This window comes from Aulostomus chinensis, chromosome 22 (assembly GCF_037954235.1).
Source record: "Aulostomus chinensis isolate RoL2024-O1b breed Wild chromosome 22, RoL_Achi_v1.0, whole genome shotgun sequence".
Classification (NCBI taxonomy): domain Eukaryota; kingdom Metazoa; phylum Chordata; class Actinopteri; order Syngnathiformes; family Aulostomidae; genus Aulostomus; species Aulostomus chinensis.
In genome coordinates, this window is record NC_141341.1 from 22456894 (window position 1) to 22571134 (window position 114241).

At 42.8% G+C, this 114241-nt stretch overlaps 2 protein-coding genes across 4 annotated transcripts in view; both read right to left on the reverse strand.

Annotated features, from left to right (window-relative positions):
• Positions 1-10198, reverse strand: part of nt5c1aa (5'-nucleotidase, cytosolic IAa) — a 21405-nt gene extending 11207 nt beyond the window's left edge. The window contains exons 1-4 of one of the 2 annotated variants that reach the window (XM_086193910.1): positions 9635-10198; positions 4554-4598; positions 356-523; positions 122-251 (exon numbers count right to left, since the gene is read on the reverse strand). In XM_086193910.1, coding sequence (XP_086050036.1) covers positions 122-251; positions 356-523; positions 4554-4598; positions 9635-9784 — 493 coding nt within the window. In that variant the 5' untranslated portion in view covers positions 9785-10198. The remainder of the gene's footprint in view (positions 1-121; positions 252-355; positions 524-4553; positions 4599-9634) is intronic. The other variant, XM_086193911.1, reaches the window with a different exon arrangement.
• Positions 10199-14256: 4058 nt separating this feature from the next.
• Positions 14257-99918, reverse strand: LOC147241168 (hippocalcin-like protein 4). Of its 2 annotated transcripts, XM_086193847.1 has the most exons (5): positions 99753-99918; positions 93219-93316; positions 80669-80844; positions 20037-20252; positions 14257-19924 (listed from the first exon to the last, which is right to left on the reverse strand). In XM_086193847.1, the coding sequence occupies exons 3-5, from the start codon at positions 80828-80830 to the stop codon at positions 19727-19729; spliced, it is 576 nt and encodes a 191-aa protein (XP_086049973.1). In that variant the 5' UTR covers positions 80831-80844; positions 93219-93316; positions 99753-99918; the 3' UTR covers positions 14257-19726. The 2 variants fall into 2 exon arrangements, with proteins under 2 accessions (XP_086049973.1, XP_086049972.1); XM_086193846.1 differs by lacking the exon at positions 93219-93316 and having other exon boundaries at positions 99753-99915.
• Between the last annotated feature and the right edge of the window lie 14323 nt (positions 99919-114241).

A 114241-nucleotide genomic window follows, 5' to 3' on the forward strand; every position in this document is an offset into this window, starting at 1 on the left:
ACATGGGAGAAAGCTATTGAAAGTGACTATTTTTGGTGCCTTCATTTGTTATATATATATTTCAAATACTCCCTCTTAGTTTGCCAACATGTTTTTGTACATATTCTACTTGGAGACTTACTGTGATGGTTGATGGTGTTGATGAGCCGTATTCCTACATGTGCATGGTTGTAGGTCACCAAAACAATGTCGAACAGTTCTTCGCTTTGTGGGTACAGCTCCCGTAGGCGAGTGTTAACTGCCTCCAGAGCCTGTCAGGACAAAGCAGCACTCAAATCAGGTGGATGACAAAACAGAAAAATGATCACATGCTGAGACTGAAACGGCAGCACTGGATTTGCTCGACTGCTCTGACCTTGACGAACGGGAAAGCAGGACCAGGAGCAAAGGGCTCGTTCTCATGTTCAATTTGGTATCTGAGATACTCCTCCACGCCTTGCTGCTCAAACACCCTCTGCTCCCTTTCAGTTCGAAACAAAACCCGAGAGGAAACAGCAATCGTCACCGCATTCTCCGGCTTCGGCTACAGGGACAGAAAGAGATGGACGATGGTTTAGACGAGATGGGAGGGAAAGGAAAGAAGGTAGTTGAAGGAATAAACATCGATGAGCCACTTTGAGGACAAGAGGTGAAAGGAGGAATGGGTGAAGCAGCAGGTTTACGCAGACAAATCAAACACTTTTGAACTGAATGTCTGCAGATAATGATAACATTTCCTTTTGACAAGTGCTCCTCTATCAGTTTTCATATCTCAAGGCATTGCAGCAAAATGCATCATTAGTGTCCTTACATGTCATGCCACATGCACAAGCATTTGCAAATTATTATTCCTGGTCATGCCTGTTACATGCAGGCATGCCATGACATTATGTCAAAACTGCTACATATCAATGACAGGAGATGTGTCATCTCATGATCGACTAGGAACCCTCAGGACCATCGTCTCAGTACCAGCAAGAACCCTATACACTACAGCTGCCTCCACAACTTACAAATGTCTCTTTTTATTTGACCTGCACACATAGATTTGGGAATCTGCTCCATTAATCCTGACATTTCTCAATGAGACAACCTCCTCATATTCAATGATTTTACCCCTGCTTGGGTTTTTGTTCTTCCTCGTCGTCTTCCACTTATTCCTTACTAGTAAGGGTCACAGGGGGGTGGAGCCTATCCCAGCATCTACGGCGAGAGGCAGGGTTCACCCTGGACAGGTCGCCAGTCCAGCGCAGGGCCAACATACAGAGACGAACAACCATTCACACTCACATTCACACCTACGGTCAATTTAGAGAATCCAATCAGCCTCGTCCCCAAATTGATGTCTTTGGACTGTGGAGGAAGCTGGAGTACCAGAGAGAACCCACGCAGACACAGGGAGAACATGGAGACTCACCCAGAAAGAACTCGTGCCTGAGCCGGGACTCGAACCCGGAACCTTCTTGCTGTGAGGCCACAGTGCTGACCACTGCACCACCGTGCAGCCCTTTTGTTCTTCATATTATTATTTATAACTGTAATTTTGGACCAACATGCCACAAAAAAGTCCTTTTGGGATTAATACAATATCATAAAAGGAATTTGTCTGGTTTTTAGTATTAGACAATCTTATTATATTTGATACGTTTAAAGTTATAGAACAGCATGTTTGTCTCCATCTCCTGGTAGTGAAGAGTATTACAAACAACTGTCATAGGCTTCACAATAACCGCTGTTAATGATAAGATTGTAAAACAGTGGATGAATTGTTACAAGTGCCAAACAGTCCCTGTGAAATGAAGTCCTTTCAATATGACAGTTTGATCCGTTTGTCTCAAGATGATTATTGCCAAGGAATGTCAAGTATACTTACTAGACTAGCACATTAGTTCAATTAGAGGTCAAGTCAGTTTTATTTGTACAGCACCAAATTACAACAAAAGTTATCTCATGACACTTCACAAGTGGAGCAGGTCCAGTACCACAATGAATCTACACCCAACCACTCTCCATCAGCAAGAGCATCCTGCAACAGCGGCGACCAAAACCTTCCTTTTAACAGGCAGGAACGTCAAGCAGATGTTAGAAGAAACAAAATCTCAGGGTGCTGTTTTTGCTTGTGGCATCAAACGTAGGTGCAACTCTTTGAGCGATTCAGGCTTGTGATGAGGCTTTTTCATGCCTCCATGCTGGCAACACTCATACGTCCATATGGGCGTCCCATTCCGTAATATCTCAGGGACATCTTGTGGAAACATCTTGAATTATCTTAAATTTGGCACAAACATCCACTTGTCGTGATATCTCGTGAACAGCTGAAGGAAACGTCAGCTGAGAGTCAATGATGAATTAAAAAGATGGATGCTCAAAGGTCAAGGTCACTGTTGTCGTACGTCACTGTGGTATCTCAGGCTTCAAATTTACCATGAAGACTCAAGGATAAACTGAAAAGTTACGGTGGTCAAGGACTCTAGGGCAGGCACGTTTCGCAGAGGCATACAACTGCAACACAGTATTTCTAGTTTTTGACTCAAAATTGGACAGGTATATTTGGCAAAATATTTTAACTTTTTTTTAAAGATTTGTGTCTGTGGTTGCCAAATTACCCACAGGTTTCAAATAAATCTGACAACCTTGACTGTATTGCAACAAAGTTGTGTGCTGATAGACTTTATACTTTGTCCCACAGTTTGCCTCATTTACTCAAGCTCTTTTTGTACTTTGTATTTTTTAAGTGTTAATTATATTGCATACAAACGACAGGGGATTCCAGAATTGATTGTCAGATGAGCACAGTGGGCTTAAACCTGTGAAAAGGACATGGAGAAATCCTGCCAATGTGTTCTCTGTGAGCTCCACCTCAGTGGGCTCTAAAGATCACTACAGATAGCTCGCTGGCCTCGTGCTGCGCTCGTGTCGTCTGACGTGTGTGTTTACACGGTGTTGGTGTTTAGTGGGAGGAGGACAGCATTCCAATAAAGGCAGGCTGGATTGGTTCCCACAGCGGGCAGCCGAATTCTGATGGGGGGGTGCAAAGTAATTTAAAGTTCAGAAATCTGCTGTGTAAACATGTTGTCCACTTATTTTTGTAATGATACATTCGTCTTAAATGATAACAGCAAAACACTTTCCGAGGGCAGTCGGAGGGTTGAGGCGAAGTTTAAGGTTAGTAGTGGCTTTAGGTTTGGTTTATGGGGGGATTTAGGGTGCAAAGTTAGCTGAGCAAACAGCTGATCGCACAGCATGCCATCGTTACATGGGCGGTGATGCTTCATAGGGAAATATGTAAATATGTCATACAAGAATAAGTATCATGTCTAATCACATCGATGATGATTTTTAGGGGCATTATTTTGTCCACCAAGTAGCAGGATAATACAGAACATAGGCGGCCAAATTTGACCCAACTTTGTGAAGGGGTGTTGCGTCGGCCAAGAAAGAAATCCATAAATATTTTCAAGGCAGATCCATTTAACACAGTGACAAATGGCGTGTAATAATGAGTCTGGCTGAGAGTTCAGTATACTTGGATTATTAACGCAAAGATTGTGACAGGTGAAGGGCTAATTAATGACAGATAATTTCACACATTTCTACATTGTTATTTGTGCAGGAATCTGTCACATGCTTTTGTCCAAGCCCCACTAGTTGTTTGCTGCTGCTAAACAGGCCACAGGTGGACAGACGTCTGTGCTCTACTTCACTTTGGTCCATCACAACACCGCATCCTGCTGACATGTCACCTACTTACCTGCAACTACATCATGTAATCAGGATTAATCCTCGCCTGCGACATCAGATTAAAATTCAAACATAATCCCACATTGAAAATTCTCAAGTCCTACATCCTTGTGTTGTTGTACAATTTTGCGCATGCAACTGTAAGGTCTTTCTCATACATCGGACCTTTCAGGCTGCTTCAGAGAAACTAAATCACGTGATACACAGACCACTAAAAGTCTTGGAAAATCAGCAGTATACTATATTACCTCTATGTACACAAAACACAGGCACAGGCAAAGGTAGTGTTTAGCATTTGCGTTTAGCATTTGCTGACAGGACTTGCTTTATTTTGGCTCCTGCGAGAGAGAGAGAGAGAGAGAGAGAGAGAGAGAGAGAGAGAGAGAGAGAGAGAGAGAGAGAGAGAGAGAACTCCCCAGAGTGTGGAAAAATCAAGTTAGCACACACTTAACTTTCATTTTCCCATTTGGACTAATTTTTGGTGAGGAGTATAATGTGTCCATGGCGTCAATGCCCGCCAGAGTAGTTAATGGAAACATAGGGAGAATTAAGATTTCAGCCTCAACTGCCATTAAAACACAGATTTATAAGGTCGATTTATCAGAGAGCTCATAATGCTCAGTCCTGCCACAGACATCCAGCGTATGAACATGAATCAAAATGACAGCGCATGTGAGGATGCATCAGTCAGGAGGTTGATTAGTAGAGGGGGGTGTGTCCGTGATCATGCAGGCACATCAACAGCCGTCACACAAGGAAGGTGAAAGGGCAGAGGTAATGGTCGTAGCCATGGACAGTGCTGTTCTTCTCACGTGGTGAGGCGACATACTTACAAAGAACACGCCTCCCTCCACCTTCCGGGCTCGTCTCCCTGTCACCTTAGCAGAATAACAGTTTGTTTTTATTTGTCAGAAAAAAATACAATTGACAGTAGATGGGCTGGTGAAAGAAGAGCTCAGTTATTGTTTTTAGAGTGACTGTTTTTCCCTTTGGTTCTTTTCACACACACACACACACAACACACACAGACACACGCACACACACACACACACACACACACACACATGCTCAAACACAAAATTATTGGTTCAGAAACGTAGCATTATGGCTGGCGTTTAAAGTTCTTTTGTATTTTAGAAAATGTACTTAGATTTTTTTTTATTTTTATGAACAACAACTTGAAATGAAATCTACTTTTGGAAAAAAAAAAAGTTTTATAATGTGTCCATGTAATTAAGACCTGCTTTAGGTTTGCTCTCAGAAACACGTCTTCGGTTAGGTTCATGTCAGAAAGCGTGTCATGAACGGGACTCAAACGCGGTCCTGTGCTGCACTGTGTGGTGGGCAGACTGTCTTTTCTCACAGCTCAGCTTTTTCAAAATGATAAATGTAAATTATCAAACATCAAGTTTGACACATTTCATAAAATGTATCAAAACGTATAGAATTCTAAAAGGATTTGTTCAAATTCATTTTTGCTGATGATGGTTTTTGTTGGTACCAACCACCACTCCGCCTTGTCTTCCAGAGCAAACTTCCCTGTGTCTGTAAGGATCTGGGGGGGTTTTATTGAACCAGGGAATTCCTGTGCCCAAGATGAACTGATTTATGTTGTTTCTGAGGTGCCACCACCACACAATGCCATGTTAGGTCATCGTCACCTACTATGTACTCTGTGCAATCGCTCAGATTGCGGTGACAGTAACTCTGAGACGTTCAGCTCATGCTTCTAGACCACACCTCGCCGGGTCAGAAGGAACTGGTAGAGAGGGATCACATTACTGTGACAATCAAACCACAGACGCTTCACCCTGAGTGGTCTCTGGATGGTTCGCTTGGCTCTCGTGTTTACATCAGATCAAATTAATCCCACCGAAGACAGCAAAAACAAGGCAGGTTTTTAAGTGATCAGAAGATACTTGAGCTGCATGTTATGTCCCCAAAGACCACACTTGATCCAGATTAGTTCTGAATGTTGGTGCTGTGGAGCAGTTTATCTATTAGACTCATTTTACCCTATGAATAACGTGTCGGTCTGGGAGTAATCCCACTCAAGCCTTCGGTGTGATCTGATACTGGTAGTGTTAACAACTTGCCCTCTCTCAGTGCACCCCTGACCCGCCCATTCAATCACAAGGCTGGTCCGAACAAGGACCCACTGTGACTGAAATCCCCTTAACTTGAAAGGCAAATTAATATAATTACAAACGTTGGGAAGCACAAAATAATATCTCCGTCCACTGACCCCTGTTGACCACAGCCACCCTCCTGCCCCTCATCTTTTCCAGCTCCACCAGATCAGCAGGACTAGTGTATATGCATCATTCAGACAATGAGTCATCAGCTCTTTACGCGTCTGAGGGTAAGAGACATCCCCCCTTTATGTCTGTGAATGAAAAGAGCAGTGGTGGAAGGGATTTCCAGGCAGACGATAAAAGAGCAGGAGGTTCGTGGCGTGGGGAAATAAAGAGGTGAGAGTGTAGAGCAGAGAGTGACGGGGAGGGGGCTGATATTTATAGATGAGTAAAAGACCAGGGATGATGCAGTCTAGTGGGGGGTAGGGCAGATATGGTGTCACAGGAGAGCTCTGACAGCAGTATACAGTTTGTCTCGGATCAGTCGAAATATAGCAATACTTTACCCGTTAAGTGTATTTTGTACTCACAAACAGGCATCTTGAGACAAACAAAAAAGTTTTTCCTTACCACATCACATATTTTTGTAACTCCAGAATGCAGAAAGAGCCATCCATATATGTTTAGCTTGAACTGTCTGTCCATAGTCCAATTTGTCCTTATTCAGCTGGATGCTCAGTGCTCAACAAACACGTAATTCAAACTAAAAACAAAGTATTCCTCTTTTTTTTGTTGTTGCCAGAACTCAGAACTCTTATGTTATTTTGCCATCCGACTCCCTTTTCAGAGCGTTGGGTAGATTGTCATTTCCAGCTAACATGACAACACAATCAACAGGAGATTGCTGCTCAACATAGATCGCTGCTGTGCAGCTAACCAGCTAGCTGGGTCTAGCATCCTATGTTCCGTTTGGGGATGCCATAAGAACAGAGTGAAGAGGAGAGAGCAGCTGAATCATCCCTCCCTCTTTAACAGTAGACGACCAGCCTTTCTGCTGTGTAAATACTGGTACGCTTCAGTGCTTTTAGAAGTTTTCATAGCCGCTCCATCAAGCGGGATAAGGGATAAGGTGCATAACCCACTGAGTGTGGACCAGCAGAAGTCGGTTCAACTAAAGAAGTGCGACAGGATGACTTCACAATTTGCTTGTCTTCAGCTCAAATCAACTATTGAGCATACAGCTGACTGAGCTGGTCAGTGCTGTTAAAAGTTTGTAAATTGACAGTTTTGCTGTTTGTAGTTATGGTTTTGCTGCTAACCTGAAGCTTCTTTCTGCCCGCAAGATTCACAAAGAGGGGATGCAGCAGGAAAAACTGTCTGAGCCTTGAGCCTTTGAGAACTTAAAAAGCAAAATACCTCTTTTCAGTTCAAGTCTTGATGTCAGGTCTTTAATTTAACATCACGTGAGAGCCAGAGAGCAACAGGACCCTATGATATAATCCTGATTAATTACACTGTTGTAGTATTTGATCAGTGCTTCTGTGTGTTTACCAGAGAACTTAACCAATGCTTTGATGAGATTCAATTCTGCTGCTTCCAGGTAAAACACACAATATTGGCTGTTCCGTGTATTGTCATCGATGAACTCATGAAAGACTGTCAGGTTGGCGACTGAAGTACTGAACACTCCGACCGCAGTCAAAAATGTAACTCTTTAACAGCGTTATCTTTCTATGCCGTTACAGGTGGGATAAAGAGGTGTGGAATAGACCATCATCACCATCACTGCTGTGAGAAAGAGCTCCATACATCATCAGCTGGCTTTAATCTGGCTTTTCATTTTTAGTCAAAGCAGCAGGAAGCGGGGACCGCTGCACCCAGGACTAGAATCACCTGCTGTACATCAGTGTTAGCCAAGAGGTCACGTCGTCATGCTCTAAAGTCTGGCTAGTGCGCTGGAAGGAAGCATCGCTATTTGACAAACTGGGGGCATTATGTCATGCAGCGAGATGATGACACAAAGCAGACTGGGCATCTGGTACCAGCAAGAGGGCACAAGGTGAAGGGAAGTGTTGAGTTTACTAAGTTTGAAAATAATCCAATTTTAATCACCACTTACGATCCTTCGATTTTTAGGTGAAGTTTTTATTTAATGCAGTTCGGAGGGAGTGTGGGAGGTCATTTTCAGTCCGTACAAATATCTTTTATGGCTGGTTTTGATGTAAGAGGCCATTTCCAACTTCCAGGAAATGTAAGTTTCCAGAACAACCAAAAGTTTCTTTTATGTGTCCTTCAGTTCTCGCAGAGATCAACACAGTCTAAAAGCTTTGATAATATTGCTGATAAATGTGGACTTAAAGCCTCCATGCAGACATCAGTGCTTAGTGGCGGTAACACATCTCCTAAAAAACCCCTGCTGATGCTCAAAAGGAATGTTTTTGTGAGAGGGCTGTCAACAGTGAAGGGTTACGATGAGGAAAACATTGCATTGTGTGGTTGAATTTGGTCACTTATTGTTGGTTTGGCTTCAACGTTCAGTACAACACAGAAGGAACCATTAAGGCCCTTTGTGAGCCCTCAGGTTCAAAGACACAAAATATGTTTCACAGTGATAGTTCATTACATGCACATATGGTTTTTTATGTTTTTACACATATTTTCTTGTCCTATTGTGTTACTCCTATGATATCACCATCTACTGTAGGGAGCTACTGGAGTGAGAGCCCAGTAATCTGTGTGATCCATGGCTCAGCACTAAACTCTAACGTACATGTGAGCCCTCATCAGCTCAAATGAAGGGATGTCGTTAGGGTTCAGTTCATACTGTCATCATGGTAATGTAATGCTGTAACACATGGATTGATGGCTGAGCTTCAATGCTACATAGAAATAGAGGCTGAAAATACACCACTGTGGCTGCGCTAATCCTCTTACTCAGCTTTTAGCTACTTTTAGCTGTGGGATACTTTCTGCTCACTCTGTCGTTATTCTTTGTTTTAACTTCCTTCACTTCAGGGTCGCTCACATCGACTCTGATGCCAATTCCCTGGATGTGCCACAGTTTTTTGTGTCGTGTGCGGATATCTCACCGTGCTATGAACAGAACGGAACAGAAGTTGATCTCATTTAATTGTCTGCTCAGTGTCAAACTGGATCGGGACACTTGCTTTACGGAAAATTCTCAGAAGCGGTGTTGTTCTGTGGAGAGTTTGAGGAACGTCACTGGGGCTACTAAGTACCATGTTATTTTTTAGGCCTGTTCTCATTCTCTTAGCCAAGGAGGTAATGGCCATGTTCTGGTGTTTGTCTGTTAGCAGGACTACCCTACATCAATAAGACTGATTTCAAGAAAGAGCACCTTAATTTTAGCTTTAACGTAGTGAGAAATGGCATCTTTTCCACACCGGACTTGGTTCAGCCTGTTGGAGGAACGTCCTTTTAGAGTCTAGTTTGTTTGTCTGACTGTCAGCAGGGTAACAATTTTCATCCAGCTTGGGTTCCAAGTGCGTGGATGATGTCATCTCACCTTGTCAAAGGCGTGCATGCCCTCTGGTGAGATGCGTATGTTTAATGTGAATGATTTTTCTCAGCTCACCTGACCAGTCAACCCATCTATGAGCTGCAACAAGGCAAGCAGCCTAAACACCTGTAACATGACTGTAAACTGTGGAGGAAGTCGCACCAGCTGAGGAGACAAGTGGACAGAGGACTCTTGGGAGGAAAGTTGTCCACCATAACACCAGAGTACTTTCAGCAGTGTTGATCGTAACATGATTTGAAACAAACTGACAGATGTCCCGACAGGCTGTTGATGGTTATGAACGGATGGTCAGACTTACTGGTTTTGGCTTGCTAGTGAGGCCCAGGTGGTCTTGATCAAATCCTTCTTTCTCTTCCCATGATTGTCTTTTGTCTCCATTGGAGGACACTTTGATCTCCTTGACCTGTCCGCTCATTACCTGCACAGAGTCCAGACTCATCTTCACCATAGAGAATCCTACCTCCCGAGCTCCCCCTCCAACCTGCCCTACAAACAAACTTCTTCAGTCTATGACAGGATGCTTCCAGATGAACAAAGATGCCCTGCTACAGTTCGTAGCATTTATGGAGATTCTCCTGTCGTGCACATTGATAGAGGGGCTTCCACCTGCCCGGACAAAGCAGTGTGAGGAGCAACAGTGCTCACTCGGTTCCTCGGAGGATTAGTGCTGACGCGCTGGGATCCAGAGGACATGAAAGACGCTTGCTGTCAGACCCTCACTCTTTCACACCATTATCATACACACAGCTCCTCGCTCATGCATGCATACAAACCCCGTCTCTCTCTCACACACACACACAAACATACACACACACACACACAATGTTTCCCTTCTAAGTGTGGTGCAGGCTGCAATCCATCTGCTGTTCTCTCTCTCTCTCTCTCTCTCTCTCTCTTGCCCCTCCCTCTCCTCCTTTTCTGTCCCATTCAATCCCTCTTACAGCTCCCCAGCTTCTTCCCCTCCTTTCCTCCAACCGACCAATCACAACCCTGCTTCCTCATTCAGCCTGGCTCCACCTCTTGATGCCCTTTGTTGACGTTGAAGAGGCTCATGGGACATTGAAGTGCACACACACATACACAAACACACACACGTACACAAACACACACACACACACATAAATACAAACGTACACGGAAAAAAATAGCCCTCATGAATGGCACTTCAAATGGAAGCAAATCAAGATTATTTTAAGGAGTCGACAGGATGAGATCATTGTTATCGAGTGCTAATGCTAATCTGGAAAATAAATGCATCAAATGGGTCACTTCATGTCATATTGTGGGATTCTTCTGCATTTTAACACTCAACACAGGATTAAATGGACATTTTCCCTGAGTGTCCATGTTTTTGTCATCTGTATTGGTTGAAATTTACTTAAAAGGGGAAAATGACAAACAAAGGAGAGTAGAAGCAAGCAGAACCACTGGTAACACTGTGGGGTCACTTAAATTAGCCTAAAGGGTGCACATAATGGATGTAACCTTCATTACCAACCAAGGTTGTACACTGAGTCAAATAGAGGGCCATTAGTGTCCTGACTCATGCATTCTGAATATAACACAGAGCTGGAAAACAGCCACAAGCCTGTGCAGGTTGTTGCAATTATTAATAATTCATATGAGTCACATAGAAGCTTCTGGTTGTTATTATCTCTCAGTTGTCAATGCTGGTGAACTCTACCATTGCAGTGAAAACATCCAATTGTTTACACACGCACACACACGCACGCACACACACACACACACACACACACACACACACACACACACACACACACACACACACACACACACATATATATATGCAGTTATGTATTGAGCACTGATCAAATTATGTTATGAATATGTGAAAGTAGTAAGTGAGTGTCTTTGAAATCTGTGTTCTCATCAAGCGTGATAAGAAATATGTGATATCAACAGACAGCTGGAACTTTTGTTGGAATCACTTTTAATAGCAGTACACGCTCATGCAGTGCACACTTATGCAGTACACGCTCATGCAGTGCACACTTATGCAGTACACGCTCATGCAGTGCACACTTATGCAGTACACGCTCATGCAGTACACGCTTATGCGGTACACACTCATGCAGTACACGCTTATGCGGTATACACTCATGCAGTACACGCTTATGCGGTACACACTCATGCAGTACACGCTTATGCGGTACACACTCATGCAGTACACGCTTATGCGGTACACACTCATGCAGTACACACTTATGCAGTACACGCTCATGCGGTACACACTTATGCAGTACACGCTCATGCAGTGCACACTTATGCAGTACACGCTCATGCGGTTCACACTTATGCGGTACACACTCATGCAGTACACGCTTATGCGGTACACACTCATGCAGTACACGCTTATGCGGTACACAATTGTGCTGTGCTCACAGTCAGCAACAGAGTGTCAGCAAAACACTGCTTAAACAAACGGTCCTCAGGACAAAAGCGGGAGAGAGAGTTTCGGCCCGTCCAGGAGCTACGGCTTCATGACCATATCTTCCAGGATTATTTCAGGCTAAACACCACCAGGAGCAGTTTTTCCTTGATTTCCGGAGCTGCAGGTGTAGCACATGTTTGTATCATGTACCTGGACTTCTTCAGTGCTTTGAGTTTTGTCTGTTTGTCCATCTGAGGTTGGCTGGTTTCATGGATTCATCGATGAGAACTTCAGAGCAGGTGTTTACAGTGGCTGTTACAGTGGATGTCTTGCTTAGCCACATATTAGCCATCAGTAAATGGATCCAGATGCCATTCCAGACCAAACATGGAGTACAGATATGTCCAAATGGCCTTCAGCAACATGGACAGCTATAGTCACCTTTGTCATACAGAAGCCTGCAGGAAATGCTATCGCAGCACTGTGTGGTCATGTGCAAGGGATACAGGGGTTACGGCACTGTAAAGTTTTGCTTGTGGAGGACAGATGGATTTCTCACTATCTTTAGGATCATCAGTCCACCCTTCAAATTGATGCCTAATCCCTGTTCTTAGCAAAGACATGTGATCTCTCAGAATATTGAATATTTCCATCCATCTTAATGACGGTTGGCGTAGTTTACCATCACAAAATCTCTATGGTTGATGCTGCTTGGATACAATATTAATTTCCAGACCATTGGTTTCTGACCTGGTGATGCACACATTCATTGCAAGGCCAAAGTCAGACCCATCAAGAAGAACATAGCTTCTTAGCAGGAATCACACTGATAGACAGAGGGCTACACAGTGACTGACCTCAGTAATATTTCTGGCCAACATGTTTTGTTGATGTGCGTCATCATGTTCACTGTTAAACTGATTCTAAGAATGTGAATCCAGCAAAGAACTTTTTTGTTGTTGTTGTTGCTTTTTTCAACCTCAGAGTGTTACTTCATCTAAAAAGTATACTTTTCCTATCCAACACTTACAAGAAGGTGTCTTGAACTCAAGGAGAGGTCTTTTTTGACGATGCATCGCTTCTTTGTGAGACTGCAGAAAGAGCCAGCCACATATTTAGCTCAAAGCTAATGGTGCCCCATGGCCACTGACTTTTCATTCATTTTTTTAGAAGTTTTTCTAATTATCAGGTAAGAGTACTTTTTAAGCAATTTCCACTGCTCCAGTAATAGATTGACTGTCCCCATCGATTTGTGTTTATTTCCTTAAAAAAGAAGAATGAAAATGAGCATTAAAAACTAAAAGCCTGAGCCTTTGAGGAGAAAGATGGAAATTACAGCCGGATTCATCAGCAGAGCAGTCTGGGTAATTCTGGTCGGGTCACACAGTACGACAAGATGGTGAGTGGCATGTGATGATGGTGAAGGCTTCCTACTCTGCCACCAGCAGGGCTTTGATAGCTGCTGTCCAAATACTCAAGTTACATGAAGTTGCTCCAGCGCCCCCCCCCCCCAACTGGATAAGTGGTAGAAAATGTATGAATTATATGTTTCTTGTTGAATGCAATTTTTAAAAATCGGTTGTGCTGAATAATTTATCAAGGTAAAGTAAACGCGTATTTGCAAGGTCATTCAAGTTTCAGAGTTTCAGTGACAGGATGCTCAGCTACAACAGAGAGACCCTGAGTGGGCCTGAGCTTACAGCTCCACCATGTGGCTGTTTGGAGGATTGCTGCACATCAAAATGACCTCTACTGCTGCCAAGTGACTCACCGTGGTCATCTTTCTCTTTTCCTCAGCTGCCTGGGGTCTGTGCGATGTTTTCCACTCAACTGAAGCCCAATACAGCTCAGGCTCAGAATAGATTTATATTGATCTGCGATGTACAGCTAAACAAGGGGCAGTGGAGGATGGGCACTGGGACAGCCTGGCTGAGACATCAAGTCTGGATGGATTTTGTGACTGTAACCCTTCAAATAAACCCATTTTGTTAATGTCCACTAATTCTCCTGTTTCCTGGAGAAAAAAAGAAGAAATTAATTAGAAAAAAGTCCTGTCAAAAGTAATTACAAAAGTGGAAAGTTGGACAAAATTGGAGAACTGCTTCCATCAGTAGGACAAAGAGAGACGGGACACATGGATTCAGGAAATAAGAGCTCAGTCTTCATAAATCATTTCATTGCCTTCAATTATTCCTCCATTGCTGCACAGCCGAGTAAATGAGAGTCTGACGTTATGAAGGATCAAATTAATTTCCGTTGTCATTGAATTTCACTTTGAATTATAACTCTGTGTGCGTGTGTGTGTGCGCGCGTTTGGTTGCTAATCTGTGTCTGCCTGCCTTGTGGCCTCAGCATGGTTACCATGAGAACAGCAGGGTGACATCACTGCAGTAATGTGACATCATTGCTAGACGGTGACTCATAATCTTGGCCTATTGTTGTGTGTGTGCTTGTGTGTGTTGGAGTGGGTTGGACGAGTGTGTGTGTGTGGGGGGGGGGTCTATCAGAAGAAAGACAAAACAGCACTCTCGACATCCATGTTTTAATCTATGTAACAAAAATAATTACATTGTATTTTTACTAAGAGCCTAACAATTATACAAACAAGTAAAATCAAAAATCATCTGACAAGACAAACAGACATTTACATGAACATCATAGAGAAAAGCTGAAGAAAAGAATTATATTGCACAGCTGAGCACAAATGATTTCCTATCCAAAATATTGAAAAGAAAAGAAAAACAAGTTATTTTCATGTTTATGTTACATCTGGACAGATGCACCTCACATGACACATCACAGCAGGGCTTCATGTTGGGCTCGGCCTGATACAAATAAGGTTCCAGGCTCTACACGCAGCACAACTCTAGCTTTGGCACATGAAATCTACTGAATAAAGCTGAATTTTGTCTCCGGGGATTTGAATTGGATGCTGCACAGAATATCCAATGATAAAGTGATTGAAAGAACGACAAAAAAAGACAGCAAACCCCATAGGAAAGTGAGAGGATGGAGACCAACATCTTGTGAAGCCACTTTATGGGCCAATCTGCTCTCATCACCTACATCGCATTCTACTGCTCCACGTGATCGTTCGCCATAAGCCTTGAACAACAAACTAGGAAGTCAAAACAGGAGACAGTAATGTGAGTGCACCTTAGTTCTGCTCATCACAGTCTTTGGCCCCTCTCTCGCTCTCTGTGCTGCAAAGTTTCTGCTCGTGGAGCGACATCGCTTCAACCAAACATGACAAATATTTACAGCGTCTGTGTGTAGAATTACACATCCTATATCTTTGACTCAGATTTTCAATTTTTGGGGGCCCAAAGTAACAACAGTAGATTCCCCTTTTGGGATGTATGTATGAAAAACAATGAGCCAACTTAAAAAAAAAAAAAAAATTGCACTCCCTGTTAATCAATCTTTAAATCTGACTCTACTTCTCCCTACCTGCAAGCTTATTTCTCTTCAAAAAAACAAAACAAAAAGGGTTCCTCTGTATTTCTTTTTCTGTGCCCTTACATTTACTCCAAAGGTATCACTGGCAATAGTATACATTAAAGAAGCTAATTTATTGTGGAGAAAAAATGGATCTCACCCCACCTTCAGACTAAAGCACTTGTTTTGAGAAAGGTGAAGCCTGAGGCTGATAAAAGTGTTCGTGCCTGTCGGTGTTGATCTCCATGCGCGTTCATTTCATCAACAACTACACCAGGAGTGGCTGAGTCGTGGAGGTGTTGTGAGAGCTGACATGATGCTTCCATCCACTGGGTGACACTGTGACACAGGGTGTTTCTCTATCCCCTCCATCTCACACTCTCACACACACACACACGATTTCCTGTGACATCATCCTCGACTTCCAGCCCACCCCCCAACGGCATTTGGTGAAACCTAACCTCTACATGTGAGTATTACTGCAACAGTAGGCTACAGCAAACAAAACGACACGTCCCACACTGGAGACATTACATACCGTATACTAGCAGATCACAAGAGCAAGTGTAGTATTAATACTCAGTGCTTCGGTGTGAGGGTTTATACACACATACAAACACACACACACTTTACAAAGTTAAACTAGACTGAGGCATCTCTTGTAACACAAATGATACAAATACAAAACACGTGAACACCTGCAAAAGTGTCCACACATATACACAAACGCACACGCACGCACGCACACACACACGTTACTCGGGCTCGCTTTATCACTCTCTCACACACTCCTGTCACACACACTTGCACACACAGTAGCTGTGTCATCATATGAAATTAAGTCTATGCTAGTACATTTACATATTATATTTGCTTATATTCATAAATACGAATACAGTCGTATTATAATGTACATGTAGTTCTCTCGTTACATGATCACACAAAGGAGGCTCGTTCTGGAGCTTCAGGGAGGGAGCTTCATCATCGGCGGGAGGATGATGAAGAGGAGGAGCTGAATGGGATTCACTGATTTGCTGGTTTGAAGAGATATCAGAAAGTCTGCACAGTGATTCAGATTTGAAACGTAGTTTTTTTTTAAAGAGGTGGGGTGTAAAAAAAAGAATTAAAAAAAGGAGGTGGGGTCTGGCAACTTCCTTTTTCAAACATGAGGTGCTAGTAAAGATGCTTAATTATCTCCTCCTGAAATCCTTGGATTCCTCCCTGTAAAACACACACAGACAAAGCTTGGCTAACACTGCATCATGATGCGATCTTTTAGACTCCAACTTTAGCCACATACAGTATGGCTCCTCCATCCATTGACCCACCACTGTTATATCAAAGACCAAAGTTGAGAAAGAAGTTTACTATATTAGAAGATCTTATTGGTGAACCAGACAAAAGATTCTCCTATTGTTCGCTGACTACATTTTCCTGTCACTACAGTCAGAAAATACATTGAGCTTCTGTAAATATGTTTCGTACAGAAGCATCATGAACTGAACTTCTGGAATTTTGAAAGAAAAACATTGAGGGGATCATTGATTGCTTGCTGTGAAGCTTGTGTTCTCTTAGCTTGGCACAACCGCAGCATTGGTAGCGAGGCACAGAAATCACTAGAAGCTCACTGATTTGCATGCTATGTCTTTGATTTGTCCCTGCAGGTCTTCAGTTTGCTAGGCTAAGCTGAACTAAGCTAATCCAATGAAACACAGGAGATTTCTGATCTTTGTATGTGATGCAGGCATTCAACTGGCTTTCATTCACATTCGTACACAAATGAAGGCTCACGCATGTACGCACCCACGCGCGCGCGCACGCACACCCGCAAACACACCCAAACGGGGCTACCTTCTAACCTTTTGCTCTTTTTCACATTGATTTTAGATCTGAGCTGAGTTCAGCAAAGTTGCTCTCCCTCCACCTCTAATCAAAGAGCTTCCTCTCTGACATTTAGGGAGGAAGAAGACAAAACAGGGGAGAGCAGCAGAGGAAGAGGCGAAATGGCGATTTCATGTGAACCAACGATGAATCACAGAGGCAGATTTGGCCTTTCCATGCAATATCATTTCTGTCATACGGCCTGTAATTACTGTCCTGATTATCCCCACTCCACACGCTTCTAGTGGCTCCTTCTCCTGCTCAAATTCCTGGTCGTGGATCAGACATTTTATAGTTTCATGCATTTTCTGCTGGACCTCAATCACTTCCTTTTTTAGGCTGCAATTTTTGAAAAAAAAATTCAAAGGTTTGGTAAGTTCTTAAAAGCAAGTTCTCTGACCTAAACGCACCAGCCAATACTGTAATAAAAGCATTGAGAAAATCACATTTGAAATTTATTTTGTTAGTGAAGAAGCTCCAAGAAAATGCATTTTTTTGTGACGGTTGAAATAATTACCTTACTTTATATGTAATGATTATAATGGTGCATTGACTCATGACTTGTTGCATTAATTTCAAGTCGTCACTATCACAATGAATTCACATCTATAGATACCGTATTTTCCGCACTATAAGGCTTCCGGATTATAAGGCGCACCTTCAATGAATGGCCTATTTTAAAACTGTTATTTTTTCATATATTGGGCGCACCACATTGTAAGGCGCATAGAATAGAAACTACTGTCGTGGCTGGGGTTGCGTTATGCATCCACTAGATGGAGCTGCGCTAAAGGGAACATCAACAAAACAGTCAGCTAAGTCAGTCAGTCAAACTTTATTAATAGAATACAAACCAACGTTCTGACAACTCTGTTCACTCCAAAACAAGTTGGTGCATTCACAATACGGTACCGTACGTACCGGTAGCTGCTGACTGACTGCCTTGAGTTTGAAATCTGCGTCGTGAGCAAGTCTCTTGAAAGGAGCCATTTTGGGGTCTTTATACACACAAGTGGTGAGACTGGAATTCCCCCGTTTTTACCGCTGTTACTTCGGCGACGCCCCCTGACTACGGTAGCCATAATTAACCAATATTGATCAATATATGAGGCGCATCGGATTATAAGGCGCACTGTCGTTTTTTTTGAGAAAATGAAAGGCTTTTAGGTGCGCCTTATAGTGTGGAAAATGCGGTAGTTTAATTTTTTTAAGCAGTCATGTGTAGGATTTTACAGCTTTCACTTCTGGCACCCCCTGGTGGAGGAAAAATTAAAAACAAAAATAAGAGTGCAATTTAATAATAACTTCTTAATGTGATGTGACAGCAACACAGACATTGTCCCTACTGTAGAGGCATTTGAAAATCAATGTAATTAAGTATCATACACACCGTGTGTATACGGCACCCGTGAGTAACCAGCAGGAAGTGCCATAATGGCCATCACCTGCTGCCTGAGACTGAAAATAAAGCAAGAGGAAATGTTCTCTTTACGTGGGTGGGGAATTGGACTGCTAGCGCGCACACACAGACACAGACACACACACACACACACACACACACACACACACACGAGAGCTCCACCAAAGCTTGTGCTCTCTTTGTATCAGCAGAACATTTGTTTCTCTGCGGAGCGAGTGGATCACACAGCAGCCTGTTAAGGTTTTGTTGCTGGTTCACAGCAGCTGAACGCCTAACTTGGCCACATGGGTGCTAGAATTCAGGTGCACATCAGTGGACGGTGAGCACATTTGGGGTCTTGTTTGGAAATGCTGTGAAGGCCCAAACAGCTGCTCACGCACAAAAGTTGGAATCTAGAATCAAACTTAGATGAGATGGGAAACTTAATGCCATGGAACTTCTCAGGCATTTAAGTCAACTTGAGGTCAGACGTTCACTGTGTAGCCACGCTATCAGAATTGTCAGCATCATCTGTATTTGCCTTGTGCTGGGCCATAACGCTTCCTTTTGAAGCTATAATCTCACTCCAATCAAAACTTATAGTCTGCTCAATTTATGAAAAAAGATGATGCCTCTTTTAGTACTAAAGTTATGCTCTGTTTTCATGAGAGCCGAGTAACCAGGCCATGGTTTCTGGAAATTGACACTGCTAGTGTTTTATTTAATTGCTCAAGACAAATTTTGAAGAATACACACATCTGTACTCACCCCAAACTTATATCAACTGACACATTGTTTTGTATTTTTTCATATATTTTGGGGTGAGCACTCCACCTGCTTTGAAATTACATCTCAATTAGCAGCCGGGAGAAGGAGGAAAATTTATGAAATGAACGAAACACAACCTCACACTCGGAAGGATTATGATCTCACATGCCCTTCCACTTCCTTCCTCTGTTATTTTTTCTTCTGACGCCAGTGTAACTGAGGGGGATTTATACTCTATTCAGATTATCAGGCTGAATTTCTAGAGACCACCACCTACACTGAAGTACAAGTACTGCACAGAATTTGGATCCACATCAATCACAGGTCCACTGTGTTCCAAACATGGCACATTTCCAGTAATCGCTGCCTCAAAAAAAGGGAAAAAAAAGCTGCTCTACCTCTCTCCTCCTCCTCCCGCTAACAGAATCCCTCCCCCTCCTTCCTCTCATCCTCCATCCTTCTCGTCTCCCCCATCATTCCCCTCCCTCCCTCCATATTGCCAATCATTCCTCCTACTTCTGCATGTCACACTGCAGCAGTAAGACGATGGAGGGGTCAGATTTAGCGGCTTCTTTGAACTCTTCCAGGGTGATCTCGTCGTTGTGGTCCTTGTCCATCTTGGAGAAGATCTTGTCCACGCGCTGCTGTGGGGTCAATCCATCCTCATTCATACGCATCATGATCACTGTGCCAACCATCTTGTAGATGGCCTGCAGTTGGGGGGTGGGGGGTGTAACATTTAAATTTCATGTGTTAAACAAAAAGAATTTCATAAAATAAAAAATACCATCGCACACTAACTTTTTGCACCTTCCCTCTCACCTCAATAATCTCCAGCATCTCCATACGTGTGATCTTGCCGTCTCCGTCAAGGTCGTACATGTTGAAGGCCCAGTTGAGTTTCTGCTCGAAGCTGCCCCTCGAGGTGATGGACAGAGCGCAGATGAACTCCCTGAAGTCGATGGTCCCGTCACCATTCTTGTCGAATGTCCGAAACGCATGCTGGGCGAACTTGGAAGCGTCACCATATGGGAAAAACTGTAAAATGAAACAGGAGGTGAACTCAACAAAGCATCAGCTTCAACATTACTAAATAATCGATTCAACATATGAATGCAGGAATCTGTAAGGGGGGGGGGGTGTGACAAAATTCGGGATCAGAGGTGTTCTAGCATCTATTTTTTATTGGTCCAATTCACCAATCCAATTTGTGCAGGTTTACAGATAAAAGCCCAAAATGCAATCTTCTTTGTGTTATGGAATGACAATTTTGATTTTTTTTTCCCCTTTCCCTGCATCCGTTACATGGAACAATCCAGTCATAGACAATTCCAACTCCACTCAGTTGGATTCTAAACAATAAATGGCAAAAGGAAAAGGAAGTTTTTGTCATATTCCAGTGGTGCCTACTCATTTCCTTGTTGCTCCCTCTGTTTTCCCCTCCCCTTTCGTGTCTTGTCTGTCCTCTCTGTCTGGGTGTGGTCATCCTCCTAATCACCAGCTGCCAACCTGACTCACCTGCAACCCACCCACTAATCAACTCAAGCAGTATACGTACCCCAGCTCTTCATCCAGTCTTTGCCAGATCGTTGTCTCAGTTACAGTGGTAGCCACATTCAGGCCGCCTGTATCTACAAGTCTGTCTCGCTCTTTGTGCTAACCTGCTAGTTTGTGCTCAGGACCATTGCCACCACCACCTTGCCTGTAACCTGCCTGCCAGCTGGTCCACCTGTTCTCCAGCCAGCCCACCTTGCTTGCACTCGGCCATCTCATCAATCTCTGCTTCAGCTCCGCCCCATCTTCCTCGTTGGCCGTTCCCAGTCCCTGTCAACATTTAAATAAAACTGCTCCAATTTGACATCTTGAGTCTGCCTTTGGGTCTCTTCAGTCGCAGCCTGGATACACAGAAGCAGGGAACTCTGGCCCCTGCCCCCACACACATGCACAAAAGAAGAGCTTCTAGGATATTGGTGTCCTTCTCTCGCAGGAACGCAGCACTGCTGCAATCAAACATCACCTTACTGAGGCCTGTATGTGTATAACTGAAGCTATTTGTTGAAGAAACCGAGATCCAAATCGACCCCTTTATCATGTTATTGCTTTTTTATGCATTTGAAAAAGAGTTAAAAGAAACAAGCTTTCTGTAAATATTCCAGGGCTTGTATTCTTAAAGCTGATGGAAGGTTTACTCAAAATGGCAGTTTTTTTTCCGACAATGTTGAAGGTCTGACTCACATGACTATCTTTCACTACTTGTAATTTCGGTACATATTCCACACCGTCTCCTCACTAATTTAAGATGTTATCAAACAGTAAACCTTAAGTAAAACTCACGAAAGGAAGAAACACAAGTTTCTGTTACATTTAGTCACAAATTGTGCCAGTTTGGACTTGTACTGTTTCCGTCTTTCAGCAGATGGAACCGTCTACAACCATACCCACAGCCACATGGGATTGGCGGTGTCCACAACAGTCAAGCCCCACCCATTTTGCAACCATTACTTGATTCTGTCTACTTTTTTCCAACAATCTAACTGCTTCTGTTAAATATTAGACACAGTTGGACAACGTCAGTTTAATGATGAATATGTGCAGGTTAGTGGACAATAAATTATAGCCTGCACTTCCTTTATCTCATAGTTTACTCGAATACAATCGTGTCGTAGGACTGCAATCAAGTCATTTAAAAAAACGTTATTCATGTTAAAGGTGTATGTTACTGTCTCTGATGGGTTGCATGAAGTTTTGATTCATGATGAATCTAATGGTTAATGATTCTTGTCTTGTTTAATAATAAACGATACACCTGGTTACTGACATCCTGAGTGGAAATGGCCAGTTTCACCTTAAGTGAACAATTCAGTCTCCAGGCATTGTTGTAGGATGCAAGATTAATTATTTTTGTGAATGAACATTTTTATTTCAGATATCCAAAGAGCAAGAAATGGTAGGACAAGAAATAATAGTAATAAAACAATGAATAACCTATATAACAATTACATTAATCATGATAATAATTACACTGAAAAACATGAAGCAAAGGCAACTGTGACACACTTAACTTGTTATAAATATTCAAAAAGGAGTGGGAAAAATAAACATATTCAATCCCACCCTGCTCCCATAAATCAATTAGTTAATAATCCACCCATTTCATAGCTTAAACATACAAGCCTGCCCCCTTTAAACCACAAGTGTATATATGTAAGAAACCTTTATATAAATATTTTCTCTTGCTATCCCGGGACCTGAGTTCATATCACCAACGTGGAAATGTGAGTGGTATGACAATAAAGATCCTTGAATCCTTGAATAAAGATCCTTGAATAATATTGAAATTCAATGTTGGTTATTCCTGACGACTGTCTTTCATCACTATTTACTCCAAGATATTCATTCATTCATTGTCTTCCGCTTATTCCTTTCTATTAAGGGTCACAGGGGGCTGGAGCCTATGGGCGAGAGGCGGGGTTCACCCTGGACAGGTCGCCAGTCCATCGCAGGGCCAACATACAGAGACGAACAACCATTCGCACTCACATTCACACCTACAGTCAATTTAGAGTATCAGTCAGCCTAGTCCCCAAATTGATGTCTTTGGACTGTGGAGGAAGCTGGAGTACCAGAGAGAACCCACACAGGCACGGGGAGAACATGCAAACTCCACACAGAAAGATCCCGCGCCCGAGCCGGGACTCGAACCCGGAACCTTCTTGCTGTGAGGCCACAGTGCTGACCACTGCACCACCGTGCTGCCCTACCCCAAGATATTGTTTTTGTAAACTTTTTCCATTTCATCCACATTCATTCAAAATAATTCAAATAAGCCTGAAATTTTGTCTGTTTTCTAACCACACAGTGCAGTTTATGCTTATCATTGGGGACTCAAATCTACAAGACATTCTAGATGGATTCATGAAGATGCCAGAGGGAGGACTCCCCTTTGCACGTCTGTCCCTCCTGGGTGAGGGATCCTCCTCTGTTGCTCACCCTGAGGTTTCTCAGATTTTTCCCTGTTAAAGGTTTTCTATGGAGTTTTTCCTCAGTGGATGTGAGGGTCTAAGGGCAGAGGATGTTGTTATGATGCCATGTGAAGCCCTTTGAGACAAACTGGTGGTGAAAACGGGCTCTACAAATAAAATCGCCTTGCCTTGCCTTGCCCTTTGGTGCGATGTCAGCACCAGGGGCCAGTGCAGCTGAGCTGAGGACTGAGGTCCTGAATGCTACTGTACCCCGCTAATCAGAGGCAGTTCCTTCAAGCTAAGATAAACCTTTATTCGTCCCACAGTGGGGAAATTGGCACTGTTACAGCAGCAGAAACAGAGAAGTAGCAGCAGAAAAAGTACAGAGGAATAAGCCAGCAACAGCTTAACTCATAGACTAAGGCAGGAACAGACTTCCACATGCTCCTGACTAGTGCCTGCCATCACTTGGGGACTGTACAGTAGGTCTGTGGTCCACAGGGCCACAACAAACCCACTTCCTCAACTCTCCATTTAATACAGAGGTACCCCCAAGTATGGACGAGTGAGGATAAATTTGAATAGTGGAGAAGTCATTTTGTTACTCAACTGGTACAACTTGTAAACTTCATGGTAAGTCTCCTTTTATATAGGATTACTAAATAGTTGTGTTATTTATTGCATTGTAAACACTTAATAAACTGCTAATTAAGAGTTGTAAATAAACTTTGACCTATTTTCCCCATACATCAAAGTGTGGCCACTAACTGGCAAAATGTAACTATGCTGTGCGACTATATTTTGAGGAGGTAAAATATCAAGTTCAGAGAGTGATATTTAACCTAAAAGTGTTAGTCCCCCATACTTTAATATCAGCGTCCCAACGTTGAGCTCTGACAACCTCGAGCTTTTTGTTCCTATTTATGCTTCAGTCAAAAGGGAACTCAAATCTGCAACAGAATCATCAAAAACAATGTCACAGTTATCATACTTAAAATACATATGAAGAAATAAAAAAAAAAAAACGTATGAAGCTGAGAAATAATTTTAATGAGAATAAAACACACACATTATGATTGAGGCCAAAAAAATAAGACTACACACAAAATGTGTTCGGACCAGACAAAGCAGAAAGCAACTGAAAGACTATTCAGCACCAGCAGAGACTTTTGAAGCTCCATCATGAACTCCTTTGTGGGGTTTCTGGTCCGATCCCAGCTTCAGAAGTACTACAGTGCAAGTGATGAAGTGATGGACATGATCTGGGAGCCATCCGCTCCCCCAAGCACCAGTACCCTCCCAGCAATCCCTTTGCCCAGCATAGCATTAACTACGGTGCCATGGAGAACTTGGTCTGGAGGCCATCTCCTGACCCGAGCACCAATGTTTCACTACAAAATAATTGTTTTGCCCGGCGTGGCGTTAACTGCGGTGCCAGGGAAAATAAGATCTGGAGGCCAACCCCTGCCCCTGAATTCTCCTACTACCGGAGAGTTTGCCGCATCTTTTCCAGGACAGATCCTGAAGCTCTGTGCAGGAAACACAGAGCAAATCTTTACAAGAAAGCTCATGCTGTTCCCTACATGAAAAATTGTGGCACTGATGTGAAGAAGGATCACAGCGTCCTCTGTGGGATCCATCATCGCACCATTCAGTAGAGGGATGGTAGGGTCCTCTACTTAAAGTAATACGGCACCAGAAGAAACCCTGGACATGATCTGGGAGCCATCCGCTCCCCCAAGCACCGGTACCCTCCCAGCAATCCCTTTGCCCAGCATAGCATTAACTACGGTGCCATGGAGAACTTGGTCTGGAGGCCAACTCCTGCCCCGAGCACCGATGTTTCTTTACTAGGGATCTGATGAGATCTCGTGCTATGAGACCTTACGAGATTAAACTCGGCGATATTTCTCGTCATGTTAAATATCTGTCTTGCGAGATTTGTGAACTCATATTTGTGACCCGTGGGAGTGGTAAAGCACCTTTGCTACGTCGAGCCTGCCAGAGCCTAAAGAAAGAGAAGGAGGAGCTGAAGCTGAGGAGAAGGAGGGAAGGATCGCTTCAACAATGACGTCCGAAAAGACCGCCGAAAAGACCGGTCGTATTACCATTGAAGAAGCCCCCGACCAAAGTCTGTTGGTCAAGTCATACACTTTGTCATTGTAGTTTTCTTCAAGTCTTGTCTCATCTTGTGAGCTGAGTGTATCGTCACATCCCTATTGTTACAAAATAATTATTTTGCCAGGCATGTCTTGAACTTCGGTGCCAGACAAGATCCGGTCTGAAGGCCAACCCCTGCCCCACGCACCAATAACGTTAGCCTTGAACACAATTATTTTGCCAAGCGTTGCTTGAACTGCGGTGCCAGGGAGAATAAGATCTGGGGGGCAACCCCTGTCCCTGAATTCTCCTACTACTGGAGAGTTTGCCGCATCTTTTCAAGGACAGATCCTGAAGCTCTGTGCAGGAAACACAGAGCAAAGCTTTACAAGAAAGCTCATGCTGTTCCCTACATGAAAAATTGTGGCACTGATGTGAAGAAGGATCACAGCGTCCTCGGTGGGATACATCGTCGCACCATAAAAGGATGATCGGGTCCTCTACCTGAAGTCATGCGGCACCACAAGAAACCCTTTTGTCACCAATGCCAGGGAAGGTGGAGTCCTGAAGAGGCTGTATTGTGGCATCTTAAAGAAGAAATTTCTTGGAGCCTAAAAGCAAACATCATGCCGCCCATTATCAGAAGAACCACAGCACCAAGGAAACAATCATGGCAGTGATGACAGGGAGGATCAGGGTGTCCTCCTCACCACCACCACCTTTAAACCTTGAAATATACTTTTATTTAAATTTTAGAGTGTAGATTGTTTTTTTAAACTATTTTTTCCCTTTAATTTACATGATTCATGACACAGTGCTCAACAAAAAGCTGTTAAAAATTTTGTCAGAACTCAAATGGTTTGGATTTTATAAAGCCTGAAAGTCCAGGACCCACTTTTCACCTTACAATGTAAACCAATAGGGAGGCTGTCTCCTCAGACACACATAGCCTCTAACAGATGCTTCTCACCTCTTCCTTCTCTGCTTCTCTGAGGCAGGAGGCTTGACGTGACGAGACAAAAAACAAGGACAATGACTACTGTGACAGCGAAAGACGACAAATGATGACAATGACCCCACAAGGAACTAAGGAGACACACAGGTTAAATACAAGAAGGGAAACGAGACACAGGTGGTGCAATCACCCAGGTGAGACACATGAGGTAATCACAGGAGGGAGGTCAGGAAGACAGGACATGACTACAAAATAAAACAGGAAACACGAGACAGGGATCGTGACAGTATTTCATTCTACTTTTGACCAACATCTGGGGATTTATGAGCCTTTTTATAACCAAAAACTCTCAAAAAACCCTCCTCTCCACTCTGGGTGCCAGAGAGCAGCGGGGGGAGGGCTCTTAAAGGCATAGCTCTCAGGTCTGGACTCAAACTTTGTGCCACACTGAGGCCTCTCTCTTCCAAACTACAAATCCTACCGCTTCACAAAATACATCCTTGGATTTGGGACAACTCCTGCGACTCGGCCGCAGCCGGTGCTAGGAGGCTCAGGCCCCAACACAATACCAGCAGTCTACTTAAGCTAGCACAGCTAACAATACTGTTGTTTACTTGCTAGCTAATAACTGAGCAGCTGATGTTTGCAATAACATTGAAGTAAACTAAGAATAGAGTCGATAGCTCAAATCCTATTACCAACAAAGGACCCACATCTTTAACACTCAATCAAATAGCTACTCCTCATGACTTCTTTATCTGTCATTGCATTTTGTAGCAGGCTAATGCTGGTCCACACTGCCGCTCCCCCTGACAGGTCCAGCTACTCTGAGACAAAAGGGAATCAGTTAGCTAAATAATTTGAATCACTTTTTGCTTATAGATATAATTAAGAGTCCCATCCAGTAATGATGATCTCTCTCCAGCATTTATGTTGACGGTAAATGAAAAAGCCTGACATGGTTAATTGGCATGCATTGCACATTGCTCATTTGCATCAAAGTTACTTAATATTTATTGAAAACTAAATAGGCACAAAGCTGTACCCTCAAACCAACACTTGAAGTCTAAATTTCAGCTGCATGTGAAGAAATCAGCATAAAGTTCTTCTGCTGGCATTTAAAAGTGGACTCATACGACCAGGTTAAGAGGTGTTTGTCTCTTAGCTGCGAAGCCAACTGAAATCCATACAGGCCTTTGACAGGGGAGGGGCCCAGGACCACACAAAGAAAGATTCAGTGCCCTGACAAGAACTGCCAACTTTGTCAAAAAAAAGAATTACAAATCTGAGTTGATTTCTTCATCAGTATCTTAATTAGGCAATTAACTCTAGAGGACTAAAGTTATAATTAGTAACACCATCACTAATGAGGGATAGATTTGACCCAATACAGTATTCCTGATAAAATATGGTTTGCATTCAAATATATTAATGTCACATAAAACAAAAAAATGGGGGACCCTACAGAAAAATGACATAACAAGAATCATTTGGTGGAAAATCAGCTGCCGTTAGTGTTCTAGGGTTTAGTAGTTTTTGTCATCATGAGAGTTCATACACCTTTTTTGCCTCGTGTATTCTGAACTAGCAAATCATGTGTTGTTTCCACGCCGTTCCATGTCACCACCTCAAGAAAATTATCAACCTGTGGGAAAAAAGAAATGCTGCCTAATTCATAACTTTGCAGGTCAACTGAATGTGTGGGACCTACATTTTCCGATTGCACTTCAAAAAATTAATTCCCAAATGGAAAATTATTTTTATCATGTTTTATTTAGTGCAGGGGTCAGCGCTGTCGTCTCACAGCAAGAAGGTTCCAGGTTCGAGCCTCGGCTGGAGCACGGGGTCTTTCTGCGTGAGTCTCCATGTTCTCCCTGTTCCTGCTGGGTTCTCTCTGGTACTCCAGCTTCCTCCACAGTCCAAAGACATCAAGAGGGGACCAGGTTAATCCAGACTCTAAATTGACTGTAGGTGTGACTGGGAGAGCCAATGGTTGTCTGTCTATATGTGTTGGCCCTGCCATGGACTGGTGACCTGTCCAGGGTGAACACCGCCTCTCACCTGAAGGCTGCTGGGATAGGCTCCACCCCCCACCACTCTTAACAGGATAAGCAGAAGAAAATGGATGGGTGGATGGAAATTATAAATCATCACCCCATTAAAATAAAGGCCTAAGTCATGATTTCAAGTTTTTGGGAGAACACAAAACATGTACCCAAATGCAGGGCACCCTCCTGACATAGGCCATTGTCCACAGGGCATAAAGAGTGTGATCCTTTCAACGAAGGATTTCGGTGATTTTACCAGAGAGGCTTGGTGAATTGGATCCTCTAAATTATCATTTTTATGAATCAAACCTGGAACCTTCTTGCTGTGAGGCCACAGTGCTGACCACTGCGCCAACGTGCCGCCCTCAACTCGAGAAGAAGGTTTCAATTCTGACCCTCATGAGAACACAGCCTGCTAAGTCTAGTACAAGACATCACAGAAAGACAATGTGACTGTGATCCTGACAGGATAGCAGAAGACTTGACTGAATTTAGTCTTTGTGAAAGAATATATAAATAAAGAAAGAGTACATCTAGAAATGTGAGAGCAAGTTCAGACCAGACAGAGCAGAAAGAAACTGAAAGGAACTAAAAGACTATTCAGCACCAGCAGAGAAGCTCCATCATGAACTCTTTTGCGGAGTATCTGGTCCGTTCCCAGCTTCAACATTACTACGGTACCAGTGATGACTTGATGGACATGATCTGGGAGCCATCAGCTGCCCCAGGCAACTACGGTGCCGAGGAACATCCATTCTGGAGACTGAACACTGCCCCAAGCGTTACTCTGGAAAACAATTATTTTGCCAAGCGGGGCTTACACTATGATGCCATGGAGGACTCAGTCTGCACACTAAACCCTGCGGCAAGAGTCAAGCTTGAAGACAATTATTTTGCCAAGCGGGGCTTACACTATGATGCCATGGAGGACTCAGTCTGCACACTAAACCCTGCTGCAAGAGTCAGGCTTGAAGACAATTATTTTGCCAAGCGGGGCTTACACTATGATGCCATGGAGGACTCAGTCTGCACACTAAACCCTGCTGCAAGAGTCAGGCTTGAAGACAACTATTTTGCCAAGCGGGGCTTAAACTATGGTGAAGAGGAAGATGAAGTCTGGAAGCCAACCCCTGCCCCAAGCGTTACTCTGGAAAACAATTATTTTTCCAGGCAGATCTTAAACTGCAGTGCTGAGGAAAATCAAGTCTGGAAGCCAGCCCCTGCCCCAAGCGTTACTCTGGAAAACAATTATTTTGCCAAGCGGGGCTCAAACTATGGTGCTGAGGAAAATCAAGTCTGGAAGCCAACCCCTGCCCCAAGCGTTGCTCTGGAAAACAATTATTTTTCCAGGCAGGGCTTAAACTACGGTGCTGAGGAAAATCAAGTCTGGAAGCCAACCCCTGCCCCAAGCGTGACTCTGGAAAACAATAATTTTGCCAGGCGGTGCTTGAACTACAGTGCTCGACACAATCCATACCAGAGACTAAACCCTGCCCCAACAGTCAGTCTTGAAAACAATAATTTTGCCAGGCGGTGCTTGAACTACAGTGCTCGACACAATCCATACCTGAGACTAAACCCTGCCCCAACAGTCAGTCTCGAAAACAATTATTTTGCCAGGCGGTGCTTGAACTACAGTGCTGGAGAAAATCCATACCGGAGACTAAACCCTGCCCCAACAGTCAGGCTGGAAGATAATTATTTTGCCAGGCGGTTCTAAATCTATGATGCCGAAGAAGATCTAGTCTGAAGACCAACCCCTGCCCCAAGAATCAGGCTTGAAGACAATTATTTTGCCAGGCGGGGCTTAAACTGTGATGCCATGGAGGACTCATTCTGGGGACTAAACCCTGCTGCAAGAGTCAGGCTTGAAGACAATTATTTTGCCAGGCAGGGCTTAAACCAAGGCAGTGCCGAGGAAGATCAAGTCTGGAAGCCAACCCCTGCCCCAATCGTTACTCTGCAACTGTGATTTATTTGAAATAAAAACTGTCTGCTGGATTTAAATTGACTGTGATTCTCTTTCTGCATGCAAGTTGAAAGTGATGCCAATAAAAAACACAAGTATTTATTCAAATAACAACTGATCATTGGATGCTAATTTTGCTATGAACAGGCAACGCAATGTTTTTGACAAAACTTTGGCAACAATTTATTGATGTGGTGGACACAATTGTTTCCAAATCTCAAAAAGCAGCTATTGGCTGTCTGAATTGTAGCCAGACATCGCTAGATGACATCAGCAATGAATTTGCATAATAATGAATTACATACAATGGACTTTAAGTGGCTTATATACCTTTAGACCTACAAATGAACTTTTTCTGTTGGGGGTTTGGGGGGGTGGGGGTTGACCAGGGACACTCTAATGGACCCTGCTGCTCATTCATCTACTTTCTAAGGTTCAAATGGAGTCATAGTTCTGGGCTTCCTACTGCAGCAGCCGCCAGAAATTTCCACAAAAACTACGATGGCACCTTGGCCAATCACTGCTGGGATCGTGCCTGGAATGAGTTCCCTTGCAGTGACCAAGTGAATGACTCATAACGCCACTGTGTCCTCATGTGTAAACTCAGTTGTAATACCTTTTCAATCCAATAGGAGGACCAGCCAATGGTAGCTAAGTAGGTTGTGCCCGTTTTGATGAGGGAGAGTGACTTCCACACAGAGCAGATTCTTTGGTCAGCATCTCAAATTGGTGTTGTCAAAAATATCGATTTATCGAATAAATATCAATTTTGAAAAGTAAAAACGGTACAAAATGACCTTTCAATAGTATCGATACTCTAGCTGCCTCCTTGGTTTACACATGCGCCACCGCCAACACACACACACACACACACATATACACAAACAGACGAGCAAGCGAGCCATCGTGCAGCAGCCCCTCCCCTCCTGCCTCGCTGGCTATATTTTTGTTTTCATGTCATCGCTCTATGTGTGTAAGCTGCCATGAGATGGTGTCTGCAGGACCTTCACAACCAGTTTTAATAAATAAACAATACAGCACAAGTGCTGTTTGGAGGTTCCTTTGATTTGAGTTGGATGAACAAGGAAAGCCAAAGGACAGCAGCAAGCCCATATGCAAGAGATGGAACAGAACTGTGCCGACAAAAGGAGTGAACACAACGAATGTAGCAAAGCTCCTCCAAGACAGACACCGGACCTGTATAGAGTTAGAGGTACAGAGGTTGGTAACAGTAGAACTTGAAGTACGTGTTGCCTGGAGTTATCACATCTGTCTGTGTTTACTTTGACGTGTTGTCTTGTTAGCGAGCGCTAGCTAAAGCTAATCGACGGTAGGTTACATATATTAAAACTTATTTGCATACTGTTACTGTGTAAAGAATAAGTTTAAAAAGTTCTCTACCTTAAGAATAAAGTTCTTTATTTTTCCTTAAATGAAAAACATTTTTGCACTAAATTCTGAGTGGTAGCTTAGTCTCGAAAATTGAATCGATTATCAATGCTTTTCAAAATATCTTATCAAAGTGTTAAATCCAGCATCGTGACAACACTAATCCCTAGTGCCGGAATTAAAATGTTTGTGTGTAAATAGTTGTTAGAAGATTAATAGTTGTAATTAGTTGTAAGTTGTTTGTGTAAATATTTGTAAATGGTATAAGTTAATAATTTGCTCATAATTGTAAATAGTGTGTAAGTACTTGTAAATGGGCGTAAATGTGTTAATAGTTGCAAAAAAAATCCTTTAAAGTAGTTTTAAAAAAATGTAAATAGGTTGTGTAAATATTTGGAAGTGTGTGTGTTCACACTTTGTTTTCTTAGAATTCTTTGTTTGCTTTTTTTCCTTCATGGGAGTCTATGGCTGCCCCTCCAACCCTTTGGAGGAAAGTTCTGATATATTGAACACATGTAACTGTATTCACACCGTTCATACCCTTAAATTTCCGTCAGTTTATCATTCTGTGCTTTAATAAAAAAAAATGCAATGTTTCTTACAAACTTCAGTGGCCATTTCAATTGCAATGTGCTATTTCTGCATGACGTAAAGCTTCAATTGACAGGTTGTGGGTGCTGTAAAGTTTCAACGTTATAATTGCAGAAGTGACTCACAGTTTTGTACCTGGCCATTTTTTTTATTCAACTTTTTCCCAGTTTGATTTTTTTTCGCTTATTGTCAATCAAGCTTTCTTTAAATATTCCAGGGCTTGTATTCTTAAAGCTGATGGAAGGTTTACTCAAAATGGCAGTTTTTTTTCGGACAATGTTGAAGGTCTGACTCACATGACTATCTTTCACTACTTGTAATTTCGGTACATATTCCACACCGTCTCCTCACTAATTTAAGATGTTATCAAACAGTAAACCTTAAGTAAAACTCACGAAAGGAAGAAACACAAGTTTCTGTTACATTTAGTCACAAATTGTGCCAGTTTGGACTTGTACTGTTTCCGTCTTTCAGCAGATGGAACCGTCTACAACCATACCCACAGCCACATGGGATTGGCGGTGTCCACAACAGTCAAGCCCCACCCATTTTGCAACCATTACTTGATTCTGTCTACTTTTTTCCAACAATCTAACTGCTTCTGTTAAATATTAGACACAGTTGGACAACGTCAGTTTAATGATGAATATGTGCAGGTTAGTGGACAATAAATTATAGCCTGCACTTCCTTTATCTCATAGTTTACTCGAATACAATCGTGTCGTAGGACTGCAATCAAGTCATTTAAAAAAACGTCATTCATGTTTAAGGTGTATGTTACTGTCTCTGATGGGTTGCATGAAGTTTTGATTCATGATGAATCTAATGGTTAATGATTCTTGTCTTGTTTAATAATAAACGATACACCTGGTTACTGACATCCTGAGTGGAAATGGCCAGTTTCACCTTAAGTGAACAATTCAGTCTCCAGGCATTGTTGTAGGATGCAAGATTAATTATTTTTGTGAATGAACATTTTTATTTCAGATATCCAAAGAGCAAGAAATGGTAGGACAAGAAATAATAGTAATAAAACAATGAATAACCTATATAACAATTACATTAATCATGATAATAATAATTACACTGAAAAACATGAAGCAAAGGCAACTGTGACACACTTAACTTGTTATAAATATTCAAAAAGGAGTGGGAGAAATAAACATATTCAATCCCACCCTGCTCCCATAAATCAATTAGTTAATAATCCACCCATTTCATAGCTTAAACATACAAGCCTGCCCCCTTTAAACCACAAGTGTATATATGTAAGAAACCTTTATATAAATATTTTCTCTTGCTATCCCGGGACCTGAGTTCATATCACCAACGTGGAAATGTGAGTGGTATGACAATAAAGATCCTTGAATCCTTGAATAAAGATCCTTGAATAATATTGAAATTCAATGTTGGTTATTCCTGACGACTGTCTTTCATCACTATTTACTCCAAGATATTCATTCATTCATTGTCTTCCGCTTATTAAGGGTCACAGGGGGCTGGAGCCTATGGGCGAGAGGCGGGGTTCACCCTGGACAGGTCGCCAGTCCATCGCAGGGCCAACATACAGAGACGAACAACCATTCACACTCACATTCACACCTACAGTCAATTTAGAGTATCAGTCAGCCTAGTCCCCAAATTGATGTCTTTGGACTGTGGAGGAAGCTGGAGTACCAGAGAGAACCCACACAGGCACGGGGAGAACATGCAAACTCCACACAGAAAGATCCCGCGCCAGAGCCGGGACTCGAACCCGGAACCTTCTTGCTGTGAGGCCACAGTGCTGACCACTGCACCACCGTGCTGCCCTACCCCAAGATATTGTTTTTGTAAACTTTTTCCATTTCATCCACATTCATTCAAAATAATTCAAATAAGCCTGAAATTTTGTCTGTTTTTCTAACCACACAGTGCAGTTTATGCTTATCATTGGGGACTCAAATCTACAAGACATTCTAGATGGATTCATGAAGATGCCAGAGGGAGGACTCCCCTTTGCACGTCTGTCCCTCCTGGGTGAGGGATCCTCCTCTGTTGCTCACCCTGAGGTTTCTCAGATTTTTCCCTGTTAAAGGTTTTCTATGGAGTTTTTCCTCAGTGGATGTGAGGGTCTAAGGGCAGAGGATGTTGTTATGATGCCATGTGAAGCCCTTTGAGACAAACTGGTGGTGAAAACGGGCTCTACAAATAAAATCGCCTTGCCTTGCCTTGCCCTTTGGTGCGATGTCAGCACCAGGGGCCAGTGCAGCTGAGCTGAGGACTGAGGTCCTGAATGCTACTGTACCCCGCTAATCAGAGGCAGTTCCTTCAAGCTAAGATAAACCTTTATTCGTCCCACAGTGGGGAAATTGGCACTGTTACAGCAGCAGAAACAGAGAAGTAGCAGCAGAAAAAGTACAGAGGAATAAGCCAGCAACAGCTTAACTCATAGACTAAGGCAGGAACAGACTTCCACATGCTCCTGACTAGTGCCTGCCATCACTTGGGGACTGTACAGTAGGTCTGTGGTCCACAGGGCCACAACAAACCCACTTCCTCAACTCTCCATTTAATACAGAGGTACCCCCAAGTATGGACGAGTGAGGATAAATTTGAATAGTGGAGAAGTCATTTTGTTACTCAACTGGTACAACTTGTAAACTTCATGGTAAGTCTCCTTTTATATAGGATTACTAAACGGTTGTGTTATTTATTGCATTGTAAACACTTAATAAACTGCTAATTAAGAGTTGTAAATAAACTTTGACCTATTTTCCCCATACATCAAAGTGTGGCCACTAACTGGCAAAATGTAACTATGCTGTGCGACTATATTTTGAGGAGGTAAAGTATCAAGTTCAGAGAGTGATATTTAACCTAAATGTGTTAGTCCCCCATACTTTAATATCAGCGTCCCAACGTTGAGCTCTGACAACCTCGAGCTTTTTGTTCCTATTTATGCTTCAGTCAACAGGGAACTCAAATCTGCAACAGAATCATCAAAAACAATGTCACAGTTATCATACTTAAAATACATATGAAGAAATTAAAAAAAAAAAACATATGAAGCTGAGAAATAATTTTAATGAGAATACAACACACACATTATGATTGAGGCCAAAAAAACTAAGACTACACACAAAATGTGTTCAGACCAGACAAAGCAGAAAGCAACTGAAAGACTATTCAGCACCAGCAGAGACTTTTGAAGCTCCATCATGAACTCCTTTGTGGGGTTTCTGGTCCGATCCCAGCTTCAGAAGTACTACAGTGCAAGTGATGAAGTGATGGACATGATCTGGGAGCCATCCGCTCCCCCAAGCACCGGTACCCTCCCAGCAATCCCTTTGCCCAGCATAGCATTAACTACGGTGCCATGGAGAACTTGGTCTGGAGGCCAACTCCTGCCCCGAGCACCGATGTTTCTTTACTAGGGATCTGATGAGATCTCGTGCTATGAGACCTTACGAGATTAAACTCGGCGATATTTCTCGTCATGTTAAATATCTGTCTTGCGAGATTTGTGAACTCATATTTGTGACCCGTGGGAGTGGTAAAGCACCTTTGCTACGTCGAGCCTGCCAGAGCCTAAAGAAAGAGAAGGAGGAGCTGAAGCTGAGGAGAAGGAGGGAAGGATCGCTTCAACAATGACGTCCGAAAAGACCGCCGAAAAGACCGGTCGTATTACCATTGAAGAAGCCCCCGACCAAAGTCTGTTGGTCAAGTCATACACTTTGTCATTGTAGTTTTCTTCAAGTCTTGTCTCATCTCGTGAGCTGAGTGTATCGTCACATCCCTATTGTTACAAAATAATTATTTTGCCAGGCATGTCTTGAACTTCGGTGCCAGACAAGATCCGGTCTGAAGGCCAACCCCTGCCCCACGCACCAATAACGTTAGCCTTGAACACAATTATTTTGCCAAGCGTTGCTTGAACTGCGGTGCCAGGGAGAATAAGATCTGGGGGGCAACCCCTGTCCCTGAATTCTCCTATTACTGGAGAGTTTGCTGCATCTTTTCAAGGACAGATCCTGAAGCTCTGTGCAGGAAACACAGAGCAAAGCTTTACAAGAAAGCTCATGCTGTTCCCTACATGAAAAATTGTGGCACTGATGTGAAGAAGGATCACAGCGTCCTCGGTGGGATACATCGTCGCACCATAAAAGGATGATCGGGTCCTCTACCTGAAGTCATGCGGCACCACAAGAAACCCTTTTGTCACCAATGCCAGGGAAGGTGGAGTCCTGAAGAGGCTGTATTGTGGCATCTTAAAGAAGAAATTTCTTGGAGCCTAAAAGCAAACATCATGCCGCCCATTATCAGAAGAACCGCAGCACCAAGGAAACAATCATGGCAGTGATGACAGGGAGGATCAGGGTGTCCTCCTCACCACCACCACCTTTAAACCTTGAAATATACTTTTATTTAAAATTTTAGAGTGTAGATTGTTTTTTTAAACTATTTTTTCCCTTTAATTTACATGATTCATGACACAGTGCTCAACAAAAAGCTGTTAAAAATTTTGTCAGAACTCAAATGGTTTGGATTTTATAAAGCCTCAAAGTCCAGGACCCACTTTTCACCTTACAAAGTAAACCAATAGGGAGGCTGTCTCCTCAGACACACATAGCCTCTAACAGATGCTTCTCACCTCTTCCTTCTCTGCTTCTGTGAGGCAGGAGGCTTGACGTGATGAGACAAAAAACAAGGACAATAACTACTGTGACAGCGAAAGACGACAAATGATGACAATGACCCCACAAGGAACTAAGGAGACACACAGGTTAAATACAAGAAGGGAAACGAGACACAGGTGGTGCAATCACCCAGGTGAGACACATGAGGTAATCACAGGAGGGAGGTCAGGAAGACAGGACATGACTACAAAATAAAACAGGAAACACGAGACAGTATTTCATTCTACTTTTGACCAACATCTGGGGATTTATGAGCCTTTTTATAACCAAAAACTCTCAAAAAACCCTCCTCTCCACTCTGGGTGCCAGAGAGCAGCGGGGGGAGGGCTCTTAAAGGCATAGCTCTCAGGTCTGGACTCAAACTTTGTGCCACACTGAGGCCTCTCTCTTCCAAACCTCAAATCCTACCGCTTCACAAAATACATCCTTGGATTTGGGACAACTCCTGCGACTCGGCCGCAGCCGGTTCTAGGAGGCTCAGGCCCCAACACAATACCAGCAGTCTACTTAAGCTAGCACAGCTAACAATACTGTTGTTTACTTGCTAGCTAATAACTGAGCAGCTGATGTTTGCAATAACATTGAAGTAAACTAAGAATAGAGTCGATAGCTCAAATCCTATTACCAACAAAGGACCCACATCTTTAACACTCAATCAAATAGCTACTCCTCATGACTTCTTTATCTGTAATTGCATTTTGTAGCAGGCTAATGCTGGTCCACACTGCCGCTCCCCCTGAAAGGTCCAGCTACTCTGAGACAAAAGGGACTCAGTGAGCTAAATAATTTGAATCACTTTTTGCTTATAGATATAATTAAGAGTCCCATCCAGTAATGATGATCTCTCTCCGGCATTTATGTTGACGGTAAATGAAAAAGCCTGACATGGTTAATTGGCATGCATTGCACATTGCTCATTTGCATCAAAGTTACTTAATATTTATTGAAAACTAAATAGGCACAAAGCTGTACCCTCAAACCAACACTTGAAGTCTAAATTTCAGCTGCATGTGAAGAAATCAGCATAAAGTTCTTCTGCTGGCATTTAAAAGTGGACTCATACGACCAGGTTAAGAGGTGTTTGTCTCTTAGCTGCGAAGCCAACTGAAATCCATACAGGCCTTTGACAGGGGAGGGGCCCAGGACCACACAAAGAAAGATTCAGTGCCCTGACAAGAACTGCCAACTTTGTCAAAAAAAAGAATTACAAATCTGAGTTGATTTCTTCATCAGTATCTTAATTAGGCAATTAACTCTAGAGGACTAAAGTTATAATTAGTAACACCATCACTAATGAGGGATAGATTTGACCCAATACAGTATTCCTGATAAAATATGGTTTGCATTCAAATATATTAATGTCACATAAAACAAAAAAATGGGGGACCCTACAGAAAAATGACATAACAAGAATCATTTGGTGGAAAATCAGCTGCCGTTAGTGTTCTAGGGTTTAGTAGTTTTTGTCATCATGAGAGTTCATACACCTTTTTTGCCTCGTGTATTCTGAACTAGCAAATCATGTGTTGTTTCCACGCCGTTCCATGTCACCACCTCAAGAAAATTATCAACCTGTGGGAAAAAAGAAATGCTGCCTAATTCATAACTTTGCAGGTCAACTGAATGTGTGGGACCTACATTTTCCGATTGCACTTCAAAAAATTAATTCCCAAATGGAAAATTATTTTTATCATGTTTTATTTAGTGCAGGGGTAAGCGCTGTCGTCTCACAGCAAGAAGGTTCCAGGTTCGAGCCCCGGCTGGAGCACGGGGTCTTTCTGCGTGAGTCTCCATGTTCTCCCTGTTCCTGCTGGGTTCTCTCTGGTACTCCAGCTTCCTCCACAGTCCAAAGACATCAAGAGGGGACCAGGTTAATCCAGCCTCTAAATTGACTGTAGGTGTGACTGGGAGAGCCAATGGTTGTCTGTCTATATGTGTTGGCCCTGCCATGGACTGGTGACCTGTCCAGGGTGAACACCGCCTCTCACCTGAAGGCTGCTGGGATAGGCTCCACCCCCCACCACTCTTAACAGGATAAGCAGAAGAAAATGGATGGGTGGATGGAAATTATAAATCATCACCCCATTAAAATAAAGGCCTAAGTCATGATTTCAAGATTTTGGGAGAACACAAAACATGTACCCAAATGCAGGGCACCCTCCTGACATAGGCCATTGTCCACAGGGCATAAAGAGCGTGATCCTTTCAACGAAGGATTTAGGTGATTTTACCAGAGAGGCTTGGTGAATTGGATCCTCTAAATTATCATTTTTATGAATCAAACCTGGAACCTTCTTGCTGTGAGGCCACAGTGCTGACCACTGCGCCAACGTGCCGCCCTCAACTCGAGAAGAAGGTTTCAATTCTGACCCTCATGAGAACACAGCCTGCTAAGTCTAGTACAAGACATCACAGAAAGACAATGTGACTGTGATCCTGACAGGATAGCAGAAGACTTGACTGAATTTAGTCTTTGTGAAAGAATATATAAATAAAGAAAGAGTACATCTAGAAATGTGAGAGCAAGTTCAGACCAGACAGAGCAGAAAGAAACTGAAAGGAACTAAAAGACTATTCAGCACCAGCACAGAAGCTCCATCATGAACTCTTTTGCGGAGTATCTGGTCCGTTCCCAGCTTCAACATTACTACGGTACCAGTGATGACGTGATGGACATGATCTGGGAGCCATCAGCTGCCCCAGGCAACTACGGTGCCGAGGAACATCCATTCTGGAGACTGAACACTGCCCCAAGCGTTACTCTGGAAAACAATTATTTTGCCAAGCGGGGCTTACACTATGATGCCATGGAGGACTCAGTCTGCACACTAAACCCTGCTGCAAGAGTCAAGCTTGAAGACAATTATTTTGCCAAGCGGGGCTTACACTATGATGCCATGGAGGACTCAGTCTGCACACTAAACCCTGCGGCAAGAGTCAAGCTTGAAGACAATTATTTTGCCAAGCGGGGCTTACACTATGATGCCATGGAGGACTCAGTCTGCACACTAAACCCTGCTGCAAGAGTCAGGCTTGAAGACAATTATTTTGCCAAGCGGGGCTTACACTATGATGCCATGGAGGACTCAGTCTGCACACTAAACCCTGCTGCAAGAGTCAGGCTTGAAGACAACTATTTTGCCAAGCGGGGCTTAAACTATGGTGAAGAGGAAGATGAAGTCTGGAAGCCAACCCCTGCCCCAAGCGTTACTCTGGAAAACAATTATTTTTCCAGGCAGATCTTAAACTGCAGTGCTGAGGAAAATCAAGTCTGGAAGCCAGCCCCTGCCCCAAGCGTTACTCTGGAAAACAATTATTTTGCCAAGCGGGGCTCAAACTACGGTGCTGAGGAAAATCAAGTCTGGAAGCCAACCCCTGCCCCAAGCGTGACTCTGGAAAACAATAATTTTGCCAGGCGGTGCTTGAACTACAGTGCTCGACACAATCCATACCAGAGACTAAACCCTGCCCCAACAGTCAGTCTTGAAAACAATAATTTTGCCAGGCGGTGCTTGAACTACAGTGCTCGACACAATCCATACCAGAGACTAAACCCTGCCCCAACAGTCAGTCTTGAAAACAATTATTTTGCCAGGCGGTGCTTGAACTACAGTGCTGGAGAAAATCCATACCGGAGACTAAACCCTGCCCCAACAGTCAGGCTGGAAGATAATTATTTTGCCAGGCGGTTCTAAATCTATGATGCCGAAGAAGATCTAGTCTGAAGACCAACCCCTGCCCCAAGAATCAGGCTTGAAGACAATTATTTTGCCAGGCGGGGCTTAAACTGTGATGCCATGGAGGACTCATTCTGGGGACTAAACCCTGCTGCAAGAGTAAGGCTTGAAGACAATTATTTTGCCAGGCGGGGCTTAAACCAAGGCGGTGCCGAGGAAGATCAAGTCTGGAAGCCAACCCCTGCCCCAATCGTTACTCTGCAACTGTGATTTATTTGAAATAAAAACTGTCTGCTGGATTTAAATTGACTGTGATTCTCTTTCTGCATGCAAGTTGAAAGTGATGCCAATAAAAAACACAAGTACTTATTCAAATAACAACTGATCATTGGATGCTAATTTTGCTATGAACAGGCAACGCAATGTTTTTGACAAAACTTTGGCTACAATTTATTGATGTGGTGGACACAATTGTTTCCAAATCTCAAAAAGCAGCTATTGGCTGTCTGAATTGTAGCCAGACATCGCTAGATGACATCAGCAATGAATTTGCAAAATAATGAATTACATACAATGGACTTTAAGTGGCTTATATACCTTTAGACCTACAAATGAACTTTTTCTGTTGGGGGCTTGGGGGGGTGGGGGTTGACCAGGGACACTCTAATGGACCCTGCTGCTCATTCATCTACTTTCTAAGGTTCAAATGGAGTCATAGTTCTGGGCTTCCTACTGCAGCAGCCGCCAGAAATTTCCACAAAAACTACGATGGCACCTTGGCCAATCACTGCTGGGATCGTGCCTGGAATGAGTTCCCTTGCAGTGACCAAGTGAATGACTCATAACGCCACTGTGTCCTCATGTGTAAACTCAGTTGCAGTACCTTTTCAATCCAATAGGAGGACCAGCCAATGGTAGCTAAGTAGGTTGTGCCCGTTTTGATGAGGGAGAGTGACTTCCACACAGAGCAGATTCTTTGGTCAGCATCTCAAATTGGTGTTGTCAAAAATATCGATTTATTGAATAAATATCAATTTTGAAAAGTAAAAACGGTACAAAATGACCTTTCAATAGTATCGATACTCTAGCTGCCTCCTTGGTTTACACATGCGCCACCGCCAACACACATATACACACACACACACACACACACACACACACACACATATACACAAACAGACGAGCAAGCGAGCCATCGTGCAGCAGCCCCTCCCCTCCTGCCTCGCTGGCTATATTTTTGTTTTCATGTCATCGCTCTATGTGTGTAAGCTGCCATGAGATGGTGTCTGCAGGACCTTCACAACCAGTTTTAATAAATAAACAATACAGCACAAGTGCTGTTTGGAGGTTCCTTTGATTTGAGTTGGATGAACAAGGAAAGCCAAAGGACAGCAGCAAGCCCATATGCAAGAGATGGAACAGAACTGTGCCGACAAAAGGAGTGAACACAACGAATGTAGCAAAGCTCCTCCAAGACAGACACCGGACCTGTATAGAGTTAGAGGTACAGAGGTTGGTAACAGTAGAACTTGAAGTACGTGTTGCCTGGAGTTATCACATCTGTCTGTGTTTACTTTGACGTGTTGTCTTGTTAGCGAGCGCTAGCTAAAGCTAATCGACGGTAGGTTACATATATTAAAACTTATTTGCATACTGTTACTGTGTAAAGAATAAGTTTAAAAAGTTCTCTACCTTAAGAATAAAGTTCTTTATTTTTCCTTAAATGAAAAACATTTTTGCACTAAATTCTGAGTGGTAGCTTAGTCTCGAAAATTGAATCGATTATCAATGCTTTTCAAAATATCTTATCTAAGTATTAAATCCAGTATCGTGACAACACTAATCCCTAGTGCCGGAATTAAAATGTTTGTGTGTAAGTAGTTGTTAGAAGATTAATAGTTGTAATTAGTTGTAAGTTGTTTGTGTAAATATTTGTAAATGGTATAAGTTAATAATTTGCTCATAATTGTAAATAGTGTGTAAGTACTTGTAAATGGGCGTAAATGTGTTAATAGTTGCAAAAAAAATCCATTAAAGTAGTTTAAAAAAAATGTAAATAGGTTGTGTAAATATTTGGAAGTGTGTGTGTTAACTCTTTGTTTTCTTAGAATTCTTTGTTTGCTTTTTTTCCTTCATGGGAGTCTATGGCTGCCCCTCCAACCCTTTGGAGGAAAGTTCTGATATATTGAACACATGTAACTGTATTCACACCGTTCATACCCTTAAATTTCCGTCAGTTTATCATTCTGTGCTTTAATAAAAAAAAATGCAATGTTTCTTACAAACTTCAGTGGCCATTTCAATTGCAATGTGCTATTTCTGCATGACGTAAAGCTTCAATTGACAGGTTGTGGGTGCTGTAAAGTTTCAACGTTATAATTGCAGAAGTGACTCACAGTTTTGTACCTGGCCATTTTTTTATTCAACTTTTTCCCAGTTTGATTTTTTTTCGCTTATTGTCAATCAAGCTTTCTGTAAATATTCCAGGGCTTGTATTCTTAAAGCTGATGGAAGGTTTACTCAAAATGGCAGTTTTTTTTCGGACAATGTTGAAGGTCTGACTCACATGACTATCTTTCACTACTTGTAATTTCGGTACATATTCCACACCGTCTCCTCACTAATTTAAGATGTTATCAAACAGTAAACCTTAAGTAAAACTCACGAAAGGAAGAAACACAAGTTTCTGTTACATTTAGTCACAAATTGTGCCAGTTTGGACTTGTACTGTTTCCATCTTTCAGCAGATGGAACCGTCTACAACCATACCCACAGCCACATGGGATTGGCGGTGTCCACAACAGTCAAGCCCCACCCATTTTGCAACCATTACTTGATTCTGTCTACTTTTTTCCAACAATCTAACTGCTTCTGTTAAATATTAGACACAGTTGGACAACGTCAGTTTAATGATGAATATGTGCAGGTTAGTGGACAATAAATTATAGCCTGCACTTCCTTTATCTCATAGTTTACTCGAATACAATCGTGTCGTAGGACTGCAATCAAGTCATTTAAAAAAACGTTATTCATGTTTAAGGTGTATGTTACTGTCTCTGATGGGTTGCATGAAGTTTTGATTCATGATGAATCTAATGGTTAATGATTCTTGTCTTGTTTAATAATAAACGATACACCTGGTTACTGACATCCTGAGTGGAAATGGCCAGTTTCACCTTAAGTGAACAATTCAGTCTCCAGGCATTGTTGTAGGATGCAAGATTAATTATTTTTGTGAATGAACATTTTTATTTCAGATATCCAAAGAGCAAGAAATGGTAGGACAAGAAATAATAGTAATAAAACAATGAATAACCTATATAACAATTACATTAATCATGATAATAATAATTACACTGAAAAACATGAAGCAAAGGCAACTGTGACACACTTAACTTGTTATAAATATTCAAAAAGGAGTGGGAGAAATAAACATATTCAATCCCACCCTGCTCCCATAAATCAATTAGTTAATAATCCACCCATTTCATAGCTTAAACATACAAGCCTGCCCCCTTTAAACCACAAGTGTATATATGTAAGAAACCTTTATATAAATATTTTCTCTTGCTATCCCGGGACCTGAGTTCATATCACCAACGTGGAAATGTGAGTGGTATGACAATAAAGATCCTTGAATCCTTGAATAAAGATCCTTGAATAATATTGAAATTCAATGTTGGTTATTCCTGACGACTGTCTTTCATCACTATTTACTCCAAGATATTCATTCATTCATTGTCTTCCGCTTATTAAGGGTCACAGGGGGCTGGAGCCTATGGGCGAGAGGCGGGGTTCACCCTGGACAGGTCGCCAGTCCATCGCAGGGCCAACATACAGAGACGAACAACCATTCACACTCACATTCACACCTACAGTCAATTTAGAGTATCAGTCAGCCTAGTCCCCAAATTGATGTCTTTGGACTGTGGAGGAAGCTGGAGTACCAGAGAGAACCCACACAGGCACGGGGAGAACATGCAAACTCCACACAGAAAGATCCCGCGCCCGAGCCGGGACTCGAACCCGGAACCTTCTTGCTGTGAGGCCACAGTGCTGACCACTGCACCACCGTGCTGCCCTACCCCAAGATATTGTTTTTGTAAACTTTTTCCATTTCATCCACATTCATTCAAAATAATTCAAATAAGCCTGAAATTTTGTCTGTTTTCTAACCACACAGTGCAGTTTATGCTTATCATTGGGGACTCAAATCTACAAGACATTCTAGATGGATTCATGAAGATGCCAGAGGGAGGACTCCCCTTTGCACGTCTGTCCCTCCTGGGTGAGGGATCCTCCTCTGTTGCTCACCCTGAGGTTTCTCAGATTTTTCCCTGTTAAAGGTTTTCTATGGAGTTTTTCCTCAGTGGATGTGAGGGTCTAAGGGCAGAGGATGTTGTTATGATGCCATGTGAAGCCCTTTGAGACAAACTGGTGGTGAAAACGGGCTCTACAAATAAAATCGCCTTGCCTTGCCTTGCCCTTTGGTGCGATGTCAGCACCAGGGGCCAGTGCAGCTGAGCTGAGGACTGAGGTCCTGAATGCTACTGTACCCCGCTAATCAGAGGCAGTTCCTTCAAGCTAAGATAAACCTTTATTCGTCCCACAGTGGGGAAATTGGCACTGTTACAGCAGCAGAAACAGAGAAGTAGCAGCAGAAAAAGTACAGAGGAATAAGCCAGCAACAGCTTAACTCATAGACTAAGGCAGGAACAGACTTCCACATGCTCCTGACTAGTGCCTGCCATCACTTGGGGACTGTACAGTAGGTCTGTGGTCCACAGGGCCACAACAAACCCACTTCCTCAACTCTCCATTTAATACAGAGGTACCCCCAAGTATGGACGAGTGAGGATAAATTTGAATAGTGGAGAAGTCATTTTGTTACTCAACTGGTACAACTTGTAAACTTCATGGTAAGTCTCCTTTTATATAGGATTACTAAACGGTTGTGTTATTTATTGCATTGTAAACACTTAATAAACTGCTAATTAAGAGTTGTAAATAAACTTTGACCTATTTTCCCCATACATCAAAGTGTGGCCACTAACTGGCAAAATGTAACTATGCTGTGCGACTATATTTTGAGGAGGTAAAGTATCAAGTTCAGAGAGTGATATTTAACCTAAATGTGTTAGTCCCCCATACTTTAATATCAGCGTCCCAACGTTGAGCTCTGACAACCTCGAGCTTTTTGTTCCTATTTATGCTTCAGTCAACAGGGAACTCAAATCTGCAACAGAATCATCAAAAACAATGTCACAGTTATCATACTTAAAATACATATGAAGAAATTAAAAAAAAAAAACATATGAAGCTGAGAAATAATTTTAATGAGAATACAACACACACATTATGATTGAGGCCAAAAAAACTAAGACTACACACAAAATGTGTTCAGACCAGACAAAGCAGAAAGCAACTGAAAGACTATTCAGCACCAGCAGAGACTTTTGAAGCTCCATCATGAACTCCTTTGTGGGGTTTCTGGTCTGATCCCAGCTTCAGAAGTACTACAGTGCAAGTGATGAAGTGATGGACATGATCTGGGAGCCATCCGCTCCCCCAAGCACCGGTACCCTCCCAGCAATCCCTTTGCCCAGCATAGCATTAACTACGGTGCCATGGAGAACTTGGTCTGGAGGCCAACTCCTGCCCCGAGCACCGATGTTTCTTTACTAGGGATCTGATGAGATCTCGTGCTATGAGACCTTACGAGATTAAACTCGGCGATATTTCTCGTCATGTTAAATATCTGTCTTGCGAGATTTGTGAACTCATATTTGTGACCCGTGGGAGTGGTAAAGCACCTTTGCTACGTCGAGCCTGCCAGAGCCTAAAGAAAGAGAAGGAGGAGCTGAAGCTGAGGAGAAGGAGGGAAGGATCGCTTCAACAATGACGTCCGAAAAGACCGCCGAAAAGACCGGTCGTATTACCATTGAAGAAGCCCCCGACCAAAGTCTGTTGGTCAAGTCATACACTTTGTCATTGTAGTTTTCTTCAAGTCTTGTCTCATCTCGTGAGCTGAGTGTATCGTCACATCCCTATTGTTACAAAATAATTATTTTGCCAGGCATGTCTTGAACTTCGGTGCCAGACAAGATCCGGTCTGAAGGCCAACCCCTGCCCCACGCACCAATAACGTTAGCCTTGAACACAATTATTTTGCCAAGCGTTGCTTGAACTGCGGTGCCAGGGAGAATAAGATCTGGGGGGCAACCCCTGTCCCTGAATTCTCCTATTACTGGAGAGTTTGCTGCATCTTTTCAAGGACAGATCCTGAAGCTCTGTGCAGGAAACACAGAGCAAAGCTTTACAAGAAAGCTCATGCTGTTCCCTACATGAAAAATTGTGGCACTGATGTGAAGAAGGATCACAGCGTCCTCGTGGGATACATCGTCGCACCATAAAAGGATGATCGGGTCCTCTACCTGAAGTCATGCGGCACCACAAGAAACCCTTTTGTCACCAATGCCAGGGAAGGTGGAGTCCTGAAGAGGCTGTATTGTGGCATCTTAAAGAAGAAATTTCTTGGAGCCTAAAAGCAAACATCATGCCGCCCATTATCAGAAGAACCGCAGCACCAAGGAAACAATCATGGCAGTGATGACAGGGAGGATCAGGGTGTCCTCCTCACCACCACCACCTTTAAACCTTGAAATATACTTTTATTTAAAATTTTAGAGTGTAGATTGTTTTTTTAAACTATTTTTTCCCTTTAATTTACATGATTCATGACACAGTGCTCAACAAAAAGCTGTTAAAAATTTTGTCAGAACTCAAATGGTTTGGATTTTATAAAGCCTGAAAGTCCAGGACCCACTTTTCACCTTACAATGTAAACCAATAGGGAGGCTGTCTCCTCAGACACACATAGCCTCTAACAGATGCTTCTCACCTCTTCCTTCTCTGCTTCTCTGAGGCAGGAGGCTTGACGTGATGAGACAAAAAACAAGGACAATAACTACTGTGACAGCGAAAGACGACAAATGATGACAATGACCCCACAAGGAACTAAGGAGACACACAGGTTAAATACAAGAAGGGAAACGAGACACAGGTGGTGCAATCACCCAGGTGAGACACATGAGGTAATCACAGGAGGGAGGTCAGGAAGACAGGACATGACTACAAAATAAAACAGGAAACACGAGACAGGGATCGTGACAGTATTTCATTCTACTTTTGACCAACATCTGGGGATTTATGAGCCTTTTTATAACCAAAAACTCTCAAAAAACCCTCCTCTCCACTCTGGGTGCCAGAGAGCAGCGGGGGGAGGGCTCTTAAAGGCATAGCTCTCAGGTCTGGACTCAAACTTTGTGCCACACTGAGGCCTCTCTCTTCCAAACTTCAAATCCTACCGCTTCACAAAATACATCCTTGGATTTGGGACAACTCCTGCGACTCGGCCGCAGCCGGTTCTAGGAGGCTCAGGCCCCAACACAATACCAGCAGTCTACTTAAGCTAGCACAGCTAACAATACTGTTGTTTACTTGCTAGCTAATAACTGAGCAGCTGATGTTTGCAATAACATTGAAGTAAACTAAGAATAGAGTCGATAGCTCAAATCCTATTACCAACAAAGGACCCACATCTTTAACACTCAATCAAATAGCTACTCCTCATGACTTCTTTATCTGTAATTGCATTTTGTAGCAGGCTAATGCTGGTCCACACTGCCGCTCCCCCTGAAAGGTCCAGCTACTCTGAGACAAAAGGGACTCAGTGAGCTAAATAATTTGAATCACTTTTTGCTTATAGATATAATTAAGAGTCCCATCCAGTAATGATGATCTCTCTCCAGCATTTATGTTGACGGTAAATGAAAAAGCCTGACATGGTTAATTGGCATGCATTGCACATTGCTCATTTGCATCAAAGTTACTTAATATTTATTGAAAACTAAATAGGCACAAAGCTGTACCCTCAAACCAACACTTGAAGTCTAAATTTCAGCTGCATGTGAAGAAATCAGCATAAAGTTCTTCTGCTGGCATTTAAAAGTGGACTCATACGACCAGGTTAAGAGGTGTTTGTCTCTTAGCTGCGAAGCCAACTGAAATCCATACAGGCCTTTGACAGGGGAGGGGCCCAGGACCACACAAAGAAAGATTCAGTGCCCTGACAAGAACTGCCAACTTTGTCAAAAAAAAGAATTACAAATCTGAGTTGATTTCTTCATCAGTATCTTAATTAGGCAATTAACTCTAGAGGACTAAAGTTATAATTAGTAACACCATCACTAATGAGGGATAGATTTGACCCAATACAGTATTCCTGATAAAATATGGTTTGCATTCAAATATATTAATGTCACATAAAACAAAAAAATGGGGGACCCTACAGAAAAATGACATAACAAGAATCATTTGGTGGAAAATCAGCTGCCGTTAGTGTTCTAGGGTTTAGTAGTTTTTGTCATCATGAGAGTTCATACACCTTTTTTGCCTCGTGTATTCTGAACTAGCAAATCATGTGTTGTTTCCACGCCGTTCCATGTCACCACCTCAAGAAAATTATCAACCTGTGGGAAAAAAGAAATGCTGCCTAATTCATAACTTTGCAGGTCAACTGAATGTGTGGGACCTACATTTTCCGATTGCACTTCAAAAAATTAATTCCCAAATGGAAAATTATTTTTATCATGTTTTATTTAGTGCAGGGGTAAGCGCTGTCGTCTCACAGCAAGAAGGTTCCAGGTTCGAGCCCCGGCTGGAGCACGGGGTCTTCCTGCGTGAGTCTCCATGTTCTCCCTGTTCCTGCTGGGTTCTCTCTGGTACTCCAGCTTCCTCCACAGTCCAAAGACATCAAGAGGGGACCAGGTTAATCCAGCCTCTAAATTGACTGTAGGTGTGACTGGGAGAGCCAATGGTTGTCTGTCTATATGTGTTGGCCCTGCCATGGACTGGTGACCTGTCCAGGGTGAACACCGCCTCTCACCTGAAGGCTGCTGGGATAGGCTCCACCCCCCACCACTCTTAACAGGATAAGCAGAAGAAAATGGATGGGTGGATGGAAATTATAAATCATCACCCCATTAAAATAAAGGCCTAAGTCATGATTTCAAGATTTTGGGAGAACACAAAACATGTACCCAAATGCAGGGCACCCTCCTGACATAGGCCATTGTCCACAGGGCATAAAGAGCGTGATCCTTTCAACGAAGGATTTAGGTGATTTTACCAGAGAGGCTTGGTGAATTGGATCCTCTAAATTATCATTTTTATGAATCAAACCTGGAACCTTCTTGCTGTGAGGCCACAGTGCTGACCACTGCGCCAACGTGCCGCCCTCAACTCGAGAAGAAGGTTTCAATTCTGACCCTCATGAGAACACAGCCTGCTAAGTCTAGTACAAGACATCACAGAAAGACAATGTGACTGTGATCCTGACAGGATAGCAGAAGACTTGACTGAATTTAGTCTTTGTGAAAGAATATATAAATAAAGAAAGAGTACATCTAGAAATGTGAGAGCAAGTTCAGACCAGACAGAGCAGAAAGAAACTGAAAGGAACTAAAAGACTATTCAGCACCAGCACAGAAGCTCCATCATGAACTCTTTTGCGGAGTATCTGGTCCGTTCCCAGCTTCAACATTACTACGGTACCAGTGATGACGTGATGGACATGATCTGGGAGCCATCAGCTGCCCCAGGCAACTACGGTGCCGAGGAACATCCATTCTGGAGACTGAACACTGCCCCAAGCGTTACTCTGGAAAACAATTATTTTGCCAAGCGGGGCTTACACTATGATGCCATGGAGGACTCAGTCTGCACACTAAACCCTGCTGCAAGAGTCAAGCTTGAAGACAATTATTTTGCCAAGCGGGGCTTACACTATGATGCCATGGAGGACTCAGTCTGCACACTAAACCCTGCGGCAAGAGTCAAGCTTGAAGACAATTATTTTGCCAAGCGGGGCTTACACTATGATGCCATGGAGGACTCAGTCTGCACACTAAACCCTGCTGCAAGAGTCAGGCTTGAAGACAATTATTTTGCCAAGCGGGGCTTACACTATGATGCCATGGAGGACTCAGTCTGCACACTAAACCCTGCTGCAAGAGTCAGGCTTGAAGACAACTATTTTGCCAAGCGGGGCTTAAACTATGGTGAAGAGGAAGATGAAGTCTGGAAGCCAACCCCTGCCCCAAGCGTTACTCTGGAAAACAATTATTTTTCCAGGCAGATCTTAAACTGCAGTGCTGAGGAAAATCAAGTCTGGAAGCCAGCCCCTGCCCCAAGCGTTACTCTGGAAAACAATTATTTTGCCAAGCGGGGCTCAAACTACGGTGCTGAGGAAAATCAAGTCTGGAAGCCAACCCCTGCCCCAAGCGTGACTCTGGAAAACAATAATTTTGCCAGGCGGTGCTTGAACTACAGTGCTCGACACAATCCATACCAGAGACTAAACCCTGCCCCAACAGTCAGTCTTGAAAACAATAATTTTGCCAGGCGGTGCTTGAACTACAGTGCTCGACACAATCCATACCAGAGACTAAACCCTGCCCCAACAGTCAGTCTTGAAAACAATTATTTTGCCAGGCGGTGCTTGAACTACAGTGCTGGAGAAAATCCATACCGGAGACTAAACCCTGCCCCAACAGTCAGGCTGGAAGATAATTATTTTGCCAGGCGGTTCTAAATCTATGATGCCGAAGAAGATCTAGTCTGAAGACCAACCCCTGCCCCAAGAATCAGGCTTGAAGACAATTATTTTGCCAGGCGGGGCTTAAACTGTGATGCCATGGAGGACTCATTCTGGGGACTAAACCCTGCTGCAAGAGTAAGGCTTGAAGACAATTATTTTGCCAGGCGGGGCTTAAACCAAGGCGGTGCCGAGGAAGATCAAGTCTGGAAGCCAACCCCTGCCCCAATCGTTACTCTGCAACTGTGATTTATTTGAAATAAAAACTGTCTGCTGGATTTAAATTGACTGTGATTCTCTTTCTGCATGCAAGTTGAAAGTGATGCCAATAAAAAACACAAGTACTTATTCAAATAACAACTGATCATTGGATGCTAATTTTGCTATGAACAGGCAACGCAATGTTTTTGACAAAACTTTGGCTACAATTTATTGATGTGGTGGACACAATTGTTTCCAAATCTCAAAAAGCAGCTATTGGCTGTCTGAATTGTAGCCAGACATCGCTAGATGACATCAGCAATGAATTTGCAAAATAAGGAATTACATACAATGGACTTTAAGTGGCTTATATACCTTTAGACCTACAAATGAACTTTTTCTGTTGGGGGTTTGGGGGGTGGGGGTTGACCAGGGACACTCTAATGGACCCTGCTGCTCATTCATCTACTTTCTAAGGTTCAAATGGAGTCATAGTTCTGGGCTTCCTACTGCAGCAGCCGCCAGAAATTTCCACAAAAACTACGATGGCACCTTGGCCAATCACTGCTGGGATCGTGCCTGGAATGAGTTCCCTTGCAGTGACCAAGTGAATGACTCATAACGCCACTGTGTCCTCATGTGTAAACTCAGTTGCAGTACCTTTTCAATCCAATAGGAGGACCAGCCAATGGTAGCTAAGTAGGTTGTGCCCGTTTTGATGAGGGAGAGTGACTTCCACACAGAGCAGATTCTTTGGTCAGCATCTCAAATTGGTGTTGTCAAAAATATCGATTTATTGAATAAATATCAATTTTGAAAAGTAAAAACGGTACAAAATGACCTTTCAATAGTATCGATACTCTAGCTGCCTCCTTGGTTTACACATGCGCCACCGCCAACACACATATACACACACACACACACACACACACACATATACACAAACAGACGAGCAAGCGAGCCATCGTGCAGCAGCCCCTCCCCTCCTGCCTCGCTGGCTATATTTTTGTTTTCATGTCATCGCTCTATGTGTGTAAGCTGCCATGAGATGGTGTCTGCAGGACCTTCACAACCAGTTTTAATAAATAAACAATACAGCACAAGTGCTGTTTGGAGGTTCCTTTGATTTGAGTTGGATGAACAAGGAAAGCCAAAGGACAGCAGCAAGCCCATATGCAAGAGATGGAACAGAACTGTGCCGACAAAAGGAGTGAACACAACGAATGTAGCAAAGCTCCTCCAAGACAGACACCGGACCTGTATAGAGTTAGAGGTACAGAGGTTGGTAACAGTAGAACTTGAAGTACGTGTTGCCTGGAGTTATCACATCTGTCTGTGTTTACTTTGACGTGTTGTCTTGTTAGCGAGCGCTAGCTAAAGCTAATCGACGGTAGGTTACATATATTAAAACTTATTTGCATACTGTTACTGTGTAAAGAATAAGTTTAAAAAGTTCTCTACCTTAAGAATAAAGTTCTTTATTTTTCCTTAAATGAAAAACATTTTTGCACTAAATTCTGAGTGGTAGCTTAGTCTCGAAAATTGAATCGATTATCAATGCTTTTCAAAATATCTTATCTAAGTATTAAATCCAGTATCGTGACAACACTAATCCCTAGTGCCGGAATTAAAATGTTTGTGTGTAAGTAGTTGTTAGAAGATTAATAGTTGTAATTAGTTGTAAGTTGTTTGTGTAAATATTTGTAAATGGTATAAGTTAATAATTTGCTCATAATTGTAAATAGTGTGTAAGTACTTGTAAATGGGCGTAAATGTGTTAATAGTTGCAAAAAAAATCCATTAAAGTAGTTTAAAAAAAATGTAAATAGGTTGTGTAAATATTTGGAAGTGTGTGTGTTAACTCTTTGTTTTCTTAGAATTCTTTGTTTGCTTTTTTTCCTTCATGGGAGTCTATGGCTGCCCCTCCAACCCTTTGGAGGAAAGTTCTGATATATTGAACACATGTAACTGTATTCACACCGTTCATACCCTTAAATTTCCGTCAGTTTATCATTCTGTGCTTTAATAAAAAAAAATGCAATGTTTCTTACAAACTTCAGTGGCCATTTCAATTGCAATGTGCTATTTCTGCATGACGTAAAGCTTCAATTGACAGGTTGTGGGTGCTGTAAAGTTTCAACGTTATAATTGCAGAAGTGACTCACAGTTTTGTACCTGGCCATTTTTTTATTCAACTTTTTCCCAGTTTGATTTTTTTTCGCTTATTGTCAATCAAGCTTTCTGTAAATATTCCAGGGCTTGTATTCTTAAAGCTGATGGAAGGTTTACTCAAAATGGCAGTTTTTTTTCGGACAATGTTGAAGGTCTGACTCACATGACTATCTTTCACTACTTGTAATTTCGGTACATATTCCACACCGTCTCCTCACTAATTTAAGATGTTATCAAACAGTAAACCTTAAGTAAAACTCACGAAAGGAAGAAACACAAGTTTCTGTTACATTTAGTCACAAATTGTGCCAGTTTGGACTTGTACTGTTTCCGTCTTTCAGCAGATGGAACCGTCTACAACCATACCCACAGCCACATGGGATTGGCGGTGTCCACAACAGTCAAGCCCCACCCATTTTGCAACCATTACTTGATTCTGTCTACTTTTTTCCAACAATCTAACTGCTTCTGTTAAATATTAGACACAGTTGGACAACGTCAGTTTAATGATGAATATGTGCAGGTTAGTGGACAATAAATTATAGCCTGCACTTCCTTTATCTCATAGTTTACTCGAATACAATCGTGTCGTAGGACTGCAATCAAGTCATTTAAAAAAACGTTATTCATGTTTAAGGTGTGTGTTACTGTCTCTGATGGGTTGCATGAAGTTTTGATTCATGATGAATCTAATGGTTAATGATTCTTGTCTTGTTTAATAATAAACGATACACCTGGTTACTGACATCCTGAGTGGAAATGGCCAGTTTCACCTTAAGTGAACAATTCAGTCTCCAGGCATTGTTGTAGGATGCAAGATTAATTATTTTTGTGAATGAACATTTTTATTTCAGATATCCAAAGAGCAAGAAATGGTAGGACAAGAAATAATAGTAATAAAACAATGAATAACCTATATAACAATTACATTAATCATGATAATAATAATTACACTGAAAAACATGAAGCAAAGGCAACTGTGACACACTTAACTTGTTATAAATATTCAAAAAGGAGTGGGAAAAATAAACATATTCAATCCCACCCTGCTCCCATAAATCAATTAGTTAATAATCCACCCATTTCATAGCTTAAACATACAAGCCTGCCCCCTTTAAACCACAAGTGTATATATGTAAGAAACCTTTATATAAATATTTTCTCTTGCTATCCCGGGACCTGAGTTCATATCACCAACGTGGAAATGTGAGTGGTATGACAATAAAGATCCTTGAATCCTTGAATAAAGATCCTTGAATAATATTGAAATTCAATGTTGGTTATTCCTGACGACTGTCTTTCATCACTATTCACTCCAAGATATTCATTCATTCATTGTCTTCCGCTTATTCCTTTCTATTAAGGGTCACAGGGGGCTGGAGCCTATGGGCGAGAGGCGGGGTTCACCCTGGACAGGTCGCCAGTCCATCGCAGGGCCAACATACAGAGACGAACAACCATTCGCACTCACATTCACACCTACAGTCAATTTAGAGTATCAGTCAGCCTAGTCCCCAAATTGATGTCTTTGGACTGTGGAGGAAGCTGGAGTACCAGAGAGAACCCACACAGGCACGGGGAGAACATGCAAACTCCACACAGAAAGATCCCGCGCCAGAGCCGGGACTCGAACCCGGAACCTTCTTGCTGTGAGGCCACAGTGCTGACCACTGCACCACCGTGCTGCCCTACCCCAAGATATTGTTTTTGTAAACTTTTTCCATTTCATCCACATTCATTCAAAATAATTCAAATAAGCCTGAAATTTTGTCTGTTTTTCTAACCACACAGTGCAGTTTATGCTTATCATTGGGGACTCAAATCTACAAGACATTCTAGATGGATTCATGAAGATGCCAGAGGGAGGACTCCCCTTTGCACGTCTGTCCCTCCTGGGTGAGGGATCCTCCTCTGTTGCTCACCCTGAGGTTTCTCAGATTTTTCCCTGTTAAAGGTTTTCTATGGAGTTTTTCCTCAGTGGATGTGAGGGTCTAAGGGCAGAGGATGTTGTTATGATGCCATGTGAAGCCCTTTGAGACAAACTGGTGGTGAAAACGGGCTCTACAAATAAAATCGCCTTGCCTTGCCTTGCCCTTTGGTGCGATGTCAGCACCAGGGGCCAGTGCAGCTGAGCTGAGGACTGAGGTCCTGAATGCTACTGTACCCCGCTAATCAGAGGCAGTTCCTTCAAGCTAAGATAAACCTTTATTCGTCCCACAGTGGGGAAATTGGCACTGTTACAGCAGCAGAAACAGAGAAGTAGCAGCAGAAAAAGTACAGAGGAATAAGCCAGCAACAGCTTAACTCATAGACTAAGGCAGGAACAGACTTCCACATGCTCCTGACTAGTGCCTGCCATCACTTGGGGACTGTACAGTAGGTCTGTGGTCCACAGGGCCACAACAAACCCACTTCCTCAACTCTCCATTTAATACAGAGGTACCCCCAAGTATGGACGAGTGAGGATAAATTTGAATAGTGGAGAAGTCATTTTGTTACTCAACTGGTACAACTTGTAAACTTCATGGTAAGTCTCCTTTTATAAAGGATTACTAAACGGTTGTGTTATTTATTGCATTGTAAACACTTAATAAACTGCTAATTAAGAGTTGTAAATAAACTTTGACCTATTTTCCCCATACATCAAAGTGTGGCCACTAACTGGCAAAATGTAACTATGCTGTGCGACTATATTTTGAGGAGGTAAAGTATCAAGTTCAGAGAGTGATATTTAACCTAAATGTGTTAGTCCCCCATACTTTAATATCAGCGTCCCAACGTTGAGCTCTGACAACCTCGAGCTTTTTGTTCCTATTTATGCTTCAGTCAACAGGGAACTCAAATCTGCAACAGAATCATCAAAAACAATGTCACAGTTATCATACTTAAAATACATATGAAGAAATTAAAAAAAAAAAACATATGAAGCTGAGAAATAATTTTAATGAGAATAAAACACACACATTATGATTGAGGCCAAAAAAACTAAGACTACACACAAAATGTGTTCAGACCAGACAAAGCAGAAAGCAACTGAAAGACTATTCAGCACCAGCAGAGACTTTTGAAGCTCCATCATGAACTCCTTTGTGGGGTTTCTGGTCCGATCCCAGCTTCAGAAGTACTACAGTGCAAGTGATGAAGTGATGGACATGATCTGGGAGCCATCCGCTCCCCCAAGCACCGGTACCCTCCCAGCAATCCCTTTGCCCAGCATAGCATTAACTACGGTTCCATGGAGAACTTGGTCTGGAGGCCAACTCCTGCCCCGAGCACCGATGTTTCTTTACTAGGGATCTGATGAGATCTCGTGCTGTGAGACCTTACGAGATTAAACTCGGCGATATTTCTCGTCATGTTAAATATCTGTCTTGCGAGATTTGTGAACTCATATTTGTGACCCGTGGGAGTGGTAAAGCACCTTTGCTACGTCGAGCCTGCCAGAGCCTAAAGAAAGAGAAGGAGGAGCTGAAGCTGAGGAGAAGGAGGGAAGGATCGCTTCAACAATGACGTCCGAAAAGACCGCCGAAAAGACCGGTCGTATTACCATTGAAGAAGCCCCCGACCAAAGTCTGTTGGTCAAGTCATACACTTTGTCATTGTAGTTTTCTTCAAGTCTTGTCTCATCTCGTGAGCTGAGTGTATCGTCACATCCCTATTGTTACAAAATAATTATTTTGCCAGGCATGTCTTGAACTTCGGTGCCAGACAAGATCCGGTCTGAAGGCCAACCCCTGCCCCACGCACCAATAACGTTAGCCTTGAACACAATTATTTTGCCAAGCGTTGCTTGAACTGCGGTGCCAGGGAGAATAAGATCTGGGGGGCAACCCCTGTCCCTGAATTCTCCTACTACTGGAGAGTTTGCCGCATCTTTTCAAGGACAGATCCTGAAGCTCTGTGCAGGAAACACAGAGCAAAGCTTTACAAGAAAGCTCATGCTGTTCCCTACATGAAAAATTGTGGCACTGATGTGAAGAAGGATCACAGCGTCCTCGGTGGGATACATCGTCGCACCATAAAAGGATGATCGGGTCCTCTACCTGAAGTCATGCGGCACCACAAGAAACCCTTTTGTCACCAATGCCAGGGAAGGTGGAGTCCTGAAGTGGCTGTATTGTGGCATCTTAAAGAAGAAATTTCTTGGAGCCTAAAAGCAAACATCATGCCGCCCATTATCAGAAGAACCACAGCACCAAGGAAACAATCATGGCAGTGATGACAGGGAGGATCAGGGTGTCCTCCTCACCACCACCACCTTTAAACCTTGAAATATACTTTTATTTAAAATTTTAGAGTGTAGATTGTTTTTTTAAACTATTTTTTCCCTTTAATTTACATGATTCATGACACAGTGCTCAACAAAAAGCTGTTAAAAATTTTGTCAGAACTCAAATGGTTTGGATTTTATAAAGCCTGAAAGTCCAGGACCCACTTTTCACCTTACAATGTAAACCAATAGGGAGGCTGTCTCCTCAGACACACATAGCCTCTAACAGATGCTTCTCACCTCTTCCTTCTCTGCTTCTCTGAGGCAGGAGGCTTGACGTGACGAGACAAAAAACAAGGACAATGACTACTGTGACAGCGAAAGACGACAAATGATGACAATGACCCCACAAGGAACTAAGGAGACACACAGGTTAAATACAAGAAGGGAAACGAGACACAGGTGGTGCAATCACCCAGGTGAGACACATGAGGTAATCACAGGAGGGAGGTCAGGAAGACAGGACATGACTACAAAATAAAACAGGAAACACGAGACAGTATTTCATTCTACTTTTGACCAACATCTGGGGATTTATGAGCCTTTTTATAACCAAAAACTCTCAAAAAACCCTCCTCTCCTCTCCACTCTGGGTGCCAGAGAGCAGCGGGGGGAGGGCTCTTAAAGGCATAGCTCTCAGGTCTGGACTCAAACTTTGTGCCACACTGAGGCCTCTCTCTTCCAAACTACAAATCCTACCGCTTCACAAAATACATCCTTGGATTTGGGACAACTCCTGCGACTCGGCCGCAGCCGGTGCTAGGAGGCTCAGGCCCCAACACAATACCAGCAGTCTACTTAAGCTAGCACAGCTAACAATACTGTTGTTTACTTGCTAGCTAATAACTGAGCAGCTGATGTTTGCAATAACATTGAAGTAAACTAAGAATAGAGTCGATAGCTCAAATCCTATTACCAACAAAGGACCCACATCTTTAACACTCAATCACATAGCTACTCCTCATGACTTCTTTATCTGTCATTGCATTTTGTAGCAGGCTAATGCTGGTCCACACTGCCGCTCCCCCTGACAGGTCCAGCTACTCTGAGACAAAAGGGACTCAGTGAGCTAAATAATTTGAATCACTTTTTGCTTATAGATATAATTAAGAGTCCCATCCAGTAACGATGATCTCTCTCCAGCATTTATGTTGACGGTAAATGAAAAAGCCTGACATGGTTAATTGGCATGCATTGCACATTGCTCATTTGCATCAAAGTTACTTAATATTTATTGAAAACTAAATAGGCACAAAGCTGTACCCTCAAACCAACACTTGAAGTCTAAATTTCAGCTGCATGTGAAGAAATCAGCATAAAGTTCTTCTGCTGGCATTTAAAAGTGGACTCATACGACCAGGTTAAGAGGTGTTTGTCTCTTAGCTGCGAAGCCAACTGAAATCCATACAGGCCTTTGACAGGGGAGGGGCCCAGGACCACACAAAGAAAGATTCAGTGCCCTGACAAGAACTGCCAACTTTGTCAAAAAAAAGAATTACAAATCTGAGTTGATTTCTTCATCAGTATCTTAATTAGGCAATTAACTCTAGAGGACAAAAGTTATAATTAGTAACACCATCACTAATGAGGGATAGATTTGACCCAATACAGTATTCCTGATAAAATATGGTTTGCATTCAAATATATTAATGTCACATAAAACAAAAAAATGGGGGACCCTACAGAAAAATGACATAACAAGAATCATTTGGTGGAAAATCAGCTGCCGTTAGTGTTCTAGGGTTTAGTAGTTTTTGTCATCATGAGAGTTCATACACCTTTTTTGCCTCGTGTATTCTGAACTAGCAAATCATGTGTTGTTTCCACGCCGTTCCATGTCACCACCTCAAGAAAATTATCAACCTGTGGGAAAAAAGAAATGCTGCCTAATTCATAACTTTGCAGGTCAACTGAATGTGTGGGACCTACATTTTCCGATTGCACTTCAAAAAATTAATTCCCAAATGGAAAATTATTTTTATCATGTTTTATTTAGTGCAGGGGTCAGCGCTGTCGTCTCACAGCAAGAAGGTTCCAGGTTCGAGCCCCGGCTGGAGCACGGGGTCTTTCTGCGTGAGTCTCCATGTTCTCCCTGTTCCTGCTGGGTTCTCTCTGGTACTCCAGCTTCCTCCACAGTCCAAAGACATCAAGAGGGGACCAGGTTAATCCAGACTCTAAATTGACTGTAGGTGTGACTGGGAGAGCCAATGGTTGTCTGTCTATATGTGTTGGCCCTGCCATGGACTGGTGACCTGTCCAGGGTGAACACCGCCTCTCACCTGAAGGCTGCTGGGATAGGCTCCACCCCCCACCACTCTTAACAGGATAAGCAGAAGAAAATGGATGGGTGGATGGAAATTATAAATCATCACCCCATTAAAATAAAGGCCTAAGTCATGATTTCAAGATTTTGGGAGAACAGAAAACATGTACCCAAATGCAGGGCACCCTCCTGACATAGGCCATTGTCCACAGGGCATAAAGAGCGTGATCCTTTCAACGAAGGATTTAGGTGATTTTACCACAGAGGCTTGGTGAATTGGATCCTCTAAATTATCATTTTTATGAATCAAACCTGGAACCTTCTTGCTGTGAGGCCACAGTGCTGACCACTGCGCCAACGTGCCGCCCTCAACTCGAGAAGAAGGTTTCAATTCTGACCCTCATGAGAACACAGCCTGCTAAGTCTAGTACAAGACATCACAGAAAGACAATGTGACTGTGATCCTGACAGGATAGCAGAAGACTTGACTGAATTTAGTCTTTGTGAAAGAATATATAAATAAAGAAAGAGTACATCTAGAAATGTGAGAGCAAGTTCAGACCAGACAGAGCAGAAAGAAACTGAAAGGAACTAAAAGACTATTCAGCACCAGCACAGAAGCTCCATCATGAACTCTTTTGCGGAGTATCTGGTCCGTTCCCAGCTTCAACATTACTACGGTACCAGTGATGACGTGATGGACATGATCTGGGAGCCATCAGCTGCCCCAGGCAACTACGGTGCCGAGGAACATCCATTCTGGAGACTGAACACTGCCCCAAGCGTTACTCTGGAAAACAATTATTTTGCCAAGCGGGGCTTACACTATGATGCCATGGAGGACTCAGTCTGCACACTAAACCCTGCTGCAAGAGTCAAGCTTGAAGACAATTATTTTGCCAAGCGGGGCTTACACTATGATGCCATGGAGGACTCAGTCTGCACACTAAACCCTGCGGCAAGAGTCAAGCTTGAAGACAATTATTTTGCCAAGCGGGGCTTACACTATGATGCCATGGAGGACTCAGTCTGCACACTAAACCCTGCTGCAAGAGTCAGGCTTGAAGACAACTATTTTGCCAAGCGGGGCTTAAACTATGGTGAAGAGGAAGATGAAGTCTGGAAGCCAACCCCTGCCCCAAGCGTTACTCTGGAAAACAATTATTTTGCCAAGCGGGGCTCAAACTATGGTGCTGAGGAAAATCAAGTCTGGAAGCCAACCCCTGCCCCAAGCGTTGCTCTGGAAAACAATTATTTTTCCAGGCAGGGCTTAAACTACGGTGCTGAGGAAAATCAAGTCTGGAAGCCAACCCCTGCCCCAAGCGTGACTCTGGAAAACAATAATTTTGCCAGGCGGTGCTTGAACTACAGTGCTCGACACAATCCATACCAGAGACTAAACCCTGCCCCAACAGTCAGTCTTGAAAACAATAATTTTGCCAGGCGGTGCTTGAACTACAGTGCTCGACACAATCCATACCAGAGACTAAACCCTGCCCCAACAGTCAGTCTCGAAAACAATTATTTTGCCAGGCGGTGCTTGAACTACAGTGCTGGAGAAAATCCATACCGGAGACTAAACCCTGCCCCAACAGTCAGGCTGGAAGATAATTATTTTGCCAGGCGGTTCTAAATCTATGATGCCGAAGAAGATCTAGTCTGAAGACCAACCCCTGCCCCAAGAATCAGGCTTGAAGACAATTATTTTGCCAGGCGGGGCTTAAACTGTGATGCCATGGAGGACTCATTCTGGGGACTAAACCCTGCTGCAAGAGTCAGGCTTGAAGACAATTATTTTGCCAGGCGGGGCTTAAACCAAGGCGGTGCCGAGGAAGATCAAGTCTGGAAGCCAACCCCTGCCCCAATCGTTACTCTGCAACTGTGATTTATTTGAAATAAAAACTGTCTGCTGGATTTAAATTGACTGTGATTCTCTTTCTGCATGCAAGTTGAAAGTGATGCCAATAAAAAACACAAGTATTTATTCAAATAACAACTGATCATTGGATGCTAATTTTGCTATGAACAGGCAAATGAACTTTTTCTGTTGGGGGTTTGGGGGGGTGGGGGTTGACCAGGGACACTCTAATGGACCCTGCTGCTCATTCATCTACTTTCTAAGGTTCAAATGGAGTCATAGTTCTGGGCTTCCTACTGCAGCAGCCGCCAGAAATTTCCACAAAAACTACGATGGCACCTTGGCCAATCACTGCTGGGATCGTGCCTGGAATGAGTTCCCTTGCAGTGACCAAGTGAATGACTCATAACGCCACTGTGTCCTCATGTGTAAACTCAGTTGCAGTACCTTTTCAATCCAATAGGAGGACCAGCCAATGGTAGCTAAGTAGGTTGTGCCCGTTTTGATGAGGGAGAGTGACTTCCACACAGAGCAGATTCTTTGGTCAGCATCTCAAATTGGTGTTGTCAAAAATATCGATTTATTGAATAAATATCAATTTTGAAAAGTAAAAACGGTACAAAATGACCTTTCAATAGTATCGATACTCTAGCTGCCTCCTTGGTTTACACATGCGCCACCGCCAACACACATATACACACACACATACACACACACACACATATACACAAACAGACGAGCAAGCGAGCCATCGTGCAGCAGCCCCTCCCCTCCTGCCTCGCTGGCTATATTTTTGTTTTCATGTCATCGCTCTATGTGTGTAAGCTGCCATGAGATGGTGTCTGCAGGACCTTCACAACCAGTTTTAATAAATAAACAATACAGCACAAGTGCTGTTTGGAGGTTCCTTTGATTTGAGTTGGATGAACAAGGAAAGCCAAAGGACAGCAGCAAGCCCATATGCAAGAGATGGAACAGAACTGTGCCGACAAAAGGAGTGAACACAACGAATGTAGCAAAGCTCCTCCAAGACAGACACCGGACCTGTATAGAGTTAGAGGTACAGAGGTTGGTAACAGTAGAACTTGAAGTACGTGTTGCCTGGAGTTATCACATCTGTCTGTGTTTACTTTGACGTGTTGTCTTGTTAGCGAGCGCTAGCTAAAGCTAATCGACGGTAGGTTACATATATTAAAACTTATTTGCATACTGTTACTGTGTAAAGAATAAGTTTAAAAAGTTCTCTACCTTAAGAATAAAGTTCTTTATTTTTCCTTAAATGAAAAACATTTTTGCACTAAATTCTGAGTGGTAGCTTAGTCTCGAAAATTGAATCGATTATCAATGCTTTTCAAAATATCTTATCTAAGTATTAAATCCAGTATCGTGACAACACTAATCCCTAGTGCCGGAATTAAAATGTTTGTGTGTAAGTAGTTGTTAGAAGATTAATAGTTGTAATTAGTTGTAAGTTGTTTGTGTAAATATTTGTAAATGGTATAAGTTAATAATTTGCTCATAATTGTAAATAGTGTGTAAGTACTTGTAAATGGGCGTAAATGTGTTAATAGTTGCAAAAAAAATCCATTAAAGTAGTTTTAAAAAAATGTAAATAGGTTGTGTAAATATTTGGAAGTGTGTGTGTTAACACTTTGTTTTCTTAGAATTCTTTGTTTGCTTTTTTTCCTTCATGGGAGTCTATGGCTGCCCCTCCAACCCTTTGGAGGAAAGTTCTGATATATTGAACACATGTAACTGTATTCACACCGTTCATACCCTTAAATTTCCGTCAGTTTATCATTCTGTGCTTTAATAAAAAAAAAATGCAATGTTTCTTACAAACTTCAGTGGCCATTTCAATTGCAATGTGCTATTTCTGCATGACGTAAAGCTTCAATTGACAGGTTGTGGGTGCTGTAAAGTTTCAACGTTATAATTGCAGAAGTGACTCACAGTTTTGTACCTGGCCATTTTTTTATTCAACTTTTTCCCAGTTTGATTTTTTTTCACTTATTGTCAATCAAGCTTTCTGTAAATATTCCAGGGCTTGTATTCTTAAAGCTGATGGAAGGTTTACTCAAAATGGCAGTTTTTTTTCGGACAATGTTGAAGGTCTGACTCACATGACTATCTTTCACTACTTGTAATTTCGGTACATATTCCACACCGTCTCCTCACTAATTTAAGATGTTATCAAACAGTAAACCTTAAGTAAAACTCACGAAAGGAAGAAACACAAGTTTCTGTTACATTTAGTCACAAATTGTGCCAGTTTGGACTTGTACTGTTTCCATCTTTCAGCAGATGGAACCGTCTACAACCATACCCACAGCCACATGGGATTGGCGGTGTCCACAACAGTCAAGCCCCACCCATTTTGCAACCATTACTTGATTCTGTCTACTTTTTTCCAACAATCTAACTGCTTCTGTTAAATATTAGACACAGTTGGACAACGTCAGTTTAATGATGAATATGTGCAGGTTAGTGGACAATAAATTATAGCCTGCACTTCCTTTATCTCATAGTTTACTCGAATACAATCGTGTCGTAGGACTGCAATCAAGTCATTTAAAAAAACGTTATTCATGTTTAAGGTGTATGTTACTGTCTCTGATGGGTTGCATGAAGTTTTGATTCATGATGAATCTAATGGTTAATGATTCTTGTCTTGTTTAATAATAAACGATACACCTGGTTACTGACATCCTGAGTGGAAATGGCCAGTTTCACCTTAAGTGAACAATTCAGTCTCCAGGCATTGTTGTAGGATGCAAGATTAATTATTTTTGTGAATGAACATTTTTATTTCAGATATCCAAAGAGCAAGAAATGGTAGGACAAGAAATAATAGTAATAAAACAATGAATAACCTATATAACAATTACATTAATCATGATAATAATAATTACACTGAAAAACATGAAGCAAAGGCAACTGTGACACACTTAACTTGTTATAAATATTCAAAAAGGAGTGGGAAAAATAAACATATTCAATCCCACCCTGCTCCCATAAATCAATTAGTTAATAATCCACCCATTTCATAGCTTAAACATACAAGCCTGCCCCCTTTAAACCACAAGTGTATATATGTAAGAAACCTTTATATAAATATTTTCTCTTGCTATCCCGGGACCTGAGTTCATATCACCAACGTGGAAATGTGAGTGGTATGACAATAAAGATCCTTGAATCCTTGAATAACGATCCTTGAATAATATTGAAATTCAATGTTGGTTATTCCTGACGACTGTCTTTCATCACTATTCACTCCAAGATATTCATTCATTCATTGTCTTCCGCTTATTCCTTTCTATTAAGGGTCACAGGGGGCTGGAGCCTATGGGCGAGAGGCGGGGTTCACCCTGGACAGGTCGCCAGTCCATCGCAGGGCCAACATACAGAGACGAACAACCATTCGCACTCACATTCACACCTACAGTCAATTTAGAGTATCAGTCAGCCTAGTCCCCAAATTGATGTCTTTGGACTGTGGAGGAAGCTGGAGTACCAGAGAGAACCCACACAGGCACGGGGAGAACATGCAAACTCCACACAGAAAGATCCCGCGCCCGAGCCGGGACTCGAACCCGGAACCTTCTTGCTGTGAGGCCACAGTGCTGACCACTGCACCACCGTGCTGCCCTACCCCAAGATATTGTTTTTGTAAACTTTTTCCATTTCATCCACATTCATTCAAAATAATTCAAATAAGCCTGAAATTTTGTCTGTTTTTCTAACCACACAGTGCAGTTTATGCTTATCATTGGGGACTCAAATCTACAAGACATTCTAGATGGATTCATGAAGATGCCAGAGGGAGGACTCCCCTTTGCACGTCTGTCCCTCCTGGGTGAGGGATCCTCCTCTGTTGCTCACCCTGAGGTTTCTCAGATTTTTCCCTGTTAAAGGTTTTCTATGGAGTTTTTCCTCAGTGGATGTGAGGGTCTAAGGGCAGAGGATGTTGTTATGATGCCATGTGAAGCCCTTTGAGACAAACTGGTGGTGAAAACGGGCTCTACAAATAAAATCGCCTTGCCTTGCCTTGCCCTTTGGTGCGATGTCAGCACCAGGGGCCAGTGCAGCTGAGCTGAGGACTGAGGTCCTGAATGCTACTGTACCCCGCTAATCAGAGGCAGTTCCTTCAAGCTAAGATAAACCTTTATTCGTCCCACAGTGGGGAAATTGGCACTGTTACAGCAGCAGAAACAGAGAAGTAGCAGCAGAAAAAGTACAGAGGAATAAGCCAGCAACAGCTTAACTCATAGACTAAGGCAGGAACAGACTTCCACATGCTCCTGACTAGTGCCTGCCATCACTTGGGGACTGTACAGTAGGTCTGTGGTCCACAGGGCCACAACAAACCCACTTCCTCAACTCTCCATTTAATACAGAGGTACCCCCAAGTATGGACGAGTGAGGATAAATTTGAATAGTGGAGAAGTCATTTTGTTACTCAACTGGTACAACTTGTAAACTTCATGGTAAGTCTCCTTTTATATAGGATTACTAAACGGTTGTGTTATTTATTGCATTGTAAACACTTAATAAACTGCTAATTAAGAGTTGTAAATAAACTTTGACCTATTTTCCCCATACATCAAAGTGTGGCCACTAACTGGCAAAATGTAACTATGCTGTGCGACTATATTTTGAGGAGGTAAAGTATCAAGTTCAGAGAGTGATATTTAACCTAAATGTGTTAGTCCCCCATACTTTAATATCAGCGTCCCAACGTTGAGCTCTGACAACCTCGAGCTTTTTGTTCCTATTTATGCTTCAGTCAACAGGGAACTCAAATCTGCAACAGAATCATCAAAAACAATGTCACAGTTATCATACTTAAAATACATATGAAGAAATTAAAAAAAAAAAAACATATGAAGCTGAGAAATAATTTTAATGAGAATAAAACACACATTATGATTGAGGCCAAAAAAACTAAGACTACACACAAAATGTGTTCAGACCAGACAAAGCAGAAAGCAACTGAAAGACTATTCAGCACCAGCAGAGACTTTTGAAGCTCCATCATGAACTCCTTTGTGGGGTTTCTGGTCCGATCCCAGCTTCAGAAGTACTACAGTGCAAGTGATGAAGTGATGGACATGATCTGGGAGCCATCCGCTCCCCCAAGCACCGGTACCCTCCCAGCAATCCCTTTGCCCAGCATAGCATTAACTACGGTGCCATGGAGAACTTGGTCTGGAGGCCAACTCCTGCCCCGAGCACCGATGTTTCTTTACTAGGGATCTGATGAGATCTCGTGCTATGAGACCTTACGAGATTAAACTCGGCGATATTTCTCGTCATGTTAAATATCTGTCTTGCGAGATTTGTGAACTCATATTTGTGACCCGTGGGAGTGGTAAAGCACCTTTGCTACGTCGAGCCTGCCAGAGCCTAAAGAAAGAGAAGGAGGAGCTGAAGCTGAGGAGAAGGAGGGAAGGATCGCTTCAACAATGACGTCCGAAAAGACCGCCGAAAAGACCGGTCGTATTACCATTGAAGAAGCCCCCGACCAAAGTCTGTTGGTCAAGTCATACACTTTGTCATTGTAGTTTTCTTCAAGTCTTGTCTCATCTCGTGAGCTGAGTGTATCGTCACATCCCTATTGTTACAAAATAATTATTTTGCCAGGCATGTCTTGAACTTCGGTGCCAGACAAGATCCGGTCTGAAGGCCAACCCCTGCCCCACGCACCAATAACGTTAGCCTTGAACACAATTATTTTGCCAAGCGTTGCTTGAACTGCGGTGCCAGGGAGAATAAGATCTGGGGGGCAACCCCTGTCCCTGAATTCTCCTATTACTGGAGAGTTTGCTGCATCTTTTCAAGGACAGATCCTGAAGCTCTGTGCAGAAACACAGAGCAAAGCTTTACAAGAAAGCTCATGCTGTTCCCTACATGAAAAATTGTGGCACTGATGTGAAGAAGGATCACAGCGTCCTCGTGGGATACATCGTCGCACCATAAAAGGATGATCGGGTCCTCTACCTGAAGTCATGCGGCACCACAAGAAACCCTTTTGTCACCAATGCCAGGGAAGGTGGAGTCCTGAAGAGGCTGTATTGTGGCATCTTAAAGAAGAAATTTCTTGGAGCCTAAAAGCTAACATCATGCCGCCCATTATCAGAAGAACCACAGCACCAAGGAAACAATCATGGCAGGGAGGATCAGGGTGTCCTCCTCACCACCACCACCTTTAAACCTTGAAATATACTTTTATTTAAATTTTAGAGTGTAGATTGTTTTTTTAAACTATTTTTTCCCCTTTAATTTACATGATTCATGACACAGTGCTCAACAAAAAGCTGTTAAAAATTTTGTCAGAACTCAAATGGTTTGGATTTTATAAAGCCTGAAAGTCCAGGACCCACTTTTCACCTTACAATGTAAACCAATAGGGAGGCTGTCTCCTCAGACACACATAGCCTCTAACAGATGCTTCTCACCTCTTCCTTCTCTGCTTCTCTGAGGCAGGAGGCTTGACGTGACGAGACAAAAAACAAGGACAATGACTACTGTGACAGCGAAAGACGACAAATGATGACAATGACCCCACAAGGAACTAAGGAGACACACAGGTTAAATACAAGAAGGGAAACGAGACACAGGTGGTGCAATCACCCAGGTGAGACACATGAGGTAATCACAGGAGGGAGGTCAGGAAGACAGGACATGACTACAAAATAAAACAGGAAACACGAGACAGGGATCGTGACAGTATTTCATTCTACTTTTGACCAACATCTGGGGATTTATGAGCCTTTTTATAACCAAAAACTCTCAAAAAACCCTCCTCTCCACTCTGGGTGCCAGAGAGCAGCGGGGGGAGGGCTCTTAAAGGCATAGCTCTCAGGTCTGGACTCAAACTTTGTGCCACACTGAGGCCTCTCTCTTCCAAACTTCAAATCCTACCGCTTCACAAAATACATCCTTGGATTTGGGACAACTCCTGCGACTCGGCCGCAGCCGGTGCTAGGAGGCTCAGGCCCCAACACAATACCAGCAGTCTACTTAAGCTAGCACAGCTAACAATACTGTTGTTCACTTGCTAGCTAATAACTGAGCAGCTGATGTTTGAAATAACATTGAAGTAAACTAAGAATAGAGTCGATAGCTCAAATCCTATTACCAACAAAGGACCCACATCTTTAACACTCAATCAAATAGCTACTCCTAATGACTTCTTTATCTGTCATTGCATTTTGTAGCAGGCTAATGCTGGTCCACACTGCCGCTCCCCCTGACAGGTCCAGCTACTCTGAGACAAAAGGGACTCAGTTAGCTAAATAATTTGAATCACTTTTTGCTTATAGATATAATTAAGAGTCCCATCCAGTAACGATGATCTCTCTCCAGCATTTATGTTGACGGTAAATGAAAAAGCCTGACATGGTTAATTGGCATGCGTTGCACATTGCTCATTTGCATCAAAGTTACTTAATATTTATTGAAAACTAAATAGGCACAAAGCTGTACCCTCAAACCAACACTTGAAGTCTAAATTTCAGCTGCATGTGAAGAAATCAGCATAAAGTTCTTCTGCTGGCATTTAAAAGTGGACTCATACGACCAGGTTAAGAGGTGTTTGTCTCTTAGCTGCGAAGCCAACTGAAATCCATACAGGCCTTTGACAGGGGAGGGGCCCAGGACCACACAAAGAAAGATTCAGTGCCCTGACAAGAACTGCCAACTTTGTCAAAAAAAAGAATTACAAATCTGAGTTGATTTCTTCATCAATATCTTAATTAGGCAATTAACTCTAGAGGACTAAAGTTATAATTAGTAACACCATCACTAATGAGGGATAGATTTGACCCAATACAGTATTCCTGATAAAATATGGTTTGCATTCAAATATATAAAATCAGCTGCCGTTAGTGTTCTAGGGTTTAGTAGTTTTTGTCATCATGAGAGTTCATACACCTTTTTTGCCTCGTGTATTCTGAACTAGCAAATCATGTGTTGTTTCCACGCCGTTCCATGTCACCACCTCAAGAAAATTATCAACCTGTGGGAAAAAAGAAATGCTGCCTAATTCATAACTTTGCAGGTCAACTGAATGTGCGGGACCTACATTTTCCGATTGCACTTCAAAAAATTAATTCCCAAATGGAAAATTATTTTTATCATGTTTTATATAGTGCAGGGGTCAGCGCTGTCGTCTCACAGCAAGAAGGTTCCAGGTTCGAGCCCCGGCTGGAGCACGGGGTCTTTCTGGGTGAGTCTCCATGTTCTCCCTGTTCCTGCTGGGTTCTCTCTGGTACTCCAGCTTCCTCCACAGTCCAAAGACATCAAGAGGGGACCAGGTTAATCCAGACTCTAAATTGACTGTAGGTGTGACTGGGAGAGCCAATGGTTGTCTGTCTATATGTGTTGGCCCTGCCATGGACTGGTGACCTGTCCAGGGTGAACACCGCCTCTCACCTGAAGGCTGCTGGGATAGGCTCCACCCCCCACCACTCTTAACAGGATAAGCAGAAGAAAATGGATGGGTGGATGGAAATTATAAATCATCACCCCATTAAAATAAAGGCCTAAGTCATGATTTCAAGTTTTTGGGAGAACACAAAACATGTACCCAAATGCAGGGCACCCTCCTGACATAGGCCATTGTCCACAGGGCATAAAGAGCGTGATCCTTTCAACGAAGGATTTAGGTGATTTTACCACAGAGGCTTGGTGAATTGGATCCTCTAAATTATAATTTTTATGAATCAAACCTGGAACCTTCTTGCTGTGAGGCCACAGTGCTGACCACTGCGCCAACGTGCCGCCCTCAACTCGAGAAGAAGGTTTCAATTCTGACCCTCATGAGAACACAGCCTGCTAAGTCTAGTACAAGACATCACAGAAAGACAATGTGACTGTGATCCTGACAGGATAGCAGAAGACTTGACTGAATTTAGTCTTTGTGAAAGAATATATAAATAAAGAAAGAGTACATCTAGAAATGTGAGAGCAAGTTCAGACCAGACAGAGCAGAAAGAAACTGAAAGGAACTAAAAGACTATTCAGCACCAGCACAGAAGCTCCATCATGAACTCTTTTGCGGAGTATCTGGTCCGTTCCCAGCTTCAACATTACTACGGTACCAGTGATGACTTGATGGACATGATCTGGGAGCCATCAGCTGCCCCAGGCAACTACGGTGCCGAGGAACATCCATTCTGGAGACTGAACACTGCCCCAAGCGTTACTCTGGAAAACAATTATTTTGCCAAGCGGGGCTTACACTATGATGCCATGGAGGACTCAGTCTGCACACTAAACCCTGCTGCAAGAGTCAAGCTTGAAGACAATTATTTTGCCAAGCGGGGCTTACACTATGATGCCATGGAGGACTCAGTCTGCACACTAAACCCTGCGGCAAGAGTCAAGCTTGAAGACAATTATTTTGCCAAGCAGGGCTTACACTATGATGCCATGGAGGACTCAGTCTGCACACTAAACCCTGCTGCAAGAGTCAGGCTTGAAGACAATTATTTTGCCAAGCGGGGCTTACACTATGATGCCATGGAGGACTCAGTCTGCACACTAAACCCTGCTGCAAGAGTCAGGCTTGAAGACAACTATTTTGCCAAGCGGGGCTTAAACTATGGTGAAGAGGAAGATGAAGTCTGGAAGCCAACCCCTGCCCCAAGCGTTGCTCTGGAAAACAATTATTTTTCCAGGCAGATCTTAAACTGCAGTGCTGAGGAAAATCAAGTCTGGAAGCCAGCCCCTGCCCCAAGCGTTACTCTGGAAAACAATTATTTTGCCAAGCGGGGCTCAAACTATGCTGCTGAGGAAAATCAAGTCTGGAAGCCAACCCCTGCCCCAAGCGTTGCTCTGGAAAACAATTATTTTTCCAGGCAGGGCTTAAACTACGGTGCTGAGGAAAATCAAGTCTGGAAGCCAACCCCTGCCCCAAGCGTGACTCTGGAAAACAATAATTTTGCCAGGCGGTGCTTGAACTACAGTGCTCGACACAATCCATACCAGAGACTAAACCCTGCCCCAACAGTCAGTCTTGAAAACAATAATTTTGCCAGGCGGTGCTTGAACTACAGTGCTCGACACAATCCATACCAGAGACTAAACCCTGCCCCAACAGTCAGTCTCGAAAACAATTATTTTGCCAGGCGGTGCTTGAACTACAGTGCTGGAGAAAATCCATACCGGAGACTAAACCCTGCCCCAACAGTCAGGCTGGAAGATAATTATTTTGCCAGGCGGTTCTAAATCTATGATGCCGAAGAAGATCTAGTCTGAAGACCAACCCCTGCCCCAAGAATCAGGCTTGAAGACAATTATTTTGCCAGGCGGGGCTTAAACTGTGATGCCATGGAGGACTCATTCTGGGGACTAAACCCTGCTGCAAGAGTCAGGCTTGAAAACAATTATTTTGCCAGGCAGGGCTTAAACCAAGGCGGTGCCGAGGAAGATCAAGTCTGGAAGCCAACCCCTGCCCCAATCGTTACTCTGCAACTGTGATTTATTTGAAATAAAAACTGTCTGCTGGATTTAAATTGACTGTGATTCTCTTTCTGCATGCAAGTTGAAAGTGATGCCAATAAAAAACACAAGTATTTATTCAAATAACAACTGATCATTGGATGCTAATTTTGCTATGAACAGGCAACGCAATGTTTTTGACAAAACTTTGGCTCCAATTTATTGATGTGGTGGACACAATTGTTTCCAAATCTCAAAAAGCAGCTATTGGCTGTCTGAATTGTAGCCAGACATCGCTAGATGACATCAGCAATGAATTTGCATAATAATGAATTACATACAATGGACTTTAAGTGGCTTATATACCTTTAGACCTACAAATGAACTTTTTCTGTTGGGGGTTTGGGGGGGTGGGGGTTGACCAGGGACACTCTAATGGACCCTGCTGCTCATTCATCTACTTTCTAAGGTTCAAATGGAGTCATAGTTCTGGGCTTCCTACTGCAGCAGCCGCCAGAAATTTCCACAAAAACTACGATGGCACCTTGGCCAATCACTGCTGGGCTCGTGCCTGGAATGAGTTCCCTTGCAGTGACCAAGTGAATGACTCATAACGCCACTGTGTCCTCATGTGTAAACTCAGTTGCAGTACCTTTTCAATCCAATAGGAGGACCAGCCAATGGTAGCTAAGTAGGTTGTGCCCGTTTTGATGAGGGAGAGTGACTTCCACACAGAGCAGATTCTTTGGTCAGCATCTCAAATTGGTGTTGTCAAAAATATCGATTTATCGAATAAATATCAATTTTGAAAAGTAAAAACGGTACAAAATGACCTTTCAATAGTATCGATACTCTAGCTGCCTCCTTGGTTTACACATGCGCCACCGCCAACACACACACACACACACACACACACACATATACACAAACAGACGAGCAAGCGAGCCATCGTGCAGCAGCCCCTCCCCTCCTGCCTCGCTGGCTATATTTTTGTTTTCATGTCATCGCTCTATGTGTGTAAGCTGCCATGAGATGGTGTCTGCAGGACCTTCACAACCAGTTTTAATAAATAAACAATACAGCACAAGTGCTGTTTGGAGGTTCCTTTGATTTGAGTTGGATGAACAAGGAAAGCCAAAGGACAGCAGCAAGCCCATATGCAAGAGATGGAACAGAACTGTGCTGACAAAAGGAGTGAACACAACGAATGTAGCAAAGCTCCTCCAAGACAGACACCGGACCTGTATAGAGTTAGAGGTACAGAGGTTGGTAACAGTAGAACTTGAAGTACGTGTTGCCTGGAGTTATCACATCTGTCTGTGTTTACTTTGACGTGTTGTCTTGTTAGCGAGCGCTAGCTAAAGCTAATCGACGGTAGGTTACATATATTAAAACTTATTTGCATACTGTTACTGTGTAAAGAATAAGTTTAAAAAGTTCTCTACCTTAAGAATAAAGTTCTTTATTTTTCCTTAAATGAAAAACATTTTTGCACTAAATTCTGAGTGGTAGCTTAGTCTCGAAAATTGAATCGATTATCAATGCTTTTCAAAATATCTTATCAAAGTGTTAAATCCAGTATCGTGACAACACTAATCCCTAGTGCCGGAATTAAAATGTTTGTGTGTAAGTAGTTGTTAGAAGATTAATAGTTGTAATTAGTTGTAAGTTGTTTGTGTGAATATTTGTAAATGGTATAAGTTAATAATTTGCTCATAATTGTAAATAGTGTGTAAGTACTTGTAAATGGGCGTAAATGTGTTAATAGTTGCAAAAAAAATCCATTAAAGTAGTTTAAAAAAAATGTAAATAGGTTGTGTAAATATTTGGAAGTGTGTGTGTTAACTCTTTGTTTTCTTAGAATTCTTTGTTTGCTTTTTTTCCTTCATGGGAGTCTATGGCTGCCCCTCCAACCCTTTGGAGGAAAGTTCTGATATCTTGAACACATGTAACTGTATTCACACCGTTCATACCCTTAAATTTCCGTCAGTTTATCATTCTGTGCTTTAATAAAAAAAAAATGCAATGTTTCTTACAAACTTCAGTGGCCATTTCAATTGCAATGTGCTATTTCTGCATGACGTAAAGCTTCAATTGACAGGTTGTGGGTGCTGTAAAGTTTCAACGTTATAATTGCAGAAGTGACTCACAGTTTTGTACCTGGCCATTTTTTTATTCAACTTTTTCCCAGTTTGATTTTTTTCGCTTATTGTTAATTGAAGAGATGGAAAATGAAAGGAGGCTTCAGTTGTGATTGTAAGTAAGAACCTCCATGCATAACTATGGGCCCCTTTTTCAGGTTGGAACCCACTTTGATGAAAGTTAAAGGTAAAGGCGATTGAAACCAAACAAAAAGCTAAAAATCTAAATGGACGTGGACGACGTCATTAGGATGTAAATACGCTCTCATCCAGATGTCCTGTGGACCTGGAAATTGGGTTGACAAGACGTCCTTCAAATGTAATCAAAAGGTCATGTGGACGTCACGGCCGGACGTCTAGACCACGTCAGAAATGGACGTTAAAAAAAACAACTTTCATTCTGCACCTTCAGGAGACCTGATAGATGTCAAAAATGACGTTAAATACACATCATTTCAACGTCACATTGCGCAGTGGGATAAATCATTCAGCAAGAAATCTGTTCATGATTGATTTGAATCTTTTTTCCTTCTTATTGTGAATCCTTCAACTTCTTGGATTTGTTATTCCAGTTCAAGTTCTCAGTCCACTACGAGTTGCGGTAAAATCAGGGCAGGTCCTACCACTCCAGCCAGAAAACCTGCAACGTCCAGCAGAGGGCGTTTCACTCTGAGGGCTCAGTTCAATCCCTGGCTCGCCACCAAGTTTTGCACACGTGGTATCCAAGCACAGTGTTGGCTCCACTTCTCTCAACCCAGCTTTAACGGCCTATTTCAAACGACTTCAGTGACATAAAGGACAGAACCACAGACAAAATAAAACAAAGCATCTTTTACGTCTTAACAAAAGTACGGTTTCTCAGTTTACTCCCGGAGACAACTTGAACTTCAGAGGCCGTACGATCATTGTCACAGGAATGCATCACTTTACCCAGATTTAAAACACAAACATCCACATTTGTACTTTAACTGATACAATTCTCAGAATAATTTGTCAAGTTTATGACAATAAATAATATACATTTGTGTACACTCACCAAGTCCCATTAAGCAGTCTGCAAAATGTCTCCAAGGCAGGGACGGAGTCAGGGAAGAACAAGAAAAACCCCAAATTCTCAAAACTGCAAAATGTCTTTCAAACAACTTTTAGCTGTGGTTTCCACTTTTATTTCTTCCTTTCAGTGCAGCTCTGCGTACATCTTCTGCTCCCGCTTTTGAGCGGAGAGAGAAAAAACAAATCCGGTTGGCTGTTGCCAGTCACGTGGGCACTTGCAGCGGCAGAGTGCCTTTTCAAAATAAAAATTTTCACGCTCGATTTAATCTTTTGAACTTCCATCCATCCATTGTCTTCCGCTTATTCCTACATTTAGTACATTAATTCAAAAGTATTTATTCTCATAACAATTGTTCAGTGGATGCTAATTTTGCTATGTACATTCAATGCAATGTTTTTGACAAAACTTTGGCCAAAATTTATTCAGGCAGTGGCAACAATTGTTTCTCAAAGAGCAGCTATTGACTGTCTGAAGGATAGCCGGACTTCGCTAGATGACATTATAGATTAATTTGCATCATAATGAATCTACATACAGTGGACTTTATGAGGCAGATTAATGATTCTCATCATTGGAGACAGACAAGTGTGTGAAAAATATCTTACATGTGTGTGTGTGTGTGGGGAGGGGGGGGGGGTGGCCTCACAAGACCTGAAAAAGTTGATATATTTTTCACTCTGGATGCAGAGGGGTGAACATCAACTGCTCTTGCTGCAGCTTAGAGGGACAGTCTGCTGCACAAGGACAGGGCCGCCTGTGAGTGCTTTGGGACAGGGGAGGGGCCCAGAGCAGCAGTCTGTTTAAGTCTCCCAATAACACCAGAAAAAAGTTTGTAGTTTAATATTACTGTATTTGAAATGTAAGGCATTACACTACTTTTGCATTACTTTTAAGTTACTCTGATTTGGTATTCTAAATGGAGCTCATTGGCTGAATGCCTCTATACAAGGAACAAAGAACAAAGAAAAGAAAATCTTGTAAATTGTAATGGAGATACTGTAACTTTGGGCCTATTCATTATGAAAAAAAAACATATTGTACTGTAATGCAGCATCTAAAGATATGACAAGATACAAAATTTGGATTTCTATCGCTTTATTCAAGTTTTTTTGTGGTTCACAGCAAAGTAAAACAAAGTTTATGCTTTATATATAAAACTAAGGACACACAAAAATGAACATATTCAGGATAATCTTAGTCTACAATAAAACCGGCCAGAGAAAAAACAATTCACAGGTGTTCGTGTTTATTAGTGAGTTACAGCTAGACGATGACTATCAGCTACACAAGGTCAGATTTCAACAGAAATAGAAATAACAAAATAAAGGTACTTTTAATAGTATTATCGTGCTTGGGCCTATTGGCCCTATAGTAAAGACAGCTCAGTCATTACCAGACAAAAAGGTAAACAGACTAACTACCAAATCAACAAACAGAGGTAGCACGTGTCCAAAGTAGGCTGGGAAATGTTCTTTTAGAGTCTATGGTGGCGAGCCAAGCTATTCCACCACCTACTTGGCTAAAATATTTGCTGAAATGCATCAGAAGAAGCCTCTGAAATCGTGCATCACCAAGACGGTTGCGCTTTAGGGTTTGCACAAGGCTGAAAAGTCTTTCCACCGGTGCACTGGATGGAGTTGGTGAATTGTAACAGAGTGTGATTTTTTTTTTTAATTCATGGAAACAGATGTAGACTTTCCCTCACAGACTTCTGTGGGTAACTTTCCTCAAACGACCCGTGTTTGGTCTCATCGTGACGCTTAACGTTGCCACTTTTTATTAACGCCACTGTTTCGCTGCATGAGACACAAAGGTTCTGAACTGGCTGCAGGCAGAACGAACATGTGTTGGTCCGTCCATTCATCTTAAAAAATGTCAGTTTTCACAGTTTCGTCTCGTCTCCTCTCTCTCGCTATTCTCTGGTGCTGAAAGGTAAAAACAATCAATTTGACTGGCTTGGCTACTGACGACGCAACTGTCTTATCAACTAGATTAGCTGAGCACGCACGAATGACTTAACTTTTCATAAATATTCATAAACCCTAACCCTAACCCCTAACTGGGTCTGGACCCGGACCACAGTCCACCACTTGGTGATGTCTGGTCTACAGGCTATTGCCACATTCCTCCATTTCAAACTTTCATTATCCATCCAGTGCACTGTGACTCCAAGGCAGCTTCTGTTATTTGCACTCCAAATATGAGCAGCGGTGGTCAGGGGGTTCCTTATTTCAATCCGAATTTCAGTCTTTTTGAGTTCCCTTGTCATGATTGAGTATGCCTCGTCCGAGTCCTTAGCAAAAGTTAATCTGCTTGGAAGTACATGCTGGAAATATAAGAACATAGCCAGAGATCAAATCCAAGGGCCTGGAACTTGTACATGTTACAGTGTACACCCCTAATGAAACCAACCATTTTTGGAAGGTCTGGACACGACCGAACATGAACACTGTAACATGTGGGTGCACTACCTGTCCCACGAGAAGATTTAGACTAAAAACAAATGTGTATCAAACACTTCACACATATTGAGCTGGGCCTAATTCACAATGACATTGTGTTTCTGTTCTGACGGCTGGAAATATTGACTAGTAGGCCGACTGTAAAGCTGCACAGCCACAGAAGCCTGTCAGACGACTGGGCCAGCAACATGAGGGCAATAAAGCCATCATTCAAATCTCCCCACTGATGAATAACTCGGATAAGCAATGGAAATAATAATAATAACAGCCTAACAAAAAGTATCGTCAGACGAATATATAGGCTAGTCCTATTGTGTGCACAAGGATCCTGGGCGTAAATGATAAAACTCAATTCCATAGCCTAACAGGACTCGTGCATTTTTTGCTAGCTTGCACATTTTGAATAAAATGAAACGCCTGGCTCATATAGCTGGTCTGTCTGAATCCTTTGGGGAAATAAAAGTCCATTTGCAGCTTGCATTAATACCACTGTCCAGTAAAAATTAACATCGATGAGGCAATGGTAGCCTCGCTTACCTTGTCATCATTGCTGCTTGTCGCGGCAGGGATCTTGCTGACAAGTTTTCAAAACGCTGGTGGATCCAATGCTGAAAGCGGGAGCGTATCTTCAGCGGGACTCCTAACCTCTTGAGCTTTCAGTCTCAGAGCGGGAGAAAGATAACTTTGCCTGCTTATTTTTATCCCCACTTTCATCCTCTCCTTGCTTCCTTTTTGCTTACTTCCCATTACAATGGCACCGCTCTAAATGTTTAGTTATATTACCGGTGCTATTTGGGAAAGCGGACAGATCTTTTAGGTTTTGCACATGAAGTCCATTTTACCATCATATCCTTCATGTCCTTGTTTGTCATGAACTCAAAGTAATGGCAATATGCCCATCTCGCTAATGTACCGTCCAACGTCGTATCTGCTGGTGCTGCACTCATCTCTCCTGTCGTTCTCTGCAGCAGCAGAGGAGAGGGGAAGTCAAACATTTTGCGTGGACTTTTCTCCTCTGCTGGTCTTGCGGTGATTTTGGCAAATTTGTGTGTTAAAAAAAAACACTTCAATCAAGGTTAAAATGCATTGCAACGCACACATTTGAAGCGAGTAAAATACCAACTAATTTTTTGTAATGCCTTTCATTACAGCAGAAAGTAGTGCATTACAGTAATTGATTACTTTTGTAACCTGTTAATCTCAGCACTGTTAATCTCAGCACTCCTCTTTTTGTTAGACTTGAAGAGCACTGGTGTTTTTTTAACCCACAAATCTCTCCCGTCTTATAGTCCAGGTTGGGGGGTATTTAAAGAAATTTCCTTCAATGATCATTGGTGAAATCGGCAATCATAAATTTAATTGTTACTGTTGAGGCAGATGTTGGTGACTCAGCTGTTAAAGCGGTCTGTTTGCGTTACTTTCTCAGCAGCAATTAACTTTTTCACTGCTCCTGCCTTCCATTTCGACGAGTGTCGCGATGTTGTGTTGTGACGGACCACGACAGGCTGGTTCAGTGAAATTGATCATATGTTAAAATCCTTTGCCCTCAATAATACTTCAGGGCAGCATATCTGTATCAGAAAATTTACAGATCCCTTTTCTCTGCCCGTTTAGCATGGTAGCTCCTGCGTGCTACGTGATGATGCCAGTCTGGGACAGGGGCATTCATCAGTGTTAACCAGGGTCCAGCGCACACAACTCAAGTGGTCAGGAAACAAAAGAACATTATGTTCATGATCTTCTGTGTTTTGTCAGTTAATTCGCCCTCCTGCTCTTCTTAGATTAAACGTTCAGTTTCACTTAACTAATGACTGTATGGCCAAACACTGTCAGTCGCCATGACTGCATGGCAAGCCGAGCTCCCTAACATCAGTCACTGACATTATTAAAGGTTATATAAACACGTACAAAACTTAACAAGCTAAATGAAGGCCACTGATGATGGTTTTCAGTTGTAGCTACCTCTTCAATCATTACTGTGTGTTGACAAAAACTTGCAAAGTCGTTTATTCGCTTTATACGCTTTGTTTTCTCACCGCAGTGGTGCAAAGGAACAGGGCTGCAGTCTGCAGTGAAATGACAACAGTTTTCATCGAACCCGAACATTGATTTGGCCATACAGAAAAAAAAAAATCTACAAACTGTTTCAAAGAAGAACAGAGGAAATGTCTTCAAAATAAATCAGTGTGAGTTCTTTGGCGCTGTGTGGTTCTGAAAAAGTGTAGAAAAATGTTCCAGGGGAGTTTCAAGCAGTTAATAACTTTCTGACATTATCAAAGGCTCCACCTCCTCTCAGTGGTCCAAACATAGAACGATTAGTCAGCCACAGTAAAATAAGCTTTCTCCATGGCCGGCTAATAATGTTCAGACTGAGTCATCACGGGGGTAACTTTTTATCTTATATAACCGCAGAAAAAGACAGAGCACCGTTTTAACTTTAGGCAAATGACCTGCAAAAGATGATGGTATATATTTCAGCCCCCTACTGATCAGCTGTCATCCATCTCTACAACTTGGATGTGAGCAGCTTCCCCCACCTGGGTCCTGTCCTCCAGCTCACCTTAACATAGAGCTGCTGGAACTCCTCCAGGTTGAGGATGCCTGAGGGACAGTCTTTCAGGAAGCCTTTGTACCATTGCTTGAGCTCTGCCTCGTTGAATTCAGTGTTCTTGGTCAGGTCATCCAGGACCTCCGGTGCCAGCTTACTGTTGTGTTTTCCCATGTTACTTCAATTCTCTGGGGGGGGGGACAGAGAGAGTACACAGGTGAGGATGTGCAGCACTACAAACAACAGCAACCGTGCCTGTGTTGTTGAAGTTGCACAGGTCTCTGAGGATGGACACAAACAAGGAATTACCCACACCCTTGCACATACACGGAGGCAAAATATACAATCCATTTCATTCACATGACTGCACGTTTTGCAAAAGACCAGAGGCAGCACTTGATCACAGTGTATCATAACAATGAAAAATGTGCAAAAAGTTTCCCTTAACAAAGTTAGAAAAAAAAATCATTCTGCTTTTCCCAGATTATCTGCTTAAAGGGATTATTTGTTGGGAGGATTTATGCCTCACGGGTAACACAGGTCCGTCAGGAGGCACAGCCAATTCGCAACATTAAATTACTACAATTAGAACTGCGATACTGTATTGTACTGTAGCTAGCGATGCATTGCGGGTATGATAGTGGTCCCTTCATGTGAAATTCAGCTTCAACTGCTTCAGTCAGGTTGCATGAATTAGACCATAAATATGAACAACCATATTTTCTTTGCCATTATCTTAGAAATATTCCCAAAATAAAGTTTGAAATCAAACTGAGCTCAGAAAGCCTTCGAACTGATAATTATCATAATTGGTGTGAACGGGATTTTGTCCATTCGTGTATATTTTTGATTCACTTGAGCACTGTAATGTATTTCAGAGTCATGTTTTATCAAATGCAAACTGTTTTGGATTATCTATTAATTTTGTTAAGATTGGTCGTGGTTGTTACTAGCTAGCTAGCTAGCGACCCACCTAGCTAGCGACCCACCTTGTGCCCCTTGTTCATGACTGCAAATGCCCCCCCCCCCAAAAAATGACACAGAAATATGGCTTAATGGTAAATGACTCATATCACATTATGTTAGAAAACCAAAAGTACACCTTTATGAAAACAGTGTTTTTGAATAGGATTCATTATCTGATTATATCAAGAAAGAAAGAGAAACATAGGCCATCCCCAAGAAGACCAGTGTCATCGCCCAGAAGACGCCCGCTGTAGTCACTGCACACGACACCATACTCCTACCACTGGTGAATGTATGCTTCATTCATCTCAAAGTCGATTGGATTTTTGAAAGGGTTTTTTGATTAAATCCCTGAAATAAGGTCTGTTTTTAACACTAGATTACGATTTTTTAAGATTATGGCACCAAGTTCAGCGGTTAATACTGCACTGAATTTTGAAGCATTAATGTGTCTTACAAAAGGTAGTTGCTCACAAGTGGCTAAAAGAAACAACAGGGATCATTGCAGACATTAAACCTCACACTGAAAACAAAAGTTACATGACGTGGTGATGTTGGTGCAGTTCAATCTTAGCGTAATGTTAATTTTGACATTTTAATGATAGCGTTTATGGTTTCAAAATCTTTAAGGTGGCGCTCATTTGTGGAGATTATTTTTGCTGAGCAAAATCAAACCAGCTTTTGTTCATTACAGTGCTTATTTTCAATGATTGAAAATCTACTGCAAAAATCCCACCGGCTTTTGGCCAAGAGAGCCTATGATGATGTTAAATTCTGGGTTAGCCAACAGAAACACATCACCCCTGCAGCACTCCATTGCTTTAGGGTGCAAAATAAAAAAGCACAAGCTGGTTCAGATAAGCTACAAATAAAGTGACTGACTGACTGGTTGAAATGGATATCTGTGGCAGTGCACGTAATAACGAAATGCCGATGCTAAAAACAGCCTCATTGTTGTCTCCATAATTGTTCTTGCCCGTCTCCTGCCATAACCACCTTGTGTGAGCAAAGCCCCTGATAGCTTTGCTGCTATTTTGGCCATAAAATGGTCCATTACCCAGAGTGATCAGCCAGTAACCTTACCACACACATCCTTGCATGGCGATGGACCACTGTAGTGCCTTCATGACACAATCCATGACTCATAGCTCTGTCTGACAGCTCTCACACTTTAACACCAGGACACAGCTGATGTGTCGGAGCCAAGCAGTCACAAATCCACCCCTAAATTGCAGAAAGAGTGCAGGGACAGTTTAGTGGCTAAAATATCATCCTGCCGTGCTTTATGGGTAGTGAGTCATGTAGAGGGAGGGGGGAACAAATCCTGAAGTCACTGTGAACTGCACAAATATCATGCATTCCTGTGACAAGTGAGAGGCACTGTTGGAGCACTGAGGGCTCAGAGGAAGACGCGAGATGAGGAAGCAGTAATGACTATCGATAGGCAACAGGACGCTTCAGCCTTAACTGGCTGTGAAAAGGTCATCTTATCAAGCTGAAACACAAAAAGAGATGTTTTTCCCTTCACAAAGAAAATAGAGGGTACTGTGCAGGAAGGAAATGTATAATAAGGAAAGCATTAACTAATAACATTTGATGAGGTCAGATGAATGTTCACTGCAGTCCTGTGATAGTTCAGACATCTTTAACTCTGTTCACTTGAGGCTGGAGAATAGCTTCCACATGTAGCGTGTTTATAACCGGACCAAACATGTGTCAGCCATAAAAAGATCAACTGTTAAATGTCATCAGCAGTCTCTGTTCATTTAAATTCTTCACCCAACAGGAGTACTTTGTCTCTGGAGTATTCACAAATCAGTGACTTGGGCTCACAGAGATGTTTTTTTTCCTCACCCATCACTTCTGTGTGACTCCAGAAGGCAGAGAGAGCTCAACACCTACATTGAGCTTGAGGCTAATGGTGACCGACAGCTAGTAACAACAAAACTGGCCACCAACTGAAAATATCTGATTACAAACTCTAAAATAAATCATCATACAATTCACATCCTCTTAATCCAGATGTATGCTCAGTCATACACAAACAGTTAAAGCTGACATGATGCACTTGAGAGCTAAAAACAGCAGCATTTAACACCTTAAACCACCTGTGGGACAAAGAGCCGAGGTAATAATGGTACACATATCCAGAAGCTGTAGCTTTTTATATTGTTGGCTGATGTAGACTGATTTCTGCAAGCACTTTGAGAATAAGAAGGAAGCTCGGCTTTGTCAGAGTGCGTGAACCGATCAAAAAGCAGTAACAGTAATAATGGAGGGATACTGAAAATTGAGGACGTGCCAATTTAAGGCATTGAAATGCATAAAGAATTGTTGAAGGGTGAATTTTAAATGAATAGGAAGGCCAGAGAAGCCTCACACAGTTTCCCTGGATTGATCAACGCAGACAGATATTCAGCACCATTTCTGTCTGAGAGGCAGAGGGTCAGTTGGGATGGATCATTGGTGAAGAGAAGAATACGCTTCATTGATGTCCCCTCTTTATCTCTTTTTCTGAAATGTGTTTTGTGCTTAGCACCAGATTATAAACTCCTGTCACATGCAAGACAGGCAGCGATAATCCAACAAGTGACCATATTCTAAATAAGATCATATTTTTTAAGGTCTTCAGTGGGTTAATTTTAAAATATTCCTTCAGTATTCCAGGTTATTTGATACAGAGCAAAGTCCAACTATTGCTGTTTAGAGGATGATAGACAGTTTCCACTCAGGTGCCTCTGAAAATCCCTGACTGCCACAAACTTGAGTTTATTTCAGTCTGTAGCCCACCACACATGGGGGCGCGCGTGCACACACACACACATAAACACACACCATGGGGTTGTAATGTTTCTTCCCTCCAACCGAGACAGATGAGATTTTATCCCTCTGTTAGGGAAGCAAATGTAGCAGATAATAGATTTTTTGGTGGGAGACAGAGAGATGTGCGACTAGTCAGGCAAGCAAACACATCTGAATCTTATCCCATCTGAAAGAATCAAAATAAATACTGATCAAGCTGGGAAGACAGACAAGCCCATGGGTTCATGCCCTGGATGAGTGCTGTCTTCCAGGTTGGTGCTCAGGTCTCTGCCAGCACGTCATACAGGAAGGTTATCTAGAGGTGACTGTCCTGTTCTCTTCACCTAGGAAAGATTTCATGGCAAATAAGTCAGATCAGTGTGACAGCTGAATAATTTTTTTAGCCACATGAACATTTTTGTATTAACACTTTAACATGTCACATGAACACCTAAAATAAATGGATGCTGTGAAAGAAGTAGGTCATTTTGATGAATAAATTTAGGCATTTCTCTAAAATCAACAGCCATAGTTTTGGTTTAATGGACCAGTAATTTTGCTGGCAGCTACCTTAGTGTCAATGAAAAACAAAGCCTCTTCTTCCCTTCTCACAAGCACAACTCCAAAATTAGAAACCAGTTCGAATCTTGTGAGGCATTCACCACATAAAGAGCCAGATCCTCAATATTACAGCATCAAAACACAAATCTATGGGTTAGCTGGCAACGCAGGAGTTTTCTCTTCATCTTCGTCTTCGTCATCCTCCGCTTATCCGGGTCGTGGGGGCAGCAGCCTCAGCGAGGAAGCCAAGACTGTCCTCACCCCAGCCACTTCCACCAGCTCTTCCGGAGGAATCCAGAGGCGTTCCCAGGCCAGCCGAGAGATATAATCCCTCCAGTGTGTCCTGGGTCAGCCTCGAGGCCTCCTCCTGGTTGGGCATGCCTGAAACACCTCCCAAGGGAGGCGTCCAGGAGGCATCCTCACCAGATGCCTGAACCACCTCAACTGACTCTTCTCGAAATGGAGGAGCAGCAGCTCTACTCTGAGTCCCTCCTCTCCTGGAACCATTACCTCATCGTGGTGGAGGAGTTTGAGTGCCCCAAGGATCCTACGAGCTATGCTGTTGGGGGCATTTTGCCCCTGGTAGGGTCACCCAAGGCAGACTGGTCCTAGGCGAAGCGCCTGACAAAGAACGGTTCAAAAGACACTTCATGGGAAGGAATTCAAGGAGTCAGTGTACCTAGCCCAGAGGTTTACCAGGGCCCTGCCCTGGAGCCAGGCCCGGGGTAGGGCCTCGTGGGTGAGCGCCTGATGGTCGGGCCTTAGCCCATGGAGTCCCGCCGGGCCCAGCCTAAATATGTTACATGGACTCATCCCCCCGTGGACCCACCACCCGCAGAAGGAGCTGGAGGGGTCCAGTGCAGAGTGGTTTGGGCAGCAGACCAAGGCGTGGGCCATGGCTGTCTGATCCCCAGACATGGAAGCTGGCTTTGGAGTTTTCTCACCTGAACAATTAGTAAAACTTGCTAAAGTGGCATAAGAGGTCATATGACCCAGCTGTTAGGAGCTTCATGCTAAATCCCCATGGTTCCATTGCTTTTAGACAAAGCACTGGTTGGAGAGTTATCCCAAACCATTATGACATCCAGAATTTCAAATGCTTCAGGTTTTACTTTTTTCTGCGTGCTGCATGCTACATTAGTTTGGCCAAGTCAGTTGGTACTAATAAAATATGTATGCAGTTTCAAAAACAGTGTGGTACAAAGACATAGCCTTCGGTATTACAACAGCTAATGAGTTCATTTGTTCTGTGGTGTTTATACAGTCTCATTGGACAAACTGCAGCTGCTGACTTCACTATGCTTGGTCTTAACTACTAAGTTAGTCTCTGTTGAAAATATTTTGGGAAGCTAACTTATTGTCCATCTTCCCCAGATCCAAACAAGAAGACAGATACCATTATATCCTCTGGGCTGCACTCGGGAGCTGAGACCCTCAGAGACCAGCTGGCATGTTAGTATACCTTTTTCAAAATCCTCCTTGCCAGCATTAATCTAGAGTTGTGCAGAACATATGAAATTTACAACCACAAGACATGATCCACAAGACAAATGCTGCTGGGTACAGCCCCACTGTAAGAGGAGTTGCTGCTATTAATGATGGCCAACTTTGTAAGAGAGGATGAGGAGGATTACTTCTGGACAAACCAAAAACTTCAGCCTAGTCTTAAATAAGCCTGTATTAAAGATGTGCATTCATGTGAATGCTCACATGATTATGGCTTTTGCTTCGCAATGCCTGTTGCTGGGATAAAGCAAAGAAAGCCTGTGGACACAGAGATAAGAGAATAAACAGAGCTGAAGAGCCAGCACTTAAAATAACCTAAAAAAAAACAAAACATGAAAAAGGTCATGTGAAGAAGCAGTCAACTCAAAGAGAGCTAACAGAGGTCATAAATGATTGCTGGGTTTTGGGTGCCAGCCTTTGTTCAAAAAATTAAATAAGTGGAAAAAAAAACTCCTGAGCAAGGCATCCCAACTTCTAGCATATCTGGCAGCCAATTCAGCGCATCCTTAACATTTAGTTTCTGAACATCCACGACACCAACCTTTACCATTCACATCTGCTAAGCCACATTTATTGATGAAGTTGGTGGCCAGCTATGGTTTCTCAGAGTTATGAAACTTTACAGCTTAACAGAGACACTAATCCCAAGAGACATCCATTTATTTTGAGCTAATGTGTGTGGATTTAAGTCTCAAACTATGAATAAGTTCATTCACTGAATGCTGCAAGAGATACAGCCCTGCGTGCTTGCTCTGCACATCCCATCAGAGGGATCAGTTGGCTTGGTGGTATGCTGCTGTTGTTATCTTTGACAATCTGTTCACACCATCACACAGCAGTCACGTAGGCACACACGTTAGGAAACACACAAACATGACAGGACATACGAGCTCCATCATACACACAGGCTGCCAGGTTAGAGACATCCTGGCAGGGACATGAAAATGACATACAAGGAAAAAGAAGAGGTGGATAGGCTGTTTGGAGAGTGAGGATGCAGGAAGTGGATTGACACCTGTGAAAGAAAAGACAAATAGAGAGAGACAGGCAGCGAAAAGAAGATGAAGCTAGGATGAGGAAAGATGGGAGGTGGCAGGCGGAGAAGCAGGACTTGTAGAAAATTGTACCAACAAGCGTTCAATAAAAGAGGACGCGTATCTTATTGAGGCTGAAGGGGCGTTAAAGCAAGTTGATCCTTGCTGTCACACTGATAATCAACTAAGTCTAATCTGAGTTGTAAATGCAAAAGAGAGCGCGCGCGCGTGTGTGTGTGTGTGTGTGTGTGTGTGTGTGTGTGTGTGTGTGTGTGTGTGTGTGTGTGTGTGTGTGTGTGTCGCTGTGTGGATGTTTGGACATGTCTGGCAGCCCATCCTGACAGTGATCCAGCTGATTGGATAAGCTAGTTAAACGTGTTTGCAACCAGAGTCAGCATCAATAAACTTTACAGTTTGATGGCTGTTTTGGCCAACTCAAGGCACTTATCACGGATGGCACAAGCGATTCATCAATGGCGGTGGCTCTTCTGACAGGACCAGATGACATAAGTTCAATGGGTCAATAGAGAAGTTTGATTTCACAACTCTTTGATTCTCTTCAAGTTAGCGCATTGTTTTGTGCACTACTCAGTTTTTGTTTTGTTTTTTGTTTTGTTTTTTTATAATTTTACATTTGAAATGCCAAGATTACCATGGCAAGCAGTAGCCCACCTGGACCCTCAGAGACATGCACAACTCAAACAGCAGCTTATATCTAATCATTGGGCATCAGTTCTAAATTATAAGCATGCTATACTGTTGAAACCAGCACTTGAGTTGTGGTTCTTAAAGACTTGCCTGAGCCTGGCCTGGTCCCTCTCTTTCCTCACCTTCATGACACACAGAGTGACTGCACATTTCCATGATATAACACCCAGGTAGCAACAGTCTTTGCCCCCCAAAAATCTCAGTCAGCAAACAATTACATACATGAAACCACTATCAAACCATCTCGATCAAATTAGCCAACTGAGTTGAAGAGCAAACAGGCCAAAAGTCTGTAAGCTACTTCCTTCACTTCTTCCTTCCTTCTTCCATGAGAACTGAAAATATCAAAATTGGAAAAGTACTGAAAAAAGTAACGCAGCAAAAGTGTTACAAATATGGCGTAAATGTGAACAGATGTAGATTTTTCTTAGAAGGGCTTTTCTTTGGATTGATAGAAGGTTCAGACAGTAAATTCAAAAGGTACAATCAACAAAAACTAAGCTAATCATGTTGCCACAAATATTGAGCAGTTAATATCACCAACAGTAGAATTATGTCACTTTTTTTTGCCATTTTACAGAGTTAGAATAAGAAAACAGTGGGCTTTCACTGCCGCTTTTCTGAGGTTAGGTTGAACTGAATGTTGCCCAGAGGGAAAATGTGTTGGTGTCCCTGTGACTGAAAATGATTAGCTGGCAAAAGCGGTAATTGAGTTGGAAAGAGAGCAAAAATGGGAAACTGGGCCTCCCATGCAGTAATCACCCACCCCTTCCCCTGCTTCCCCACTACCCCATGCCCTTGTGTGTGTATGTGTGTGTGTGTGTGTGTGTGTGTGTGTGTGTGTGTGTGTGTGTTTTGAGAGTGCAAAGGCAATAACCTTTGTGAAAGTGGAAAAAATACAATAGACTGTGGCAGCGACAGGGATGGAAATAATCAATAGGATACCAGTCAAATACCAGCCCTTGCTATGATGAAGTACAATGTGCTGTGTTTGTGTGTGTGTGTGTGTGTGTGTGTGTGTGTGCGTGTGTGTGTGTGTGTGTGTGTGTTTGAGTGTGGTTATGAGTCAGTCTCTCAGGTAACCTTCATCTCTGGTATCTAAGTGTGTGTGTTTTAGTTGCAGAGAGAAAAAGAAAAGAGCATAGGAAGATGGACCAACAGCCTATTCGGATATAACTAGTAAAGCCTTTGGGGCAGCTCAAAAAGTGAAACAGGACAATGTGTTGTCTTGTCAAAGCAATTTAAAAACCAATACAGCTGGCTGTTTGGCTAGCTGATGTCTGGGTTTATCAAAATCTGCATGTTGACCTGTTGAGCTCCATGCAGAATGAACCCTCCTAATCCAGCATGGAGACATTATGGTCTGTTGACTGGGTATGTATCGTGATGTTTTACAGTCGTTTTACAGTTACACAAATCTACTGATGTCTATGTCTCTCAAATATCTGAGCTACAGATCTGAGACAAGACTTCAGTTCTGTGCTTCCATCCTTCCATCCATCCATTTTCTATACTGCTTATCCGTTAAAGGTTGTGGGAAATTCTGTATGTTTCCGAAGAAATTGTACTTACACAACCTCATGCGATGTTAATGACACGGATATCATCACAAGCCTCTCAAAAGACCACTCACAGCATGTGTTTGCAATAAACTCAGTACAATGATGGAACAATTTCAAAGAATCTCAAGAAAGTTCAAACACTGAGCGTGCACAAACTAGAGAATGAAGCGGCACATCCATTTCACACCACGCTGGGATCTCCAACGCAGCCTTGACACGCTGATTCAATCCACTCTGGCAGAAAAGAGAGAGAAACCAACTGATCACAGGACAACGGCTAACGCTAATCATGGCTCCGTGATGCAGAGCACAGTGCCCTGATGTGGGTGTTTTGACTCATATTGCAAATTTTTGCAAGGAATAAAAAAAATGGCACATACGACCCAATGTGCAGGGTTTGTATAGATCACACAGATTAAAAAAAAAAAAAAAAAGGCAAATGAAAGAAGACAGATTGCAAAGGCTGTAATTTCAGCTAGCAATCTGCACCTGAAGCATTTTTGATGTACATCGCTAACACGTCTCCCTTTGGTCAAACGTATGTGTCCGACACACAAGCAGGAGCATCCTCCGGGGGAAGCTCCTTAATTTCTCTCTGGTGCTCTCACTGAGGTGTGATGATTCCCACAGACAGCAGCTGATCCAAAACATATTTCCTGTTATGTTCCGCAGTCATTAACTGTATCTATCAGGGCGTCCACTGTTGCTATGAGCATGCTGGTTTCACTACAGGCAGATTACCCTTGGCCTTGATGTCAGTCAATCAATGAATCAATAAATGAAATCAAGGTTAATCTATTTCCATTGAGCATACATGAAATATTTGTCCTTTTGTTTCAGAAGGAGCTGCCCTGACCGGACAGCTTCTGTGGACAAGTGTGGAGAGGTTTGAGTGGACAGAACGCTTCAATCCCTCATTTACTTGAGACTTGAAAGAAATTAAGAGTGAAATCTTTGCATCATAGAATGAACAATTATGCTTGGACATTGAAAAGTGTTGAAGGCTCTTTGGAAATTTAAAATCAGTTCACCGAGGATGACGAGTCTTCTTAATGGTCAGTCTAGTAGGAACCTGAGGAATGAATCTGTTCTCCGTAAACATCTTGGAATGTGCACGCAACCTCCAGGTTCTTGGTTCAGAGCACCATGTCCCAAACCACACCCATCGCTCGCGGTTAAATCAAGAATAAGGCTTTATACCAGAATTATTTTGCTTTTTCATCACAAATAATTAACAACTAGAGTGGTAGAGGAACGAGTCCTGAAACTTAAAAGTAATTTATCATTGTTAAATGTCTGCTTACTTTGTCTCAAGCTAAATGCCTAAAAATAAGGTCTGCCATTCACACGCGTTTATGATAGTTTAACATTTTGTTCAATGAAATAGGACACATCAGCTAACATCACACTCATGAAGTGTTTCTGATGACGGTTCTTAATCATGGGATAAAACAAATTTACTAATGTCTACATGTGCAAAGCTGGTTGTGCTGACGGTGAAATGATGTATCGATGGTCAGGTTCATTCCTCGCAACATCAGCGTTGCAGCTTGAACTGCTTCATGCTGCAAACACCATAAAAGTTGTGTTCATTTGTGAAGGTCATCGTGCTGTAGGAGCTGCACGGCAAGGATCGAACGTCTAAAGTAAGAATGTTGTTTGCAATTTCTTTTTTGTTGAGGGAATTCATAGTGATGCTAACTTAGTTAGCTTTCAAAAATGCTTCATCCCTACTGCACTCAATTCGGCACCCAGATCTGAAGAGGTTTTCAGAAAGGCCTGCATAATGAGTTGCCGACAGACAATTTTTTTTAATCCAGAAAATTAAATCAGTTTTCAGGGATAAACTTGAAAGGTATCACATCATCACATGTATAACATTACAGAACTTTGACTGAGTCCCGCTGACACTCCCAGGTATCTCATTCATAATTTGCACATCACCAGCTCCTGGCCCAGCCATTTACTGACCACACCAATACATTTCTCCTTCACAACAATTAATACCTGAACACAACCAATGGAAACATGCTTACACCACAAACTGAACACTGACACTCTATTCAAGTCTTTGCGAGCCCCAGTGATTGCCAGTTAAAAGAGGAACACAATACATAGTCATCACACTTCATGTTTCCCTACATTGAGATTTGAAAAAAAATCCCAATGCATGTAAGAACACATGTATCACACACATATTAGTGGCATAACATAAATGTGAACCATAACACCAATTTCTATATGGTAGGAGACATCTATTAATGGAAGTAATTTTAATGAGAATAACAGGAATGGGTTTTGACGGTTGTGCTAGCAATGCCAACGCTTCCCCTATCAGAATAGGAAGAAGTGTCTCTGCATTTTTCTAATCTGCATGAATCTCTTCAGTGACTGCAACAGATAGGATGCATCGCTATAGAAACGCAGCTCACCTCTGCACAGTTGAAACTCTAAATTAAGACCAGGCTGCAAGTCAAGCCTGGGGGGAAACACGGGGGACAAAACGGCCCTGTGTGTTTTGGTGCCTGTGTGTGTGTGTGTGTGTGTGTGTGTGTGTGTGTGTGTGTGTGTGTGTGTGTGTGTGTGTGTGTGTGTGTGTCAGCTCTTATGAGTCAGTCTCTCAGGTAACCTTCATCTCTGGTATCTCTGAGACAACACTTATTGACCTCCGTATTCTTTATTGCTGGTTTAATTGTTAAACACATACGGAGGATGAGTCACGTCTGAGTGTTGCTCTGATCGTCAGCTGCTGAACCCATCTGCACCTTAAAGCTGCAATACCACGTAAAACATGACAATATGCCAGCAATGCCTTCATACTAAGGCAGAGACAATGTGTCAGGATGCACACGTACACAGACAAACAAAAACGCGATATTACACAACACACACACACACACACACACGGGGAAGCCTGCAGTTTTGCAACGGTTTCCTCTCTTCTCACCTCCATCCTTTGCTGACAAGTACGATAAAGACAACAGACTTTTGCACAGCAACTCAAGGGTTGCATTTACACCCATTCACAATGAGCATATTCTCAGTAATCTGCACATACACATTTTAATGTGATCTAAACGTGACCTAATGCCCCTTCATGTTAGCACCATGTCGGTGGAGTTAATGTTTGTTTATAGATCAAATCCAAGTGTTTGTGGATTACTTAGCATACAGCTGCATACAGAAGACATGGATTATACCAGACAGTGGGTTTGGGAGTTTGTTGACATTTTTGGACAGGTTGTTGTTCACTGTCTGGCATGTAGCTAAATATATGTGGCATGTTCTCACTGCATCCTGGAGTCACCCAGAGGTAATGAAGCAGAAGAAAAAAACGCTTTGTGAGCTCCAGAAACCTCTTAGCAACTACTTGAAAGGCAAAATACCCTTTTTGGTGAAATATCACTGTAAGAGAACACTTACTGTTTGCAGACAAGAGACTGATGGAGAAGAGATCACAAACTGGAGAGTAGCATTGGGTGTCTGAGAGACTCAAGTACCACCAGCCGTTCTCAGGCCGTCTGGGTGGACGGGAATAAATCAGAGAACAGAAAGGAAACATCATGATTTCTGCAGCCCAGACAATCAATTGTTAGCTGTGAGATTAATGGTACATTGGTAATCCCCACTAGGCCTGCAGTGGGAGAGCAAGAATCTTTGAGTGGCGCATGGACTCGCTTGTCCAGACTAAAGGAGGTGTGGTTTAGAGGTCCGAGAACCCTCGGGCCTAACCACACTCTTACTGCCAAAGCTAACCATGCACATTCTTTTCTAATTAACCCTCAAGATGTTATTTATTTATTGCTTGTTAATTCAAATACCAACCCTATTTTTCACATCCCTGGTCTCTCCACTGTTTGTTGCAACTCATGAGCCAGGTCCTAACAACACCCAGACTACAATTCCACTGAGTCCTTGTTTACGTCTCCCATCCATTAAACTGGTAACTGATCCTGTCGTCACCACTGGACTCCAAACACGGCACAGTAGCAAAGACATGCAACCTGAAAACTGACAGCTAAAAGCCACTAAATTCTACACACTAGAGGAGTTATCTGTCTTTTCTGGCTCCGTACTCAGAAGCAAATTTCTCAGTAATTAAAAGATGTACCAGATAAAGAGTACTGATGGCATTGAAAATACTCAATAATTGCAATGAACCTCATTGGAAAGGACAATGTTAACATCTGCTGATGAAAGTGGCTGAAATTACATCAAAATACAGATTTAGAAATATTTTGCTGTCTTCTGTTACAGCTCAACCAGCACGGCTCTTGTTGTTATTTCACGACAGAAGCAAGGCTAGGCAGTTTATTCATTCATATCAAATACTGTCTACTGTGGAATTTTTTTCAACATAAAGAATTGTGATGCACCATTTTTCTGTCCAAATCTGTGATAAAAAAGCAAATACTAAATAAGATTTTTCACTGAGGCGGCATATTTGATCTTAACATGATTGTTTAGGGCTTATTGAGTGTCAAAATGTAATTCTAAATTAAATATTGTGGTGCCGTTGAAACTGCCAACAAATCAGATTCTAAATAGGTAGGAAAACACCTTTATTAACGCCGCAAAAATTCAATGAAAATTGGAGCAATGATGCCTCATAACGCAAATCAAATCGTGTTCACGTTACCAGTCAAAATAATCAATTTTTTTTCAAAATCATGCAACCCTATTTTTAAAAAAAATTCCCATTGTATCTAATGTTAGGTGAAGATAAGAGATATACACAGATATTGTGAAACATTGATGTAAAAAGACCTCTGAATATCTAATCAACCAGCCTTAAATAAAAGTTATCTTTTATCTCCAAAACAGATTCGGCTTCAAAAAAGCTTTGAGTTTCCATAAATAGCAAACAATCTGATCTGCAGGCAGCTGCCGTCTGCCAACTGTTGCTTGTGCCAAGAAGCAAGGAAACTCCATTATGCAGAAAAATTACCAAATTATGACCCCTAATCGGTTTAATTGACTATACAAAATAATTTTATTGTGTACTTATAATCCCATCACCATCTTTTTCATGGCCCTTGGTTCTGAAACGCGTGCCTGAAGGTTTAGGTTACCTCTCCATCATATAAGATGGAGACATTTTCTATGTGTTCATTAGTTATCAGCCAGTGATGCAAAACTCACTCACTCACACAGCTTTTTCTTTGCTTGGCTATTATCAGAGCTCACACATGCACGCACACACACACACACACACACACACACATACTCTATTACACACACACACACACACACACACACACACACATACACACACTTCAAATTCCAACATCTGTCTCCCTGTGTAATAAAGCATGTGACAGGAGTGAATAAGTCAATCAGTCATGGGACATCCTCCCCCCCCCCCAACAAATACACAAATACACATTCTCATACTCACCCAAGCCCATACACACACACACACACACACACACACACACACACACACACACACACACACACACACACAATGAGCCACTGTCGGATTCCACACATGACCACGCACAAGACAAATAGATGCAGTGTGAAGAGACAGCAACAAAGATACACAAAAACTGCTAGGTGGCTGCAGGTGTCAAGACATCATTCATCAGTCACTGCCGACAGAAACAAAGAGACTGGAAGACACGCACGCAGAGACAGACAGGCAATCGTAACGCAACACACTGTTCTGAGCATATACATTATACAGTGTGGAAAAATAGGTCTTTCAGAGTAGGAAAAAACTTTTATGTGCTTTCCCATCTATTGATGATCCAGTGTGAGTCTGAACTTATTGTATCTTTAGGAAATAAGCTGCCACCATCACTACATGTGTTAAAATTCCAAAATTCTGCATTGAGTATTAGTCAGACTTGCCGCTTCAGGCAACTCAAACAGACCAAAAATGGGGAAAACGATGATGTCTGAAGTTAAACAATGCACGGTGCACTTAAGCGGAGATGTTAATGCTACCAAGATTTACTGAAACTATACAAAAACAACGGCTGACTATACAGAGTCTTGGGTAAATAATCTAAAAGACGGGTACTTGTAAAGAGTAGGAGTGTACACGCAGTTATGGCATGGCGGTCTGCAGTTTACACGAAGGCGGGATTACTCATCATCTCTGCACTAGAGAACGAACAATTCAATTTTCCGGTTGTCCCTTTCACAAAGACGTTGATCCACCTCAGAGGTGCAACGATCGTTCCCCCATTCCTTCTCTGAGACCTCACACAGATGTTGAGTTTAACAGCAGCTTCATATTTCCACCCTGAAAGTTCTGTTGAACTCGTGCAACACAACAGAAACTGAGCAGTGTGTTACATCAGTGGTGTGTAGCAGTGTTTTGAAGCAACCACACTGGTTCTGTTTATTCTGACACACAAATGGTCGTTTCCATGGCCTGGGGCCTTTTTCAGAAATCAGGTGAAGGCCTTGAGTCCTGAAATGAAGGAAAGTCTGGGTTTTCCTTTTAAGGAAATGAGTTAATCCAAACCTGAAAAAGAGGACTAACTCCAGGGGTTCAACTAAATATGTATGTATTAAAATTTTTAGGTTTTTTTTTTTTCTCTTCAGTCTACTACATATATCTGCATAATCTTATCTGTCCTCATACGAGCAACACCAGAGCTCCTGCTGGCTGACATAGCCAATGAATTGTATTTACTTAGTTATATTAAATGTGATTCATCTGTGCCATATAAGCTGCTTCCTCATTTGCTTTTAGCTGAGACGATTGCACCTCAGGTGGCACGGTGGTGCAGTGGTTAGCACTGATGCCTCACAGCACGCAGGTTCTGGGTTCAAGCCCTGGCTTGGGCATGGGATCATTCATTCATCCAACCATCCATCCATTTTCTACCGCTCATCCTGTTAAGGGTAGGCTGGAGTCTATCCCAGCAGCCTTCGGGTGAGAGGCGGGGTTCACCCTGGACAGGTCACCAGTCCATGGCAGGGCCAACACATAGAGACAGACAACCATTGGCTCTCCCAGCCACGCCTACGATCAATTTAGAGTCTGGATTAACCTGGTCCCTCTTGATGTCTTTGGACTGTGGAGGAAGCTGGAGTACCAGAGAGAACCCAGCAGGAACAGGGAGAACATGGAGACTCACCCAGAAAGACCACGTGCTCCAGCCACAACTTGAACCTGGAACCTTCTTCTTGTGAGGCGACAGTGCTGACCCCTGCACCACCGTGCCGCCCCAGCCTTAAATATATATTCATATTTGTCATATGTACTCAAGGATTTCTAATTCCAGGGAGGTAAAGTATGCTGACCTCTTTTTGTTAGCGGTTGCCATGATAAATCACAGAATCAAGGCTTCTTCAATGTTTGCTTTTTATGGTCCAGATGCAGAACTCACAGTGAACCTACTCAGTGTTGATTATTTGAACTCAAATCAGCTGTTCTGAAACCATAAACTCTGAGTCTCCCATCTGAGTGTAAATCAATTCAGGGGGCAGCGTGGTGCGGCGCTTGAGCAGCCGTCTCGCATCTGAAGGGTTGCTGGTTCGATCCTCACATCCCCCAGTGACCATGCAGAAATATCCTTGAGCAAGATACTGAACCCCTTATTGCTCCTGATGGCCCTGCGATGGACTGGTGACCCATCCTGGTTGAGTCCTGCCTTTTGCCCTATATCAGCTGGGATCAGCTGCCCCCGCAACCCCTAATGGATAAGCCGTATAGAAAATGGATGTATGGATGGATAAATCAACTGAAGTGTTACATTCAGTAATGAATGACGAGGCATTGTTGGACATTCGTTAGAACAAAAGCAATTCAGTTGGTGGAAATAAGAAAAATAACCTTTTTGTGGGGGGGTTCTTATCAAAGATCAACCTCAAACACAGCGGAAGCTGTTATACTGCGGTGGTTTCTGATGAATCTGGGAAGAGAATTGTGAAGGCTAAGTGTAGCACTGTCATAGCTGTCTCGCGGAAGCTCATCACTACTTGCATCAGCCTGACTCTTGAGAAGTAAAACACTGTGTCCTGAGAGTGTAGAGGCAAGTTGAAGCAACAACTCCAGACTATGACTGACATCCCAGACCTGCTCCTGTGCTGCTAAACGCCAAGGAGCAGAAGAGCCTCACTCAGCTGCCACGTCCACCAGTTGCCTGTCATGAAACCGACCTAATATGTGTGCAGTTGCCAGTTTTCTTTTTGCATATATCTATGCTGTACATGGACCCACTCAAAGAACGCTACTTCTTTCCTAGGCACAGCAAGGCATGCATAAATTACTGTGATGCAATAACACATGCGACTTGACCCTTGATGCACAGCTGCATGAAGGCCGCAAACCCTGGGCTGTCACGCAGCATGCATGCCGCATATTTTGAAGCGAGCCCCATTGATTCTGCAGGTCCTGATGTCATCCACATGACTGGATTATGGAGATCGAGCTAAACCACTTGTTCACCCAGCACTCTCTCTCTCTCTCTCTCTCTCTCTGACCTGGGTTGATCTTATTGGCCATTAGTGGCTTTTTACAGATATATATTGATATTTCATCAATGCTGGCTGATGCACACAGATTCAGATCAATAACTTTTACAAAACATATTATCAGTTTGTTATAAATAGAGTAGGGATGCACAGTTACTTCAGCAGATATTGATCATTTTTCTCATATGTCATGATCGGTCCAATGGCTGGTATGTAGAGATTCGCACAAGTCTCTTCTTCTTTCATCATCAGTGATCAGGACAGCAAAGAATAGTTGATTCACTGGTTTTTCTAAATGTTGTGGAAATAAAGAAAAATGTTAATTTTTCAAATTCACTTGTGATTCATGTGCACAAATATGAATGTAGTACAAACATTCCTCAATTCAGATAATATCAGCCTAATCAGCTCTAATATATCAGCCTATCAGAAATCAGTAAATCAATTCCAATGCGGTGCCTCCCCAACATTGACCAGACTCCAACAGCATAATGGGCTGCTTCACTGTGACTACATTAAATAGCTGCTCACACGCATGTCAATTCATGAATCATTTTACAGGCCATGAAAAAATAAGACATTGATAGTGCCGTGTCAGCGATACTGGCAGAGCCTGGTCTCTATGGTTTTTTGTTTTTTTTTAATAATTTTAATTTCAGAAATTCAGGCCAGTTTTTCCTCAAGTCCTGTTTTCCAATGTATGTTTTATTGGCTTTTCCAAATGATTTGGAAACGTTTTAGATTAAGAAAAATGTTGTGATTCCAATTCCAACTGTTGCAGACAGAAATGAAAAAATGTGTTTCACTTCTAATATTAAAAATACTGGTTGATGCAACAATGTTGATTGTGCAGACTTTGAAGCTGTGGGGGCATATTTTACAAAGTGGGGTTACAACCCCTTAGAGGGCATTCTGAGTTTATTCCTACTGTGTGTGTGTGTGTGTGTGTGTGTGTGTGTGTGTGTGTGTGTGTGTGTGTGTGTGTGTGTGTGTCTGAGTGAACCACAGAGTCCAGATTCACTGGTGCGACACACAGGTAGTCGTATTTTGTTCAACCATTAATTGCTCCCAGAGCATGAAGGACATTCTCGCGCTGACTTCCCAGCTGATCGATGCAGAAGCAATTTGTGCCTGTTTAAGCCATCCAAGATGTGCAGAAATCTAAATGTACTGACGCTGTACAAGACATCCTCTTCTCTCTCAAACAGAGAACCATGATGGTTCGATTGCCCCTAAGTGTCCTTGAGCAAGATGTTCAAATCTCTGCTTGGAGTGAAAACACTGACTTGCCTCGTTCTCGGAGCCACTAAGTGTAACACACTGACAGACAGAGGAAAGGGTTCAGTACCCCCTTGTGCTGCAACACCTTGGAAAACAAACCAGTGATTCACTAATTAAATATTGCTTCAGTTAGTTAGGAATAGGAGGTAAGAAAGAGAATATTTCAAACATTCTGACACACTCATCCATTAACACGACGGTCAGTGAGTCCATATGCCAATAAAAATGTCCTCTTCTTACCTTGTAGTGTTAGTTGAGGAAATATGCTCCTTACAGCTGTGAAACTAAGTCTTTTACAGCTCCTCTCACGTTGATGTTTGGGTCCACAACAGTTCCTTCCTCATGTAAAACAACCTTGGTATTAACTCACCTCTCAGTGGAAGAAGATGAATGAACCGCTGCGTCTCCCTTGCCAACACATTTGCGTGGAAGCCTCCTCCCCCGCGCGACCATTAGCCGCGACTCCGCTTGTAGGCGGGTCTTTATCCTCTGATTGGACGGAGCGGCCTGTCAATCAGAGCCGAGCTTTGGCGGTGCGCGCGCCTGTGTCATCGCGTCCTCTGGAGAGCTGCGGCTCGCGCGAGATAGAGAGAGAGAGGGGAACGCGAGGGCGTCAGTCGAGCTGCCACTAAAAACAAAGTAAATATAGCAGGAAGTCGAACAACTGCTGCTGAAAGTGAAGAATACATTTGATACAATTCATGCCATCAGGCTTTTACCAAAAAACTGACCGAATTTATCTAAACGACATCTTGATAGGCTGGACAGTTCAATTCTCCGTGCCAGGACGAGCCACGTTTGTCATGACTGGCAGAGACATACTTGCTCAAAAAACTATGTTAATATTCAAAGTTTTTTATTTACTGTTTTTTGTTGTCAGAATGAAGTGGGGTTTTTTTTTTGTAGGCATCACAATGAAAACACTCAAACAAGAGCCGAAGGGATTTTTTTTTTGACGTTTTGGATTACTGCCAAACATACATTCAGTGGCAAGTACCAATAGATGAGATTCACACGAGATAATTTTCACCAATGAACACCACTTTAATGATTTTCAAAGTTTAAACGCAATCATTATAAGTAGAAGGCCAACATCATGCTATGAAACATTCACAACCAAAGAACTGTATGTTACTTGTTTGTTTGTGTTGCTCTTGTTTGTGCTGGGGGTGTTGGTGTGACGGTGTGGCTGCTGCAAGCTCTACTGTCTCTTTTAGCTGTTGGTTAGCAACCACCATTTTTAAGACATCTTAGAAACTCACATGTACTGTATTTAGTGACACGTTGTATGCCTCTCTGTGTGAAAGAAATTCTTTTGTCTATCGAGCTAAAAATATGACAGCGATTAAATGAATTCACCGCGTAAACTGGTTTATAAAATAGCAACACAGTAAAATATGATCTCTGTGGAGTCTATTGGTAAATGGTGTTTTCAGTTTGAGAGCTCAATTAGGCGACATTATAGTGCAATCATGGAAAAGTTCCTGATACAAACAAACAACAGAAGCATTACTCTTTCACAGAATAAATACTGAATGTTTGCACATACATGCAAGCTGGGTTACAATAAACCGGTCCATAGATGAGCACCTCACCTAAACGTACATGTCATGAACTCGTAGGCCAAAGACCAAGGCTATATATCAGAATAGACTTGCAAAATGCTGATAAGGAGTTTAAAAAAAGTGTGTTTTGTCAGTCAATATGTAAGCAGAATAAGAGAGAACCCTATTTTTGGCTGAAATGGATGAGAGGCTAAATGAACGTGAACAGAAAGGTAGATATAGGTATAGTCCCATATTAGAGCCAAGTGCAACGCATGGAGAAACACTGTCAATCAAAAACGTATTCTGAAGACAATCACAATCGAGAAGTTCTGCACAGATGTGTGTGTCCTGAGGATCAGCATCAGCTTGTCCATCCTGCCCTTTAGCAGTGGGGTTTTGGTCAGGGGGATGCTGGGTAGCACGGACCTGTGCGGGGCTCATGCCTTGTGCGTACGTACATGTACAGAGAAGCACACCAGAAGTAAACTGATTCCAATGAGAATCTCCGTAGTATGAAATGTGCCTGCAAAATTCCTCCCCTCTGTAGTTTTTGCTTCTTTGTATTTCAGGCGGCACGGTGGAGCAGTGGTCAGCACTGTCGCCTCACAGCAAGAAGGCTCTGCGTTGGAGCCCCGGCTCAACATGGCATCTTTCTGTTTCCATGTTCTCCCTGTTCCTGTGTGGGTTCTCTCTGGTACTCCAGCTTCCTCCACAGTCCAAAGACATCAAGAGGGACCAGGTTAATCCAGACTCTAAATTGACCGTAGGCGTGGCTGGGAGAGCCAATGGTTGTCTGTCTCTATGTGTTGGCCCTGCCATGGACTGGTGACCTGTCCAGGGTGAAGGCTGCTGGGATAGGCTCCACCCCCACCACTCTTAAAGGTTAAGAGGGAGAAGATGGATGGATGGATGGAGAACATTTGCAGTGGACTTCAGAGAGACCCTATGACAGTGTGCTGGCTTAGCTAACAGGCTCATAATTAGCCGGCCTCTTTCCTTCAATTCGTTATCTTCTGTTGATTATTAATTGAGTTTGTATATTTAAAATAAACTCGGTTACCGCATTGTGAATCTGAGTATTATCATTCAACTAAAATATGATTATACATTCATCATCTTGATTGACTTGATATAAAATACACCTTTCTCAGTTTTATGTGACACAAGGTCACCTTTATCAATCTGACATAAAAAACACTGATCTTTACCAATATAATATGCAGTCAACATCTTTATCAGAAGAAAACACAGTCGTCTTACTTTAATCTTTTCCTTGCATTGGACACCAGGAGGCATCGTTTATATGTTTACTATGTATGCACACCAGTCGCATAGGTGAGGCGTGAATGCTGCCTCCCACATCTTCCATCAGGTATGCTGATCCACTGCAACCTGGCTCGCCGAGGGAGCTGGAGAGAGTGGGATGTGCGCTCTGTGGTAGTTGCCGGTGAAATCCGGTGCACTACACGATGTCTCAGTCTTTAGCAAGTCTTGCCTGTTACATGACAAATCGCCAATTGACAGAAAAACAAACAAAAGACCCCCATCTTGCATCTGCCACACTTTCATGTTTGACTACAATTCATATTGCAGTGGCAGAGTGGCACTGAGCGGGAAGTATTTGTACACAAAAGGGGTACGGCAGTGAGTAAATGAGAAAACGGCCACGTCAGTTTCTGTGCGTGGCCGTTTGGGAAAAGTCCTATGGATTCAGCCGCTTGCCAGGGAGACACATGGACTTGGACAGACTCACTTTATAGTAAGAAAAGATAAGACAAGATGTTTTGTCAATGAGGTGAGGGCTCAGAGCCCAACGTGTGGAGAGTGGATGGACACTCTCAGATCAGCTGTCAAACAGATTATGACATTTGAATGGATAAAACCAAAATAGACTGGCATATTTTTCTTCAGATGGGCCTTGAACGAGAAAAACTATTTAGTTGGAGGGTAAACTTTTGTTTTACCATCAGACAAGCCCCTTCAGACACCTTCGGACACACTTTTCTTCTTTTTTTTTTTTGCTTGCACACTTTGGAAAAAAAAAAATCCCTTATATTATTTGCTTGTCCACCAGTGGTCAAAGTTCCCCTGTGTTTGAGGAATCTGTCTATCAAAGGAGAAGGTAGGAAATATGTTTGATGAATTACACTGGAGCCTGAACACTCCCTCAGATATAAAGAACATTAGGGAGCTCCATCAAGTCCTGTTGACCTGCTGGAACAATGCTCGACTTTGCGACCACAGCATCAAAATCGATTTCTTCATCTACTTTAAAATGAACTCACGGTCTGCAGCTTGGCTATGAATTCACTGAGGTCAGACATTCCCACTCTTATGACTAACATTTCTGTATTTCTTCTCTTAAGAAAGGCTCCAGTTTTTCCCAGGAGACAAAAAAAAATAATTGTCATTTATTCTGCACCATGTGCCTCTTAACGGCACCAACCATTACAAAGGGGGAGGCAAAAGCTATTGCCTGAGATCATCTCCCACTTTGTAACTGGGTTTTTTGCTGTTAAGCTGCTTTGACTGATTAATAGTTTTAACAGTGTTTTAAAGTGGTGTTATTTACAGAACCCAATGATCGTAGGATCCATCTTTTTTTAGTTACTGGTACCTCTGGGTATTTGTTATCCATCATAAATCAGCGTATTCATGAATTAGCCCTCAAAAGTATGGACTCATAAACAATACAAAGCAAACATTTCTTTTATGTCACAGCAAATCAGCGTTTACTCAAACCAAAAAGTGTGATTTTTGATCATGAGAAATGGAAATCTGGCCACTTGGTTCATGTCCTGATCCGTCTTTACACTTTCCCAAAACGCAGGAAGCCCTCTGCAATGGATACACGAGAATGTCATCAAGAGAAAGAGAGTTTAATGACAAAAGGCACAGAGAGGAAAATGTGCTTCAATCTGATCATCCAAGGTCAGTCGGGGCCTCTCGTTGGGAGTGACATACCGTAGCATTTCACTCAAGGTAAACCGTCCATCACCTTGCAGAACCAACGCAACACACACTGCGTGGCTTCCGTGGTGTGTGTCCTTCAATCCAAGGTAAGCATTACTCACTTTGATGGAGGCGCGGATGACCAGATAAAACAGTCCGTTTCAGCCTGAATGTATAGAATTACCCAGCAAAGTGACAAGTAAATGGAGCATGCAGTGATTCTTTCATCAAGTAATTATACCTCCTCACCGCCGCCACCGCCACCACCACCACCACCACCACCACCACCGGCTCCTTCCAATCCATCACTCTGCCTCCCCTTCCTTCTAATTCAAATATGTATAATTGAAACAGCATTAACTGATATAAAATTAATCGCTCCCTGCCTAATTGAAATATGCTTTATTGAAAATGGCATGAATATAGCATGAATCTCTCTCCTTTTTACCCTTATGAATATTCATGGCTATGTGTGTCCATCAGCAACACTGGGTTGCCACGGGAGACAACCCATCAAGCCCATCCTCTTCCTCTCATCCTTCTCTTCTCTCTTTCATCTCTTCTGTCCTCGGCCACCATCCCATCATTTATCTCCTCACTTTGGCACTGCTCCGTGTTGTACTTTACCTCTCTCTGCTTATTCTATTGAGAGTCAGGGGTTATTTCGATTGAATTTTTGTATTCGCTGGATTTGAAATGATTCTGAATAGAGGAATCCTCTAAAAATATACCCACTGGGCAACAGGAGTGGCAAATTATTCAGTTTGTTAATACAGATATTTTAAGAGCACATGGTTATAATAATAAGGGAGAGACCTGGAAGATAAAGTGTGTGTGGATCACAGCACTCAGCTGTGATTTCAGGAGTCCTCCCAGCATGTGGTGATACAATCTTATTCATGCTAATTGACGGGCAAAGACGGTGATGCATGGTTGGGGGTGGGGTGGGGGGGGGGGATAGGATGGCTTACCAAGGCAGAACCTGCAGCTGGATAATGAAATTCAAACCTCTATTCAGGTCTCAGTGTGTGTGTGAGCTCATCTGTGTGTGTGTGTGTGTGTGTGTGTGTGTGTGTGTGTGTGAGCTCATCTGTGTGTGTGTGTGTGTGTGTGTGTGTGTGTGTGTGTGTGAGCTCATCTGTGTGTGTGTGTGTGTGTGTGTGTGTGTGAGCTCATCTGTGTGTGTGTGTGTGTGTGTGTGTGTGTGTGTGTGTGTGTGTGTGTGTGTGTGTGTGTGTGTGAGCTCATCTCTATGTGTGTGTGTGTGTGTGTGGTGCAAAACTGTGGGGCTGTAAACTGTCTATTGACCTTTTCACACTCCACAAAGGACGTCTCCCCTGCCCGCCTCCTTCCGCCTGCTATTCCCTCCCTTCTCCTCTTTCCTCCATCCTCTGTTTTGCTTTGACCTCAGATCATTTTGTTCTTCCCGTCCTTCAGTTTCTCCTTTTCAATTTTACTTTTTCCAATTACAAAGAATCAAAGTACTGCGGTGACACAGGGGTTTGTCTGCTGGAGTGGAGGACTCCACCACAGAGTCCTTTTAGACCAGTAGGTAGCGTTATTGGTCTCTATACAGGGGCTTTCATTAGTACATAAAGAAACTATCAAAACATGTTTATGGCTGAGTATCTGAGTAATCAACAGTTGCTGGTGTGACAGAGTTGGATCAGCACTTTATTCAGAGGTCATGGGCCCTGTAATCTCTTATAAATCTAATTTCCAGTTTTGCGTGAAGGGGATGTCTCCTTTGTCTTTCAGCGTCCAAATAGTTTTCTGTATCGAGTGAAGTTTCAGTAACAAACTAAAAATACTGCATCACCTACACAGTATTTGCCTGCCAGAGTGACCTTTGCCTTTTGTTATCAAAAGAATTTTAGGTCATCCTTCAGACCCAGAGGACATTTGAGCCAAGTGTAAGGAAGTTATCTCAAGGTGTTAAAGAGAGTTTTGGTTGGAAAGAATGGGGCGAGACACACCACCCGAAAAGGAATGGAAGCATAAAACAGGTTACACAATTCATCAGAAGGTTTCAGCATGAATGGATCAGCTGATTTTCCTGCACACCACCCTGTGATGACTTCGCATGCAAATGTTTAATGTCATTCCTCATGTCAAGACTTCTTCTTTTTCTTTTTTTTTTAAAGATTTACCAGAGGAGTGTCTGACTGGCTGTCTGGTTAGATCCAGCTTGGAGGCTCCTGTCCAGCAGGCCAAGCAGAACGGCCTAAAGGAAGTGGATGATGAGCTCCATGTCGCACCCTGCTGCAGCTTCTCTCAGGAGAAGAGATGTACCAGCTGCCAAAAAAGCATTCGTCCTAAGACAGCTGCCGCTTACAAAATTCTGTTACTTGAGCTGTAGGATGGATAGTGCCAAGTCGTGGCTGTGTGTCGTCGCCCAAGTGAAGGCAAGGCTACTTTGGGGTTATTGAGGGAGGGGAATTTGTGCCTGTTTGACTTTTAATGTTCAATAAAATGTGTTCACAAAAAAGAGAAGTAATGCAGGGACTGAGACAGCAGTGAGGCAAAGTTCTCCCCAGAGGATAAACTGCAGGTCCAGGAGTGAGATCCCCACATCTTCTGCCACTTTGACTGCTGGTCGAAAGCATTTTCAAAGCCAGATCAGAGCAAACTTAGTTGTCTTTGGCCGACCGGTTACTGGGGATGTTTTTATTCAAGGGACTTTGTATTTTTGTGGTTTGCCTCTCAACCAAACTTTTGCCGTCATGATTGTTGCGTACACCAAGTTTATAGGGCTTCTTTTCTGAAGACAGCTATGTGCATGCAGGGAAAGCAAACAAAGAGTCAAACCTTGCTGTAAAACATAAAGCTTAAGCTTCATTTCCACATAGTTTGGTCTGATGTCCATCAGTTCATCTAATACACAAATGATGCATCCCTGTTTTTTTATCTAAGAGCTAAATTTCTTGATGGATTGTTGGAAAGGCCACCTGTTAGCTAGCAGGTTGACAGGGCGGCCTGTTAGCAATAAGTGAAGCTAATTTTCAGTGTCTTTCACCATTGAATTTGTGTGGAATATGAGCATGGAGCAGAATAGAGACAGGAACAGGACCATTAATGCATGGTAGACTGTTAGCTTAGCTAGCACACTTTTTGCTTTTGCTTGCACACTCAGTCTGCTAGCACACCCTCAAGACTGCCTGCATGGTCTCTGCAAAATCCACAGCAAAAGATTTTTTTTTCAACTTACTGTATGTAGAGCATATTCTGGACCAAAAACAAAGTAGAAGGAGTTCTGCAGACTTCTGAAGATGGCGGAGATGGAATGAAGGGACAGAATACAGAGAATAATGTTGAAATGAAGTGTTAGTTGTGACTGAGCCTGAACTGCAGTCTTCTTCTGCCTCTTGTCGATTACAAGTACACACATCCACCCACCTGCCCCCCCCCCCCCCAGCTAAACACTTTCCCTCTTTGGACATTGGGCACCTACTGTACATCCTGTTGATATATCCAATTCTGGATATCTTTAATCAAAGGAGCTGTGTTGTCCTTTTCCTTCCATATCTGTTTCACGTTCTTTATTCCTTCTCCCTTCTCATTCACCTTTCATTTTTTTCCTTCTCTTCTCATTATTTTCTTGATACTGATTATAAAAGGTGTCAATTATTTAAGATGATCTCTGAGTATCCAGGAGACAAGAATTTGTCTTTGCTCCTCATTAAGAGCACAGATGAAAACACAGTGAAACCTCTGAATCAATTTTGGCCAAAAATGTCAAGGTTCGTTCCCTTTATGTGAGATGAAAGTCATTTTCAGGTTTCGGTCCTGCTGCAGCATGTCTCTTAGAGAACTGGAGAGAACCCACGCAGGCACAGGGAGAACATGCAGACTCCACACTGGAAGATCCAGTGCCTGAGCCAGGGCTTGAATCCAGAACCTTCTTCCGGTGAGGCAACAGTGCTGACAACTGCACCACCGTGCCGCCCCTACAATCAAAAATATTTTTTTAAAAGAAAACTATCTAAACAGTATATTCTTTGGAATTAAAATATGTTAACTTCACAATAAATGTTTCATGTAATTTTTTTGTCAGACCGCAACATGGTCATGTCCATTCAAGTCGCAGAACACAATGCACCTCCACCTGCCAACATCAGCAAAGAAAAAAAAAATGTCACGAGACGGTCAGAAGATATGATTCTAGTTAAGGATTCAGCTGGACTGAGTAAGAGCCGAGACCTCATTATGTGGTGTGTGATGAAGTTCTCAGGTGTGAATCCATGGAAGCTGTGAACCTCAGACGGCAAACCAAACACCCAAGACTCAAAGACGCAACAGGACATACTGAAGCAGTCCAGGTCCACAATTCAATATGTGCTACACCAGTGGCCCAATAGCAGGTGATCTGTCAATGCCGAAGAAAGAAAAGATTATCCCGGCAATATTCAGCATTCAGCTTTTTCCTCATTGCTCACCTCCATAGAATACCCAGAGTAAGGTACATTATGATGCATGTGATTCTAAAATTCTCTGGTGCCCATCTTAGGCGCAGAGCGACCATATGTGCTGCATTTGATCACTGGCTGCCTGCGCTGGACCCTGTGGCGAGCACACCGGGTCTGGTGTAGGGCCTGGACAGAGTCTGTACTGCTATTAAACACGTTCCCAACTGTCTGCTGGTTTCACATATTTCTCCATCATGCTGGAGCTGAGAACTGAGAGCTCTTCTATCAATGACACTGCTGCAAATTATTTCATAACATGATTCAGTGTGTTTCATCAGTATATCAGCAATTGGCATAAAGTGGATCTAATTATTGTAATCTCAGAGTTCACCAGGGTGACACATACGACCGAAAACCAGTTCAGATTCATGAACATGTTCTAGCATGTGTGTTTCATGTTTCCTTCTGATTTGCTGATGTGTGGCCCCTCCTCACTGCCTTTCACCAAGTCAGAATGGCCCCCTGAGAAAACACGTTGCCCACTCCTGCTGTAGACGAATAGAGTCACATTGCTGCTATCAGTTTAACTTTGGTCATAATGGTGGCACTTGGAGTGTTTAATTTTTTCTGAGGTGGTACTTAGTAAAAAAAAAAAAAAAAAAAAGTCTGAGAACCACGGCTTTAGAAGAACAAAAACTTGTCCAGCCAAAGTTAATTCCTCAAGACCTCTCTCATTTCTGGCTGATAGACGGCTCTTTGTTTGTTACAGTCACAGCAATATGATATGTTGCCTATTGCGCCATCTTCTGGCGTTATTACCTACTCTGTTGTATTTGCTCCAAACCAATGTATTGGAAACACAACTCACACACATTTCCTATTTTTCAAAGTATCTACAGTTTGGTCAAAATTTGCCTGAAAATTCAACAGAAACATGATTCATATTATCCTTTACCCCCATCGGTTGTTGCCCCATTGGCATCATTTGAAGTTGACATTCGTGAGGTTTTACAGAAGGATGTTGCAGGTGTTGCCATCCAGCTGTTACTTCATTCAGCATTCTCTGCTTTCTGCTTGTTGCCTTTTTTAGTCTCCCTCATATGAATCAACAACAACCTCTGTGCAAGCTGGACAGCGGCAACCTGTGCCCTATACTGAAAATAGAGAAATCGTGCAATAAAGCTGCTTCTTCTTCCTTTTTTATTTTTGGTGACTAATTATATACGGTGATAATACTAAAAGGAAAGAAGTTTCTCAAATAGAACGGGCAATCTGTGCTACATTACTTTGCAAGGCCAGTATACTACATCTTGGCCTCAATACCATCCACAAGGATTACAATTAGCATGCAGAAATCTGCCCATTTCATGCTGACACTGGTCACTGGATTTGATTGACCCGTCAGGGTCTCTGATCACAACATCATTGGCTACTGTGTACACAATATTACAATCACTGGTCCTTTATTTTTTTAATGTAAAATATATATATTGTATATCAAAGAGCTTGGAAACTGGCAAATAGTTTCAGGAGCTGCCCTGTGCCATCATGCAGTCTTGTTTCAAGTGAGTGGGTTTTGAGTGGTATAATTAAAGCAGTTACAGCTTTTGTTTCAAGTTAACTTTTCAAAGTAGAAGCATCATTCTGGAGGTTGCTCCACAGATAGCCATTATTCGAAATTGCAGGCAGTGGACTAATTTATGGTGAGATTTAGGAAGGATGTGGGCACAGACTCTTGAACGGTAAACACATTATGGAACTCCAACTTTTTAAAGCATAATATTAAGTATTTAACATTATAATACAATATATTGCAGATAGGGGCGGCATGGCTCAAAGGTAGAGTGGCCGTCAAATAACCGAAGGGTTGTTGGTTTGATCCTCACTTCCCCCAGTGAACATGTCGAAGTATCCTTGAGGAAGATACCGAGCCCCTAATTGCTCCTGATGGCCCTGCAATAGACTGGCAACCTATCCAGGGTGTCCCCCCCCCCCCCCGCCATGACCCTTAACGGATGAGCGGAGGAAATGGATGGATATATGGCAGAGAACAACCTGAAAGAGGAATGTTCCAGACTCTGCCATCCTTCCTGTTATATATTTCTAGATGGGTCTGCTGCAGAGACTTGTTGAACTCCACGATGAACTGGAAATGTTGGGTGAAGAATGTCCCACTCAGTCAGTTCAACCCATTCAGGCATCGTCCTTTGAGGATGAAGTCTTTGTCACGTGTACATTGTACAGCAAAATTTGTCCTCTGCATTTAATCCATTCTCTTTATAGCAGTGAGCAGCCACAATCAGCATTGGGGAACCTACTCGTTCTTTCAATACCTTTGTCACAAACGCAGACAGCATTCATCTTTTTGATGGTTGGGGGAAGCCGTTTGGGGGAGGTCATGCAGACACAGCAGAGCAAGCAACCTCCACACAGGAAGGACCTGGGATTACTGGGACTCAAACCCCAGGCCTCCTTGCAGTGAGGTTACAGTGATAGCCACAGTGCCATCACTGGAGGTGATCTGGGCTTGGCCAACTGGTTGCATGCTATTACTTCCATATGGAGGCCCCATGAACACCCAGAATACTCTGGGGACGACATGGCTCATTTGCCCGGGAAACTGGCCTTTGGTACCTTGCTGAAACAAGTTATCCAATGGCCAAAAAAGCTGCTGACATTTGACTTCTGTCTGCAACACAAACATTTTTAATCTGCGTTTTGTTGGTACACTTCTGACACCAACTTTCAGAAGTGGGCTGGAGATTGTTGGTGCCAGAAGTGTACCAACAATCAAATCTTAGCCAGTCAAAGGTGTTTCCACAGTCATGTGACCTGAGATAAAACACAAATAGGTTTAATCTGCATTTCCTCGAGTCACATGACTGCAGTGGTCAGTAGTAGAGTCGGTCAAGCACCATTCTCTTCCAATGAATGTACACCCAACAATTCTCTGTGAACATGCATACCTTACAACAGTGGCGACAAAAACTGTCCTTTTGACAGGCAGGAACATCAAGCAGATCCAGGCTCAATGGGAGTGGCCATCAGTTTAGACCAGTTGGGGGAGAGAACAGGAAAACAGGGGCAGAGACAAAAGGGAATAAGGGAAAAAGAGAAAGACATAAAACAAAAGAGAGCCCGACAAAGAGAGGGATGAAGAAGGGACAGAAAGAATGACAGCTAGATGGGGATGTTAACAAGACTGAATGAGAAAGACGAGCAGAGCTGAAGACAGCGGCATGGGGGACAGTGAGAGTTAAGACATGGAACAAACAATAACTACAACTGCAGCAGCAAAAATAATGGCTAGCTCCCAATAATAACTTCTACCAGATACTAAAGTAATCAACTTCAGCATTATATGAGCATTAAAGTTCTACTAATACAAACACAATGCTGATGGTAATGTTAGTAGAGAATGAGAAGGCTATTATGAATACTGCAAGTACTAATACTAATAGTACTCAGGCTTACAGCCTGAGCCTCCTCAGGTATGCAGCCTCCTCCAGCAGCATCAATCAGGGATCTTGGAGGTGAGAGAGCACAAAGACGCCAGTGAAGAAATCAAGTTCGTAACAGGCATGTATGTGGTGTGAATGCAGGAGGACAGAGACAAGAGAAACGCTTAATGCACCACTGGACATCATCCAGCAGTCTCAGCCTAAACCAGCATATTTTAGGGCAAGCCCCGGCCAACCCTAATTGTCAGCTTTATCAAAAATTAAAGTCTTAAGTTGACTCAGAAACTGGGAGGTGGTTCCACAGGAGAGGGGCCTGACAGCTGAAGGCTCTGGCTCCCATACTACTTTTGGATACCCATGGAACCACAAGTAACCCTGCATCCTGGGAGCGAAGGGTTCTAGCTGGAAAGTAAGGAACTATGAGCTCAGATATAAAGGTGCCTGATTAATGAGGGCTTTGCATGTTAGAAGCACAATTTTGAATTCTATTCTGAATTTGATTGTTGGCCAGTGCAGAGAAGCAGTCCAGGAGAGATCTTGTTCTGGACCAGCTGGAGAGTCTTTAGAGACTTATTGGTGCATCCTGATAGGAGGGAGGTGCAGCAATCCAGCCTGGAAGTGACAAAAGTATGGACTAGTGTTGCTGCATCTTTTTGAGACAGGATGTGTCTGATCTTAGCGATGTTATGTTGATTAAAGAAGGCAGACCAGGGGCCTCAAGGCCTCAACACCGTTTACGCAAGAAAAAAATTTGTGTACGCCAGGATCGGCGCTCACGTTCAGATGTATCAACGCGAAAAGTTTGTGGATTCTTGCGCTGTTTCACGCCAACCCGGAGGTGCCCTAGAAGTTGGCGGAAAGCTGATTCTTGCATTAACTGCACTTTAGTCCGTTAGCGACACCCTGTGGCGGTGATTGGTAACTGACATTATTTGATAACCGCACATACATCGGGCACAAAAAAGCCTTCAACACAAACACAAACACAAAGACCTGATGGCAGTACTTAAGCGACTTTAAAAGAGCCTTCATGACTGTGCTGAATGTGCAACTTTCAACAATGGCAGCACTTGAGCTGTTGGAGGATGTGGCAAACGGTGCAATAAGACGGGAGCGGGAGGACTTGCTCCACAACTCTGACAAGTGGCTGATGAGCCGGTCCTGGCTACCGCGGGCCATCCTCCTGCAAATTTGTGAGGAGCTGCGACCAGCGCTCCAGCGCAGAACCGCCAGGAGCCGAGCTGTGCCAGTGCCGACACTGGTGCTGAGCACGCTCGGCTTCTTCGCCACTGGCTCCTTCCAGCGAGGGATGGCGGACCGTTCCGGTGAGCCAATCGACCCTCAGCCGGGCCATGCCCTGGGTGGTGGACCTGATCATCAGCCTCTCCCACAGGTACATTAAATTCCCTTACGGTGCGGTTGAACAGGTCAATATTAAAGCGCAATTTGCAGCAATAGCCAGATTCTCTCATGTCTAATTCTCTAATGACTGCACTCATGTTGCCATAAAAGCGCCGTCCCTTGAGGAACACGCTTACGTTCATCGTAAGGGTTTCCACTCCATCAATGTGAAGATCATCGATGCGCAGAGGCTGGAGGGACGGATGCCGATCCCGGCCGGGCAGCCGTCCTCGCACGCGTGATTTTCATTTCCACAATGTGAATAGGTAAGAAGCGATTACACGATTCATGAAGCCAGATTAATTTATTCTGTCCACTAAACGTTCTAGAACATTTATCAGGCGATTGAGCCGCTCATTGATCCCGTTATTCCCCTAATAATGTCCTCCTGCCACTGCAGGACCGCCTGTGTGAGGACCCTCCCTCTGGATCCATGTGGGCCGGAGGATGAGCCGCTGGGTCCGGGTGGGCTAGACAACCGTCCGCCGGCTCAGTCATCGGCCAGGACCAGTGGCGGGCGGGCAGGCGCGGGAGCCGGCAGGGGTGCTGCACGTCGGCGGCATGGCTGACGAATCAATTTCTGTTCAACATTTAACATATTGGTTTATTTAAATGGCTGTATTTGTTGCATTTACATCTGTTGCAAAGCATGTTGTAATGATATGCTTAGCGCCACCAGCCACTAGGTGGCAGCATAGCCTGTCTTAGAGCGACCGGCACTCTAACGTCTGTGTTGACTAATGGCAAATAAACGGACATTCTTGATGAGCAGCTGGAGGTGACTGACGTCCACTCATTACGCATGTGGAAATGTTGCGTAAGAAATGGAGTTGCCATCCCCCCACACAGGTGCTGCCCATGACTGCCGCCACCCGCTACTCAAATTCCGTCAGGTGCCCCTCTCCCCGACCCCCACCTGTCTGGCCGGCACTCCTCGGGAGGGCGGCTTTACGGCGCTTGAC

Excerpts from the sequence above, each read along its gene's own strand:
- LOC147241168 (XM_086193847.1), bottom strand. The coding sequence starts at position 80,830 with ATGGGAAAACACAACAGTAAGCTGGCACCGGAGGTCCTGGATGACCTG. Across the intron at positions 20,253-80,668 it reads TCCAGCAGCTCTATGTTAAG|TTTTTCCCATATGGTGACGC; the intron begins GTGAGCTGGAGG and ends TTCATTTTACAG. Across the intron at positions 19,925-20,036 it reads AGATGCTGGAGATTATTGAG|GCCATCTACAAGATGGTTGG; the intron begins GTGAGAGGGAAG and ends CCCCAACTGCAG.